Source organism: Diabrotica undecimpunctata, chromosome 1 (assembly GCF_040954645.1).
Source record: "Diabrotica undecimpunctata isolate CICGRU chromosome 1, icDiaUnde3, whole genome shotgun sequence".
Classification (NCBI taxonomy): Eukaryota; Metazoa; Arthropoda; class Insecta; order Coleoptera; family Chrysomelidae; genus Diabrotica; species Diabrotica undecimpunctata.
Genome location: NC_092803.1, coordinates 136,384,329 through 136,528,507, shown reverse-complemented (window position 1 = coordinate 136,528,507; position 144,179 = coordinate 136,384,329). Strand labels below are relative to the sequence as shown.

General features: G+C 32.9%; 2 protein-coding genes, 1 long non-coding RNA gene and 1 pseudogene across 3 annotated transcripts; 3 read left to right on the top strand and 1 right to left on the bottom strand.

The window, feature by feature from the left end:
- Nucleotides 1–19,321: 19,321 nt before the first annotated feature.
- On the top strand, nucleotides 19,322–31,027 carry LOC140435360 (uncharacterized). Its single transcript, XM_072524162.1, has 2 exons — nucleotides 19,322–19,427; nucleotides 29,166–31,027. The coding sequence occupies exons 1-2, from the start codon at nucleotides 19,322–19,324 to the stop codon at nucleotides 31,025–31,027; spliced, it is 1,968 nt and encodes a 655-aa protein (XP_072380263.1).
- Nucleotides 31,028–31,090: 63 nt separating this feature from the next.
- LOC140435344 (uncharacterized) lies at nucleotides 31,091–32,830 on the top strand. Its single transcript, XM_072524161.1, has one exon. It carries the CDS (start codon nucleotides 31,091–31,093, stop codon nucleotides 32,828–32,830), a length of 1,740 nt encoding a protein of 579 aa, XP_072380262.1.
- A 20,770-nt stretch (nucleotides 32,831–53,600) lies between these two features.
- Nucleotides 53,601–55,675, bottom strand: LOC140435328 (uncharacterized; annotated as a pseudogene).
- A 20,961-nt stretch (nucleotides 55,676–76,636) lies between these two features.
- On the top strand, nucleotides 76,637–142,899 carry LOC140440309 (uncharacterized). The gene is made up of 3 exons (XR_011950811.1): nucleotides 76,637–76,795; nucleotides 86,085–86,427; nucleotides 142,438–142,899. It is a non-coding gene; the product is annotated as an uncharacterized lncRNA (long non-coding RNA).
- Nucleotides 142,900–144,179: the final 1,280 nt, after the last annotated feature.

Sequence of the window (144,179 nt, the reverse complement as noted above, 5' to 3'; positions counted from 1 at the left end):
ACGTTAAAACAAAAAAAATTAATAATTTAAGTTTCTGATTTAACTTTAATTGTCTTTCTTATGAGAGGCAATCGTGAGGATATTTTATTTGACATTTTGAAATTGTGTTGAAACTCAGATTGTGTTGACATACTTTTTAAGGTGCATTCCTAGGACAACTTTATTTGTTAATGTATACCGGACAAGTAATGCGTGAATGTAGGGTAGATAAATCAAAATTTTTTGCAAGCTTTATTTAATGATATTAAAAGATTGAAATACGTATATTTATTTTATTTATCGTACGGCACTTGACACATTTACATTTAAATTTACACATATTTTGTATAAAACATTACATATATGTTTACAAACGAACATCTAATGTTCCAGAAATGAACATATCGTTTTAAAATATAAAATAAAAATATAATTCCTCATACTTTTCTTAGTGTAGAATAAGTAAAATAGTCATTTCATCAAGTTTGCTCGGGATAGCCGACTCATTGGCGCCACAGCCTCTTAAACAGTTTTCACACCTAAATACAAGAGGGGCAATCTTCACTTTTACGCATCAAGTAGTATTTTATTAGTTTGTTCTCACACACCGCCCTTGAGTGAGGCATGTGCATTTTAAAACACTCTCAATTCACGTATAAAATATTTCTCTACGTCGAAATCGGGCATTTTTCTCATAACGGTTTTCTCTTTTACGTGTTATAAAGAAAGAATTATTTGATATTGTATAGTCAGCTACGGCCGTGTTGAGGCTTCTCTACTCTAAAAATAGTTAATTATAAGTCGATAAACTCAAAGTGATTTTACTTCTCTGGAGCTATATTTGCTCACATTAACAATCCTTATCCTTCAACGGTCACTGAAGAACCAAACCTATGGAGATACATCCAATTAAAAGTCCTTTGAAGTAAGGCTTGGAATCAAAAGATTTCCAACCCTCTTATGTAGGGAGCCAGTTACAAGGCCCCCTCATCTAACTTATTTATATATTCTATCGACTCTGGAGTCGCCATTAGGAAATCCTCTGACCTGCCTTGATAGGATCTTGTGGGACACTGTTCTGTAATGTGACAGATGGTTTGGGGTTGTCCGCAGTCACAGAGCGGGGATGGTCGTTTACCCCATTTGTGCATCATGTAACCGCATCTGTCGTGTTGGGTTCTGATTCGGTTCAGCATAGTCCATGTATTGCGTGGTAAGTCAACACCTGGTGGTTTTTGTGTGATGCAGGGTAAGCTGCTATTTTGTTGTTCCATCCATTCTCCAGTCCAAGTGGTCGTTAAGTTAAACTCATTTTCCACAGCAATCTGTGCTGTTTTTATTGGCGGTCGTCTGGAGCGTAAAAGGTTACCGTTGGCAGCATCTATATATTGATGAATTGGCAGGATCTCGTTACTAAGTATCTGTTTGTACTCACTAGTGAGGGAGTGTATGCGCCGTAGTTTGGGTGGTGAAATGTGGCTCAGTACTGGGAGCCACTGCGTAGGGGTGAATTTGATAACACCAACAATCATTCTCATTGTACTGTCCAATTGGGCATCTACTTTGTGTATATGTGGGCTATTAAGCCAGGCTGAAGAGCAGTATTCTGCGGTTGAGAAAACAAGGCACAGGGCAGATGATCGCAAGGTGGAAGCCGATGCTCCCCATGTTGTGCCGCACAGCTTCTGGATGATGTTGTTTCTGGATTTAAGTTTTTCCACTGTTTTTGACAGATGTTCCTTGAAAGATAGGGTTCTGTCAAGAGTCACCCCAAGGTACTTTGGTGTTTTATTGTAAGCGAGTGTGGTGTTTTCGAATTGGATGTTCAGTGTTCTTCCTACAAGCTTGTTATTTAGATGAAAACTGAAAACCTCTGTTTTGGTAGCGTTTGGTTGGAGCCTCCATTTACGGAAATACTTTCCCACTATGTGTAAGTCTGCCGTAAGGATTTCTTCTGTTTGTTCAAATGACTTACACCTTGTTGCAAGGACCCAGTCGTCAACATAACCAAACTTCCTTGATCTGGTCTCTGGTATATCAGCGATGTACAGGCTAAAGAGAAGAGGGGCTAGGACAGATCCCTGAGGCAGTCCATTTTTCAGTTTTCTTGGAGTGCTGATGTCGGTTCCCATGACTACTTGAATCGCTAGGTCGGCTAGCATGCTGTTGATTATTCGAGTGGTGGATTTACAGGAGATTGCACGGAGGAGCTTGTATATCATGCCTTCTCTCCAGACTGTATCGTAGGCCGCTGTAAGATCTATGAATGCGGCTGCATTTTAAGTTTTCTCTGGAACCCTGCCTTAATAAATGTGGTACGTGAAAGAACCTGATCTGCACAGCTTCTTTTCGGTCGGAAACCTGCCTGATCAACCGGTATTGATTCAAGTAGCTTTGGACTAATTCTGTTATAGATAAGTCGTTCTAGTAGCTTGAACGTTGCCGATATTAGGGCTATTGGTCTGTAGTTCTTAGGGTTGTTATCATTTGGCTTCTCTGGTTTTAATATGGCAATAATCTTTGAGCGTTTGAGTTCCTGTGGTATGGTACCGGTCTTCATAATATCTGTGAAAAAGTGGGCCATCCATTCTCTCGCACATTTGCCGCTGTTAATTAAGAATTCGGGATGAATATTGTCAAAACCTGGGGCTTTACCTGGCTTTACATCCTTGAGAGCTATAGTGACGTCTTCGCGAGTCAAAGGGCGAGAGTATTCGGTTTCTGCAGATTGGAATTTTAAAGTTTTGAGCTCTCGTTTTACCTTGATTGTGTGTGGTTTGTCTTTCGGGGCCCTAGATGTCGATACCAGGTGTGAGGCAATAGTGTTTTGGTTAATTGTTGTTTTGTTAAAAAACGTATAATAAACTGGCAACTAGATGCGGTGTAAATATTGCTGTTGTATAATATTTGCAGATTATTTCATAATTTTATTAACTTTATGAACTTTGCAAATTATTTTTATCATTGTCACTATTTCCTTATTTTGTGGTTCATCTCATTTTTTCTCTATATCCATTTTATTCCTACTAGTTGGGAAGAAAAGCTATCATGCATGGCAGTGCTTACATACCGTGCCAACGCTACAATTTCTCAGAATTCATTATCTTTCTGAGACATCTCTTAAGCCATATTTTTACCTTTTTGACATGCATTTCATGGCCACGATGGTGTTAAATCTCTGGAATGAGGAGTAGTCACAGAACAAACTTCACCGCATGATAAGCCCATTGTGGAGAGGATTTTGGATGATTTGTTGATTAGGAATCTTGTATCTATAACTATACTTTTATACTATACTAATAGTAGCTATGCATGTGTGTATGTAAGACTGTGAGTCATGTTTAAGCAGCAAATCTATAGTTGATGCAGGCAGCGGAGTGCAAGAAGGTGCAATTGCACCCCCATGTCCAGAAAGAAAGTATACTATAAGTAAGTCCTATACATGTATAACAACGAGCTCTATCAACTGTATAAGGAAACACCCCTGTCAGACTTCATTAGAATACAAAGATTGCAATGGGCCGGACATGTGATACGAATGGGAGAGGATAGGCTACCAAAACGAGCACTGAACGCCAGAATGCAGGGAAAGAGACCAGTTGGAAAGCCAAGAAAGCGCTGGGAAGACACAGTAAGCAGCGACGCACAAGCACTTTTAGGAGTCCGTGTATGGAGAAGAGCAGCCACAGACAGACAAGGGTGGAGGCAAAAAATAAAGGAGGCCAAGGCTCATTTTGGGCTGTAGTGCCGTAGAAGATAGATACATGTATAGTTCTGTATTTTATATTAGTTTATAATATGCAGATGCGCCCCCTGAAAATAATCCTCACGGCGCCCATGCTTTACATCATGTTCTTTATTAATTCGCATATATTCATTTGATTATTTAGCCATATAATATTTAGTTTTAGCCATTAATATCTGTCATGTCGTGATGAAAACTTTTTTCCGCAGTCTGTTCTACGAGGAGACCTACTTAGTTTAGAGCTCCACCTGAACAACCTTAACCAGCACGTTAATTTATCAGTTAATAAGCTCACTAATAAACAGAATGGAGTGAAGGGAGTGTGAGGCGTATGGCTAAATCTGGATAACAGAATGATAATAAGCTCAATGCACGTATGAAAACTATTAGCCATCAATAGTCCTAGGCGAATATACAAAATGTATATGTTGCATATTTTATGCAAATATCTAGGGATTTTGCATATTTATACAAAAAATTGCCTAAAATGCATAAACGTCAATTTATTTCGAATTGCGGATTTTAAATCATATTTATCTATATATAATAACGGATTTATTACGGCTGTCGCCGCTTTTTCTGTCATATGCAGTTGCCTCTTCTAAGTATCTTGCCGCCATTGCTTCATCAATATCGTTGCGCCAACTTCTCCGTGGTCGTCCTCTCTTTCTTCTTTCAGGAGGGATCCATTCCAGTACTCTCCTAGGCCATCTGTACTCTGGCATTCATTTAACATGTCCGAACCAGATTAATTGTTTTCTTTCTATGTCATCATTGATATTTCTCTCCATTTTCATTTCGTTTCTTATTTGTTCGTTTCTAACTCTCTCCAGTTTCGATCTACCGCAGCTTCGTCTCAGATAATCCATTTCTGTCGTCATAAGTTTGTTTTTATTAGCTTTGGTGACGTCCCATACTTCCGAACCGTAAAGTGTAATACTTTGAACTATACTACCGTAAATGTGTTTTTTGGTTTCTCGTCGAATTGTTTTTTGCCAGAGAAGAGAGTTTAAGGCACGGGTCGCTGCTCTGCCCTTGTTTATTCTTTCCCTGATTTCATCTGCGCTATTTCCCTTCTTGTTGAAAATGACCCCCAAATATTTGCAGGATTGCACGCCTTTGATTTTGTCGTCTTCCAAGACTAGGTCACATATTTCATCTGTTCCCACTGAGAGATATTCACATTTTGTCATATTCATGTTTAGACCTGCCACCTCATATTCTTCTTGCAGTTTTCTTACCATATAGCTAAGATCGTAGCTGTCTTCGGCAATTACTACCTGGTCATCCGCAAAGAAAAGTGTATATAGCTTGTTTTCTTCCACCGTTATTCCCATGTTTCTACATTTTTTTACCCATTTCACTAAGGATCAGGATCTGTCCAAATAGATTTTAAATAAGGTGGGTGACAGACAGCAGCCTTGTCGTAGTCCTTTTGTTGTTTGAAAAGGAGAGGTGATTTCTTGTCCTATTTTAATTCTCGCAAAGTTTTGTTCGTAATATTTTTGAGTGGCGTTAATAAGAATTGGGTTTATTTTCAAGTTACCCATTTCTATCCATAGTTGGGAGATCGGTACACTGTCATATGCTTTTTCCAAATCTATTAAAGCTATATAAGTTTCTCTATTTCTCTGCACCCGTTTTTCCATTGCAATTTTTAATGTGAAGATATTATCCATAGTGGAGCGTCCGGCCCTAAATCCCGCTTGTTCTTCGGGTTGTTTGTCTTTGATATCATTTTCTATCAGGTTTCGTAGTACTTTTGAGTATAGTCGGCCTATAGTAGCAATCACTGCGATCCCTCTATAGTTTTTAGGATCAATCTTTGTGCCTTTCTTGTGTATTGGAGAGATATATGATTGTCTCCATTCTTCTGGAACTTCTTCTCCGTTTAAGCATCTTTCGAATAATTTTCGGATCATCTCAAACAGTTTTGATGATCCATATCTAATCAACTCTGGATGTATTCCGCCTGGGCCTGGAGATTTTTTTAATTTCATTCCCTTAACTGCTTCATTCACTTGTTCTATTGATATTTCGATTCTTCCTTCTACTTCCACTTGTTCATTTGTCTGTTTAAACCTTTCTCTTCTCTCTGTTAATAAGTTCTCAAAATGCTCTACCCATGTGTTCTCTGGTATTCTATTTATTATGACTTGGTTTTTTGTCGTTGTTCTCATCGTTTTTATAGTTCTCCAGGCTTCAGAGCTCTTTGTCCCTCCTATATGGTTGTCTAGGTAATGGCATTTTTGTTCCCATGTACTATTTTTCTTTTTAACCACTTCTCGTTTGACTTCTTTATTCAAGTTTTTATATTGTTGTTTTGTACGTTCGTCTCCCTGTTGTAATAACTGTAGATATACTTCCTTCTTTCTTTTTATCTTTTCTTCCACTTCTTTATCCCACCAATATGGTTTATCTACTCTTCGTACCTGTGGCCCTAAGGCTTCTAGCGCTGCGTCTTTCATGCAGTTTTTTATATGTTCGTATTCATCCGTCGTTGATCTGTGTGATTCCTGTAGTTTTTGTGTTAGTCTCCAGGAGTAAAGTAACTGTGTGCTCTCGTTATCTAGATTATCTAAGGTGTACGTAGTTCTCTCTATTTTTTCTCTGTGTTCTTTGTTGATGTCTGTGTGGTTCCTGTCTATGAATGGTGTATATATTTTTCCTATTATCAGGCAGTGGTCCGAGCCGCACTCTGCTCCTCTATTCACCTTTACGTCCTGTACTCTTAACTTAGTTTGTTGTCTTGTTATGAAATAATCTATTATCGATTTTAGACCTCTTGTGTGCTGATACCAGGTGTATTTATGTATGTTCTTGTGGGCGAAAAAACCATTCAAAATCTTTAACTCATATTGTTGGCATATATTTATGAGTCTTTCTCCGTTGTTGTTAACAGTTTCTTTTCCATGCATGCCTACCACTTTACTTTGAACTTGTTTTCCTACTCTGGCATTCAGGTCTCCTCCGCATATAATCTCATATTTATCTAACCGTAGATAATGGTATGACTAAGTAACTGAAAATTTAAATGTACATTTTCTTTTAATATTTTAGTTTAATATTAGCGAAAGTACAAACTGATGTTTGTATTTTGAGAATGATTTCCGACGTGGAAATTGTAACTTCAATAAACGTATTTTAACCTTTAATTGTGGATTATTCCTATTTAAATAGTAATTACTTTTTTCATAAAACATACATAATTAAATTAGTGTCTGGGCTCCCTTTATTAGAAATCAAATCTTATAGGATTGAAAATATTTTTGTTTGAAACGCAGTAAACTATATCCCATATTGTAAATAAAGAGGTGATAAGAAAAGCTAATACATAAATAAAGCTTCTTCTTTTTCTCTCCTTACCATGTCCATTACTGAACGTTGGCTATCATAGTTTTATTCACCGCAGCTCTGAAGAGTAACGACGAAGCCTGATTAAACCACTTACGTAGATTATGAAGTCACTATGTTCTTCTTTTTTGTAAAACACATAAAGATAGGACGTCTGAGGTGGGTAGGCCATGTAATGCGGATGGAGCAAACCGACCCAGCTAGAAAAACGCTCCTTGATAGACCTATTGGTCAAAGAAGAAGAGGAAGACCCAGAACAAGATTCTTAGATAACATCGATGAAGACATGAGAAATATGGAAATACGTGCTTGGCGGAGGAAGGCGATGGATAGGGACGACTGGAGAAAAATTCTTGGGGAGGCTAGGACCCACACAGGGTTGTAAAGCCAAAATGAATGAATGTATGTTTTTCTTTAAACCCTCTTTTTCTAGAACCCTCTTTCTATATATTTTCCCTGAAAGATGGAGGTTCTAGTAAGTGCCTCTTTTAGAATATGCTCGAAGTACAGATTAAAAAACACTGGTGATAAGGTGCACGCTTGTCTAACCTCACGGAGATATTTAATTGGTTCAGGAGTATCTAGGCTAACTCCGGCATTTGCTTGCTGGTGATAGTATAGATTTTGTAGAATTTCTAAGTATTTGTCATATAGTCCTAATCCTTGATAAAGTCCATGCATACAGAATGATAGACATCCTGTCTCATATTTGGACTATTTTTTGAGGGGCGACCAATATAATCGTTTAAAAACTATTTTAATAGACAAAATTAAAGGTTGAAGAGGACAGATCGCAAACGACAACCATGATTCAAAAACATAAAAAACTGGTGCGACATACCTGATATCAGTACAATAATAAGAAGTGCAGAAGCAGGATTCCCACGCATATTCTAACTAGCACGAACGTCTACGAAGAAGAAGTAAACCATAAGTGATGCGAACTCATAAAGGGTTTAAAGGAAGTAAGAATTTAAAACATGGACCAAACTTCCGCTTCCTGAGTTCAAAACCTTTATCCAGATAAAACCACGTAAGTTTAACAAAAACCACGTAGTTAGGAAATTATGTATCAGAAAACACAATCAATTACGATCTCACTGACTTAATACGCCAGCACTGATTAAGCAAAGATTTTTGAAAAAATTATTTTACCTAAAATCTCAAATTGCCTTCTAGAAGTAAGCAAAAAAGAAGCACTGATCTGCACATGTCCTAAGTTTCTAGAAGTGGTTACTTTTATACAATAGAAGATAAAGAACATTTCCCTAGAAAGCTGAATACCTGATGTAATATTCCTTAGTTGATGTAATATTGTCCTTCAACTAGATTAGGTTTATGTACAACAGCTCTTCTTAGATGGAGATGCACTCATTCAAAATAGCTTATACGATCATATATAATTTACAATCTGGAATCTGCAACCACAAAATTACTTGAAGGTATGAATTAGTATAAAATGCATCAATTAAACTAACTATTTACACAAACTACTTCTCTTCTTCTTGTGCCACTCCTATCGGAGATTGGAAATCATCAAGGCTATCCTGACCTTGTTTACAGCTGACCTAAAGAGTTCATTAGTGGTACAGCCAAACCACTTTCTCAAATTACGCAGCCATGACATTCTTCTACGGCCTGGATTCCGTTTTCCTTCTATTTTTCATTGCATTATATTTTGAAGTAATGCGTATTTATGTCCTCTCATCACGTGACCCAAATATTCGAGTTTTCTTCGTTTGATCGTTGACAAAATTTCTGGGTCTTTTCCTATCCTTCGCATTACTTCAAAATTTGTAACTCTTTCAACCCAACTTATCTTCAGCATTCGACGGTAGCACCACATCTCGAAACTTTCAATATTTTTTATATTGTTCTGCTTGAGAGTCCAGGCCTCAACACTGTATAATAGCGTGTTAAATACGTAGCCCCTTGGCATTTTTAATCGGAGAGGGATGCTTATATCTCTGTTGCAGAAGAATTTCCTCATCTTTATGAAAGTGGCCCTGGCAATTTCGATACGTCTTTTTATTTCATTGTTTTGGTCTCCAGTTTCGTTTATTGAAGTACCCAAGTATTTGTAACTTGATACTTTTTCAATTTGAATGCCGCTTATACTATGTGTTGGTTGTGTCATGTTCTTACTGAAGACCATATACTTAGTTTTTTTGATATTGATACTTATGCCATAATTGTTGCAGGCAATATTTTATTTGTAAGTAATCGTTGTAATTCTTCTACTGTTCTTGCAACTAGTACAGTGTCGTCTGCGTATCGAATATTATTTACAACCTCTCCATTGATTACGATTCCTTCGTTTGCTTGCAAAAGGGTTTCCTGGCAGATGCTTTCACTATAAACATTAAATATCAGCGGTGACAAAATGCATCCCTGTAGTACTCCTCTACGTATTTATATTGCTTGTGATATCTCATTTTCTATTTTGATGTTAGCTTTCTGATTCCAATATAGATTGAGAATTATTCGCATATCTTTATTATCTATGTCTTTTCTTTCAAGAATGTCTTTTAGCTTATCATGGCGTACTCTGTCAAACGCTTTTTCAAAAACTATAAAACACAAACTACATAGACATCCAATTTAAAAAAATTGTATTTTTGGGATTTATGAATATTTACAAAATTAAAGGACTAGAATAGCCTGTAAAAGTCTCCTCAAAACGAATATTTGTAGATAAAAGTGAATAATGTTAACGTCTTATAATGTTAGGTTTTAAGATTTGATTTATTTTGTTAGGTATTCATTAGGAAATTGGATAATTATTTTTAGATGGAGGTGGAATTATTTAATTAAATTAACTAACTGTTAAATATCCGTTTAAGGAGAATTGCAAAACCAACAAACGCTAATAACATTCCACAGGAAACAACCCGATTTAACGATGTTATTTAAAGATATTCAAATAATATAATACACAGACAATTAAACACCCTAGCCCGGTACGACCAGATACTTATTTAATCAGATCAAATATTTTGATAGCGACTACTTGAGAATGCTAATAGAAACAATTGGTGAGTCTTCCGACATGCGGTAGTTGAAAGGGGAAGATAACATCGAGGTTTAGGGTGGAATCTCTTGTTGTTTATTATGCGATAAACGTTTGGATGTATTAAAATTTAAAATGAATTAGCGCCAACAAGCCTACTTTATTATTTTTTAAATGTTTTCAATTAATTACTTCATCCTACAATTTAAACAGTACGACCTATTTCAATTATTTAAAGATAAAACGAGGATTTTTTTCGCCCACAAAGTTGAATGATTGTAGCAAATATGCAAATGGAAATTGTGAATATGATATGAATATTATTGTTAAACCAAGAAAATATATAGGGAAGCTCACAATGAAGCAAAAAGGATTTCAAGCAAGCGCATCAAAAATCATGGAGAAAGTTTATTAGCCAAATTGAAAATGATTTAAATTGTAAATGATTTAATAAAACAAATTGATAGAATAGAAAAAGATACAGCCCACTTAGATGACATTAAAGAAAAATTAATTATACACTATGAGAATCTATAATTTATAAACTCTAGCAGTAATAATCGTTATGCCAAGCAGTAGTGATGAAATAACAGATACTGATCATGGATTCGAACCCCAACATCCGACATGAGAAAGATTATAGGGCTTCTCCGATCGCGAACAAGCGGTATCTCTGTAAAATGTCACCAAAGTTAAATAAAATAGAAAAATCAAAATATGCACATAGACTGTTGAAATGGAATGGAATGGAAATATGCTGTATTGTCACTAATTGTATAATTTTATGGACAAAGCTTACAAAAAGTCAAAAAAATAACAATAACAATTAAAATTTACTAAAATTACATAAATCGTCAGTATCAAAGAATCATAAAATAAAAGTTAATAAAATATACAATAATATAACACCTTACGAACTAGTTTACGAATAAGTTTAAGTTGCATATGATACCCAAATATATATAAAAATACTATAGTTGCTTGTATCCAAACGTACTGTAATTTCTTAGTTGTTCGTTAAGAAACTCTTCCACTGAATATTATGGTCTTTCAGATAGATAGGCTTTTGTCAATTTACGAAACTTAAGAAGTTGTAGCTTTAATTTGCAAAGGGAGATGGTTATATAATTTTTTTGCCGAATATAATATAGATTTCTTGACTAACTCAGTGGACGGGATCGATAAATACAGATCAAAGCTTGAATTTCTGGGAGGGTAGTCATAATTAGGTCTTGCTGGAAAAACATGCAGGTGTTTATGAATATATAATGAAGAAAGAGTTAAAATCCCGTGTTTTTTGAAGTAGCTTCTGCAATGTGTTGTTTCTACTGAGGCCAAAAAGATACCGTGTTGCTCTTTTTATTATCTTATCATTATCTGTTAGACCCATTTTAGCCTCTATTGGCACACCTACAGAAAACATTGCTAACTACTTAACAGATATTTTAACGAATGCATAAAATTGTGAGAATGAATACTATATTAAAGACTCATTTCAAGTTAATCAATTATTTAATAACATACAATTGCCAGAAGGCTACGTTATTGCGAGCCTAGATGTAGTATCCTTATTTAGCAATGTTTATCTAGATATATGTACAATTGCCATTAGTAATAAATGGGAGATTATTGCTCAACATTGTAACATTGATAAGGACACTTTTTTCAAACTGTTAACCTTTCTATTCGAAAATAATTATTTTTCATTTAACAACAAATTTTACAAACAAACTTTTGGTACACCTATGGGGAACCGTATATCACCAATAATTTCCTGTTATGTAATGGACCACACCATCATCCTTGTCCTACCGTATAAATTTCATTTTAGAAAAATATATGTTGCTGACATAATATTAGCATTACCAAGCACAGGCATAAATGATATACTTTGGTATTTCAATAGTTACAACCCCTACATTCAATTCACATTAGAACGTAAAGATACTACAGGTTCAGTACCTTTTCTAGATATCAAATGAATACGAAAAGGTGCCCATTTGTTGGTTGATTGGTATAGAAAACCTCTCATTTCAGGCAGATATTTCAATTATTGGTCATACCATAAATATTCAATGAAACTTAATTTAGTTAAAAAAATGAAAAATCGTGTCCTTAAAATCAGCGATACCGCTTTCCATACAAAAAATCTAAAAATCCTTTATAACCTATTCATTGAAAGCTCATACCCAAGTATACTACTAAAGAAAATTTTGTTTAACACTCCACAAAATTTAACTAGTCTTTTAAGAAACGAGGAAAATCTGTCTTTATCACAAGATAGGATTGGACCTGTAGATCCTTTACCAAAACAAACCACAATTAGATATGGATCTCTTTCATACATTAAGGACATTGGGCAGAAACTAAGTAGAATTTTTTCATCAATTAATAATATCAAAATTGCATATAAAACGGTACTAACAGTTAACAAAGTTTTTTCTAAACTTAAAGACCAATCCGCACTCTTGTCCTTAACGGATGTTGTTTATTGTATACCGTGCGGATCATGTGAACAAGTATATTATGGTCAAACATCAAGATGTCTTAAAGACCGCATTACATCCCACAAGTCTGATAATAGACTACATCCTGAAAGAAGTGCATTGGGTGAACATGCATGTAAAAATGGGCATCGGATAGATTACAATAACATCAAAGTAGTAGAATAGGAAAGTAACATCACCAAAAGACTTTTTCTTGAAATGGCCTACATTAGCCAAAATAACAATGCAATGAATCATAGAACGGATATTGGTCATCTAAACGAAATGTTCTCCTATTTGTTACTACTAGATAAATGCAACAATACCACAAACAATAATTTATCAATTGACATTTAAAAAATTTTGTTTTACAAATTAAGTTTTATCGTCCAGACGAGTACTTCAAAACGGCACTCCACAAGGATCTACTCTAAGTCCTACTCTCTTTCTAGTTGCAATAAATAGTATTATACATCAAATAAAACTACCTGTATTTACTAGCCTATATGCAGATGACTTAGTCATTTATCTAAGAACAAACAATGTAACTCTGGGAACACATATACTGCAAACTACCTTACACACAATTGAAAGCTGGTCGCAAAACACGGGTTTTATATTCTCTAGTGAAAAGACACGTTATTTAATTTTTAGCAAAAGAAAAAATTATCCTAATGTTCAATTAACACTAAATGGAGTTGTCCTAAAACAAGCAGAAGAAATAAATTTCTTAGGACTTTCTTTTGAACGTAACTTAAACTGGGAAACCCACATCACCAATCTGCAACGTTCTTGCCAATTCAGAATTAATCTACTAAAGATGCTGTCAAATACCTCTTGGGGGGCAGATACAACAACCTTACTTACTCTATATAGATCACTAATACGAAGTAAACTAGACTACGGCTGTTTATGCTACGATACTGCTAACAAAACATCTTTAAAAAAAACTTGACTACATTCAAAATATGTGCTTGAGATTAGTTTTAGGTGCCACAAGAACTAGTCCAGTAAGTAGCTTACAAGTTTTGGCTAATGAACTGTCCTTAAGCCAACGAAGGCAACTCCTATCACTAAATTACGTTGCCAGAATTTCAGCAAACAGCAGCAACGTAACCTACTCAACAATACTTTGCAGAACAAATATAACGTCCGATCTTTACAGAAACATTGCAATAAAAAAACTACCATTTCCCGAACGAATAAAACGTATTGGTCTTAATTTAGAACAGTTCAGTCTTACTATGCCCATTCATGTAAATGTTCCTCCTTGGATGATTAAACCTCCAAAAATAGACACGTCTCTAAAAGAACTCCCAAAACATTCCACACATCCTTTCCTTATACAGCAAGCTTATAAGAATGTAATATCCAAATACCCAACAACCCATCAAATCTTCACTGATGCTTCCAAATGTCATGAGGGACATGCTGCAGCCTACATCTACGAAAACGTCAAGTCTACCATACGAATCCCAACAAATTGTTGTATATATACCGGAGAACTTACGGCAATTCACCAGGCCGTGAAAAAATGTTGTTCTATCAATGAAAGCAAATTTGTTATCATCACCGATTCAATGAGCGCATTACTTGGAATAAAACAGCTACATACAACTCACGCCATACTTCTCAAGATCAAAGAAGAGTTATCTTATCTACAGACTCAACAAAAAGATATTTCCTTTATCTGGGTACCTTCCCATATGGGAATAAGTGGTAATGAGGAAGTGGACTCTCTGGCAAGCAATGCAACCACCGACCAAAGTATTGCTATCATAAATCAAATGCCTTGGACTGATCACAAAGTAAATATCAAAGCCCACGTGTACAGAGCGTGGCAAACTACTTGGGATCACACTGCTAACAAACTCAAAGAATGTCTAAGTCAAGTAGGAACCAAACTCATCTTACCAAATAATAGAAAAGACCAAGTCATCATCAACCGACTCCGAATAGGACATACTTTTCTTACACACAAGCATATCTTCAACCAGGAGGCTGCTCCGATGTGTACCAAGTGCAACACTCAGTGGTCAGTGAAACATATAATTGTTGAGTGTCCAGTGTACCAGAACGAAAGAATCGCGTGTGCCCTTAGTGATAATTTAAAAAGTATACTAACGTCAAATTTACAGTCTTTATTAAGTTATCTTAAAATGACTAAACTATATACCAGATTGTAAAAAATATTTTTTTTTATGTAACAATATGTATCTTACTGTTTGTGTATGTCCCCCCGCTAATAACCCTTAGTGGTTGATGCGGGTATATTTGTTTAAATAAAAAAAAAAAAAAAATTAAGTTTTTTTAAAAGTTAGTAATTTTTGTATACACACAGATACTGGGGCCATACATAACAAAATCACAATCAATTGTAACGTTTTTATAATTATGAGATTGTTTCTTTATGTTAATTTAATAAGTTATCTGTTGAAACACTGACAGGTTAAAATTTCACTCCTTTATGATATTAATAAATATAAAATAATTTATATTGCCACGATACATCTAATGATAGGCTTATAATTTGATGTACTGCCAGTTGCTTGATATTAGGGGTGTGGGATTTTTACTTGTCAATACGAATATTTTTAAATTTGCACACGAAGAGTTTTGAAAAACCAATAATAAAAACCACCAGCCAAAAGTGTTGTGAATGTAAAGTAATTTTTAAATTTTAAATATAGAAATAGGTTTTATATTGAACAAAGATGACAGATTGTGATAACTTTTATCAACATTATATAACATCATTGATGATACAACCTCATTAAGATTGTAAGTAGTGAATTTTTTAATTAATTATACCAACGTTAAGAAACTATTCATCACATCATATCATTAACGTATTTATTTTAAACTAAAATTGTGATTAATTCCTTTTACAGATAGGGAATAATATTTAAATTCCACAAAAAATTTTTATCCAGCGTACCCAGCTTATAAGTATTCTGATGATAGAACTCTATAGATCGTGTATTTTTTGCAACGTCGAAGTACAGTGCTTCGAATATATTTGACAATAAACAATATTCTACTTATTATTCCAATGGGAACCGTATTAAGATTTACCTGTTAGAATTTACATAAAAAGGTAAAAGAGTTTACATCGACTACCAAGAGAACGACTTTTCACACCATGCTGAACACGGATGGCAAACTGCTAGAATCAACGGAAGACAAACTGAAAGAATGGGAAAACTATATTAAAATTCTTTTTCACGACATACGAGAAGAACCAAGATTGGAAAATAACAACGAAGGGCCAACAATTCTGAAATCTGAAATCATAAATGCAATTAATCATCTTAAAACAAATAAAAGTCCAGGTCCAGACGGAATATACCCAGAAACGTTAAAATTAATCAGCGAAGAAAATATCGAAATATTTGTCCTTTTATTCAATCGCATTTATGATACAGGTAAAATACCCCAAGATTGGCTGGAGTCAATATTCATCCCACTACCAAAAAAGCCAAACCCACAACACTGCAATGAGTTCCGTCTGATAAGCCTTATGAGTCATGGAGTAAAAATCCTACATCTACTAAAAATCGTACATAATGGTATCTATAGAAAGTGCGAAACAATCATCGGAGACGATCAGTTTGGATTCAGAGCCGGCATGGGAACGAGAAAAGCCCTGTTCAGTTTACTAGTTCTCGCCCAAAAATGCTACGACCAACAGAAAGATATATTTATATGCTTTATAGACTTCGAAAAAGCATTTGATAGAGTAAGACACGACCTACTATTAGAACGTTTGCAAAAAGTCGGTTTAGATGGAAAAGACATCAAATTCTTAAAAAACTTGTACTGGAACCAAAACGCCAGAGTTAGGATCGAAGCTTCCACATCCGCAGAAGTAGAAATTAGGAAGGGAATTAGACAAGGATGTGTTCTATCACCTCTGCTGTTTAATCTTTACTCCGAGTTTCTATTTAAAGAAGCATTGGAGGATTCCAAGGATGGAGTCAAGGTGAATGGCGTAAATATCAACAGTATCAGATACGCCGATGATATAGTGTTAATTGCGGATTCCGACGTAGGTCTACAACGACTCATCGACAAGACCAACTCGACCTGTGAGCAATTTGGTATGAAAATAAACATTAAAAAAACCAAAGTGATGTCAATCCGAAAAAACCAAAACGTACCTCAACCTTGCACAATAAATGGGCACATTTTAGAACAGGTCAATAGATTTAAGTACCTGGGATGTTGGATCGATAGCAGCCTAAATCCTGATCTAGAAATAAGATCGAGAATAGAACAGGCCAGAAAATCTTTCGAAAAAATAAAAAAACTGCTTTGTGATTCTCGAATAAAACTCGAAATTCGACTACGTTTATCAAAATGCTACGTCTGGTCGACTCTTCTATATGCAGTTGAAACGTGGACCCTAAAAACATCAACCGTAAATAAATTGGAGGCCTTTGAAATGTGGATCTACCGGAGAATGCTCAAAATTTCATGGACATCGCATACCTCAAACGAAGAAGTGCTGCATAGAATAGGCAAGGAAAGAGAACTTTTTAACACAGTAAAAGTTAAAAAAACATCATACCTAGGCCAAATACTGAGAAATAATAAGTTCCAATATGCCCAACTTATAGTGAAAGGAAAAATCGAGGGAAAGAGAGGCCTAGGAAGGAAAAGACTATCGTGGCTCAGAAACATCCGACAATGGACAGGGCTAAATTTTGAACAGCTAATAAGAACAGCTGAAGATAGAGAAGATTTTAAAATTGTAGTAGCTAACCTCCATTGAGGAGAGGGCACTTTAAGAAGAAGTTAGAATCAACACTACAATCTAGATTTTATCCAAGTCGAAAATTTTTTTTTTATGTGAAAAATATATATTGGCGAGCCTTAGGGACCAGAACGACTAATGTGCCGTGACGACAAAAAAATGCCATGACGGCTTCTTATTTCATTTTGCGTCCTACCGTTGTCTTTCTCTATTCCTTCGTGTGTGTCGGGTTACCTCGTTACTTTTCTAAGTATTCAAATATTTATACGGTGCCTCTTTATCAGCAGCATGCCTTATGCATCTAGAGGTAGAAGAAGTGCAACTGCGCATGGTATAAAAGAAAGTCAAAGAGATATGTAAGGTGAGGAAAGTGAATGAGGTATTCCTTTTAACTGTTAGTGTAAATACAAATGTTTCAAAGAACGTAGGTACTTCTCTTGTATTTTGATGCATGCAGGATTGTATGTGACAAGGCACGAAAAGAGGCACGTATGACAAGAGGTTCTGCGTATGCTTTTCTATTCCACTGCAGTGTCTTGAAATTTTGATGTTCACATCTACCTGGTTGCTTTGACGATCATATTTTTTATTTTTACAGAATTTTGACAAAATTTTAATCCTTTACACCATTTATTATGTTCTGGCGATTCTGTAAGAGTGTGACCACTAATTAGTTTTAAAAATATAAACTGGTATAAAAAAGCTAAAAATACGTTCTATTTTGTTTTTTTATATACTTATAGCGAATGACAAAATGGATCTAAAAAACATTTGTATATGATTAAATAATCTACTGATTGAATTATTTTCTAAATGTATTACCGTAACAAAACAATATATAATATAAACAATACCATTATAATTACGAAACAAAAACTGATCTATTCTCGAACCTAATACTGTTCCCACTAAAAAACACTTACACTGAGTAAACACAATTTTAATTGAATCGACCGCCACTGATTTTTTTGTTTTCAGTTGAGCGGTCGGGAAAGTACCAGCTCCCAGCATTTTGATGAATAGTCCTTTGTTATCGTAGGTAATGTCTAAGAATGAATCAGAAATATAAGCCGAAGATAGGGATCTAAAACTGAAATATCACAAAATGGCGGTTTCGGTATTATGCAGATTTTATAAAGGGATAATTAGCAGGGGGTTACGACAATTTTTATGATTTGAAATCGAAAGGTTCCACGTTCAGAGTCCGAATTATCTATCAATTATTATTTATCTTTAGAGTTTAGATCTTGACTTTTTTAATGATTTATGTTTGTGTATAAGTATGAATGTAGGTATGAGCAACTATAGACGAGGTATACTAAATAACAACTTTGTGATTTGTCAGAGACTTCGAGGGCACAATGTTGACAATACGTTTTGATTTAATAGTTGGAACCGGACCCACAGCATTCGACACCGAAGGTGAATACATTCATTTCTGGACTACCTATGCTGCCAGATCTAGCTCAATGGTAAGTATACCTATATATTTATGTTGAATGTGTTACATATGTTCATTTAAATTTAAGTAAAGAGAAATAAAATAAAAAGACTCACTCACAATCAATTTATTTTAACACGATTATTTGTGTACGATTTTTAATTATATGAATATTACTTACATGCCGATACAAAATATGCCGATATATTTGTCAAAGTGCAGTAAAGTCGACGACCACCAAACACCAGCTTATCATAACGGAGCATCAAGTATCGGCATGTAAGTAATAGTCACATAATGTAAAATTGTACAATCTTTAAAACGTAAAAGTAAAAGTAAAAATTTTGTTACAAAGTAAAAATGGGAAATCTACAGTTCCTGACCAAATACCACCAGACTAGCTCAAATTTCTAGATGACGACAATGTCTCAGAACTAACAAACTCATGTTGGAGTCTACATTTATCACACTCCAATAAAAACTTAATATATCATCATGTAAAGACTTTAGACTACTTAGTCTTATGAGTTACTCTCTCAAACTACTCAAGATGAGTTTTAATAGAACCAAGCAGAAATGTGAAGAGAACAATTGGGAAGGGGGCAAGAACGAATGGGAAGCAAACAATTTGGTTTCAGAAAAGGATTGGGAACAAGGCAAGCTTTTTTCTTAATAAATTTTAAAAAGACGTTTGATAGCATCCAACATAATAGGCGGTTTGAGTATCTTGAAATAATTGGAATAGATAATAGAGATCTGAGAGATCTTTTACAACATCTATATTGTAATCAAGAAGCTTCTATTCTGGTAGACGACAACGAAACAAAAAAAAATTAATTCAAAGATGTGTCAGACAAAGTTGTGTATTATCCCCATCTTTGTTTAACGTGTACTACGAAATAATATTTAACGAAGCCTTTTAAAGGCAATGTAAAGACTGTTAACAACATCAGATATGCATGTGACGCAGCAATCATGACTGAAAGTATCCAATATCTTTAATTTCTTATAGATCAAGTCACCAATAACAGACTTGGCATAAATACATCAGACACAAAGTTACCTGTGGTTAGTAAACACGACGTTGGCCCTATGCAACTAATTGTCAAGAATGACCCGAATACAAAAGCAGACCATTTTATATACCTAGGATGTTGGATAAACGAGACACTAAATCCGGATGAAGAAATTAAAACTCGTATAGAAATTGCTGGAGATGCATTTAAGAAACTTAGATCTATATTGTGCAATTCTCAGCTGAACTTACAACTAAGATTCAAGTTCCTTAAATGTTATGTGTATACTGTAATACTGTATGGATGTGAAACCTGGATTATGAAGGTTAATATGATGAACAAATTAAAAGCCTTCGATATGTGGTCATATCGTGGGATGCTCAGAATATCATGGGTTCAACGCATCTTAAATATAGAAGTCTGGTTTATCAGTAGACGTATTGTTACATGTAGCGCAAGAACGAGAACAATATTGGTAAAAAGTCATGCTCGCTACCCACGTCTAATTTGGGCACGGTACTCAATGAAGAAGACATACTTAAAACTGTACACATATAATATTGGCACAATTTGTATATATTGTGTACATGACGGCACTCTAATATTAGTAACTTTTAATTTTAGCATTCAGTTTACCGGAGACCTGAGAATGCATTGTAAATTATAGTATGCGAAATCGGTAGAATAAACTGATTGTGACTAAGTCTTTTTATTTTATTTCTCTTTACCTAAATACCTATAATATATATAAATATATATATAAATATATATATAAATATATATATATATATATATATATATATATATATATATATATATATATATATATATATATATATATATATATATTTATCTTTAGTTTATATAGTCTCTTCCGTAGAAAAATATTCTAAAATAGAGCAGACACGAAAATAATAAACTCGCATCGGAGTATCAAGAAGATACACAAAATATTTCATCATTATAATAATTGGCTCGACAATTCTTTGTGCATCTTGGACTGCTCCAGAGAAGTCGCTATTCCCGTCGAATCCTCTAACTTTCCTCCATCTTCTGTCCACATCATTAATCGATCTTATAACGTCGCCCTGTACTTCTTCTGTCTGGGTTTGGGAAGGTCTTCGTGTACATTTTCATTTACTGTCCCAAATATCTTTCGAAGTTTTTTTCTTGCAAAAATACCAAGTTGTAGTTTTGGGATAAAGTCTATGGTTCAGCATCATAATATCAAAAACCGGTCTTATGAAGGTCTTGTAAATAATGTAAAGTAATGTAAGTAAAAAAATACCATAAAGAGTTTCTATTTTTAATTTCCTTTGCTATGCCTCTTTTTACTTCCTCGCTTGTCATGTTTGCTGTATTTACTAGCGGATCCAAGATATGTGAATTCTTTGACTTACTCAAAGGTAAAGTTGTTAATTTGGATTCTCTATTGAACATTTTAAGCTTTTAGTAACTAACATATATTTGGTTTTTTCCTCGTTTACACCAAGTCCTAGTTCACTTGTCGCGTTAGTAAACTTTGTAAAATACCGTAAAATACGTTTCTCATACTTCTTCTGCCCACTACACTAGCAAATGCGAGAATTTTTGTCGATCTATTAAAAATGGTTTCGTTTTATCCAATATTTATCTCCTGGCTACGTTTTTCAAGGAAATATTAAAGAGGAGGCACGAGTGTGCCTCCCTGTCGTAGACCATTATAAGTATTAAAGAATGTAGAGCTTTCTCCTTCAATTACACAAAATATCTAGGCTAACAAAAGATTGAAAATAAAGTTCGTATATAAATCACACTTTTCCGTTTTTTATGTTCGTCTGAATTAAAATCTTCTCAGGCACGACAGAAATGACCATTTGTTTTCCTTTTTTATATAATGTAATAGCCATTTAATCTGTCTAATTTTCAATCCGTCATCCGTTTTTAATCCATTTACCAAATTGGACATTTTATTCATTTAAAAGTAGAATTTTGTCTTACTCTTCGCCTATACTTGAGTCCATGTTGTATTAGTTTACTGTTTAAGATTTTTATCTTAATTTTTATCTTTATTTAGATAGTTTTTTTCCAATTGGATCAAATTGACAGTGGTATAATATTAAATTTAATATACTTTTTTGTGCTGATACCATTCAAAATCTGTTGCTTTTCCATAAAGATGCTCGATTCAGTGGTTTATCTTTCCTTATCTTTTCATGCGTCGTCCAAAACTTATTCTTTATTACAGTTTGTAATTTAGTAGAAAACTTAGTAGAAACTGTTTTCTTGTGGCATGTCTAAGTTAAATATTGTGTTTATATGGGATTACGCCACAATTGATTGATTACATTTTTAAGTAAAAACATTCGATTTCAACGTTTCGCACGTTTGACAAGGTTTTGTTATTTTACAAAAAATTAAAGTTGATCCACTTGGCCGCGGGGTTATAGGCAAACATGCCTAGACTGAAAAGGTTTGAGGGTGGATTTTTGCTCTATAGAACATCCAATTCTGATTATTCTAAGTGCTCTGCACTAATAATATTACCTGTAAGTGTTTGTGTATTAGAGAGTGTTCCCTTATTGTGTACATGTATTGTGTGTTGCATATGTATTGTGTATGATGTGTCTTAGAGTTTCTTAATCCGCTTTGTTGGTATATTCCTACTGTTGACTTCTTTTTTCAGTATTGGAAAACAAAGCCTGGTACATTCTGCTGGTGGGTTTGCTATACATTTTTCTTCATTGAGTAGGATGAGGACCGCTTCTTTGATTTTTCTCTTTTTCATGTCTGTTTATTACATGTTTAATGATGTATTTTTCCATCCTCCTGTATGTTTATTTTCCCAGGCATGTTTGCATATCTGTGATTTGTCAATGTCCCTGTTTTTTGTGCTCTTTGTTACTTTTTTTGTTTCATAAGTTTGCCTTCTGTATTCTTTTCTGTCTTCTTCATCTCCTTTGGTCAGCCCAGCTTTCTTCTTTTCGTTTATTTGGTTTTGTAGCTTTGTTGTCCACCACTGTGGTTTTTATTTTTATAATTTAACTGGTCATTTTCCCTTCCAATGGCTTCTTCTGCTGCTAGGTGTATTTGAGATTACATGTTTTCATATCGTTTTTCATTTATTATCGCTTGTATATCTTTCGTTTTTGATGCTAGTGTCAATCTACAAAGAAAAAAGATCGACTCGTTCAGTTTATCTGTATCTATAGTTTTACGGTTATAGAAAAATCAAATAGGATTGTGAAAAAATATTAAAACAAACATTTCGTATACTTCAAGAATATCCAATCATCATCATCAATGGCGCTACAACTCTTCGTGACTCTTTGCCGCGTTTACTATAGCCTTCCATGTTTTTCGGTCCTGTGCCAGTAATTCCCATTGTTGCACTCCCATTTTCTCTAGATCTTCTTTGACTGCATCTTTCCACCTTTTTCTAGGCCGCCATACAGACCTTCTTCCCTCTGGCCTTTCTCAGAACACTGAGAAGAATATCTAATGGAGAAACTTAATTAGGTGAAAGAAACAAGAAAAACATTGAGTTTTTGTTTTTGAACTGCATTTTTGATTCTGAATATTTACAAAAGGAACTACTGCACTACGACACCGAACAAATGTTCGGGGGTTCGAGAGACTGAGCATTAGACTTACTAAAGACTACTGACTTTATTTATAAGTTCATTTGATATTTGCCTTTCTGTATATAGTTTTATTAATATATTCTGGTATACTGGATATTTGTTTTCTTTTTCATAATTTCAAATAGTTTACGTGTTTCTAATTTAAATTCTCTTCGTTTTTCGATAATTGTTTTAATAATGAAAATAGTTTCGTTAGTAGACTTGCCTTTATAAATACTAATTAAAATACTATTCTTTTTATTTTATAAGAAACCCAATAAAAAAATTTAATACAATTAGAAATATAAATCGGTGATAAATAAAATTTGTTTCAATTTTCAGTAACAATAGTTTTTTTTCTCAAAACAAAAAAAAAACAGAATAATTAAATACTAAGGTATCAATTTTTTAATTAAACAGTCAATGGAGCATATTGAAGCAGAAAAAATGGCGTCTAAACGCCGTAACCACTCCCATCAACTTTCCCTGGACTCTATTCCGAGGCAGGAAGGAAACCGAACAATTTCCCGGCCACTGCTCGCCGCTCGTTAGTCACTGTGCGCGCATGCGTAAACTCTCATTATTCTAATGAACTTTCATTTTGAGTTTCATCTTTCTTTGTTCAGGGGGCGATAGCGTAAAAATTTGCTTAATTACTTACGTGGTCTTAGATGCGTGTAAGTTTATGCTAATAATGTGGGTCTCGTTCAATTTTAAACGGTTAAAATTTATCTAAAATAACACAATTGCATCTAAAAGAAGTACTTCAAATTATAGTATGATCAATAAACCTAAGTTTGGCTAAGTATTGTAAATAGGACTATAGTATAAAAAAATAAGATAGATAATCAAAATTATACTTTTTTGTAATATGATATTTTATTGTACAGTAAAAAGAGATAGAAACCTTATAGGATAAACAAGATTCTAGGTTTTTCTCCAACATAATTAAAGAAATGCCCATACTCATAAACAACAATGTTGTGCACTAACAAGCACTATAATTAGAAATAATATATGCATTAAAAATATGAAGAAGTTCAAAGATCAAGATCTATAAATCCATCGTCAGAGCTGTACTAACATACGGATGCGAAATGTGGACCATGACCAAAGTAAACGAAGAAAAGCTCAGACGCTTTGAACGAAAAATACTTAGAAAAATTTTCGGACCTCACCATGACATCACCACAAACCAGTATAAGATCAGAACCAATACCGAATTAAAAGCACTCTACAATGACGCCGATATTGTCCAAGAAATTAAATCACAGCGACTAAGATGGGCAGGACACGTGCACAGACTGCATAACGAGAGACTTGTAAAACTGGTATGGGAGGAGATTCCCACAGGCAAAAGACCACTGGGATGTCCCAGAATGCGATGGAGAAATAACATGCAAGCAGATCTCCGGAAAATGAACATTCCATTTGACCCTAGGTTGATGGAAGACCGAACAAATTGGAAAAAAGTTGTATAGTCAGCCAAGACTCACCCAGGGTTGTAGCGCTACGTGATGATAATTAAAAATATGAAAGTCTGAACCTGAACTCGATAAAATCTATAGCGAAATTATAAAACTTGAAGAAGACGACAAATTCGTACACCTTTTATACTCCGTTTGAAAATTATATATATAATCTGTTCATTGAACTCAGTCCCAACTGAAGTGACCTCTTGAGAAAGGCACTCTGCCGAAACAGCTGTAGTGATAATAAATTATAATGAATTTTGTGGAAGTTTGGAAAACAAAAGTTTTAGTATTTTATTGTTAGAATAAATGAATTTCCATCAAGTAACGGTCGAATCTATCACATATCAATAGAATTATTTAGAACTGATACAGACAGAGTAAAATGGGCCGTGATGATCGCCAATATCCTTAAAGTATAAGTCACACCAAGAAGAAAATCAATTACGATGAGATCATAACATAACAAATAATATAGTGTCTTCGCATTAGAACCAGTTCCGTAAACCAAAACCGTAATTTTCGAAAGGAACTACACATGATCCAGTTCGGTACAACCTGATCTACCTCCAGACGAACTAAATCAATTTTTTACTACAATTGCAAAGAATATAATTACATCTCTTCCCACTATTAATGTCGATGTCCTCTTCAATTATAGAAATTATCTTTCTCCGAGCAAGTCCTTGTTTTCGTTCCGTTCTGGAAGAAGAGGTCTCTCAAATAATAAAGTATCTTAGTAATTCTAATTGTAGGGACGTTCACGAAATTAATAGCAAAATTTAAAAAAAAAACTTACCAAATAGTTTTAACACCTTTCACTCATCTTATTAATTTAATTCTATCAACTGGAGTATTTCCAGAAGTACTAAAATACTCAAAAGTACTACCAATCTACAAAAAAGCTGATTCCTCAAAAACTGACAATTAAATACCTATAAGCATTGTTTCTACTTTTGGGAAAGTGATTGAAAAGGTTATCAAACAACAATTTTATTCCTATTTTGAGTCAAATAATTACTCTAGCAACTCACAATATGGATTCAGAAGTGCTCGTTCTACTACGAACGCAGTATTTAATGTTGTGAGCTCATTCATGGTTTGCTGCAAACAAGCTAAAACTTAACTCTGATAAAACGCAAAATTTGGTTATATCTGCAAGTAATCAAAAACACTGTTAAACTATTGGAAATAACCATAGATAATCGACTTAACTGGTCGGCTCATATCTCACAAGTTAAGAAAAACCTATAAGTTCATTATTTGTTATTCGCCAACTAGCAAGAGTTGTCGACTTTGAAACATTAAAAATGACATATTTTTCTTTATTCCACTCTCACCTAAACTATGGTCTAATTATATGGGGCAATTCAACAAATGCACTTCACATTTTTGCACAATGCAAAAGAAAGTTGTCAGGATTTTAGTAGGGGTTAGTTATCTAGAACACTGCCGACCTTTCTTTATTAAATTTAAAATTATGCCGCTACCTACTCTGTTGATATTTTAAGTCCTAACTAAAATTCGCAGAAAACGTGCACATTTAATAAAGCAGCCTGATGCCCATGTTCACAATACGCGAAACTATCACTACCTACGAACAAATCGCTGTAGATTAAATCTTTCGCTAAAAAATTGTGTTAATTATAACTATTACAATATTTTACCAAAAAGCATTAAATAGTTAAGCTGTAATAGTTTCGATAAAGTTATAAAAACATATCTTCTAAAACATTGTTTTTGCTGCTCAGAAGAATATATGACTCATTGCAGAACATCCACTGAACTGCTTACCGTAACTTTGCCATAAATGTTTTTCTATTTAATATGTGTTCTTGTTTTTATATATTTAGTTACGTTTTATATTCCTTTTTTAATACTATGTATGTTATTTTGACTTGCTACAAACAATATTTGTACCTGTAATGAAGTTAAATAAAAAATACTCTACTCTACTCTACTCTACCAGAATTTACTTGTGATGAAAATGTTGCCAATGTGAGTCCATAACACTAATATATGGGAAATGAGTCAATACTCACAATTTTAATTAGTTTTTATTTCTGTATGATAGTAAATTTAATTTACCATCAATTACTTAAGATTGTGAGTATTAGCTCATTTCCCATAATCCTAAAATTTACATACTCTTGTATTGCGATCATGTCATTCAAAATTTTCTAGCATAACTGTTGTATTTGTTTCTCGAGAGAATTTAAAGTAGGCTTGACTTTTACTTGTAAAATTCTTGTAATTTTATACATTAAATATAGTTAGGAAGCTAATTACTCCATACTTCTTGATGCAAATCGTTTAAAATATTTTATGAGCTTTGACATAATGACTCCAGCCATAACTCAAAAAATTAGCTTTTGGAACATTTAAAAGCAGGTTCAAGTAAACCATTAACCTATATTGATGTTACAAAATATATAAGTCTAATTAAAAAATCATTTTCTACGATTCCTACTACTATTAAATTGTGGAAACTTTATCACTTAATGTATGTCCTACAATTTTTGGCACAAAATTCATTGGCTTTAATATTAACAAAAACAAAATACTACCAAGTTGTCTTTGGAAACAAAAGTTTGTTTACTTTGTTTACTGCCAGTTGAGATTTATTTATTTTGAAGTCTTCGCTTTAAGATGTATAAATTAAAGATAAGAAAAATTATCTTTAAGTTGGTTGGACAGGTACCCAAAGCTGAAATCTGTCAAATATTTCAGAATGAAAACGTTTTTCGCAGAATCATTTATAGAACAATAGCGGAATACGAACAGGGAATACTACGTCTGAATCTTTCAAAAAGTGGAAGATCACTTGCATTTATTGCATAGAGATTTGAAAGACAATTAATACAGTGTACTATTCCGGTAGTGATGCCACAGATAATTACCACGGCATGAAGTTGCAATAGTGCTTGATAATAGAATTGCGATGTCGGTTATAGATTACATACTCTTTTCCAACAGAGTAATAATAGTGAAGTTGGCATGTAAACCAATTAATATCCACCTAATCCAAGTTTACGCACCAATAGCTATGTTCGGATTTGATCCAAACTGGCAACCGCGCCCTCGCGTCCTACCCCTAACTACCCTTTGGTACAGACCAAAATTTGACGATACGAAAGATTGCACAGAATTCTCTCTCTTGTACGTTCAACTCTCAGAGAAGACGCATCGCTCAGAACCATCCGATCACGTCTTAACAATAATAACTGTAAGTGTTAATATTCATTAATCAAGCAAGCAACGAGCAAATAAATAGTAATTAGTATATTGTTTATCAAACAATTAAGGGTATACTATTGATAATCAAAATACATTTCTACTGAGCAAGAGCAGTTTTAATTAAATCCATGTAACAAAAAGAACCACCGCTTAATGGAAATATACCAAATCGAAGGCAAATCCGAAGTAATTATATCTTATAATTTCTTGTACCCAGCCGAAGTATTTATTCGGCCCACTTGGACGGTGCAGAGGAACCCAGCCCGTTCCATGGTCCTTCTCCCATATGTTATAAACTAGGATTTATATAAATAACAAATTCAACACAAATATATTTAAAATATATTATATTCTACAAATTGCTACGTCGCGTCATTTTCTGTGTGAGAATTCACGGCATCAGGTACACCGCTCATCACTGCAGGTACAGAAAAAGTTCTTTCTTCCCACGTGCTCACAGAATAATTTCGATACTAAGAAAGACACTATTGTTTCGCATAAAATAAAAATTTGAATAATAATTCTGTTAAGAAATTCTTTGTAATAATTAGTTTTAAGAATTAAAAACATTTATTTGCTCAAGCGAAAAACTTATTATTATTTATCTTTGAAATTTCACTAAATAAATACTTTTAATATTTTTACACATCATAAATATTATACTTACCGATTTCACAGTGCCTCCATATATTTAACGATTTATATATACTACACATATTCTACAACACATTTAAATATTCATTTATTGATATTTCTATTGATTTGTTTGTATTGTATTGTTTTTCTTTCAGGGCGCTTATAAAAGTTGTGCTATATCTATCGCGGTAGTGTTTTCGCAAGTGAATTTAAGGTGTTTTTAGTAATTGCATATATCATACTTGTCTAGATTTAAAACCTATATTTAATAATGGAGACACTGAAGAAACAACGAGCAACGGCAAAGTCGGCTTTAACGCGAGCATATAATTGGTGTGATCAATTTTTACATTCTCAACTAACTACAACATAATTACAACTAAGAGAAGAATCAATAATTAAACATTTTGAACGTTATAATGTTATACAAGATAACATAGAACAAGCCACTGACGATGCCGATGCTCTTGAAAATCGTGATCTTATGGAAAAACATTATTTTAAATATTTAACTTTATTACGCGAAAAGTGCAAATCTCTCGTAGAGTCAAACCTACCCAGTCTTACTACTCAAACTCCCACTGTTACACAAACCACGCCTACTAATGTAAAACTACCCCAATTATCACTTAAAATCTTCTCAGGCAACTACGATGAATGGATATCATTTTATCAACTCTTTACCTCCTTAATCATTGATAACCCCTCTCTGACAAACATTCAACGGTTTATATACCTGAAATCTTCTCTAAAAAATGAAGCTCTCGCCTTAATTGACTCTCTCGAATTAACCCACGAAAACTTTACCATTGCTTTTGACCTCTTGGAAAAACGATACTCTAATAACTTAAATATAATCAACGCACACTTAAAATCCATTTTGGACTACCCCACTCTCACTAAGGTTAATGCCCAAACACTCAGAGACTTCGTAACTACAATAAGAAAACACATTCAATCTTTAAAAAACTTAAACATTCCAGTAAACGCTTGGGATATCATCTTAGTTTATATTTTGTCAAGAAAAATTGACTATAACTCCAAAAAACAATACGGAGAAAAAAGAATTAAATCAGATTTACCCACATTAGACGAGTTTCTAGACATTTTAGAAGATAGGTGCAATTTATTAGGTGATTTAAGTGACTCACGTGACTATAAAACGGAAAAACCTTCTCCGAAATTCTCTCGCACTACTTCTCTTCACACCAATGTTACCTACAATAATTCTTCCACTTCTAAATGCATATACTGTAATGACTTGTCTCATAAAATATATCGTTGTCCACGTTTCTCATCTCTGCCACACTCTGATAAATTAAATTTCACACATTCTCAACACATGTGCACAAACTGCTTGGGCACAGGACATTCTTACAATGAATGCATCTCTAAAACTTGCTCGATTTGTTCTAAAAAACATCACACTCTCTTGCACGTACGCAAAACCCACAACACTAACTTCTCTCATCCATCTCACAATCCAGGCACATCTCAAGGCCAAAGAACTACCTATCCTCAAGGCAATCAACATAATTGGAGATCCAATTCAAATCAAACACATTCTGATGCCAACTCCAGAAAACATAATTATCATCAAACTCAAGAAAAATCAAACCCTAATTTAAATTCTTATAAAAATCATACAGAATTCGACGACATGCCATCCTCCTCTGGCAATAACATCCACCCCGAGTCTGTCACAGCGGTATCTCTAGATACCACAGGCGACCTTACATTCTCCGCTAAACCTTGTAATGTTCTATTAGCAACAATTAAAATATCTATTCAATCAAAATCAGGACATATGATAACAGCCAAGGCACTTCTCGATAATGCTAGTCAAAGTAGCTTTATATCGAGGAATCTTTTTGAAAAAATTAGCTGTAAAACCCTCCAACAACCACTTCAAATTTCTGGAATTGCCCAGAGCTCAATCATGTCTAACATAATGGCAAATCTTACAATTTTCTCTACTAATGATAAAAGCAATAAACTTAACATGTCTTGTTACGTACTCGATAGAATAACTACCCCACTACCGCAGACACATATACCCCTAGAATTGCTCGAAATACCACACAACATTTCCTTAGCCGACAGTGAGTTCTTTTCAACTTCAAGCATTGACATTTTGATAGGTGCTGACAAATACTACGAACTCATTACCGATGGCATTGTAAGATTAGGAAAAAATCTCCCTGTACTTCAAAACACCTTTTTTGGTTGGATTGTCGCTGGTAGTGTACCTCATAATCATCTACAAAATAAAAGAGAGTCCTTATTTACTTAAACTTCTAATGTTATCTCCGAAAACACTTCTTCCCTTAACTCGCTTCTTCCTAAATTCTGGGAAATGGAGGAAATACCCACTAAAAAACTTCTCACCCCGACTGAAGAAATTGCTGAACTTGACTTCAAGAAAAACTTTAAAATTTTAGAAACCGGACGATTCCAAGTGAATCTTTCCCTTAAATGCCCCTCAGAGCATACCAAACTAGGTGACTCTTTTCGTATCGCTAAAAAACGATTCGAAAGCTTAGAAAATAAATTCCAATTAAATCACTCTCTATTTCTTGAATACAAAAGGTTTATCGATGAATACATTACACTTAATCATGCACGATATATCCCACTCACACTATACAATAACTTATCCGAAAACAAATACTTTTTGCCCCATCATTGCGTGATAAAAGAGAGCAGTACCAGCACTCGATTACGCGTTGTTTTTGATGGATCTTGTAAATCCTCTGCTGGAACCTCTTTAAATGACATTATGCTCACAGGTCCACAGGTACAACCTGACCTATTTGACATCATTTGCCGTTTTAGAATACCCCAATTTGTTTGTACTGCTGATATTAAAAAAATGTACCGTCAAATAAATATCAACCCAAATCAAACCTTCCTGCAAAATATACTGTGGAGAGATGATCCCTCTAAACCACTTGAATGCATTGAACTTACTAGCGTTACGTACGGCCTCAGATCTTCAAGTTTCTTATCTACTCGGGCTATAAAAGAGCTTGCATCCACTAACATCCAAAAATACCCCCTCGCTTGTGAAGCCTTACTTACACAAACTTACGTAGACGACATCCTCTGTGGTGCCAAAACTGAAGCTGACCTAGAAACCACATATCACGAATTAAATACCGTTCTAGGTAGTGCTTGCATTTCAACTCATAAATGGGTTTCCAATTCCACAAGGTTCACTGAAAAATATTGTAACAATGATCAACCCACTTCATATGACATCCAAATCGAAAATGCCTCTAATAAAGTTTTAGGACTTTCATGGAACCCTTCTCCAGACACACTATCAATTTCAGTACCTGAAGCCCCAACTAACACTCGCGTTACAAAAAGAATTGCCTTATCCACTCTAGCCAAAATGTATGATCCCTTAGGGTTGATAACTCCTGTGATTCTACATGGAAAGTTATTTATTAAGAAACTTTTCCTTGAACGAATGGACTGGGACGATATCTTGCCTCCCTCTTTGGAAAAAGAATGGACAACCTTTGTAAATAATATCCCTCACTTAAAGTCCTTAAAAATCCCACGCTGTCTATTTCTTAATAAGAAAGTCGCACACATACAAATTCATGGCTTTGCTGACAGCAGCGAAAGGGCTTATGCAGCATGCATTTACTTTCGTACTGTATACTCTGATAACACAGTTTGCTGCATACTGGTTACAGGAAAATCTCGGGTAAGCCCTATCAGGACAACTACCCTACCTAGACTTGAACTCTGTGCCATGTTACTCCTCTCAAAACTCACCAAAAGAATTATATCAATATATGAAAACAAACTGTCATTCTCTAGTGTCAATTCGTGGAGCGATTCAAGGATAGCACTATCGTGGATACAATCCCACGCATCCCGCTGGAATACCGTTGTTTCCAATCGAGTTGCTCAAATCACTGAATTGACAAATGCCTTTCAGTGGCACCACAAAAAAATCTGCAGAAAATGCTGCCGACTACCCATCTCGAGGATTACTAGCCCAAAACATTTTAAAATTAGATTCATGGTGGTCAGGTCCTTCATTTCTGCAAGACCCCAATCTAAATCTCGCTCATTTTAATGAAAAAATTAATGAATGCAACTTACCAGAAGAGACAAAAATCTCACTTCTTACCACTAAACCTATCAAAGAAAATTTTTGGCATAAAATATTTCTTAGATTTTCCAAATTTTCTAGACTAGTGCACGCAATGGCATATGTTCACAGATTTATTCACAATTCAAGATTTCCCACTAAAACTCTTACTGGTCCACTATCTGTAGATGAACTTCTCACGTCCACTAACTCAATTTGTAAAATTGTTCAACACCAACACTTCAGTTCAGAAATCTCTGAAATCCAAAATAGGAAATCACTCTCAAATAAAAACATGGTCTCACTTAGCCCATTCATAAATCACTCTGGTTTTTTATGTGTCGGTGGACGCTTAAAAAAATGCAGACATTCTAGAATATCACAAACACCCTATTTTACTTCTCTCTAAATCACATTAGAAGTATAAGTCACTCTACTGCTTTCACACGAACATACTAGACTTGGTCATGTCGAACCACAGTCCTTACTTTCCGGTCAGAGCTGTACGGATTCGAATTAGTGAAGGAGTCTTCATTAGGCCCATCACAAGGCTATGTCCCTTGCCTCAAGATTCTTAATTTGATTGTCGTTTATTACTTTCTTCTTATTCTTGCTTACTTTCTTGTTTATATATCATAGGTCTTCTGTATCTTCTCACGTTCCAACTGAACCATTATATCTCATTCCTTCCACCTCGTTATTGAATGAGACATTCAACGGCCGGGGAGTATGTTCGGATTTGATCCAAACTGGCAACCGCGCCCTCGCGTCCTACCCCTAACTACCCTTTGGTACAGACCAAAATTTGACGATACGAAAGATTGCACAGAATTCTCTCTCTTGTACGTTCAACTCTCCGAGAAGACGCATCGCTCAGAACCATCCGATCACGTCTTAACAATAATAACTGTAAGTGTTAATATTCATTAATTAAGCAAGCAACGAGCAAATAAATAGTAATTAGTATATTGTTTATCAAACAATTAAGGGTATACTATTGATAATCAAAATACATTTCTACTGAGCAAGAGTAGTTTTAATTAAATCCATGTAACAAAAAGAACCACCGCTTAATGGAAATATACCAAATCGAAGGCAAATCCGAAGTAATTATATCTTATAATTACTTGTACCCGCCGAAGTATTTATTCGGCCCACTTGGACGGTGCAGAGGAACCCAGCCCGTTCCAAGCTAATAAACTTAAAACTGAAGTTTTAGACCTCTACAAAAATATCTCTACAAATCGCTACAAATCAAGCATTAAAGATAACAAAGAAAAATGCTTTTATTGCCTAGCATCAACATCATAATGGGCGATTTTAACGCCAAAGTCGATAAGAGTAAATGTGGAAATGCGGTAGGTGATTTCGATCTGGGTATTAAAAATAAGCGAAGAGGGTTACTAATTTAATTTTGTGAAGAACATGATTTCGTTATATCCAATACCACTGGTATCAGCTCCCACCAAGAAGATTGTATACATGCGAGCATTAGGGAACCGTCCAGGTCATATGATAAGAAATCAAATTGATTACATCTTCAAACAAAAGATTCCGCAACTATATAAAAAGAGTGGCCACTTACTCTGGTGCGGACATTTCGTTTGACCACAACCTACTAATCGCAAGTGTAAGGCTTCGACTGGCAAAGCTTAAAAAACCATCTAACAAAAAGTATATAAACACAAGACAATTAATGAGATGAAGAGCTTAAAACTACATACAGTAAGCACATCAATGAGAACTTGAGAAATATACAAGTAAAATGCATAGAGAAATTCTGTGAGAAAATAAAAATGGCTATAGAGAATGCTGCTAAAGTATTCGCAAGTAAAATAAGAAAAAATCACAAAAACGAGTGGATGACGGAAGAGATACTTAACTTAAGCTTTAACATTTTAGGGTAAGAATTAAATTCGCAAAGCAAAGCTGGATAAAAGAACGGTGTGAAGAATTCGAATCACTACAAGAAAAGCTGGACAGATTTGGACTACATTAAAAGGTTAAAAAAATTTCGAGTTACAACAAACACCATGAGACTCGCCTGAATAATTATCAAGGAGACTACGTACAATCCTAGGAAGAACTAGCTAAAATTTGGACAGACTATGCTTTGTCCCTATTTATGGATAATAGACTGAATCTACCAACTAGTAACTTACCCACGAAAAATTTATGCGGCCCTTCCGTGCTATTAAAGCCATAAAACTATTAGAAGATGACAACATCGACATGCTGGTAACCGTTTTCAATGCCATATATAACACCGGCCACATTCCAACGGATTGGCTTTATTCAACCTTTATAATGATCCCTAAATCACAAAAAGCGGTAAAATGCAAAGAACATAGACTGATCAGTTTAATGAGCCATTTGCTTAAAATATTTCTTCGCATCCTCCACACAATAATGTTCAAAAAGCTGGAAGAACTAGCCGGCGAGACACAATTTGAGTTCAAGAGCGGATTGGTATACATGAAGCAGCTTTCTGCTTAAATACTCTTGTACAAAACTACATGGACCAACGAAAGGATTTATTCATCACATACCTCGATTAGGACACCATAAAACACGATGCAATGTTAAAAATGTTACACAACGCTAACATTGTTCCGCATGCCATGGACAGATAGGATTAGAAACGAGAAAGTCTTAAGAGGGGAGATAAGGGAGAGAATACTGAGAGAGAATTACTCAACTTAAACATGGTACAAAAAATTGGATATCTGGACCATATCTTGAGAGGAAAAAAATACGCAATCCCTCAACTAGTTATCCAAGGAAAAATTGAGGGCAAGAGACTAGTAGGTCGCAAACAAATGTCGTGGCTACAAAATATAAAAACCTAGACAGGCATAACTAATTCGCCAATGCACTATAGGTGCACGGCACTATAACAAAAAAAAGGTCTTAAATCAGCCCATCACCCTATTTTAATCCTTGTATTATTTTAAATGGATCTGTCATATCATGTTATATCTGTATCTGAGCCACTGTGTCTGTCATCGTCATTCGGTTGAGCCTAACTGATTTGAACGATATGTCAAGTTCACTTAATATTTTGTATAAGTGTGCCCTGTTTACTGAGTCAGATGCCTATTTGAACTCAACGAAAATATTATAAATATCTATGTCATATTCCCAGGCTTTGCTTAAGACCTGCCAATCATTACCATTGCTATATTAAGCTGCGCATCTACTATCTTCACATGGACGCTATTTAGCCAGACCGGTGCACAGTACTCTGCCGCAGAATGGTCCAAACTTGGCAGATATATGGGTAGGATGTCCCCAGATGCTGCTCAACTAGTAACACAGAGATTCTTGATAAGGTTGCTACTGGTACTTAATTTTTTGCAGTTATTTTTAGGTGCTTTTTAAACGACAGAGTTCTGCCTTTTATACAGTTTTTTTTACCTAAACGACTAGGCAAAAAGTGAAGTATACTTATTTCTTTTGTAAAAATTGTTGTTGGACGACCTAATATATTTTGAAAAGTGTACGCTGCAATATTTATTTATTTAGATTTCCGATTTGTGTTTCATCCTGTATATAATAAAGGTGCAAAATGATCAGGCTGCCAACAAATTTGTTTGTAATGCTGACAAAGTCGCCGATCTGGGTCGCCACCGCATGCCTCAATTTATCAACAGTCGCTATCGGGGTCTATTTGTACTTGTTTTCGAGAACTGCCAACGCTGCCTGGGATACTATTATTAATTTTAGTTAAAATTCCTGCTTTATATATGGCATGCTACCTTCTTTCGTCCGGTTTAGACGTATGAGCTTGAATTCTTCGAATAATCCTTTACTAAGCGCTTCTGATTTCTAACCTTGATGGTACTTTGTAACTAACTACCAGTAATGCGAACGTTTCATCAACTTCTTGGCCACCAGTTGTTCAAGAAATATTCGTATTAGGTATATTATTTCCTCAAATAAAAACAGTATACAGGGATTATCAATTGAAATAAAATAAAAAAAAACAGATTCAAAATTATATAACAGATAGCAAGGACAAAAACAGTAAAGATAAAAAAGTTAAATTAAGAACAAGGCTCGAAAGAAACGTTTTATTTTCTCTCATGTTATTAATAATCAAATTTATTATTTTATAGTATTATTAATATGTCTATTTCTCTTTATATACACACACCTAATTTAATTGGTATTTCTATTCTATTTTTTGAAATATGTGATTCCCAGCTCATATTAGCATTTTCATAATATGTAACAATAAAACACTGAAAACTTTGTTTTCAAAACTTCCACCATAAACCAGGATTACTTTGAATTTATTAATCAAATATATTCAAATAACAGTGCAGGACTTATAATGGATAATTCTCTAAGTCCATTGATATTTTTATGGATCATCTTGAGACAAAGATTTCAAAACATCCCATATTCAAACAGTTTTTATATTGGTGGAGATACGGAGACGATGTACCTACTAGTTTGTTTTTCAGGAACTAACAGAAAACTTGATCAATTTTTATCGCATATTAATTCACTCCATAGTCATATTGAATTTACAATAGAAACAGAACAAAATCAATCCATTAATTTTTTAGATTTAAAAATCATCAGACTTAAAATAAACATGAGTTCTCCGTATTTCATAAACCTACCCATACTGACACGACTATACACAATTCATCATCCAATCCTACATAACATAAACTGGCAGCCTATCATGGCATGATACATAGATTAATAGCAATTCCGATGTCTAAATACAACTGTGAGACATAATTAAATATTATTAAGCAAATAGCAGTAAACAACGGGTACAACGAACAAACAATTAAGTAATAAAATTTTAAAATTACACAAAAGTTACACAAGAAATCCTTAAAATTAGTATTTCCACCACCAGAGAAAAATCCCAGTACCTTCTGCTCGATTACATAATAAATAAAGATAAATAAAAAGCATTTACACAGTGGTGTATAGAAACTTTAATGTGGCGACTGCCCAAAAACTTACATCGGTCAAACTGGTAGAACCTTTAACAAACATATAGCAGAACATAAAAGGGCTTTCAATAATAGAAAAACAGATTCTACATACGCACTTCACCTTCTAGATCATAATCATTCTTATAATGACGAATTTCAAATTCTTCACATCCAAAATAACGGCCTTAAGCTAACTTTATTAGAATCTATGGAAATTAACAAATTAAAAAACACAGACGTAATTCTGAATGATCAACTTGAGACAAACAATTCTACCCTCCTTAACCTATTTCGTTAGACTTTAAATTGTAAACACATAAAACACATAATAGCTAAAACCAAAAATAGATCAGTTGAGAAAGGCACTCTGCCGAAACAACTGTACTGATAAAATATTATAATAAATTTTGTGGAAGTTTTAAAAACAAAGTTTTCAGTGTTTTATTGTAATATAAAATGAATTTCTACCAACTAACGGTCGAATCCATCTCTTATTTTCATAATAAAAAAAATATATTATTCAATAAAAAATTCAATGGATGCATGGATATGAAACTGGATACTATTAGGAAATAGTACATGAAAAGGAATATAATGATTTGTAAGTTTACCAATTGTATATCGTAGAATTTTTTGAACGCATCTTGCTATATTGTTTTTATAACATTGCATACAAACAGTTTTTATTGAATTTACTATTAAGGAATTTTTTTTAATATCTGTTTCTTTCATGATTATTATCCTATACGCTGTACTCTGTGTTCGTTATTCCAGGAATGTTTGAATATTTGGGATTTGTCGAAGTCCCTGTTCTTAATATAATATGTTTCATGCTGGTTTATCCTGATATTTATGACCTTACACATTCTCTCACGTAAAAATTGTGGTATTCAAATGGTATTTTATAAATGCAGTTTTTTATCTTTACTGTGTGTTGTTAGGTTTGGGTTTGGACAGAATAGATTTCAGTGTGTTGGCTGTTTTGAATGTTGTTGTGATGTTGAACTTGTTTCTTATTCTTTTTAATTTTTCTGATGAGCCTGTAAAAAAATGCACGAGCTGAGACTATTCGCGAGTAGTCTCCCAAGTAATTTGTAACATGAGCTTAACATCGCAATCGGATGGTAGTTTTCCACCACGCTTTTGGGTTTATTGAGTTTATGCACTGTAATTATTTTTGCTTTTTTGAAACTCACTGGCATACACCCCGTTGTAAGGATATTAGAATAGAATTTACTTCGCTATATTATTGTGTGTATTCTACAATATTTTAGAAATTCTGCGTGGATTCCATCAAATCCTGGTGCTTTTCTAGATTTAGTATCGTTCAATGCCTTACTTACCTCCTCTGTTTCAAAGGGTTTGGATCATATAAAATGGGCTCCGATTGTTTGGAGCTTTCTTTAAGGTAATCCATGCCTTCTTATTGTTTTGAAGTCTAAACCTCTCGTCGTTTCTTCCTATTTCTTGCGGCGTTCAACGTCTAATTACATCCTCTTTCAGGATCACCACTTTCTTAGAATTCTGGGTAAAGTTGCTCTAGGTTATGATTTCATCGCGGTATATATTTCTTTCTATACCCACGTGGTACATCTTTTTGAAAAAGTAAATCTAAAAGGAAACAACATTTATGGCTATGTAATAACCGAGCCTGGTCTGGCATAAAATACACAATGCAGTTGACATTTTAAAAAATAGAAAATTGCGTTCTCCTATTATTAATTAGCTAAAGTAGAATATAAACGGTTGATCCCAGGAACTCTGTAGGAAGAACAGGGGGCTGAAAGAGAAAGAAAAATTTTAAAAAATTGCTTAACATTTGAATAATATTTTTGTAATTTATTATCTTCATTTTTTTGCAAGTTTATGGTAAAATATGATAAAAAATTATTTGTTAGTCCAAATTCTAAATTCTAACGTAAATCTTTATTTATTCTTACCTACCCCAATTTAGAAGAATCAATAGAAGTCTGCTTTATAATTAAATAAAATCGTTTATGCATGTTTATCACGAACAGTCGAAACTTTTACTTTTGCTTTTCTTTAAGAAAAAAATTACCCAAAAGCTCTATAAATAAGTCACGATAGACTAGAACTTCGTCGAAAATCTTTTTAAAAAAACATAAACCTTCTGTCTAACTTCAAATTATCTTTGGAAACTTTCAGGCAAGTAATTACAGCGAAGAAAAAGTGGAAAAGTAACTTACATATGGCTGCTCTTCCAAATAAATTACATAAACAGGAACCGTGTAATTTTCCTTCCTCGGAAAATTATATTTCTTTGAAATTATAAGTTGTAATTGGTTTGGAGCACAAAATGGAGGTTATCAATATTAATATAAAGGAGGGTTGTAATCAAAAATCAATTTGAATAAGTAGGCAGGCAGTTAGCTACCCGATTCGGTGGGTGTATATACAGAATGTGTCATCTAAAACATGTGAAAATACGTAAATCAGTTCTATTCTAGAATAATTTATTTTTATCTTCGATTGACAATAAGCTATTTGTTCGCGTATTCTAAAAACAGAGAGTCTTAGTATAACTAAAGCCAAATATTTAAACGGAATCTGCCACAGTTGTGACAAAAACAAATTCATCTTTACCATGACGCATTCTGGCATGGCAAGGTAAATGGCAGTAATTAAAATTTTTAACATAAATGAGATATCTGTATAGATAATGTAAAATTACTGTATAAATGATCAATAATTCTGTTTGGAGCTTTTACGATAGTTTCTGTCAGTATTAGTATTTATTGTAATAAAGACAATGTCATTTAGTTCCATTGTTCAGTTTTATGTATTGTATAATAACATTTATTTAAAACTACAGTTTTAAGAATACATTTACTTCAATTATTTAAATAATTATTATGTCACCTAACAAAAATATTGGTGAAAAGTGGAATAAATAAGCTAATCATCTACGGTGCTAGTAAAAAAATTGGCGGTCATAAAGGACATGATGACGTCATGCAAACTCGAGGATCCTCTAAAAAATGCACAATTTCATAATTATTATAAGTTTATTTATTTCAAAGGTAGCACCTTGTTGTGAGACTTTTTCACAACGATATATATATATATATATATATATATATATATATATATTGTTATGTTTCTTCTTTCCCAACCAAAGAAAAATAAATAGAAAAATCCATCGAAATAAAATTTTAAGATATCAATATTAACAAATTGTATATAGTAATTTAAGATAAGATTTAGTGTAGATAAGAATAGAAATTTGTTTGGCAAACGACCTTTTTCCGTTTCAAACAAAATTATCAAAAATCTTTTGTTTAGAATTAGAAGACATTTTACCTGTAAGTTAATCTTTTCATTGTTTGTATAGTCGAGTATTAAATGACCATATTCTAATCTTTTGAAATATGTATAAATGGTGTATTGACAAAACCAATTTTAAAGTAAGCTATTTAGTTTTTCTCTGAAACCGAAATTAGGCTTTTCCAAAATCATGGTAAACACAATTTGAGCTTTTGATTGGGAGAATTTAGGGATATCATGGTCATCGAAAGAAAACAGTCGTTTGTCTCATGATAGGGTGTGGTTCGTAAGTTTGGATACCGGCGTAACGAAAAGAAGTGAATAGTTTGCAGAAGGAGATAACAAGTAGATTAAAAGAGGTCCTTGTATCTACCGTGGGCATTTTATAAAGTATATGTGAAAGTATTCTTACGGCATCAAGTTGACAAAAGGAGGTCCTGGTGTCATAAATAAGTAGCTGAGTTTGGAGAAGTGTATCAGGTGTTTTTTGTGTAGTCTGCAGGAGGTTTGCAGAGACGTTAGGAAGGAGCCGGGGTGCCAAAGAGGAGAGATCACATCGTTGAGGAGACTGGACTTTTCTGGGTATGTTCCAACATACAACTCAACAAGAAAACAAGCTGTAAGTGTTTGTACAATTAAATTTAATATCTGTGAAGGATCAGTTTGACATCATGGTCATTAGCATTCAAATTTAAGAACTACGGTTTTGGTAGGCTAATCAAAAGTTTAAAGTTTTGTTGTTTCTTGTTTTCAAGTAAAGAAAAATTTAAGTAAAATTGGTTTTCATGTAATATAAATGTATGTAGATTTAAAATCTTATTATTATAAAAATTTGATTTATTTTCTTGTATGCTGATCGATAAGTTAACGACAGAATTTGATAATTGTTTTATTCGTTCATATAAAATAAAGAAACGTAAATTTTTGTAATATAATATATTTTTATTCTTATCCTTCTTCTCTATCCCAATAAAAGACAACTAGAAAATCTTTGAATCCATCGAACACAGGTACGACCGTCAATCCAAAATAAACTAAGGTACACTCGAAGAGTAGTGGGTGGCTAATAGATGAAGTAGCCACCTTCTTTGTCTTTTATTTCTCCACTTTGACCGAAAAACCCATCACTCTTCGAGTGTACCTTAGTTATATATATATATATATATATATATATATATATATATATATATATATATATATATATATATACAAACAACACAGTTTATTAGGGCTGCAGTCAGAAAGTTTGGCCAAGATGTTACAAAAGCACTCTTTTGACTTTTGGTCTAGCTTTCGGAATTGTTTTTATTCCTTCTTCTAGTAGTTATTTAGCTGTTAGTTAGTTAGCTGCTTTACAAAAGATGTTTGATTTGGAAAATGTCTAAATTTTAATACCAACGCAAATACTTCGCATAATACTTCAAAGGAAGTATTATGTTCAGCCTTACTGAGAGAGCAATTAAACTGTCTAGCACACAATACCATTCCGAAAATCTGAAAAAAGTAAGATATTTTAGAAAAAAAAAATCATTATTCACCAGAATTTTGCAACGGTCTAACTAAAAAAAGAAGATACATTATAAAAAATCGATCTAATTCTGATGTCCATCCAATCCAAAACAAACCCAAACTATACCTAGAAATAATAATAGTAATGTAACCGACTTAAACAAATACTATATTTCCTTATACCAAACATTGAAATAAGATTTTAATGGTAATGAGTAGGTATATATTAATAGCATTTAATTTTTACTCAACTAATCAATTTAATACAGTTTAATTAATTGTTACACATGGCTATACGTCGAAAAATGACACGAATTGAAATATATGTAACGATTATGTACTTATAGTTTGCATGCTTCACGCATAAATAATTATAATTAATAAAAGCGGCTATTTAAGTGATTGGTAACAATATTAATAGAGTACTAACCAATGTGTTTGAAAGATATTATCAACTCTGTTTTCTCCGCGGTCTTCCTTAATGTACACGTGTGGGCTTTATGTGTCCACATTTCATGGTGAGAATTAATTTGATTGTTTTTTTTATTGCAAACATAATTAAAGACACGAGTGGAAGAAGGTGTTAAGTAGCAAAATGCAACATTGGATATAATCAGGAAAACATAAATATTTATGTATTTTTTTATTAACAATAATTTATGCATCCCTTTTGTGCTAGAAGGGTAACTGTAAAATAACTACAATATTTATTACATAAATAGGAAAAAATAAATAAACAATAAGTTTGTTTTTGACTTTAATTGTAGATAATGCCTTCTCCACTAACATGACGTTCGAAGGCGAACAATGTCGGTATAAAAGAAAGAGATAAGTATATTTAAGGAAAATAGTTTTTATTAAATAAAATTTAATAAAAAATAAACAATTTATTTAAAAATACAATTCAGTTTGTTCTTCTTCTATTTTTTACATCTTGGTCATCACCAAAAATGTTTTTATAGAAGATATAAGCACCAAAATTCATCTTTAACGAATTTTCTTTGTCCTTTTAAATTTTTTTATCGCCAATTTGTACCGTTTTTCAGTTAACCAGCGGAAATTAAGATTTTCTGAATTCGGAAGTATGTTTTTTGATTCACGATGTCCTAACTGTATTTGCACCCTCCTCGCCAAACAACCATGTGGCAATTTCTTGGATATTAACTACTTTCAATGTTTAATTGCTATTTTGATTTGTTACAATTTCTTAATATATTTTGAATCAGGTTTTATTGTTATATCTCAGTCATGTTTTTGAAAACGAGCTCATTTTTATGGTAATTTCTATATGTTTTTTAATTTTTATGTGTTTTTACTAATAAGTTGTACCAGAGGGCTTATTAAAAAAATTTTGGTTTTTCTTTTAATTATATTTGACATTTATAACCACATCAGTGGGGTTTTTAATATTTAAAATAAATAGTTTTTTGTTAAGGTCTTTTCTTTTCAAAAAAAAAAAATTTTTAACAAAAGTATTGTATGTATTTCTTATTAATTCAAACAAGATACTGATTCTCCTAACTTCTTTCTAAAACTTTTTTTTGAAAAAATTTGAAGGAAGAAGACGAGGAAAGGTCTCGAATCAATAAACATTTAAACTTTTTTTTTTAAATTTTATTATTTTATTAATAAACTGCATGTGAATACTGTTTACCTCTAAGTAATAATTAATATTTGTTATGAGCACTTGCATTTGGTTATATAGTAACTTCCAACTGTGTACTTCCAGTTGAAGTAAAAATTTAACTATAGTTTATTTTTATGAACGAGAGAGTAATTAGCATAATTTTAACTGGTAGCTCCGACCCCTCCATGGGCGTGCTCAAGATTAATTGAAAAATTAGTTTGAATAATTGTAAAAAATAAATGAATTATTTCAGTGTTATAAAGTGTTATGTGTATGTAAACAAAAGTGACCTCTTTTATCACACACTATATTAGAACTGACTGGCCTACATTAAAATGGGTTTTAAAAAATTCACATTTTTTTTAATTTTTAAAAATTACAAAAGAGAAAAAGAGTTTTTAAAACCGTCTAAGGTATGTTAAATAGATGAATAAAAATATTAATATAAAACTTACAGCTACTTGTTACAAATCCAAATCAGATTTAGAAGATGAACTTTCAGAACCAAGATTTATAATAACTGGCTCGATCATTTTATCAGTAATATTGTCCAGCTTCCACATTTTTTCCTCTTCTTTAATAGTGTGATTTACTGCCTTTTCCCAGTTTTCAGGTTTTACATTATTTACGGCCTCCAAAAACAACTGTTTAACATCATGAATTTTAAAAGTGGTATTTTTTCTTGAAACTTCACTCTTTATATGTGCCCATACCAGTTCAATCGGGTTTAATTCACAATTTCCCAACACCAAGTGTACTGCTAACTAACTCAACGGTCTCATCAACACTTTCACATAAACGTTTGTCTGTAAATGATTTAAAACAATTAAATATTAATGTTTTTTCATTAACTGTTAGAGGACCAATTTTTCGGCGTTTACACGGCACTTCCAAATTTTCCATAACACTAGTATACACAATAAACTGCACCTTGCAACTGAAGTACCTACTTTTAGTGAACTGTTAAGAATTTTGAATACGCCACTTGGACCTTCCTATATACAAAATGGAAAAACCCACTATCACATTTTCTGTGGAATAAGTTTAGAAGGTAATTATCTAGTCAATTACTGTCGTAGATTCCTGGAATTAAAGAATTAAATGTTTGATTGTTGAAACCCTTACTTCGTGGAATGCACTCATTTCAGATAAAATAAAACGTTTAATTTTATCTAAAGAATTAAACTTTATTTTGCAAATAGGCAAAGAATTAAACTTTATTTTGAAAATAGATAAAATAAAACGTTTTATTTTATCTAAAGAATTAAACTTTATTTTGCAAATAGGTAGGTATTTATTAAACTTTTATTGGTTATATATAACCAATAAAATAAACATCTTACATTTCTTGCAAATTCATTAGTACCTGTTAACCTCCATCACTCCGACACTGGCAACCTTATTTAGGGATTAGTAACCCTCACAACTATTGTATTCTATTCTGCTCTAACCTTTATACCTGGTGGTCATACTCAATTTAAAATTGTTTTCCTATATACTTCTGTAAACTTGTTGACAAATATCTGTTTTTCATTGAGTCACCCGTATCAACAGTTTAGAGATTTGCATACATAATTTATTGTTTTATTACTCTCTCTTACATAAAAATACACTATAACAGCAAAAAAAAATTACTGAATTTATTAGGCAGTTGGGATTGGGATCAACGAACCGAGTATATTTAAGAAAAATGTGTGTGAGTGTGTGAGTGTGTATGTGTGTGTGTGTGTGTGTGAGAGAGAGATTGAGAGAAAGAGAGAGAGAGAGAGAGAGACAGAAATAGAGAGAGCGAGAGAGAGAGAGAGAGAGAAAGAATATGGGTTGCAAAGCAGGTCCGTTAGCCGCGAATTTTTATTTGTTATTTTTTTTATAATATATAAATAAACGGCAATATTTATTTCTTTCAAATAGTTAATTAGTAATTTAATTATTCTCATATCATGAAAACTTAGTAAATACTGTATACTAATTGGAGACCATACTTGGTCTTGTTGTAGACAGTAATACAATTGGTCTATATATCTCTCTTTAATTTTGCATTCCAGGAAAATATAATTCAAATCTCTAATCGAAACATTATCACAAAAGCAAACAATAGTAGAAATATCCCTCTTTGAGAGCTTATATTTAAATATTTATTCAATTGGCGAAGGTATTTTTTCCCGTATTTTATATATTCTATCTTTAACGTCATTTAATGCATCACTCGATAAAATCTGAGTTAGGATCTCACACTTTGTTATTCCATCTTTGGCCAACCAGTCCAATTTCTCATTACCTATTATATAATTGATGGATTCGACCTATACTTGATGGAAATTCATTTTATGTAACAATAAAACACTGAAAACTTTGTTTTCAAAACTTCCACAAAATTTATTTTAAATTCTTATCACTACAGCTGTTTTGACTGATTGCCTTTCTCAAGTGATCTATTTTTGGCATGCGTTTACATTTTATAGTCTCTAATTAATTAGTTAATAAAAATGTTAAATTAAAAACTACACAAGCCCTGAAATTAGTATTTCCACCACCAGAGAAAAAACCCAGTACCTTCTGCTCGATTACATATACAGGCAAAATATCAACAAAAATAGCCAAACACATAAAAAAGAAAGAAATAACACCAGCTTTCAGAACAAATAACAACCTAGGCAAATATATTAAAAACAACAAGAGCCAAAATAAAAAACACTTACACAGTGGTGTGTACAAACTTAAATGTAGCGACTGCCCAAAAACTTACATCGGTCAAACTGGTAGAAATTTTAATAAACGAATATTAGAACATAAAAGGGCTTTCAATAATAGAAAAACAGATTCCACATACGCACTTCACCTTCTAGATCATAATCATTCTTTTAATGACGAATTTAAAATTCTCCACATTCAAAATAAAGGCCTTAAGCTATCTTTTTTAGAATCTATGGAAATCAACAAATTAAAAAACACAGATATAATTCTAAATGACCAACTTGAGACAAACAGTTCTCCCCTCCTCAACTTATCTCATTAGAGACTATAAAGTGTAAACGCATGCCAAAAATAGATCACTTGAGAAAGGCAATCAGCCGAAACAGCTGTAGTGATAAGAATTTAAAATAAATTTTGTGGAAGTTTGAAAACAAAGTTTTCAGTGTTTTATTGTTACCTATTATATAAGAAAAATAATGTAGATGTTAATAAAAAACTGTACTAGAATATGTAAAACTATAAAACTATTTTAAACCACTTGTGCATTTTCCATTGAAGTTAAATAATATAAAATTGTTTGGGGTAATCTATATTTTACACATAATTATCTAAAACTCTAGGGCCATACTAATTGATTCAACAGCTTTTTTTCATCAAATATTACTTGCTATATGATCATATTTAAATATGTTTTAAATAGTGCTCTTCTACTATTTTATATGACTAAATTAGTAAAATATAAAAAAAGAACAATCTACAGGAGCCCTAGTTCCAAAAATGTATATTAATTTTAGATTTATGGTTTAGAAAATAATTGAGAGGGAGGCGTATATTAGATCCGCACTGTATATTTATATTATTAAATCCTAGCAAAACACATTTCCTTTATGAAAAACAAAAATATTAAGAAAACACAGACCTCAACCATGATGGAACACAGAATGTCAAAACGCAATCAAGCAATACAAAATATCTTTCAACAAAATGAAAAAACATAATAATGCAAATAACATCATTGAATACCAGAAACAGAGACCATATGCTAGATATATAACAAAAACTGCTCGAAAAAGCAACTGGAGGAAATTTGTCTCAAATGTAAATAGTTCAACACCTTTATCTACAGTCTGGTGCAATATTCGTAAAATATCAGGAAAAAACAAATTTTATTAAGTACGTATTATTACTCATAATACTAATAAAATAACAAAACCCAATGAAATAGCCAATGCTTTTGCTACATATTTCGAAACAAACTCTAGCAATAGCAACTATTCCGAAGATCTCATACTACATAAAATTAACACAGAAAAACAACAGCTTGATTGTGAAGATAACGATAGTAGTTCTATCAATATTGCTTTAACCTTAGATGAACTTAACTTTGCCCTTAATACTACTAAAAACTCTACTCCTGGACCTGATAATATACCTTTAATATTCTTGGAAAAAATTCCAGGCAACGCTAAATGTGTTCTTCTAAAAATTTTTAATAGAATATGGTTATATAATGTCTTTCCAACTTTCTGGAGCAACTCAATAATTATACCTATTTTCAAACCTAGCAATGCACGAACTAAAATTTTCTCATAAAGACCCATCTGACTCACCAATGTAATGTGCAAAGTCATGGCAAAAATAGTTAACAAAAGATTGCTGTGGATGTTAGAAGGAAATCACCTCCTGGTAAACGAGCCAAGTGGAATTCGACAAAATCGAACTATAACTGATAACCTCATTGATTTAGAGTCTGAAATTCTGGAATCCTTTGCGTACAAACAGGAAACTATTGCAATGTTTTATATATTACCAAAGCATTTGATATGGCATGGCATTAGCATATTATTAGAACACTTCATACATTTAATTTTAGAGGTAATATCATTAATTACAGCTCAAACTTTCTTAAACAAAGAAATTTTTAAGTAAGGGTTAACCACTGCACATCTTTCTGTGCCACTGCACATCTGCAACGAGACATCAAGAAAATGGCACTTCTTAAAGATCTGTAATAAGTGCAACGCTATTTTTAATTGCCATGAATAATATTATATCATCAAAATCTAGCTTTATTCGTGACTGATAATTCGTAACTTGTATTGTCAGTTTTCTCAGTTGAGAGAGGATTTCAGTTTTCAGTCAACAAATCAAAGTGCTTGCTATTTACAAAGAAGCATAATCCAATTAAACCCCAGTTAAAATTATATAACCAAATCTTAAACTACGCTGATGACATTAGCTTTTTAGGAATGATCTTCGATACGAAAATAACAGGGAAAAAACATATACCTACCGCAAATTAAAAAAAAAAACGTGTCAAAATGGAATTAATATTATGAAAACTCTCTCTATTATTATGGAGCGAACTATAACTGCTTAATCCATGTTTATAAAACCCAAATAAGGTCTGAAATAGATTGCAGTTCCATAATATATGCATCTACCAAAAAATAGACAGTATGCATTTACCTCTTCCATATACATTGGCTGCTAATTTTAATCCGAACAATCCAACTATGTAGATACAATGTATTTACTAATCATTTTAAAAACTTATATACTTAAAATAGGAATGTGAAACCACCATTCTACGAAAGAGTTTTGCAAACTTCGACTTCACAAATTCCGATACCAAATACCTATTCCTCCTCCTTGGAAAATAAGCATTCCTTAATTCGACACATCCTTAAATATCTTTAGAAAAAACGATACTCCCTACTCCTTAATAAAAAATACCTTCATCAAAATACTTTTCTAACTTCTATCACGTATACACAGATGCCTCTAAAACATCTACTGGAGTTGAAGCAGCTATCGTTACTTCAAATATTACACTTGAGTATAAACTACCATCCTTAAGCTGCATACATACTGGCGAGCTATATACCATCTACCAAGCTCTCACTTATATTAACTCCGGTAATATATCCAAAACTCTTATAATTACCGATTTCCTTAGTTCCATCAATACTTTTAACCAGCTTTACACAACACATCTAATTGCTCTCCTAATTAAAAAAGAACTAGCTATCATACAAAACAGCAACCATACTGTACAATTTCTATAGGTTCCTTCACACATTGGACTTCAAGAACGAAGAAGCGGACCGCATTGCCCAACAAGCAAGTAACAGTGAAACCGGGAGTGAAAGTGTGACAGTTAAACTTCAAAACTTCGCAAAGTAAAAACATATGTTAAACCGAGGAAATATCAAATTTCCAACAGGGCTCATTAAGTCGTTCTTATTCGACTTCGTCTAGGACATACCCGATTAACCCACGGGCATATAATCGACCACACTAATCCTACTTTATGTGACAATTATAATGTTCCACTCAGTGTTAAGCATGTCTTTGTAGAGTGTCCAAGATACCAGTTGCAAAAGACAGACCAACCACACTATCGGTTCAACAAGTGAAATCTTAGGAGAAAAATCTAAAATTGAACAATTAGTAAAATTGCTTATACATTATTATACTTAACAAAATTTAATATTTATTAAGTATATAAGTATATATATAAGTAAATTAACTCATGCATATGTTTATATGTCGCTAATAACCTCCGAGGTTGATGCGATAATCTTTGTAAATAAACAAAACATTTCCTTTATCCTTTCATAAAAAAATATTTCCTTTATCTTCCTAAAATTATTGGTATGTACAAAATATAATATTAGTCTCTTGAATTGTATCTATAAAATATTGACAGTAGCACCCTGTAATATCGATGAACTCGATTTCGACCAATTCAATTTACTTTAGTCGTATAAAATTTCAAAGCATCCATTTTTCATGCTGACGTTTTTGTAACTTAGCAACTTGGCACACGAGGTACTTTTATTCAATATTGACTCGTGTATATTTGTAAAATGATGATAAATTGATTTCAAAATTGGAATTAGTTATTTCCTTTTCATTTTTATTTAATCTTAATATTCGGTTAGATTTTCAAATAATTGATAATATCATTATCGGACTAATGAATGATATTGAAAAGAAAATCACCCAACGGGTCGATTTTTTATTTTAAATAAAAGGTTTATTTCTACTCATGTATTAATAACAATCATATTATTTTAGTTATTTATTGTACAAGACGATAAAATTGTACTTTATCTTCGAGAGCGTTTTTTAGCATCGAGACGTCAGTCGAGACGCTAATTATGCTCGAGAAGATAATGCGATTTTATCGTCGTGTGCAATACAACATTTTTTTCTATAGCAAGACTTCAAGTTCAGGTGAAAAATAGAATTTCAAAGAAAATTGTAATTTTTAGCACAAAAATCGCAATTTTGTTGCTTCGTTGCTAGGGATATGAATTACTCTGTATCCAATATAAAATCAATCCAGTACCTCGAATCAAGTGTTTAAGCAAACGAGTACAAGTTGTGATGCTCCAAAAATAGATATTTCTAATAATGTTAATTGTAAAATTTCAGTTGTTTTTAATCCTTAATGTGTTTGAATTTGTAAATTTGAATAATATTGAATAAAAAAAAGTTAAAACATTTTATCTACTCTTGCTGTTAAAGTGTCACTTTATCTACCCTTGCGGTTAAAGTGATATTTTATCTACTCAAAACAGTTGTTATAGCAACACTTTAACATTAGCTATGGAAAAATATTTATTATTTTATTATTAATAACAGTCATATTATGTAAAATCATCTTTACACTGTTTACACTAAGCTCCAGCACACACGGCGCAACTGTTTAAAAACTACGTTTCTAAAACAGATTGAGCTTCCTACTGTTTTGTGATCTTGGCAGCGTAACAGCACGGGGATTCACCCACGAGACGATCCGACTGAAATTGGTTTTCAATCAGTCTAAAACCGATTTTGATTGACCTTTCACCTGTGGCCGCATTGGCGTTCCAATTTTTTGTAGCACGCTATTACCGATCATTTGGGAAACATTTAAGGATATAAATGTTTTAAGATTAGACAAATTATATGGAAATAAAAGATTGGTTAAAAAATGTTTAGATAATTTCAACAGTACAAAGAATTTATATTAAATGAATAATTGAAAAAAATTAGGGATATTTATATTTTAAGATTTTATTTTAATTTTGTGTAGACATTACAATTGTCAGTTGGAGATAAGTAAAAATATAAAGGCTATTACAAAAAATATTAATCTATTCAGAATAGCGAATAAATTTTTCCCATTGGAAATTTAACGAAAAATTTAAACATGATGTCAGTTGTTCCCATGCCTAATGGTAGCCGAGAAATATATTTGTTTATACTCAGCATTTTGCCATATTTAACATTGAATTATAACCCAAATGATCCAAAACCAGTCGCTTCGTAGGCTTAAACAGGTTTTATTTAGGATGTAAACCATTTTTAACCGATTGCAGATAAAACTGGTTTAAGTTATTTTAAAACTGTTAAGTTTGCAATAATATTTTTAGGGCATTTTTTCGGCTTACAATTAAAGCTAAAGCCTTTAAGCATGGCAGCACACGTGCTCAAAGCTAATGTGCTAACTTAGCTTACGATAACAATCATAATGTAAAATTATTTCTGAATTTACCAAAATTATCGTAAGTGTTGAAATTGTATAGAACTACAGTAGCAAAATTATTTTTGATGCTTCCAAAGTAACGTAAGTCCAACTACAAAAAAACTGAAACTATTTCAAAGAAAAATCATTACTTTACTTCAAACACTCATCATAATACGTCCGGATGCCAATTTTCACTTCAATTGGACATTTCTAAACACGTTTATTGAAAAAACTGCCGTACTGTAAAATTTACTAAACGATACTTACGATGTTATGGCAAAAAGGTATCGATATATTGTTCAGGCGTTCACACGTTGAATAAATCAAAAGCTGTGATACTGATCCAAGTCCCATCAGTAAATAATAAAATATTCTTTACAATCTTTTAACTAAAATTTTTAAATTTGAAAAATATTTTAAACAAGAAATGTAGCTAAGATAATTTTGAGGAAAAATATCTATTAGCGCTTTTTCTGTAGAATAAACCATTATCTCAGAAACAACGCTTAAGCCACCGGCGATTTTGAATGTCAGTTACGGTCCTTTCACATTACACGATTTCGCTGGTGCGGGAAAAAATCGCCCGGGAAATTTTTCTTGGTCGACTTTTGCAGAGCACAAGACCTTTCACATTGCACGATTAGAACACGGGCACGTTTTGTAATCGTGTTGCAGCCATCCAGTGCTACTAGAACCGCACGGCTACCATATCGTCCTCTAGCTCAGTGGTCTACGTGACCAAATGCACGCTTTCACACTAGACGATCTTCAGTCGTACGGGAACTGTCCCCAGTATTGTTTCTACCGCGTTCAGTTATGGTGGCTTGTTTGCAAATTATGGAAGGGGTTGACGCTGAATTTTTAATATCGCTAGTTGAAGCAAAACCTGTGTTATGGGACAAAACTTTAGAAATTTATAAGGATAGAAATACAACAAGGAAAGCCTGGGAAGAAGTATGTTTAGCACTCAGTCCGGATTTGGAGAACAATGGCGATGGAGAAAAAAATGCATTTGGGAAGTACTATACCTATTAACTTTCTATTAAGCAAACTAAACTTACTTTTTGGACGTATGTATATTGTATTTTGTAATGTATATTGGTGTTGTAACAGAGACACTTTTATTTTTATTTCATTTATTTATTTTCACATATATTCTTAGGTAAGCACACTTCTGATATTGTTTGCTTCCAAGGCTCCTCGTGTAGTGCTTTCTCCTGATACATCTTCCAGGTCTGTGATCGTCGTTGTGTCCTCAACAAGATATCCGTCTCTGTCACGTACATAGTTGTGCAATACGATGCACGCATTGACGATGAGCACTGGCTGAACGTTGATAGGACGATAGAGCCAAACGCACATTCCACATATTTTCGTGTTCTGCACAATCTATAATTAAAGACCCTTTTTTCAACTTTTAAGCGTTTGCCTCCAAAAGGTCTCAGTAGATGTCTATGTAAGCCAAATGCTTCGTCTCAAACAAAGAAGTATGGTATTTTAGAACTCTCTGTTCCTGGAAGAAGTTTTTCCTCAGGTAATGGTGGAGAACCACTTTCTATTGATTTTCACAATTTGTACCTCTTAAATATTGACGAGTCACACTCTTTACCATAGCTCCCTACATAAACGTAAACAAATCTGTACTTTGTGTCTGCTACAGCCATAAGTACAATAGAGAAGTAATCTTTGTAATTAAAATACATTGATCCTAAGTCAAACGGATAAGTCAGTCTTATATGCTTGCCGTCCACAGCTCCAAGGCAGTGAGGGAAGTTTGCGATACTTTCAAAGTTGGAAGCAATTGACTGCCACACTCTTCTCGCATTTATGACCAAATCGCAGCACATATTTCTTCAACTATGTTTTTTGCTGTTGAAATTCCAACTCTGTAGCTGTAGTGCAAATCCGTAAACGTACAGCCACTCGCCAAATATCTGAAATAAAGTGAACATTGTCATTAATAATTATCATACTGAATTGATTGTATTTATTTATTCATTTTATTTTATTTATTTTTTTTACAGGCAAAGAAGTGATGAAAAGGTGAACTAACCTCCGAGATTGTTTCGCGAAATCGAAAAAAGATGACAAATATGCTAAAAAAAGTGGATCTGGGGCTAAAAAACGTAAGTAATATGTGTTTTCAGACCAACTTCAATTTTTGAATAAGATCTACACCGAAAAAGAAACGGTAGACAGCTTGAACCCAGAAATTATACCAGGAACACTCGAAGAAGATGAAGAGCTTGAAGGCACCACTGGTGAACCAGAAGTTTCTACCAGCGTAAACCTGCCATCCAAGCCCGTAGGAACAAGGAAACGAAAGAAACTAGATGAGGTTGAGGTGAAAATGCTTAAAGCTCTGGAACCTAAAACGCCTTGCAGTAAAATGTCCTTCCTTCAGAGTTTGCCTCATTTGACAAACTATTCCAACAGTAAATTCCTTTAATTTCAACTGGAAGTGTTAAACGTAATAAAAAACATAAATAAACTAAAGGAAACTCCTCATCTTCAATCAAACAACCCCTCTTCTGTGCCATCTTATCAACCACAACCTCAGTACATGCTTCAGCCATCTCCCGTTAACCAACCGCAAGCATTTGTCCATGTTCAACAACCTCCATTTAAACCTCAACAATATGCAAATCCTAGTTTTTCGGGCAACGTTCAAAATAGCGTACAACAGCTTCACTTTTCTCAATATGTACGTAAACAGCAAAATCAGTCAAGGCCAACGCAGCAATCAACGCCTAAACAATCAGATTCACAATCGCAACCGGGTACAGCATCCGCATCTTAGTACCTACAGGGATTTTGTTACAGCAACTCTTCACAAACTGAAACTGAGCATAGTCCGTCTATTTCGGCTTCACGAGATTCCTGGATTTTTGATATATTTTGAGTGATTTATATTAAATAAAGTATATTTGCTTATTCAAAAGGTTTTATTATATTACCTACTACTGCAATATTAACTTATTATATAAAAACATAATAATATAAGATTATGATGAAGCAATTTGTCACTTAAAACCCTAAACTTAAATGTAGTATTAACTTCAATGGCATTTTCATTTAAACAACGGTATAAAAACAAAGCGGTATTTAAATGCTTACCTTAAATATATTGAAAGCATTTCAACAGGTTGTATACAGTTTCTGAACTGCGTGTTTTGTCGTTGAAGAACACTCTTCAGTTTCCTATGTAACTCATCAAAGGAGCGAACTGACATACGAAAGTAGTTGAAAAACTTTTGGTCATCGTTTCTAAGATCTTCAAATAATGTGTGGGACATCTTGACTTTCTGTTGTCTCTGATTAATTGGGTGAATCCAGTAAAGCCGATTGCGCCTTTGTCTTTTCCGACGCCGATACAGTATCCATAATGCAATAACTTGTTCACGATCCATTAGTTTTTTCTCATTCAGACCAGACCAAATTTTCCGATGAACTGATAAAAATGTACGATTTACATCGTTCAATGTGAAAGAAGCAAAACCACGATTAAAAATCGGGCGATTTTTTCCCGCACGAGCGAAATAGTGTAATGTGAAAGTACGCTAACGCCAGAAACAATAATTTTTTAAGTAAATGTTAAATCAATTAGACGGTATAATCGGTTATAACAGTTATAACAGTCGATATATTTTAATCAGAGTGCCCTATCAAGAAAAATCAAAATTCGTTTTAAAGGTGAACAATGCAGCTTTTTTGACGCAAATGAAGTTAGTTTCTACATTGCTGTTAACAAAAGAAACGTGCGATTTTGTGCCATTTTTTACGATTCTCATAAGATCAATAAAGTTTATCACTTCCATTGACAGATAACTATAGTATTTCCATTGTTTGAGCCTAGTCTTCAAAAACTATAGTATAAAATTTTTTTTTTTAATTTTTCTCAAATTACCGATACCGAACATAATTTTCATTTATTACAAATATGATAACTCTTTCTTTCCGATAAAAGATGATAAGTAAATTTTAACAAAACAAAATACATTTAAATATAATGAACATTGAAGAGGTAATATCCTTTTTTCTGTCGTAACAGAAGAGTTATCATATTTGAAATAAAAAAAAATTATGTTAAGTATCGGTAATTTGAGAAAAGTTTGCAAAATTGTTTTTTCAATTAGAAGAGTGTAGTTACATATTAAACATAGTTTTAATTCCATATAACTTTTCATAATAACAATTTTTCATATTGTGAAATATAAAGATACATTACTCTTAAGCGAATTTCCTATTTGTTGACAAGCCTCATATAAGATTAATAAAATTTGATATATGATAATTGCAATACTAAAAAGGTTCCCATATTTCTAAAGGTACCTAGACACACTGTATATTGAAAAACAAAATCGTATTTTTACTTCATCAATGGTATAAACATCTGCCGACTGATTCTAACATTTAATTTCCATCATAATTGAAATACCTACATAAAAAGGTAAAAATACACTTATTATGTGGTTATGTTATTGATAATTAAAATGAAAACGCTCGTTATAAAAACCGCAACATGTTGAATTCAATAATATCGTGCAATTATCACAAATGGTTTTAACTTCATTATTGTACATTATGCGGCGACTTCGGACACCCAACTGTGTTCGGAAAAACGATATAAACACTGTTTTAAATGAAAGTATTATTTTGTGACACTTGATTGAGCACTAGAATTTTTTTCAGACATCAAATCAACCACAATACCTTCACGTTTGGTCATTAATCAGGTTTATTGATTAATATAAAATATTTGTTGCTCGTTCGTTTTCGATGTGAGAAGATCGAGATACATTATTGTTATTTTCTTTGTTATTATCTATTTAGTTAGTAAGAAATATTGAGGAGCGGCAGTGAATTATTTGTTGTGATGATCCAGAGAAATGTGATGTAATATATCCCGGTAATAACTGAAGTGTTATTGAGGATTTGACTTATGTCCTGGTTATATATTAATATTTTTTAGTTTAATCTATTTAAAAATTTGTTCCTTTCTTTTAAAGATTTGTTAATACCATGATGAAATAATATAGGTTCTTTAAGATAGAGTTATTAAAATAAAATAAGCCTTAACATTTTAAATTGAGAGTGTGATTATTAAAATCGATGTTTAAACCCAAAACCAAACTTTGTATGCACTAAATCTACCAAATTCTTCCATTTATGAATATTTTGTATAAACCTGATGGAGTGAATCATAATACATACCAAAGCAAATGGCTCTAATAGAGAAAATACAATAAAAAGTACCTGTTTTTGAATTGAATTCAAATAAAACTACTTCTTTATATTCGTTAATCTAGTAACTAAAAATAAACAAAATATTTACGGTAAATCACTTATTGCCGTTTCGAAGGAGAAAATCGCAGATGACCATCTCGTTCGATGGTGTGTAGAGTAACTGGATGAGTAGGAAATAATAACTTCTTCTTCAGGTTCCTTCTCCTATCGGAGGTTGGAAATCATCATCGCTATTTTAATTTTATTGGCGAGCTTCTGAATAATTCTAATGAGCTGCAACCGAACCACTCTCTCAAATTTCTTAGCCAGGATATTTTGCGTCGTCCTGGGTTTCTTTTACCTTGTATCTTCCCTTGCATAATTAACCTAAGTAATACGTACTTCTAGCTCTACCAACGAGGAGGTTTTGTACTAGGATCATTTTATGTGGTAAGGATGAAACACGACGTTCACCCAAACGCAAATAAAACTGAAGGTCGCTCAACAAGAGGTTTGAATAACTCAAGTCGCACACTCTTCAGCCAATTACGTCTGGCGAACTACGGGCCAAGCAAAACCACAATTGCAGAGCCTAATAGAGTTTAATACTTAAACAGGAACAGAAAAAAGGGAATATAATACAAAAGTTTAGACTCTGAATTCACTGCGCCTGAGGAATCTCTTCAATTTTGTAAATAATTACCTACATATAGAATATACCTACATATAGAAATCTTGAACTGATAGCATTAAAAACACCGTAAAGAAGCAAATCGACTTAAATAATAAGAGGTTTATAAATTCAATAACGTTGGTAAACTTTATGATTCACTCAGATCAAACCCGACCTCTGTTAGCTATAAAGGTACAACTAAAGAGAACAAGTACTAAACCAGAAATACGAAGAATATATTATAACGGGTTAAAGGGTTAAAATGTGAGATGATAAAAATAAAATTATCTGCAACAAACAACAACAGTCGGTTAGGTAGCCAAGGCGGTCGACTAATATTCGCTTCACTGTCGAATGATTTAGCTGACGATGGTTCTGGCCCTGGCCTCTGGCCATGAAATGAAAAAGGCTACGTAGTTGTTTGAAATTCTAAATAAAGAATAATCTAGTTAAAGACTGTTTTCATAATCAAGAAAGCAGAGAAAGATATTGTTATTTAAATGTCTTTGCTGCTGTCTGCAAAAGCCTTGGAAAACGTAAATCACCCACACACACACACTGGCCGGTATTCTCGACCTTTAAAAAATCAGGCATAAAATGACTCGAAAATCATAAAAAATTTGTTTGTAATATAAAAAAGCATTTTTAAGGTAGAAAATACGTATTACAAAAAATTAAATATTTAGACAATAGTTTAATATATATCTATTTTGTCACTACCGTTATTCAACATTTAATCTAAATATGTCTATAAAGAAGCGATGACAGGTTTAATTAACCTGGAATTTGTGTTTTATTATCGATGAACAAATTTACCTTATACCTACCTACATCATTCAGGTATTAAGTATATCATTAGGGTTTATTACTAGGGTCTAGCAAACTAAAAATGAAATTACTGATCCAAAATCAAGCGTCGTAAGTGATTAATATTAGCCGAAATTACCAATCATGAATTCTCGGAAATTTTAAATTCGATCATTGGTGGAGCGTAGGAAAATATGGTTCCTTGTTGGTCACTTTACAGTGTAAAGTTACTGAGCGGATGAGCTAGAGTCGACTATATACCTAAATATGTAAAATACTCAAATTAGTATATTCTTTTTATTTCAGAAGGATATTTAAATATTAAGTCTATCAATAGAAAGAGTAGTAGCAACCTCAGATTCTTGTGTAATCTGTATGTACATAATGTCTTCTAAAAACGTGCCAAAACGTGTTATTTGGAAGAAACTACTTAATGACAGAAGTGGTAACTCAAGTGGAATGACCAACTTAAGACAAACAGTTCTCCCCTCCTAAACCTATTCAGTTCAAGACTATAAAATGTAAACACATTCCAAAAAGAGATCACTTAAGAAAATCACTCTGCCGAAACAGCTGTAGTTTTATTGTTATATAAAATGAATTTTCTTTAAGTAACGGTCGAATCTATCACTTATTAGATCTTCATTTGTAATATTCCATTTAACGTTTTGTATTGCTTTTATTTATGTGATCTTGTATGTAGCTAAATGATATGATGAATACAACAATTTCTTAATTTTTTTTGTGAGATTGCATTGCATGTATTATTCCATTATCTCAATTTCTTCTGTCATCCACTTATTTTTAATAATTATTTAATTTTGACGAGAAAGAAAGTGTTGTTGGTATTCCCAAATGGTCCCTTTATAGTGGTCAATCACTTTTCGATATCAACTGCAGTTGACATATTATCAGAGAGCCACAGGTTATTTCTTGTTTAAATGTTGTTTTTATAGCTGTTCTTGAGTTTATAGATTTTCTAGAGCTTACAGCTCTAACGAGCCTCAGTATTAAGAACGGACTCGAATCCGCTCCAGGTACATTTTAGTTATTGTCACGTAGTCTATTTCGTTCTTTACAATGCCCTAATATCTGTCTAAAGACGTCTTTCTTCTCTATCGTTAATTTGGCTAAGACCATTTCGTATAACTGGAACGTGTTCTATAGCCTTTTCAGCGATTTTGAATCTCCTTTAACTCTTTATATAAATATTGAAAAAATCCGTTTTTTTTCGGGTTTTTCCGTAACGATATTCATCACAATCATCTTCTGGATTATATTTGTTGTGTGTCTGCTGCAAATAAGCTTTTGATATTTCATGTAACAATTTTGCGTACCTTTACTATTCTAGTTCAAACCGGAAGATTTTTGCTCCTTTGGTCATTTAAAATCTGCCGTGGATTAGGGTGCGGACATATATGCTCCAATCACAATCCGATTCTTTTATTGATAAGAATGAATGAAACAGTATAATAAGTATAACAAAGAACCCTACTGCCAAGAAAATCACGGATACAAGGTGGCTCAAACAGGACAACACATACGAGGAAAAGTAATTTAAAGAATCCTATAAGCTATTACCGAAAATTCCCTATAATCCTTGTCACAAACCCCAATCTACTCAGGGTCCGACCTGTAATATCTCTTAAGTGTGCAAGAAATATTAATGATGAATCAATCAAATATAATCCCAAGATCTCGAATTTCACTCATTCTACTTAAAATGGTTATATTAAAACATTTATTCAAATTCAACGATAATGCATTTAAAACAGACCATCTATATAATGAGTTTAAGTGTTCCGGAAGTTTAAACAATCAGCTAGACTGGTTATCTCCATATAAAGTTTAAGATCATTAGCAATGGTAAGGCTTAAATATTAAAGCTATATCATTAATGAATAGGTTAAACAGTAAAGGTAACAAATAAGACCCTTGAGGTACACCACAGGAAACAGATATAGCAAACGAAACAAAAGATTTTATCTTCCCGTTTACCCGTTTACTCAGATAACTAGCAATCTATTTAACTAAGAACAATGAAAGTCCATACAAGTTAATAAAATAAAGCTTAAAATTCACTCTATCAAAGGCCAAGGGAAAAATGAGTATATATGGCATCCACCTGAAACTTCTTCTTAAAAGCTGAAATAACGTACTTTTGGTATATCATCAAATTAGCCAAGGTGGATTTTCTACTCCTAAATCCATACCAAGTCAATGGTTTGCGGAGAAGGAACTCAAACAACTTGGGATAAAAGACAGCATAACCACAGGTCGGTAATTCCTCACATCCTCTCTTCAGCCTTTCTTAAAAATAGAAGTAATAAAGCTATCCTGCAAAATTGATGGAAAAACTTGACATTGACAATTTCAATGAAAGGTTAACCAAACTAACATAACCGTACACAAATAGTGTAAACGCATCTTTTTAGAAAATAACTGGTAACAATATCCAGATTCAGACCACAGTTTACAGTTTAGTTTATCTTTTAGTGACAAAATTCCATCATGAATTTCGAAAGAGAAAATTGAATGTTGCACATTACGTACATCTTACATACCCATCAGGAACCCTTTTCTTACTTAGTCTCACTAAAACTTTTTGAATAATTCTATAATGCGCTTCTGTTCTTTCTTTCATTCATATACCGGCCATTACGATAAAGTTTCTCAACGAATATCATATGATCGTTTGTTTTCTATATTTTTTCATTAGCATCAAATACTTCTATACAAAACTATTAAGTATTTGTCGGTTTTTTAATCAAAAGGGATCTGTTATTTGTAGCAATTTACGCTGTCGTACACTTCTCAATATATTTATATAGCAAAATCAGTTTTCTACGCACGTCAGTCAAAATACCACTCGAAAAGAAAACGTTTATTTCTTTTTTATATCGACGTTTTGACAGGTGAGGTATTTTTCGAAATTAAGAAAACCGACATATTTGTGGTCAAAATCGTTTAAGATAGAAACTTTTTCAATTAAGCTCTTTTACACATATTAGGAAATCATTTAAGGGGTTGTGTGGTTTTTATAAAAAATGGCGAAGTATTTTTTAGTCCATTATCAAAACAAATTATAGGCTGATATTGAAAGAGAAGAGATATTGAAGAAACCAAATTACCGGTATATGATCGATCTGAAAGTCGTGAAAAATATTTCTATTGTAGATGTTTCAGGTAGAAACGGATTAAGCATATTGGTTATTCCATTATATTCTCTTTTTGTTCTGATATTATGGATATTAAAAGAAGAATACTATTATTTCCTTAAACATATGTAGTAGTATTTTTCAAATTATTTTCGACCATACTGTGTTAAATATTATTTTTTTCCATAGCTAATGTTCAAGTGTTGCTATAACAACTGTTTTGAGTAGATAAAGTATCACTTTAATCGCAAGGGTAGTGTAATGAATTTATTTAACTGCTACGTCTTTATTTAATTTATAATGTCTTTATTAATTTATTATATTGTTCTTATTCTAATTTATTAAAAAGCACGATAATTTATATATGTTTATTAACCACCAATAATACATAATTTATTTTAGGCGAACGTAACAATTGAAATCGCGAGCGCGGGTCTTCAGATATTCACTGACTTCCATATAAAATGTTTTATTTATATACATAAATTGCCGTTATCTCGAAAAGTCGAAAACCTTCTCGACTAGACTGAATGGCAGCAAAATGGTAAGGGCAAACTGGATTTCCCATCGACTCGCCTCGAACTTTGTTTTTATAATATCGTGTGTCAGGTATTCATGACCTAGAAAATACTCGAATAAATAAGGATATTAGTAATAAACATGTTTACAGGTTTTTAATATGACTCATATTTTTACGTAACATTGCCCCCCTCTCAAAAGATGGTTCCTCCTGGAACCTTGTCGGGACTAGAACTGGAACGGTATGCTTTTATCGGCAACTGGACCCTCTTTTACAACTTCCAGTTGTATAAAAATGACAAGGGACGGTTTTCTCTCCGCACCAGTAACTATGCGGATTGCAACAGACTAACACCTGGACTTCGGTGTCTTTAAAAATCTCCTCTACCATATTTAGGATAACCCTCCAATTTAATTGACGGCACTACAACTTTGGCATGGCTAACTTTTGCACGTCGGACTCTAGTACGTGCTCTCTCAATTGAAGTAAGGCTTCCCATACATCTCGGTAGGTAGGTTGGTCACGGGCAGTGTCTTTTGTTACCAGGTAGAAAAGGTAACGTGATGCATCTTGGAGTTTCAAGGTTTTACCGGGAGCTGGCACCTGGCATTGAAGTTCTGCAACTCGACCAAACTTCCTTCGAAAGACGGAGGCCAACCCTGGTGCGTCTTTGATACTGGCCGGGATGGTAAGGGCCAGCGAGTAGTCATCGAGGAGCGCGAGTAGATCTTGCTTTTCTTCAGTGGTAACACCATGTCTTGCTTTACCGGTACCTCCATAGGCCCCCATGAATTCCTCAAACGTAAGGTCAGACACGTCTTGGACTTGGTTTACTTCCACTTCTTCATCCACGTCGTGGTCACCTTCGAAAGACGCCAGCCGATTATGGTGTACTATCATCGGCTTTCCCCTCGGAATCTTGCTTATTCGGTAGATGACATCGTTGATCTTCTCCATAATTAGGTATGGGCCTTCCCAAAACTGCTGCAATTTGGGAGAACAACCTTTTCGCTTCTTGGGATTATAGAGCCAGACTTTGTCGTTCTTCTTAAAGCAACCCTTTTCGGCTTGTGTATCGTACCGTTTCTTCATTCGGTCGCTAGCGATCTGAAGGTGGGAACGGACCAACTCATGTACTCGTCCATTCTTCTTCGTAATTCGATCACATAATCTTCACCTGCTACATCTTCTCCAGGTCGACACCCAAACTCTAGATCACAAGGTAGTCGCATTTTGCGTCCGAATAGGACTCTGGCTGGTGTCTGGCCTGTTGATTCGTTAACAGCAGATCTGTAGGCTATTGTGAAGAACGGAAGGTATTGGTCCCAGTCTCGCTGATGATCGGACACGATCTTTGTCAAATACTTGCCGACTGTCCTATTCATTCGTTCTACCATACCATCCGATTGCGGATGATACGCGGTAGTTCTTGCTTTCTTCATGCCTAGTTTATCACATATTCCTTGGAATAGATCGCTTTCGAAGTTCCTGCCTTGGTCACTATGGATCTCCAAAGGCACTCCAAATCGGCTGATATATTCTTGGATCAACTTATCTGCAACGGTGGCGGCCTTCTGGTCTGGAAGTGCGTAAATCTCGACCCACTTAGTGAAGTAATCCATTACTACCAGCATGTACTTGCCTCCATTTTCACTTTCTGAAAATGGCCCAGCGATGTCCAAAGCTATTCTTTCAAACGGGCTTCCAACATTATATTGTCTCACAGGAGCTCTCCTTTTTCGGTAAGGCCCGTTACTCGTAGCACAAATAGTACATTTCTTACACCAGTCTTTTACGTCGTCGGAACTGTTCTTATCCTTCTTCTCTATCCCGATAAAAGACAACTAGAAAATTTTTGAATCCATCGAACACAGGTAATATAAGGAGTTTATTTTACTTTTGATAACAAATAAGTTATATTTTTAATGGCTCAATAAACTAAGATTATAGTCAAAATAAACAATCTTAACAATATATATATATATATATATATATATATATATATATATATATATATATATATTGTTATGATATGTAAAATCGAGAAAAATATTGGGTTGATTAAAATATTTCAAAGTTCAAAAACATTAAAATAATTCAGATAAGTTATATAATAAACAACAAACATTTCAAAGAAGGAAAGTTATTAAATTCTTGGATTACCTGTACTAAACAAAATGTAAGCTATACATAAATTATTTCTTTGTTATACTTGAGTGACCCGCATAATTTTAAGTGAAATCCAAAGACAATTGAAACGGGTTTTCCAAAATACATTAATGCAGTGATTAGAGACAAATAGAAGAGATTTTAGAAAGAGGTTTTTGTTAGTTTTAAGAATTATAGAAAATATTATTTGTAAATAAGTTTTAGGAAATTTTATAATTATAGGTAAAAATTTGTTTGTTATCGAAATGAAAAAATGGGGGAATTGTGACGAGTTTTGATTGGCGGAGATTGAAAAAGGTGGGATAAGTATGTAGGAAAAAGTTTAGCGAGATTGAGGAGAGAGAAAAGGAGAATCAGTTGGTTTTCCAAATCTGTAAGACGAACAAGGATTGTTCTCTGGCGGTTCCTGAGAAGTAGCAAGCAGTAGTGTTGAATGTTAGTGAGTTTTTGTGGAGTTAGTGTATCTGACAGAAGCTGGAGCAGCAAAATATTGTAAGTCATATTTTCCTACTTATATTCCAAGAGTCACTGTTCAGGCCAACGAGAGATTCAGTTTTATCGTAAAGAGAAGATATTCCAAGAGTCATTTTTCACTCGGGCCAACGAGAGATTCAGTTTATCGAGAGGAGAAAGGCTATCATAATTTGAATGATTGTTGCTTTTGAAGGAGATCATTAAGGACGATATACTTGCAACAATCTGTTGTAAGATTGCTGCTTACATAGGGAGCGGTTGAGAGGAGATAATATAGTCTACAAGGAACAAGGATTTGGACCACTCATCATCAGAGAGAGATATTTTTGTTTTCTGCAGTTTTTTTCTTTTATTGATAACACAATTTTTACACTTAATTTAGAAAGGATATAAATATTTTGATTAGGAGAGTTAGAATAGTTCGGGATTTTGAGATTTCAATTAATATTGTTTGTACCATTAATTTTGATTGTTCACGTACGTAGAACAAAATTTTTGAGAATCATTATATGAGATTTGTTTATTGAAAACTTTTGAGTGTGAATTATTTCATTATTTTTATTTCAATATATAGTGTTAGATCATATGTGTTTTTTTATTATTCCGGTATTCTCTGGACCTTACCTTTCACATGTAATAGCATAGATATTGAAGCACGAATTTAACCCTGAGATAAAAGAATTAAAAATTGTGATAAAGTCATAATCATATCATTTAAATAATTTTAATTAATCAAAAAAATTAATTAGCTAATTATTGCTTGGCGCACCAAGACTTTAAATATCTCAATAACATATATATATATATATATATATATATATATATATATATATATATATATATATATATATATATATATATATATGTATATATATAATTTATGTAAATTAAAAAGGTAATGATCTTGCACATTCACTGCAGTATGTTTTACTTCTTATCTATTATAATCCATCAGCACCACAGAAAATGCAAGTTGTCAGAATTACAATTGAGCGCTAAATAAGGAGGCACCAATCATGTGTGTGGCACTAAGTACAATAAGAACACCGTTTATAAAAGCTAACAACCATCAATAACAAATATACTAAAGTCTGGTGAAAGCCTGAAGAAAGAGTTCAGTCTCAGTATACTAAATGAAGTAATGATTAAATTACATCGCATTAGAATGTGAGGTAGTTTTCTGCCTATTTCCAAGCCAATTAAATTTTGTTTTAGTTTATAAGTACTTCTTTGGAACGTTTATCAGATCGTCGGTGAATACTGTTTTATTCAATATGATCGTGCTGTAAATAATTATATTTTTTGTTGTAACGGGTTGAAATGGAAAATAGATTGAATTAAAAAGCTACTTTAAAAACACTTAGGCCCTCTTCAGAGATAATGGGATCGACGTTGAGTGAATATGATCTAGTAGACTGGATTAATTTGGTTGATAGGCATCTAAATAGATCTAGTTTGGTTTAGGATGGTTAAAAGAGGAAAAAGTTTTTAAACGGTTTAATGAGGTAAATTATTTAGCGTTTTGTATAATGAGGTGGTTATTTGGGATAATGCATGAAAAGATGAAAAAGACCGCAATTCATATTAAAAAAAAAGCCGTACAGTAGGCGTACTGTAGACCAGCGCTTAGCATCATACTATGTTTTCTGTATTTCTAAATTTTAAATATTATTTTTAAAATTGAGTAAAGTAGTTTATTATTTATATAATATTATTTTATTTACAATCCCTATTTATTTAGAAAGTATATAAAACCACTGTTTGTCAATATCTATCTGTCAATATTGTCTTGTTATAGATTTTAACCCTTAAGTACCATGGCGGGGTCAAAATTGACCACCCGCGTTTTTAATGCCAAGTTTCACTACCGAAACATAGATTGAGCATTGCGCGCTTTGTGCTAATCTTCGACCGGTAGGTGATTTATTGATCTACAAAAATTCCGTTAGTTTATCTGTTACTACTGCAGAGTTATGCACGCATAGGGTCAATTTTGACTCGCTTATGGTATAAGCGTTTCTAGTGTAATTAACGAGTAATTTGAAATGACGGGGTGTAGTCGCAATAAACGCCCTCAGACACAGAAAGAACTTGAAGAGGAGGGACAAAAAATTATGGACAATGGACTAGATAGTGACAGTGAGTTTTTAGACCAGGCTAGTGAACACAGTGATCACGAAACAGACAGTGAAGAGGAATGGGACGATGATGACGAAAAAAATTGGCAAATTAATAATTCCTAAACTGGTAGTGAGTATTCGGGTGAAGAAAGTGATATAGCTGACTCAAGGGATGTGTTTTATGGCAAAAATAGGTACAAGTGGTCTAAAACTTCTCCCACCTTTTCTGGTACACGTAAGCATAATTTAATTAGTCATTTACCTGGTGTTATTGGAAAAGCTCGAGCTAGTATGCCAGAGAAACCAGTTGATGCTTGGGAATGTATTATTAGCCACGATATATTGCAAGAAATTCTTGAGAAAACCAATGAACGAATAAATAATATGGCTTCTAAATATAATTTACACAATTTATCGTGTCAATATACCAATCATCTTGACATAATTGAATTAAAGGCCTTCTTAGGCTTATTATATTTAGCTGGGGTATTTAAATCCAATAATGAAGATTTAAGGTCTTTATTTGCTACGAATGGTACTGGCCGTGATATATTTCGAGCAACCGTGTCACTAAACCGATTTTATTTTTTGCTTGGAAGCCTTTGTTTTGACGACCCAGCTACTAGACAAGAACGTATTGCGCACGGAGATAAACTGGCAGCTATATCCAATATTTTTAATATGTTTATGAACACAATCTCACAATAGATGAAATGCTTATTGCATTTAGAGGAAGGTGCCAATTCAGGATGTATCTCAAAAATAAGCCAGACAAATACGGTCTGAAAATGCAGTGTTTAGTAGACTCTAAGAAACATTATTTGCTAAATGGTTTTATATATACTGGAAAAGATACACGCAGAGAAAAACCAAAAAAGTTATCCATCCCCACTCTAGATGTTTTGACATTTATTCCACCAACTTCTGGTACAAATAGAAACATAACAGCAGATAATTGGTTTTCGTCCATTGAGCTCATAAATGAAATGAGAAGCCATAAAATTTCATATGTTGGAACACTAAAAAGAAATAAAAGAGAGGTTCCTGCTGAATTTCAACCCCAAAAAAACAGGCCACCTAATTCTGCCTTATTTGGTTTTACAGGAAGCGAGAGCCTTGTATCTAAGAAAAATTGTGCAGTGTTGTTAGTGTCAACTATGCATCATTCCAATACAATGGTTAATGGAACGCCAGAGATTATAAATTTTTACAACGAGACAAAAGGTGGGGTGGATTCATTGGATAAGAAATGTGCATGCTATAAAACTGGCAGAAGAACTCGTAGATGGCCTCAAGTAATATGGTTTAGCATTTTGGACATTGCAGGATTAAATGCTAACGTAATTTTTAATGGAGTTCAACAAAATCAAATAATGGAAAGAAGATTGTTTCTAACCACTTTAGGTCAAGAACTTATTCAGGCCCATTTAACTCGTAGAGCTCAGCAAACTTGTTTACCGAGAGAAATTCGTAGTGCCATTTTTAAAGTTTCCGGACTTCAGGAACCAATGCCTGCCGCAAATCCAGAGCCACAACGACGAAAAAAGAGGTGAAGGTGTAAAATATGTCCATATTCCAAAAACCAAAAGAAAGAAAGCTCATCGTGCGATAAATGTCGAGATTTTATTTGCAAAAATCATTCCCGCATACAGACGTTATGCATAAGCTGTGTTGAAAATTAAGGTAAAATCATGCTTGTCATTTTTGAGATACGAAATCTAAATCGATTTTTTTTATTTTAGGTAGGAGCTATGATACCTAGATTTCACCATTGGATATAAAAAAACTGCACATTGTTATTATTTTTCTTATAATTCGCATAGCTATGTTAATTCGACTGAATACAAAAGTTTTTTTTAAATAAAGTTTTATCTAATTAACCAAATTCGTTTATTTTTATATAAATGTAAAAGTAGCTGTAAACAAAATAATTTAAAATAAAACAAGTTAAAAAAAGAATATTTTTTGATACAAAAAACAATGGGGGGTCAAATTTGACCCTGCCATGGTACAAATGTTACTATTTTTGGCCATGGTAGTTAAGGGTTCATAAAATTGAAAAAGTTTACGGATGTGTAACGGATTTTCATTGTCGCGTTAATGGACTCTTTCAACTATTTCGCGATGCTACTTTCGTGACAGTTTCGTGAGTTACGAAACTAAAAATTTTCTTTTAGTGGATTTACAAGTTTTTTTATTAAACCTGCTAAGTTCGTCAATGAACACTTATGTTAATATATTATACAGTGAGGTCCTAAAGTAACGGACAAATGTAATTTCTACGTAATTATAAAGTATATGAAAACTACTGAACCAGGTCGATTTTTACACACAAAAAAAACATATACAATATACAAATCAGCAGTAGATATCTATCACCGTCCTAATATCATTAAATTATTAAAAACACCAATATATTTTATTCCACACTTTAGTGTATACTATACTTTAGTAATTAAATAGTATACTAGCCACTTCGGAAATTCACATTCATTTGGGATCTGCCAGTTACAGTTAACAGTTATTCCAATTCATTGTCATTATCGTTCTCTTCATCACTCTCATCCAAATTAATAATAATATTCTTCAAGGCTGGGACATTTTTCATGTAATCTTTTTCAATCTTCTTTACATGTTCTATTGCATTTTGCCAGTTTTGAGCACTGATATTTTTGAACTCTGTTTTTATTAGTTCGACAACACTTTGGGCGTCTTTTGGAGATGTGTTGTTCCTCCGGACATAGTTTTTAACTGAGACCATAGCAATTCTACGGGATTCAACACACAGTTATATGGAGGTAATCTTAAAATCGTATGTCCATTGTTAGTGGCTAATTTATCTACAATATGTTCTTTAGTTAGGACTTTTGTATGAAGAACCTGGATTAGTTGATCTTTGGTGTAATGTTCCTCAAAATATAGGTCTTCGGATATTAAAAATTCTTGAATTTCAGTTTTTCTACTCTGTTTGGTTGAAATTTTTTAATGCATCTGGAGTGATATGATGCATTGTCCATAACAATTACGCTATTTTCTTTTAAATTTGGGAGTAATGTATTCTCAAACTATGATTCAAAAAGCGTCCCTTCGATGTCTTAGTGGTAGTCTAGAGAACTGTCTTTAATAATTTTGGAACTCAACAATAACACATCGTTCACCCATCCACGTTGCCCTCCGCAATGTAATATGCAAATTCGCTTGCATCTAGAATGGAGTACATCTATCTGGCATGTTCTTATACCATTTGTCTAGGCTTCATCTATCGTTTCGTGAGAATCAAACCAAGTCTCGTCCAGATAATAAATTTCTCGACACTCACTGCGGTATTGTGAAATTTTTTTGATATATTCATTCCTCCATTTTATTAGGCGGCTACTTTCCATTATGGTTTGTCTCTTATTGACAGTTTTATATTTAAAATCATTTTTGGTCAAAAACCTTCCCAAAGTCTTTGTGGAACAATCATCAACAATATGTTTTTCTTTAAATTTTGCCATGATATTGTTTAGGTTAGGCATAACTATAGCTGCATAAATATTATATATTGTCTCACTAATAGGTTCCAAGAGGTGAGGTTGGATTTTTTTAGAGCTTGCCGAATCCTTTCTTGTTCCACTTTTCGAACCTGTCTTTTTTAAACGGTACACTGTTGCACAAGAAATTTTTGTTAAAACCGCCGTTTGCTTAACAGCTTCATATTTGGTCATTTTTTTAGAAAGTCCATCAAATACATCTAACACCATATTTTGCTCAGCTACACACAAATTTTTCCTTTGCTGAGTACTTGGCCCCGCACTTTCATCTTTATATTCTAAATTATTCGTTGGTTCATTTTCGTTAGGTAACCTTATTTTGGGGTCAAATGAAAGTGAATATTCAAAAAAATCTCATCGAAATATTTTTCCGAACGAACTCGATCTTTTCGCCTTGTCAGTTATTTAAAAAATAAAATATGTCGAAAAATGACATTTTTGGACTTTCAATCGTTAATTTTGTATAATCTATCGGGTCAAATTTAATGGAACGTAGATCAAATTAAAGCTTTTTATGTGTTTATTTATATCATTGTACTCATTTTGCCTTAAAATATTAATTTAATAGAATAAAAATAAAAATAATCAAAAAACTCCGTTTTTTGCACCTTAGAAGTATAATAAAAAAAATTGTAAAAAACAGTTTGGAATTGCAAATTTGGAGGTTACTCCGGGCATTGCCCGTCATAACGTTGTGCTGTTTTTAAAAATTCACTAATGAATACACGTTTATTTCTGTACAGCTTCGGGTGTTAAGGTAGATATTTAGAAAAAATGATCAATTTGTAAAAAATATTTAAATTTTACAAATTTAACACCCAGTAGCTAAAACAGAGAGACCTTAAGCCCGTAGTTGTAAAGTAAACATTATTTTTGGTTTCCGGACATACTGTTAAAATTTATACCATTGTTTATGACTAATCTTTATTTTAATAGTTTAAAAAAACCAGTTTTAAAATATTATTTTAGTATACCTATTTATCCCATTTGTCTTTTTGGTGTGTTATTATCACATTTTTGTATCCAAATTACCACATTTAACATGCTAATATATTCAACAGGAAATTGTTTTCTTTATCATACGGATTTCAGACAATTTAACAGATTTTATAACCCCCATATTTTTTTAAATTGCACAGCGCCCGCGGCTATCCACCGTATGTAGGTCATTCGTGCAGATTAAACGAAACAAGCATGTAGGTACATAATGAACATTTAACAACTCATCAAATGGCTCTTAATATTCTAATTTAAATATATTTTCCCCCTTTTAACAAATGAAAACAAGAGTATAATTGTAACATTAATAAAAGTTGCACCTGTTGCTATGACGATGTGGATTTTTTATATTTAACGAGTGGTTATAGTCTCAGTGTCATAAATTATAGGGAAAATATTAATTATCATCAATCAGACAAAGCATGTGTTAAGTATTATGTTGCTTTTAAGACATTGTAAAATTTAAAAAATGCTTTACAATAAAATATATTATAGATGTACCATAAATTTTTGACTGATATGATTATGCTTATTTTCATTGCTTTTAGATCGAAATAGTTTTGAATTGTTTAAGCAAAAAAAATCTCTGTTATAAATATAGATTTTTACTATTGTTCCGACGCTATTTTATTGTGACACCTTAATGTAATTGACTATTTATATTATGGAATAAATCACAATTTTACTTAATTTACTCATATAAGTTTATTTTGACGTTTGGATTTCCACTACGGAAACCGTTCTGAAGATTTTCGAAGTGAAAATAGAAACGTTAAAATAAACGTATTTTAAAGTAAAATTGTGGCTCATTCCGAATAAAAATAGTAAATTATAGATTTTTATTCACTCAAAATATAAAGGTGATATTTTAAAATTAGGAAAAATATACCAATTTGTTAGATCTAAATATCATCTATTAATGTAAAACTGACAACAACTTGTATTTTAGTAGATATGTATTTTTATTCACTAAGAGTCTTCTTAATAAATAATAAATCGAAAGAAACACATAACGTCGAAGACCACTGCAATCATGTCAAAAGCATTATGCAAGGAACAACTAAAAAGTATAAAACTATTAATAATCGCAAACAACAATGGATGACTGATGAAATATTGGGACTAATAAAAAACAGGCGAAAACAGAAAAATATAAACACTGAAGAATACAATAAAATTCATAAAAAAATCAGAAGGAAAATCCGGGATGCAAAGGAAAAATGGTACAGCAACAAATAACTTGAAATAGAAGAACTGCAAAAAAAGAATGACACGTTTAATATGTACAAAAAGGTGAAAGAAATAACTGGAACATATAGATCAACTGCAAGCAGTTTACTTAATAAACAAGGAAATATTATAGTCAATGAACAAGACAGATTAGAGAGGTGGAAAGAGTATATTAAGGAGCTGTTTAATGACGATAGAACAGAAATTCAAATCAAAAACATATCGACTGGTCCAAACATAACACTCGATGAAATGGAAAGAGCTATAAAGCTATCAAAGAATAGGAAAGCAACCGGTCCAGATAAAATTCCAAGCGAAATAATCAAACTGCTCGACGATAAAGGCAAACATTCTCTTCTAAGCCTCTTTAATAAAATATACGAAACAGGACATATACCAACAGACTGGCCACTGCCAACATTTGTAATGATACCGAAAAAAATAAATGCCAAACAGTGTGGCGATCATTGCACTATCAGTCTGATGAATCATGTACTGAAAATTTTCCTAAAAATACTGCACTCGAGAATTTACAACAAAATAGAAGTACCTACAACTAAGTGAAACACAATTTGGTTTTAGAAACAACCTCGGAACCAGAGAAGCACTCTTCAGTTTGTAGGTCATGGTTCAAAGATGTAGGGATATAGAACAACCAGTATATATGTGTTTTATCGACTTTGAAAAGGCCTTTGACCGAGTAAACCATGTCAAACTTATAGGTGTCTTACAACAGGTGGGAATTGATGACCGAGACCTCCGTATTATCAAAAATTTGTATTGGCATCAATTTGTAAACATACGAGCTGGACACAACACAATGGAAGCAGTGGAAATATGACGTGGAGTGAGGCAAGGATGTATTCTATCACCTCTACTTTTTAATATCTACTCCGAACTTATTTTCAAAGAAGCCTTAGTTGAAGATACAGGCATTAAAATCAACGAAATTAATGTCAACAATCTCAGATATGAAGAAGACATGGTACTTAATGCCTCCAATGAAGAAGACCTGCAACGACTTATAAACAGGGTAACCAAAGCATGTAATGAATATGGGCTAATACTTAATACTTCTAAGACAAAACTTATGGTTGTCAGCAAAACGGAGTTAAAACCAACGAACATCAGAGCGTATGGAATAAAGTTAGAAAGAGTCCACAATATTACCTACTTGGGTGCAAACGTTAAAGATAACTGGGATATAAATAAAGAAATAAGAATACGCATTGAAAAAGCCAGAGCCGCCTTCTATAAATTAAAGAAAATTCTAATTAATAGAGATATTACGTTAAACCTTAAAGTCAGATTAATACGCTGCTACATATTCTCCACATTGCTGTATGGTATGGAGAGCTGGACCTTTACAGAGACAATAATGAAAAAATTAGAGGCCTTTGAGATGTGGATTTATCGACGAGTATTGCGGATAAGTTGGGTTGATCGAATAAGGAATGAAATAGTTTTACATCGAATGAAAAAGAGCACAGAAATAACAAAAACGATAAAAATTCGAAAGTTACAATATTTCGGTCATGTAATGAGACATCCAGATAGGTATAACCTTCTACACCTCATTATACAGGGTAAGATCGACGGAAGGAGAGGCCCAGGCCGACGAAGAATATCTTGGCTCCGAAATCTCCGAGAATGGTATCAAGCGACCACCGCCAATTTATTTAGAGCCGCCGTAAACAAAGTTATTATTGCTAATATGATCGCCAACGTTCGATAATCGGACAGGGTACTAAAAGAAGAAAAAGAAGAAGAGTCTTCTGTTTCACTCCTAACATGCTGTCATAATACGATTATCAAGCCCTGAACGCAGACGCTGTTATAGGGTACTTTACTGTAGATTATTTTCATGTTAATATTTTACAATATATTATTTGTATTAATTAAATAAAAAAATGCAGTGAATTGGTTAGTTGTCTAACTTTCAAAAATTGGTTAAAACTTAATTTAAGTAGTATCTATTGTATTAAAAAAAAGTATTTTATATGTATGTTTTAATTATACAGAGACACAGAATAAGTAACAATCAGAATGCCCACTCTCAGATGCCGCCTTTGAACTTACAAGGAAGATTAATGTGAAGTAATATAAAATACCGTGTGAATACAATGTTTATGCGAGAGAAACAGCAAGACCACTAGGCATGATAAATAAGCATATAACATACAGCAAGAAGAAAAACTTAGATAATCTATAAATCTATAAATAAATAATTATTCTCAGATATGCACACACACCTGGGATAACCGGGCATAACACAAGGTGCAAAAGTCAAAGAAGCAGCTCCCTTCTTACTTTATGAAGAAAAATGTGTAGTCAACCCATCAACAGAATGTTGCAAACTTTGGTTGCAAACAATAAAAGCAGAAGTCAATAACAAGAATATACCAACAATAGCGAATTAATAGAAGGTTGGAGACATGTCATCTACAATTTATTCACAATACATATGCAACACACAATACACAAAGACATAATCTACCTAAACACACATTATACAAGAAAACACAAAAAACCGTCAAACTTTGATAATCTTACCTTATAAACATCAGCCTCAAATTTGCACCACACTTAACAATAAAGATGCTATTACCTACAAGATCGAGGCCAAGTAAGTCAGCCATCAATTTTGAAAAACATAACCTTCTAACAACAATATGTTGGTTATACATTTTCACAGAATTTTTTAAACTAATCTTTGTTTTAAACGATTTCCGTAGTGAAAATCTAAGCGTCAATCATTGGTAAGTAAAAAATTTCGATATTTGTTTACATTAGTAAGGGCCGCTAAAAATACGAATTTGTGTTTGACTTAGCCTAAAAAATGGAAAAAAGTCAAAATTTCCGTGTTTTTTATTACGGAAACATAAAAATTGTAAAAATGTTTAAAAAATTTAATCAAAATACGAAATAGCCTTACTTATATAAAATGGATAATCGAATTGTGAATACCATTTATTTTTTCCCTGTTAAATTATAAAATTACAAAAAATATAAAATATTTTAAAATAACCAAAATTCATTTATTTGGAAAAAAATTATAATCTATAATATAATACTATAAGTTAATAACAAATAAAATACAGTTATATGATTCTTTTAGAAGCAGTAAACTGAAATAATACTCGTTATCATTATTCCTTTATGAAAGTACTCGAGAATTAATTAGTATTTTCGCAATAAACAATATATTTGAAAAGTGTGGCAACATTGGTTCAAAAAGGATGCACGACGCATACACACATCATTGACAACAGATGTAATTGCCGATGCAGTTTGAAACTTATGTCAAAATATCAGTTTTTTGAATGAAAAATACGGAAAAACGATAGCTCAGCGCCAAAAAATGTATAGATTGTAAAGTGAATAAAAAGTAAACCACGATCCACTATTCAAATTTCAGACTAATGTACGACTAGCCTTACTAATGTAAGTAATTACCAAAATTTCATTTTCATTACAATTCTTAATTGTCGCTTAATCCCATACAAACGTAATATTTAACTTGGATATACCGCAAGACAACAGTTTCAGGACCTTGTCAAAACAAATATAAAATTTCATATTTATTATAACCAATTGCGTTTAAATCCCATACAAATACAATTTATTTATTATTTTTATTTTATTTATTTTAGATGATTCATCAATTTTAACATTTTAATGATTAATTTAAACAATATGTGTTTGAGGCCTTCATAGAAACCAAAAACATACCAATAATTGCAGAATAAATTTAGATGTTTGATTTGGAGCAGCAGCCTCCATTTTCACCTTAAAACAGAAGGTCTGCAGATATTAGGTAACTGCGATATCTGCTATCGTCCGTGTATGACCAGTACAATAAAATCTTTATAATAAATAAATACACAATCTAAGAACAGTTAAAGGTGATCACTGCGATATCTTAAATATATAATAGCTATTTAGTTGTAAAGTAATCTGCCATCTGTCCATTTTGTTCATTTCTTTACATATAAGTAAATAAATTTTGGTACACCCTGTATAATTGCAGGTAACATACTCAATTCCCATCAATGCTATATTAACAGTAATTAACATCGAGTCCGGGAATGCGCATCCTCTATTTCAAGTCGGTGGTTCTGAAAGAGAAAATAAGAGACCACCTTAAAGATGATAAATTGGAAAAATTCAGGTGCACAACTCGTGTATCCGCTACTCGCCGCCAGGATTCCACCACTGACATTTGACTAATCTTTCCTTAAAACACTTTCTTTTGAATCAGGACCAAAAAAGCCTCCGGCCACATTCTCCTCTTGTATGTACGTAAACGGCAACTCGATTGGCATGCGCTGGATGCCTGATTTTATCAGTTGAACATTTTTCAATTCCCGTATTGGATATTTTAAATCTTAGCATGAATTAGTTTAATCCGTAGATATTTTTTTAAATATTGTTCAAATTGTTTTTTCTACTTCAAGTGTAACGTCCATTGCTAAATATAGTCATCATTATTACTTTTATCAATCTTATATCTCGTTTATTTGGTGTCTTATAAAGATATATCAGTTTAATATACGAGGCATTGTAAGTGAGTTTCAAGACTGTTGATATAATATCTTTTTTTCGCAGTTTAGCAGTTTTTTTATAATTCTGCGTTTTCCTCCTTCAATATACTCTTCTTTCGTATTCCTATATCGCTCCGTGCAAACCTTCCACTGGCTGTTAAGTAGGTGCGCCGATATTTGTTTGACGTCCTATAATGACTCGTGGCGGGTTACTTTCAAAAATGATTTGATTTTTGTAAACAGATAAAAGTCGCAGGATGCCAAATCTGGCCGATTATTTATGACTACAAGGGCGGCCCGATAAGTACTTACCCTACAAAAGAAAAACGAAAATTTTGGAAAAGTGAAGATTTATTTCTCAACATAGTCTCCTTATAGCTCAATACACTTGACTCAGTAATGAAATTTCTTTTACCTTCTCTTTGGACTTAAATTTCTGCCCGGCTAGTGCCCTTTTCAAGTTTGGAAACAAAAGAAGTCGCAGGGGCTAAAATTGGAGAATACGGTAGATGGGGCAACAGTTTATACAATTCGACCAATTTCGATATGGCGGAGGCATGAGCCGGTGCATGTTCATGGTGGAAGAGCACGTTTTTCTTCTCCAAATGGACGTTGAATCAGCCCAACAATTAAGAGTAGTAGGGCTGTGACTGTTTTGCCCTTCTCTAGGCAGTCGATGTAGATCATCTTTTGTGCAGTCTTCGCTTCTTCGACTTCACCCACTGTTTCGACTGTTCCTTGGTCTCTGGTGTATACAAGTTGATCTATGTTTTGTAGATGGTTCCGAAAATACGTAGAAACCCCTTCGGATTACGCTTAAATATAGCCAAACACTGCTCTAAAGTGGTCTCATGACAGCTTTCTCATTTCCAAAATTTCATACAGGATATGACATACGCGGTTTTTTGCAATGCCTACTGTCTCAGCTATCTCGCGCACCTTTAGCCGGCGGTCTGACCAATACGAAATTGTGGATTTTTGTCACGTTATCTCTTTCTTCTTCTTCGGGTTCCTTCTCCTATCGGAGGTTGGAAATCATCATCGCTATTTTAATTTTATTGGGCGCGCTTCTGAATAATTCTACTGAGCTGCAACCGAACCACTCTCTCAAATTTCTTAGCCAGGATATTTTGTGTCGGCCTGGGTTTCTCTTCCTTTGTATCTTCCCTTGCATAATTATCTCTTTAAACAAATTTTTTACAGTTCTTATTAAAGGAGTCGGGTCACGGTATACCACATTTAAGCGCACTTTCATTTCGCTGCACGATTTTCCTTCCAAATACAAGAATCGAATCACCGACCAATATTGCTCTCTTTTCATTTTTTAAAATCCGCGGACACTCTCGCTTTCGCACGCGCTCAAAACAAAACTACGAGTTTGATTTGGTTGAAATTTTAACAATAGCCATCTACGAGAATGTCTTACACGATAGTATATTTCTCTTGAGATGGTGGTATCATCAGGCGGTGAGGCTGAGTACTTATCGGACTGCCTACGTCTATCCTATTTTTTGACCAAATAGTATTTGCCAGAGTGCGCGTTTAAGTGATGGAAGACAATAGACTTAATAAATATACATATTATTATAACTGTTTCACATGGTACCCATTCCATGGGTACTATACTCGATATGTCGAAGAAAACAACCGCTTTACATTTGGACTTTCAGATCCTTTTTTGACGCTCGGAGAGTTTGGAGTATTTCACTGCATAGATTGCCGCTTGGTTTTATTGATATATCTTTTTGATGCATTCCAAGGTGTCCGAATAAGTGCCTTTATAATGAATCTTCTGTTTGGCCTTTAAAAATTTGGACACAAGCTTAGTGCATGCTTTCCTTGTGTTTAGTTCCTCATGCAAAATTTATCTCACAGTTTCTTTTTTAATGTTTTTATGTTCAGTAATAGTTTTAATGAATAATCGACGGTCCTTTCGAACTATTTCGGTCACTTTCTTAAACGTTTTAGCCACTTTTTGAAGTCACAGACCATCTGGAGCGCCCGTCATCTTCAACATACTCCCTTCCCAATTTAAAACGTTGGTGCACCTCAAACTCTGACACAGGATAGGTAATCATCACTCCGCAAAGTGTCATAGCTCACCGACGTAGATTTTGTGACATAAAAAAAAATTACTGCCCAAATTTAAAAAAAATTACCCTAAATACTTCAGAATCGGTCGATCTTACGTGGCAAACAGCTCCAGGAGAGTTCCAGCATATGGAATCTCTTTTAGAACGCTCAACTTAAGGTAATTTTTGATAAAACCAGAACTACTTTAAGTTTTATCTAAAGAGCTGTTGTAAGACTATAGAATTTCCAATCTATGTAATTTAATAAAACCCATTTAAATAAAACTTTTTTATAGAATTTCTTTTAATATAATATTCAAGATAACTTGGGAACGATCATCACCAATCCAGAGGGCATAGCAGCGACATGGAAACAATATTGTGAAATGTTGTTTCATAGTGACTATGAAGATGTGACTCCAGAAAAAATAAATGACAAAAAGGAACCACATATTTTAAAATCGGAAATAGAAACCGCAAGAAAAAAATTAAAAACTGGAAAATCTCAAGGAGAAGACGGCATTATGGCGGAAGCACTTAAAGAAATGGGAGACATAGTAATTGAAGTAATGTTCAAACTCTGTAATGAAATCTGGAATACAGGACAATGGCCAGATGATTGGTGTAAGCTCACTTTCATACCCATTTATAAGAAAGGCTCACCAACTAACTGTAATAACTACCGCAGTATAGCCCTGATCTCCCACGCAAGTAAAGCTCTGCTAACTATAATTAACAAGAGATTAAAATCAATACTTCTACCACAGATCCCACAAGAACAATATGGATTTGTCCCTGGAAGAGGCACACCAGCACGAGTTCTCAATCTCAGACAAATTATAGAAAAATCTAGAGAATTTAATCTAGAAACATATTTGTGCTTCGTCGACTACTAGAAAGCGTTCGATAATGTAAAGTGGCATAAAATGTGTGAAATACTGAGAGAAATGGGTACCCCTGAACATATAATATACGTACTGAAACAACTGTATATCAACAACACAGCAAACGTAACAGTCAGCAACATATAGTCCGATAATTTTAAACTAAAAGCCAGTGTTCGTCAAGGATGTATTATCTCTTCCACGTTATTCAATATATATAGCGAACACATCATGCGCATTGTATTACGGATGGCAAGAAGGAATATTAGTCGGAGGCCGAAAAATTAGCAATCTCCGCTCTGCTGACGACACTTTAGTACTAGCATCATCAACAAATGACCTTGAATACATCATGAACAGACTAGATACTATTAGTCGTGAATATGGACTTAAAATTAACGTACAGAAGACCAAGGTAATGATAATCGATCGAATTAGAAATAACCAGCCGGAAATACGAAACGTAGCGGGGTTTGAAGTGGTAAGCCATTTCAATTACTTAGGTTCTGTTATCACAAACAATGGTGAATGCGAAGAAGAGATACGTCGACGCCTTACAATGGCCAGATCAGCAATGGTCAAACTTACTAAAATCTGGAAAGATACGGACATAACCAGGAACACGAAACTGCGCCTAGTACGGACGCTTATCCTTCCTATCGCTACCGATGCGTCAGAAACTTGGACCATTAAAAAGTCCGACTCACGACGTAAATGGCCTTTGAAATGTGGGTATATCGTAGAATGATGAGCATACCCTGGACAGCACATCGCATAAATGTCTCAATATTGACAGAATTCGATATCAATACTAGGCTTACCACAATCATCAACCAAAATATATTGAGGTACTTTAGACACATTACCAGACGAATGGAAGGCATGGAGAGGTTGGTGGTTGAAGGCAAGGTAGATGGTAAAAGAACCCGAGGAAGATCGCCACTCCGATGGTCAGACCAAATAAAGTGCGCTACCGGTTACTCTCTGCCTGAGGCATCACACCGTGCGCAGGAGAGAGAAGAATGGATAGCAACCATTTGTCAAATACCATAACGTCACCACATCCTTACGAAGTATAAACGATAGAGGAGGAGGGCCTTGTAGCAGCACTAAACATGGAATATTTATTCCGAAAACGTTCTGACTTAGCCCGAAATGTTTTTTTAAATAAATATATACCCCTATAGGGGTTGTTGCTGAATTCAGACATTATCTGAGGGTCTGCAACAACCCCTATTGAGAGTCTTATGTTGCCATGCATAGTGTGAGTTAAATAATTTAACATCACACCACATTTCCAACAAAATGTAAAACATAAAAATGCTTTGCAACTTTTTAAAGGTTTTTACCCAGATATTTAGTGGATTAACTCATGTATACCTGGTAATATTACACTGATAATACACTTTTTACTTCGAAAACGTTCTGCGGTGTAGTTCGAAACGATATTTTTAATTATATACCTTTTATAAAGGATTTTTAATACAACTTTTGTGATTTATGATATACAGCTAACCACAAGAATTTTATTTTCCTTGTGGATTTTAAATATTATAGGGTTATGTATATGACTCGAGTGGTAAATAAATGCAATGCCCTTGCGCCCAAGAGTGCAGTTGGTGGAAAAATCATTGCACTAGAACTTATTCGATGAATAAATAAAATGCATAAAAATGAATGAATAAAACGCAATAAAATATAACCAACTAATAAATTTTATTCGACCAATAACTGTTGACCAATTTATTTGTTGTTGGTGAAGCTGGCCCTTAGTATACCTACTTTATGTTCTTTACAAGAGAATTGAGAATTTTATCTAATTCTGCACAAAATACCTGCACACCATTGCCACAAACGCTTTAACCGCGATATTTTGCTCCAACCATGCCTTTGGATAATTAGTTGCTATATTTCAGAATTTAATTTTTAATAAGAAGAACGTTATATTTTGATTTTGATAGATGTAATTTTTAATTTGTTTTTTTTTATAATGTTGAAAATATTCAAGATTCCTTCCCCAAGAAACGTTCCCAAATATCATTTTCAGTTTCTTCCGCATCGACCACTTCATAACAACCTCGTTTCCCCTTATTCGTCAATCTTGATTTTTTCGAAGATCTTCACTCGAAATCACAATGATCAAGAAGCATAAAATTAATCTGGAGCTTGTTTTTATAACATAACTGCATCGAAGGAATTTAAATCACAGAATCGAACAGTAGCAAACTGGAGGTGACATACGGCTCAGTCGACCGAAAAGATCTCTTCGGAGCCGCTGGGCACCCTACCGGGTCTGTGCAGAACCGTAACGAGAAGTTTCTTTATCCTAATTGATTGCATCTTCCGGTATTAGTTCAGATTGTTACTGATGTTTTGTTACGTATTAATTGTAGCAATATTGGTTTAGATGTACAACGAAATCAAAGCAACTGTTATTGAATTCGCTTGAATTTATAATATAGTTATTCTAAGATATGCTTCAGATACCATTAATAGTTACAAATCTATATAAGTCACAAGTAACATTACTTGTAACGTTCACTTTATCCTTTTAAATCTACATAAATGGAAGAAAATATTAAATGGACAAGCGTTTTGATAAAAGAAGGTCAAAAATACTTTACCTTTGGTATGCATTTATTTATCCGATGTTCATATATGCAATTCTAATCTTTTAAGTTCTTTTAAAACTTTGATTAATCTTTCATGTTTAATTCAGTCTAACGTTTTTCTGTAATCAACATCATCATCAGATCTGTAATTTGTCCGTAAAATCTTTCTTTTCTATCTATCTTTTAGTACTGTTAAAAGATTTTCGATTGAATAGAAGGGCATATGAAGACCTAAAAAGGCATGCAAGGAGTATATGTATAAGGAAATAGTAAGAAATGTTAAATACAAAAAAACAACAAATTGCAGACTATAATAACAGAAGAAAAACTAGGAAATTCTACAACGAAACCAAACGATGCACTCAAGGACATATAACAAGAACAACAGTGTGCAAGAACTAAAACGAAGCAATTATCAGCCAGAAAGAGGAACTAATGAAAAGGTGGAGGGAGCATTTTCAAGAGCTCTTAAACCCAGAAAAAGAAAACAAAACCAAGAAAAATAAATAATTCATCACACAGCAGTACAACTAGTTGAGGAACCAACATTAAAAGAAACTGTATAACTCATAAAACATTTAAAAAATAAGAAAACGCCTAGCAGAGATGGAATATCTACAGAACTGATAATGAATGGTAGCACGTGCTATGAAAACGTATCCATAAACTAATCTGGCGCCTATAAACAGTAGAATTATACTTCCTATGTACAAAAGATATTATCAGGAATAATATACAGCCGTCTTGAATCATTTTCGGAATTGGTGAATACTGTAGTATATTATAATAGGCATAGAGAAAAGAAGAAGACAGTTAAGAACACATGCAATGTCAATTGTCAATGTAAAAAGGTTTTAATTAATATTTCCATGTTAGTTAAAAATCCAAGTTGTATAAAACTATAAAACTATGTCTAATCATTTATATTCTTTCTTCACATCACACTAAATACCAAAAGTGGTTTCAGACGAAAGAGGTCAACTGGTGGCCAAATACATATGTTAAGAGGTATACATAGAAAAAGGGACTAAATGTAACATTCATTTTGGCGTTGGATATCATTTTGGCTACCATATTCGCTATCGTGACTTTATTGACAGCAGCTGTAAATAATGATGTAGTCGAATTCCGTACCACTGTCTTAAAATTTTTAGCCATAATGTTCTTATTTTGCTAGGACCACGTTTACCTTGGATCTTTCCCCGAATGTTCAGATGTAAAATTCATATTTTTCAGGATGTCTCCTAATGTGACCAAAGTATTCTGACTTGCGTCTCTTTATTATATTGACCAGTTGTTTAGTTCAGGCGTCTAAGGACCTCCTCATTTCTAACTCTCTCGACCCAGCTTATTTTTAGTAGTCTTCTGTATACACACATCTCAAAGGCCTCCAAGCATTTAAGCATTGTCTCTCTTAGGGTCTTCACTTTTACTCCATACAGTAGAATATAACATATCAATTTACAACTTGTATATTGATTTCAAATAGGCTTTTAATGAACTAGATAGACAAAAAATGTTAAGAAAACTATTTATGTTGGGAATACTAAAAAACTTATTTAAAATCCACAAGGAAATTGGAAGTTGAAAATGGAGTTAGACAAGGTGATGTCTTATGAATAACCCTTTTGAATCTAACTTTGGAATATATTTTATCAGGCAACTAGGTATAAACGACTGTAATAATAACAAGATCCATTCAATATACGTATATGCAGATGAAGTTTTATAATAAGCAGCAATAGAAGTGTCTTAAGTGAAATAGCTATATATTTGAAACAGTAAGCTGCTGCATTTGGTCTAAATATAAATGATAGGAAAACAAAATTTATGAAGTGCACAAAGTCGAATCGAAGATAGGCAACCATACCTACAAATATACCATCACGTTTCCCTACCTAGGTTCAATGATAAATGACATCAACAACGTCAGTCAAGAAATGCAAATACAGAGTCTTAGCGGTAATAAGTCCTTTTATGCATACAAAGACTTAATGAAAAGTAAATTCCTGAAACGTGAATCTCAGCTTAGAATCTAAAATCAGTTATTAAAGCAGTGGTCACATATGGATGTAAAACGTGGCCCCTTTTAACCACTGATGAAAATTAATTAAGAATATTTGAGCAAAAATATTAAAAAAGATATTTGAACCAACTCATTGTAGCGATTGTTCGTTGATAATAAAAATGAACCATGAGCTAAATGAATTAATACAGAGCACAGATATCGTTAGATTTGTTAAGTCACAAAGACTAAATCGGCTTGACCACTTAGAAATAATGCCAGATAATCGAGCCGTAAAAGTAATTAAGAGATGGAAATCTCAAGAAAATAGGAACAGAGGAAGGAAAAGGTGAATGGACAATGTAGAGAAAGATGTTAAAACCATAAAGATTAGGCAGTGACAGTAACTATCCAGCAGGGCAGAATGGAAGCATGTTCTTAAGCGGGCCAAGAAACATAAAGAGTTATAGCGCCATTAGAAGAAGAAGTATCAAAAGATGGGTTAATCTTTTGATAGAATATCTACTTATATTTTATAGGGTTCATCTGTTAGGTACTAGCCAGGTTCTTTTTTCCATTTTGTTTTTTGGTAACTTTGATCTTCGTCTACTTGTAGGTGGTCTTCTAGATTTTTTGATCACCAAGTACCAATAGAACAACGAGCGAACGTCAACAATTATAACTATGTCTAAGAAATGGGTAACTAAAATAATCCTACAAAATGCTATTGGAGATAAATTCTAAATTCAATTCAAGTCCGGTTCTGAAAAAAGAGCTACCAGTGAAGTGAAGAATCGAAACGAATTCTTGGTACCCTTCACATGAATTTAGATCCATACATGAATACTTTTATCATTTTATTAAAATTCATGTCAATCAAATTAATTTCTTCAAAGTTAATCATTATCGGCTACCATCTGTGTTATTTGAACTGGTTTCAGGATCCCAGCTATAAACAGGTAGAGTTAGGTAGAGATTTGAATATATAATTTTTTGTTTTTCTAAATAAAGCAAATGTATAGAGCGTCTAGTCTAAACAAAGACTTTTATTATTTTAGCTTCATATTCTCTGAACAATACTTATTATACTGATGATATAATAGCAATAAAAATAAATATATAAGATGTTTAGCGAATAATTATCGAATTGATATAATGCTACAAAAAGGATCATGATAACAACACATTACACTATAGCACGCATCTTAATATATGTCTCCATTGCTCTCTAATGAAGAATAATAATAGTAACATAATAACATAATTACAATTTATATTATTTTACACCTGAGTTTGTCTTCTTTTGTAGACCATGGAATAATAAGTTTTAGTTTTTCTTATCACTTGCCAGATTTCTTGCTTCGGCCAATTTGCTCCTTTCGCTTGCAGTATTTCACCTACAGCCTTGTACCATGTCTGCTTTTTCCTTTGTTTCCTGAGTTCATTCTTTTTAGATGTTTCCACCTTATGATTTGACTGAAATCTGACTATGAAAAATTTGACTATGAAACTTTGGACTGGTTTCTATTTTGTGTAGGAGTAAAAGAAAGGATGGGGAGTACGTATTTATCTTTAAACATGAAACGCGTAGAAGGTAAGAAATGATATTGATCAGATGGTTCTTGGTTATAGGTCTGTGGAAGTAGTTTTAAGTAATAGGAAAGTATTGATTTTGCATCTGTATCCTTTTTCAGAAATTTCTGTTCAGCAATTTATGAATTCTTTTAAAGAGTTTCTGTTACATATTTTTAACGAGAATTGTCTTTTTTTATTGCAAGTGGTATTAACACAAATTTGAATAAAACAATAAAAACCATATTTGGAACCCGTATATCATGTGTTGACATTTGTTAACATTTTAACAACCTGTGAGTTTTTTTAAGCTGAAGTATCAGCCTCATATATATATATATATATATATATATATATATATATATATATATATATATATATATATATATATATTACTATTATTATCAAGAGCTGCTAAGACAAAATATCTTACAAAGTTGAACTAGAAAGAAAAAAATTTTTGTTAACTCACCAAATAAAATTAATTTGGTAAATAAAATTGCTGCTAATACATCTCAAAAAGAATTAATACAAAATGGTCCTAATCTAATAAATGCTTCTCTGAAATTTTAGTATAATTTTGAAAACATTTTTTTAACACAACAACAATTGAATTTATAAATAAGTTAAAATAGCTACCAATTATAAATAAGCCTCAATGTCATAAATGCCAACTTAAAATTTTTATTTTTCACAATTATAAAGTTTCTCATCCAGATTATCTACAAGAAGATCCTCAATTGTTAAAAAATAATTTAATTGAAAACTCTTATCCTCCAGATATGCTACATAGGATGCTTTTTTCTAATATTGTTAATATAAATAACAACACCATTTTTTGCTAAATCTCAAAACATTGTATCTAACAATTAGAACATCTATTATCATTCACTACCTTTTATACCATCATTAACACCTAAATTAATACAAACACTAAAGGTTATTGACAATATAAAAATAGCAACAAAGAACATCAAAACTATTTCATCTTTATATTCCAAAACTAAATATCCTATAGACAAATTTGAAAAAACGAATGTAGTATACAGCATTAGTTGTACTCAGTGTGAAGCTGAATATGTTGGTGAGACCGGAAGAAATCTTTCAAATCTCATTATTTCTCACAAAAGTGATTGCAGAATTAAAAAACCATCTTGTGCTTTGGCAGAGCATGTAATCGATAAAGACCATATTATGGATTTTGATAACATTAAAATTTTATGTAGTGAAAGTAATAAAATTACTTCAGAAAGAAGAAGAAGAAGAAATTAAAAATCTAAGCAAAATTTACAATTATATTATTTCTTTATAATTTATGTATAAAACTTGTAAAATATCACATTTTGATTTAATTTTCCATAATATATCTGTTACATTTTTTCAGACATCTATCAATGGTGAATAAATCTTCTTCTTTTTTTGTTATTAAACAAAAAAGAATTTTTAAACAAAATTTTATTTTTGGCAATATAATTGTCAAAAATAAAAATTTTAAGTTGGCATTTATGACATTGAGGCTTATTTGTAATTGGTCGCTATTTTAACTTATTTATAAATTCAATCGTTTTTGTGTTAAAAAAATGTTTATTTAAAACAATTTTTTAATATAAAAGCAGCAATTTTATTTACCAAACTAATTTTATTTGGTGAGTTTACAAAAATTTTTTTCTTTCTAGTTCAACTTTGTAAGATATTTTGTCTTTTTTAGCAGCTCTTGATAATAATTGTAAACACAATTGAAAGCTCGAGAAAATAAATAGTTAACCAATAGCCCCTTTTATTGACTGCAACCCATCCAAAACATTTATATATATATATATATATATATATATATACATTGTAAAATTTATCGAAAGAACGGTAAAAAACGCTGCTGTTTTTACTATTTTTTACGCAAAAATTAAAAACATGCTAATTGTGCTTCATTTTATTTCGAATTTAGTTGGGTTGGATTTCGTTGTGCTGAACGTTTAAAGGGGGTTTTCAAGTTTATTATGTGTTTTTTCTTTGAAAAGAACCACCAGCAGCAAGAAAATCGAAATTTGTCATAAAGTGACTGTTTTAGAATCGTTATTCTTCGCGAAGAAGGATACACTCAAGTAGAACTAGCTGAACGTTTTAACGTGACCCAGTTAACCATTTCAAGAGTGTTAACACGTTTTTCTGTTACTGGAAGTAACTCAAGATGACCTGATCAAGGCCGTAGAAGGGTTACAACTCCTAATCAAGACCGGTTTTTGACACTTCTTATACTGAGACAATGGTTTGTTACCAGTACTTCTCTACAAAATGAATTTTTGGATCGTTATAACTTTAGAATCTTCCAAAATACGATTAGAAGAAGACTTGCCGAAAACGACCTACACCCTGGAAGTGCACCAATTTCTTCCATTATTGACCAGAAATCATAGAAGGCAAATATTGCATTTTGCTCGTGAACATGTTGATTGCAATAATGACGATTGCGGAAGAATATTGTTCACCGATGAATCCAGGTACTGTCTTTTTTCTGATGACAGGAGAAACTGAGTGCATAGAAGGCCTGGGGAACGCTACGCACGGTGTAACACCGTAGGGACTGTACATTATGGCGGCGGCTCGGTAATGGTGTGGGGTGGGATTAATTTAGAGGCTCGTACGAAATTAGTTAGAATAGATCGCGGTTGGCTTATATCGCAGATGTATATAACAGACATTTTAGAAGAGCATGTTGTGCCATTTGCACCATTTATTGGGGATAATTTCATGTTTATGCAAGATAATGCCAGGCCACACACGGCAAGAATTGTGCAGAAGTATCGTCAGGAGGTTGGAATTCCTGCCACGGATTGGCCTGCGAAAGTCCTAACCTCAGCCCAATAGAACATGTTTGGGGCATCATAGGCAGACGACTACGACAACTACCTAATGCACCAAACACATTAGATGAAATGTTTTTCGAATTTTCAGAACGATTATTCTCAGTATGAGAGATCGTTGTCAAGCAGTAATAAATGCCACAGGAGGCAATACTCGATACTAGTACACGGTACTAGTATTTTCTTCAACTTTAAAAATTTCAATTTCGTTAATAATTTATAATGTTAGTTTGATTAGATCAGTTGTTTGTTTAGATGTTTAGATTTATGATATTATATTGTTAATTTCAATACATTTTTGGTAAAAAAAGAAAAGCTTTTTATTTTAGATGTTCTAAAACTACCATAAAGCAGAAAAGAACAAACAAAAATGTTTTCATTATAACTAAGAATTTTAAAATTATGCATTAATTTTGGAGCGCAGTATATATATATATATATATATATATATATATATATATACATATATATATATATATATATATATATATATATATATATATATATATATATATATTGTTGTGATCTGCTTTATGATGTTTTATTATTAATTAACACTAATTTAATTAATCCAAATATTTAATTAATTAATTCACTAATTTATGCAGAGTCATACAAATCAATTACTATTAAAAATTCTCAGGGTGCCTTTTTAATTTTACTTTAATCAGTTTACTTTATATATCTCTTCTAGTGGGTTCAGTATCTCCTAGTTGCTCATAATCGGGATAGAACAGGAAACGGAACTAACATTAAACAACATAAATATGCACACAAATTATTATTTATTTTCAATAACAATATATATATATATATATATATATATATATATATATATATATATAGATATATATATATATATACATATATATATATATATATATATATATATATATATATATATATATATATATATATATATATATATATATATATATATATATATGTTCGGATAAGTTTCCGCGGTCAGATAAATGAAAATTACTGAGTTCTCGGGAAGAACCGCGTTGAGAATTTAAAACTCGACGTTTCGGCACCCTTACAAAATTAACAGGTGTCAGAAGAGCAAACAGATTTCTCAGAAGAGTAAAAGGCATTGCAAGACCTGATAAATAGAAAAATAAGGACGTAAGAAAAGAATTAAATATTTACTCCATTAATGAGAAAATAATTAGGATAAATAAGTATGAATCATATATCAAAAACAAAGACTTAGATATCATATACACAAATATATCTGAAACAATGAGCACAGAGTACTATGTAAAGATGTATTAATAGTCACAGAAGAATCAGATAGCAAAAAGAGAAAAATCAAAGAAGCAGCCCTGAACTGAAGAAAAATGGGGAGCAGACTCATCAACAGAATGTAGCAGACTCTGATTACCAATGCTTAAAAAAGAGGTTAGCAATAAGAATATACCAACATTACCAGGTTAATATAAGGTCAAAGAAATATCATTTACAATTAACTACGTAAATATCAGAATTTAATATTAATCCAAATGTACAACATCACTCTCACAATTTCAACTCATAACATAGCTATTTACGCACAAGATTGGGGTCAAGTAATTTAACTGTCAAATTGGCTGTCATAAAGCAGTAATTGATAGACCTTACAGGAACTTATTTTCCCAATTAATAAATTTTTTTGAAAACGTTTTCCAAATTTTTGTGTTTTTTGTCATCTCCTGTGTCTCGCATCCATAACATTCTATTGGCGTCATTATAGTTTTGTAGACTTTGGTTTTTAATCAAAAAGAAAGCTGGAAGTCTTCGAATAAAAAGTCATAAGGAAGATAATTGGAGCTATTAACGAAAATGGCGTATGAAGATCCAGGATAACCATAAACTCTACCAAATGTTCAAAGAGACACCGCTCTCAGAATTCGTTAAACTCGAGTTGAGCTATAGCGCTATTGGAGAGAGAGAGAGAGAGAGAGAGAGAGAGAGAGAGAGAGAGAGATAAAGACATCGAGTAAAAAGACAGAAGAGGGAATGTAAAGGTAGTGGGGGCAAAAATATTGTTAGACGGGAAGTGCCATTTTGAGAGGCCACATTAAACAAGGAAATACAGTATCTTTCCTTGTTTAAGAAATCAAATTTAGTTGGGTTATGTTATTGTTTGTCTCAACTGTCACATAAAAGCTTATTTATGTTGAAGTTTTTAACAATTGTGTCACATTTTAGACTATTGTCGTTATTATTTAATTAAAAATTTCTCGTCTAAGACACATTCTGAAAAATAAAAATATGACCTTATAAAAAAACACATTAATATTTTTCTAATTAAAACAATCATTATATTAAAATTTTCAAACTATGTACTAATTCCATTAGATAAATTAGGACCGCTACACCACTGTAGCACTGATTATTGTGAAGTGTCGTAAAATTTAAATTTGGCGCCTTTGCATTTCCGGATATGTCCTCCATATTAAGAGGACACTTTTATGAATTTTGGTCTCAGTTTTATAACGATTAGATTCCCTCTTCTGTCTTTTTGCTTGATGGATAAAGATCTCCGAATTAAAAATCGAAACTTTGAAATCAAACACATAATATGTAAAGTGTAAAATGTAATTTTCATTACAATCAATTGTGGTTAAATCGCCTAAAAATAAAAAATAAAATAGAAACAATAGAATGTTAAATGAGAATTTAAAACAAATAACATTTATAACGATAACAATTCATCATCATCATAGTTATCAACATCTTGGCAGATGTGTTGTACAAGGATTGCACTATAAAATATAAAAGATTGCGGTCAAACTAAAGACTTCTCAATAACCTCCCGACAATATTACCGATTCAAAGCTTCTGGACGTCTCCGTATTATACGAAATTAATAAACATATAACATTTTTGAAGAACAGCCGAGCTGAAAGTATTTAACAAAATTGAAGTTGACTAATAGCTATATAAATACCGAAATTTTTATAAAATTTGAAAACATAATTTTAATTTTATGAATAGTTAATGTATGTACAGTTGAAAGAAGATATAATTAAAAAGCTATGATTAATGTAAAATAGAGAAATTAATTTGTTAATTTATAAACGTGGAAAATTAAAAAATCTATAAAATTTGTAGATACCAAATATTTGTGCTTAATTTAAAGAACTTTAGATATACGCACAAGTTTATGAAATCCAGTAAATTCAAATTCTTATTTGATGCAAACTATCGTTATGTTACTTGTCCAAATATCATTATTCTATATTAATCTAAATTTTGCATTCCCATTAGGGCATTAAAAAAGCCAAAGAAGACACATAGAACACATACAAAAAAAAACAGGTATTAATCCCCCTCCCATTGACCGAAAAAGTACTTTCACATACCTTTCACCATAAAAAAAAAAACTCAACAAAGGACTAAATTCACTCATAAATAGGTGGACAATTCGATGTAAATATCAGGATCGAATTGTTTTCTAATGCCCCTTTGTATGATTCCTCTCGATCGACGATGGTAAATAAATGGTTGAAGTGTGAAGTAAAAATTATAGTTTTATTAACAGCTAGTGATAATTACACTCCAGTTGTTGGTTAGGTAACTTTCTATAATAGACTGCGCTCAAATGAGCTCAAATCCTTAATTTATAATTTCACAAATAATGTATACCTCAGCACAGAGGTTAATGCCTCTATCATACTAACAAACTTTGATCTATGAGATTACAATACAATTCAATCTAGGCCGTTATTGCAACACTTAGGAAGTTCAATTAGAAAATATATTATTTGGCAATTTATTAAGTTTGCAGGTTTGCAGGTTGAATGGACTCTAATTATTAAAATATTACTCGATATGTTTCACAATGTTTCAATTATACACGATGAAACTATAAGAGGTTAAGAAGTTAAGAATAATGTGAGATTACAAATTAAAGGATTAATTTGTGATTAAACAATAGGAAAGCCACAAGAGTCGATGATATATGCGTGAAGCAAATTCAATTATTATGTTCTTATTATAAATAATTTTGGCTCAATGACAAAAAGCTGGATTCTACGCATGTTTAATAACAACAACGAACAACATTCGAAATACTCAAACTAAGGAAAAAACCAACAGCTATAGCTATATCGCTTCTTTGTCATCTGTATAAGCTATATGAAAGATATTTTGCACCATATAGAGAAAGCAGCCGACTAAAAAATTATACCATAGAAAGATGGTTTTAGACTTGTAAAGACATGCACCAGCTAAATTCTAGCTCTGCTGGAACACAGAGAGAATTGGTTTAAAGAAAAAGATAACAGAGCTAGTGCTAGTGCTACTAAGCGCTGTGTACGACATCGTCAATCACAGAAACCTGCTACAGAATGTCTACGCCACTATTAAGGACTACCAACTCGTTAAAGTAGTGAAACCACTACTGAATAATAGACGACTCTACTTGGTTCATTATCATCATCTTCTTCTTCCTCTTTTTCCCCTTTAAGCAATTCTGCTTGTTCATTGGTGGATTAATATCTCTATGGGAAGTTGTCACTCCACCTTTTGCGCTGTCGTACGATACTTCTTCTGCCGATTGGTGACTTATCTCTTGCTATTTTAACGACACGGGTCTCCTTCATTTTGCTTATGTGGTTATTCCTTCCCTTTTTTATATTTTGTGTCCATTTATTTATACACTATACGTTACATTTTCTTCTAATGTTTTCACTTCGCTTTTGATCTGTCAGCGTATTTCCTGTAATTCTTCTCAGTACTCTCATCTCTGCCGTTACCAGTAGCCTTTCGTTGTTGCTGTGTCGGGTCTTGTTTCTGAGGCATATGTCATTATTGGTCTTACACTGGCTTTATAAATTCTTGACTTCATCTTAGTGTTAATGTGTGTGTTTTCCCATATAGTGTTATTAAGGCATCCTGCCAGTCTATTTGCTTTTTGTACTTGATCTCTCACTTCTTTGTCCAGCTCTCCATAGCTAAACATTTACTTGTTTAATACTGATGCCATTAATTTCTATTTTAGATCTGGTTGGTTCTTTGCTGACTTAGTTTTCTGATTCTGTTTGCTGATTGTTTTAGTTTTCTGTTTTGAAAAATCGTATCTCGGATACTGTGAAACCCAAAGACTTCTACTAAACGTCGTTTTAAAGAGGAATGAGAGACAGTCATTTCAGTGACGCAATGTCTTTACCTGTACCCGTGAAAAAAGGTTAAAACTGGTTTATAAAATAAAAATCGCGTTATTTCATGTTTTTTTTCTTGGTTTTTGAATATATCGTCAAAAAAAAATTATTATTGACTTTAGTAGGTGACATTTTGATGTAAAGTTTATTTTTGAACAACATTTCTGTATATTTATATGTACGACATGTGCAAGAATTCACCTAAATATGGCCTAGTTCATAGGGACTAATTCACCCTTTTCTCAAAAACGCACCCATTTATATAGTAGCACTCTAGAGGTTTTTTATATTCAGGGTTCCATTGACCATATGAAACAGTAAGACCCCATTTTAGCCCTCGGGTGTTATGATATTTATATTAACGAAGGGCACCACATTAACTTTTAATCCACAGAAACTGGTCAGTCAAAGTCATTGTTCTCAACTGGGAAAAACTGTTATATTGAATGTGCGTGATGCGTTAGTTCACCCAACTCCTTTTTTTGTCTTTTGGTTGGTGTTTTAGTCAAAGTTTCTATCCCCCAAGTTGGAAAATTCCCCTCCAAGACAAATGTCTCGATTCGCCAATGGCAACTACAAATTATTTTAATTTAGGTACACAAGTATTTTATGCAATTGTTTGTATGCAATGTATTTTATACAATTGTAAATATGAAATAAAAATCAAACGTCCCACTTAAATACTTTTTTTCCAAGAAATCTACCTGTATTCATGGTTTACTTATTTCAAACAACAAAAGTAATTACCATAACTAAAAACATTCATATCTTAATAACACCGTACAAACTTTCTTAATGATATTTTTATTGAATTATAAAGAATCATTTAGTACAGAGTGATTCATGAGGGATGTAATGTGTAGGGCACCTTGGTTTTTTATGCCTGATTGGAAATAACACCAATAGTTGATAAAATAATAGGTACTGTCTAGCTACTTTCCATTCTCCACTGTTTCCTTATATGTATTTCTAGATCTCTATACTTAGTGATTTTTTTAATTTTATTTACCACACAAATTATTGTTGTTAGGTATCGCCATATCTATTAGTGTTCTTTGCCTAATAAATTTATTAGTCATGGTGTTCTTTAGCATTTGATATAGGTGGTTTCGAGTAGAAGCCAATAATTTAAATTTATTCATAAAAAACAGGTGATTAAGCTTTACCACAACAGTATCGTTATTTTTTATGCTAAAACTTGAGTCAGTGGAGTTCAGTAACTATAATAGCGCGTTCATCGCTAGACAGAACCAGAACGGAGTCAACGAGTTTCCTTGAAAAAGGCCTCGGTTAATTGGAATACCTTCAGTTTCAATATTGTTTTCACCAGGTATTTAAAGTTGAATTTTAGCCTTCAACTCCGTCATTATTTGCTTTAAAAAGGTCACCATATTATGATCGACTTTATATATTTTCAGTATATCTATAAGCCACTTATGCGCCACTGAATCAAAGGTTTTCTTATAGTCAATCAAAGCAGTAAAAGGTTTCTTTTTTGGTATATGCCTGGTTAGAAATGAGTTAATAATAAGTTGTTTTTTGCAATCCATGGAATCCTTACCTCATCCTTTCTGTTGAGGCTGTATAATATTTTTTAGATCACAGTGCTGGTTTATACGCCAGGCTACACAGAATGAGACCAATTTGTACAAAGTTGGAAGACAAGTCATTGGGCTAAGTACTTGGCTAGATCTTGGATGTTATTTTGATCATTCGGTTTTAGATATTACAAGTGGCTACCTGAGTAAGAGATGACGGTATTTTCTGCGAATTGGAGATAAAATAATTAATTAACATTGACAAACACTCATGAACACTCAAAAACTTCTTTAGCCAGAAGTTTTGAACTCCGTCTCTCCAGGATATTTCCATCAGATATAGATGAGTCAGATAAAATTAAATTAATAGAAGAATTTTTTCACTAAGTAACAAAAACAAAATTTGTTTAATTTACTAATGTTTGTATTTTGAGAACGATTTCCGAAGTGGAAATTGAAACGTCAATAAACGTATTTTAACCTTTAATTGTGGCTTATTCCCAGTTAAATAGTAATTAGGATATTTCCAGTTATGAAGCTCATTGATAGTATTTGAGACTTCTTCAGTGTTAAATGTTTTGTAAGGAATATTATAGTAATGTTGTTGATCGTGTCTTTATCCATCCAGGATTGGCCTTATGAATAGCTAGCGTTAAAAGTTAATTTCCTCAAAACTCATGAATTTTTTCTTAACTTAATAGTGTTCTGAAGCTATTTGCTTGTGGAATCTTAATGCAATTACTATTTCGTTGGGAGTAAGCCACAATGTAAGTTTAAAATAAGTTTATTTTTGACGTTTCAATTACTACTTTCCTTCTCCACAATCGTTTTCAAAATACAAAACATTAATGAATTTATTAATGTTTTGTATTTAGTGTAGATTGTAATGAAATTGTGTGATGAGAGTAGGATAGCAATACCGTTAGTTTCGTTACAGCCGAACCGAATTACAATAGCAAATAAACTGCATAAAATGCTCCAATATTACACACATAAGCTCAGCAGTTGTGCAAATGCATTTTGACATACTGTTTATTGTTTAAAATGTGAAAACAATATTATTGCATACCTAAATTAATAATTTAAATCCAGCATTTAGCGTAGTTTAAAATAATTAAACAAAATAATAATTTATACCAGTGATGTTTATTTGCTGAAGTCGGAACAATTGTAAAACTGTAAAAAAATTATATTTGTGGACTAAAATACAATTGCTATAAAGCTCCGTAGACCCCCTCTGTATCCGCGCCTATTTAATTTATTAGTTGTATTAGCTGTTATTTGCTATGTATTTTTCATTCATTTCATTTCCGTGTTTTCCAGCTTCTTTCTTTTACTGTTTTTAATTTCTTCTTTACAATATTTCGGACTTTTAGGTACTATTCTTTATCTAGTTGCTTTTTAGTTCTATTCAATTTTTTACAAGCTTTTTTTTCTTTTCACTTCGCCCTGAATTTCTTTGCTCCACCATCTCATATTTTTGGTTTGTGTTATGTATAATCAAGCCATATAAGTACTCATAGTGAGGAGTCATAAATTATAATATATCTTCAAAACAATTTTCCGTTTCTCATGCAATGTCATATATTGTCTTCCATATTTTTAAATAGGTCATTTATTTTATTTTTTATATTCTTTTCTTACATTTTCATATTTCAGTAACACATCAAACGATAGAGAGTATTTGAGGCACACAAAATGAACGAAGTAGCGTTGCTCAGAGTCGGAAGAGATGTGGGAGTGGTTGTTTAGACATTTGAACAGAAATTGTTAACCCACTTTTCACACTAACAACTAATAGGATAAAGCCTATAGAACAATTATTCGATTCACCTGATGGACCTTTTCACAAATAGCACAACGTATTTATTCTTGCTCTACGTATCGAAATGGAATAAGCCACGCGTGTTAAAAGCTTTTTCTCTTCTTCTGCCGAAATTGCGCTGCACTTAAATCGTGCGATCCCGTTTAAACAAACAAGAAAATAGGTTTTACAAAAGGATTGCGTCATCCATCGACAGCCGTTTAAACAAAACAGTATTAGTTACCAAGACACGTCCCTTCTAGATCGTAATAAATTATATAGGGTTGCATAAAAGTTAGTGCGTTCTGAATTAAATGGAATTAAAAAAATTACAAGATTTTTGAATCGTTACAATATATAGTGTACCTTGTTGGCGATCAGTTCTTTAATTGCTCTCCTAGCTTTTGCACCGTAAAATATCTGTTTAACACTGAGGTTAGCCCAATCTTTGATATTCCTGAGCTAAGATTTTTTCTTTCTTCCCAAGCTTTTTCTTCCCTCTACTCTTCCTTGCATAATAACATGTAGAAGAGACTATTTATTGTTTCGAAGTATGTGGCCTAAATACGATGTTTTTCTTATTTTATTTGTGTTCATAAGCGTTTTACCTATTCCAATTTGTCTTAACACTTCTTTGTTTGAGACTTTTGTATTATAATTAGTTTTAAGAATATGATTATATAGCCACATTTCGAACGTCCCCAATTTTTTATCAACTTCTCAATGAATTATCAACTTTTAGTGTAAAGATTTTCATTTCATACAACAAAGTCATTACATATACATACAACAAGTTCATAAAAACATTGTTTTCATTTTTATAAATGCTTGTCTTGCAATTTCAATGCGTGTCCTTATTTCTCTACCTTGGTCATTGTTTTCATTTACCCAGGTTCCCAGATATTTGTAGTTATTCACTCTTTCTAGTTGTTTTCCCTCGATATCTAGCCTTCCTACTGTATGTTGCTTAGAAATAATCATGAACTTGGTTTTCTTAACGTTCATTTGTAGTCCATATTTGATACTGACTTGATGTAATCTATTTACTAAGCGTTGCACCTAGTAGTTGCGACCATACATAATGTTCGACGAACCTCAATCTGATAAACATACTCAATTTCTTATTTGTAAATATTGACTTGTATAGTATCTAGAAATATGTAGTGTATAGAAAATATAATCTGTTTGCATTTCTATCTTTTACCACGTATGTATATTTACCTTCCATTAGTTGATACCTCTTCTTCTTAAGGTGCGTTCTCCATTTAGGAGTTTTCTCTCAGTCCCCATTCTTCTCAGCACCTTGTTGTTAATCACGTGCTCTGTCCAAGAGATCTTCAGCATCCTTCGAAAAACCTACATCTCAAAGGCTTCTACACGTCTCTCAATCTCATACTTGTGATTTCGAAAGTCCATGTTTCCACTCCATATAGTAATATGGAATAAATTAATGTTTTTACAAATTGGTATCGGATATCCAACGATAAGTTAGAGTTTATTAGGAATATTTTCATTCTGTGAAAAGCGGATCTAGTTTATTCTATACGAGCACGTATTTCAACTTCGTAGTCAAGATCGTTTGTTATCCAGCAACCAAGATACTGGAATTTTTGTAAGAGTTCTATCTGTTTGTTGTAGATACGAATATTATTGTCGGCATTTGGTGCACGTCCAACGGCCTTTACTTTTGTTTTATTTGTGTCTATATTCAGCCCCCAGCTATCTCCCTCTCTGGTTATGGCATTCAAAAGTCGTTGCAAACCCTCAGCACTGTCCGTAATAATGACGGTGTTCTGCGTATCTTAAGTTGTTTGCATATTCTAAGTTGATTTTTATTTCTTCTTCAATATTTTCGAGCACATTATTTGGAAGATCGTTTCGGAATATATATTAAACAATAGTGGAGGAAGTGCACAGCCCTGGCGAACTACTCTTTTTATTGACATTTCTACTGTCATACGATTGTCTATTTTGATCGACGCCATTTCATCCCAATATAGGTTTCTAATAAGGGCCACCGTGTTAGAGTCTATACCATGTTGTGTTAGGGTTTTAATGGGTTCTGTGTGTTTTACTCGATCAAACGCTTTTTCGTAGTCGATAAAACAAAGAAACACGTCTTTTTGTTGATCCCGGCATTTTTGTAGTAATATATGGGGGCCAAATAATATCTCCTTCGTACCAAGCCCCATACGAAATCCAAATTGATTGTCGCTCAGATTTCTTTCACATTCTCTGTATATACGTTGATGTACAATTTTGAGTAAAATTTTCAGAAAATGACTCATCAGGCTAAGTAATCTAAACTGTGAGCATCTATTTGCTTTATTTTTTTTTGGGTATAGGTATAAATGTCGATCTAAGCCAGTCTTCTGGGAAGATTCCAGTGGTATATATTTTGTTAAATAGTAGTGTTAAGGACTGAAGATTTTCTTCATTGATAAGTTTTATCATCTCAACATATATTTCATTTGGACCTGAGGTCTTTCGTGGCTTTGCCGTATTGATTGTTTTTGTAACTTCCGATGTTAATATATCAAGTATTGTGTCTTGTACTATATTCATTTGTGGTTCTGTTCTCTCGTCATCAAATAGATCTTCGATGTATTTTTCCCATATATTTCCTACATTTTCTGGGCTAGAATGGTTATATTTGGAATGGAATATTTGGTTGTTATCATCTACTACAGTTGTAGTGATTTTTTTCTTCATATTTGTGACTTCCTTAATCTTTTTGTATGCATTGAAGTAGTCATGTTTTTTAGTAATTATCTCAGTTCCTCACATCACTTATTCTTTTTTCGCTTTAATGATTTTGTTTCGCATGGTTCTCTTGGTTTCTTTATATTTTACTCATTGTGGTTTTTGAAAGATCTTCTTACGTCCATCAGTTGTAGGATTTCTTCTTTCATCCATATATTCTTTGTTTTTCTTGTGTTGCCTTATAGTTGTTCTATTTGTATAGTTGTGATTGTTGTTTTGAACGTGTGCCAAATACTCTCTACTGAGTGTATCATTGAGTATTTTCTGTATCTGTGCCTGTACTGCTGAATCTTTAAGTTTTTCGAGGCTAGGTTTTATCTTCTCTCTGCGTTTGATTTTCTTCAATTTAATTGAGATTTTACCGATAACAGGATTGTGGTCGGAACCGATGTCCGTCCCGGGATATATTTTAACTGCCCTGATTCCATTTCTATAACGCTTGTCAATTAATATATAATCAATCTTCAAGTGCTTTCCATGTATATAATCTTCTTTTTGGTATTTTAAACCAGGTATTTGCGATCATTAGATTTTCTTCTTGACAAAATTGGACCAGTATTTCTCCTCTATCATTTCTTTGGCCCAAACCAAAGTTTCCGACTACGTCTTCGGTTCGCCCTTCACCTACTTTGGCATTAAAATCTCCCATAATAATGTTTACATCATTTTTCTTTGCGATCTTTATTAGCTGTTTGATCTCTTGGTAGAATTCTCGTTTTCTCTTTCTGGTTTTTCTCCTGTAGGAGCATATACTTAAATAAAGTTAATATTTCGAGGAGTGGTATTAATTTGTAGAATAGCTACTCTATATCAGATATAGGTATAAAGTTCTTTACACATTTACTGCTTTTCTCGTCCACTATACATGCCACTCCGTTATAATGATGAGGATTGTCATTGCCAGCATAGTATATCACATGGTTATCGATGTTTGTTTGTCCAGATCCAGGCCACTTAACTTCACTGACTCAGAGAATTTTGACTCCTATTCTTTTCATTTCTCTGACGATGTTATGAGATTTTCCTGGCATAAAGAGAGATTTTGCATTCTAGGTTCCAATTGTCAATGTGTCATTTTTGTTTTCCACTTTCGGGTGGTTCCTAGCATTTAACGTGGAGATTCTCTTTGCCTTACAAACCGCAGTATTACAACCGATTAAACCAATATCTGATTGTCGCCTATAAGTATCTGATTCCAAGCCTATTAAGAAGTCATTCTTTCCTAGCCTTGGAGTAGTAGTAATGGCATAGCTGCTGCCCTATACCATGTCCTCAGTTGATCCGCGGGTGCTTATTTAGCGAACCTTATTCGCACCTATTATGTATAATATACAGGATGTCCCCTATCAGCCATATAGGACGCGCCGTGCCGGGGTTGAGGAGTTGAGGACTCCGCCCAGTCTGTCTTATACAGAGTGCCGAAGAATCCCTACTTAGTTCAGAACTCTTCCTTTACAAAAGCTGTCAAGAGTATTCTCTGCATTGTGCAAAGAAATGGGAAGTGAACATGAACATCTTCTTTAACACTGCGAAGTACATTGGCTATCAAAAGGAAAAGTTTTAAAACGACTTATTAAATTAAAGGAAGAAATTTTAATATTTTTAGAGCAAAGTCCACCAACGGCTAGGGATGCAACAATATTTCAATATAAAGACAAGAGAACGTGGAAGCTGCAATAACCAAACTTAATTTGTGGATACGTCGAGTGGAAGCAGGATATTAAAAAACTAACAGAAATACAAAAAGAGTTTAATATGAATTTATTGCTGAGATTGCCAATATTTTAGCGGCTTTTAAGGAACACCTGCTAGGACCCGAGGCAAATCTGAAGGAATATTTTCCCCCCATCCACAGCAACAAAGCATGGATAAGTAATCCACTTACAATGAACGTAGAATCCGAGACAGGACTTCCGGATTTAGATATTGAGTCAGTAATTGAACTATCGTGTGATAGGGCACTCAAAGACATATTTAACAAAACACCACTGATAGATTTTTGACTGTCTTGCCGCCAGGAGTACCCAGTTTTAGCAGAAAAAGCGATAAAGTTTTTAATTCCTTTTGTTACAACCTATAAGTGTGAGGCAGGGTTTTCAACACTGGTTTTCCTCAAAATTAATTAAAAGAACGGTTTGAAAGTCGAACCGGATCTGAGGATAAAATTAACAGCTTTTCCTCCAAACGTGAAGTTTTTAGTTAACCAAAAACAACTGCATACTTTTCATTAAAAAAGTATTTGATTTTTATTTTATTTTATTGCATTTCTGTTAGAGCTACTGGTTCTTTACCAAAATACATACATATTTAAGTACGTTTTCTTGTACACAAACACCAGGGTATAAAAAAAATAGTGGGTCACGAAGGATGAGCACAAAAATAACCGGGTCACGTAAAAATAAGTTTGGGAAACGCTACTCTATTGCTTATATCTTGTTGTTGATCTGATTTGATTAAGTTTTTCATAATTTTTTATGATTTATTCTTCTTTTGTTCCAAATGTACATTTATTGGCTGCTATTTATAAAGCGTAAGTATTCACTGACTATAAAAATCATTTTTTAATACCATGTTTCCATATTATCTAAATGTAATCACAGTGCTTGAATAACCCTGTAAGTATTTATCGCAAGACACATCTCGATTTACAAATGACTAGGGAAATGGTACAAAGTATGATACAAAATAATTGGTACTATTGTTAAAAACGATACATGAATATTTACATCTGCCTACCCCGGCCTTTCGCCATTGTTCTTTTTTCATTCTCAGGGAAAGTAGAGCAACATTTCTTTTACTCTATGAAGACATTCTGTTTTATTGATTACTAATTGTTTAGTTAATGGATGATATTCTGTTGGATACAAAAAGGTATTAATTAGCTTGAAAATATCCTAGGGGCATATTTATACATACCAAACGTTTAATTAATAAATATAGAAAACGGCGTGTCTAATTAAATGTATATTAATTTGTATTAGCAGGTTATTAGAAACGAACTAATAAAATTAAACAAAATAGTCAATAAAACTCTTTTACTTTTTTTCTCATTTTATAAATTATACAAGTTATCGGTTTAATCTTTGGAGAGAAGTTTCTATTTTATACCGCATTTTTCTATTGCTATTTTAAATTAGTGCTAATTTAAATGCTGAATTTGCTTATCTTGATAGTGTTTGAATTTAGTATTCCAATATCTATTTAAATATTTTGTGAGTCTTAACCCTAGAAGGACCAAGGGTACGTTAAAATGTATACAGAGCATTAGGTACATTGCATCCGATTTTCTAAATATCGTTGTTCCTAAAAAGCTCAAAAAATTAGTAGTTGTCGACGTACTACTGCTCCATTGGATGTCATAATTATTATTTGTATAATTTAATTCATTGTTTTATATTTTTATAAAAACTTAAAGGTAAACTATACATAACCACCCTGGCCCATGATGGAATTGAAACTTATCTAGACTACTCGGTCGTTTACGACTGACAACGTCGTAAATACGAGTGAATAGTTACGTCGAAATTGTATTTTGCAGTTTCCAGTATTTGAACGAAGTGTTAGATTGTCGTCTCGCGCTTCTATATTTTTAGCGCAATTTGAAGCCGTTTTTAGTTAGACATACGTTACGCCAAAATACAAAGAAGTGAACCGTGAAATTAAGAGAAAAATTAGAGAAGCCAAAGAGAACTGGATTCTGGACAACTGCAAGGAAATAGAAAAATATGATAGAAAGTACGATAACTTTAACATTCATAAAGAGATCAAGGAAATAACAGGTAAAAAAGTGAAACAAGCATCCATAGTAAAGGACAAAAAAGGTAAAATAATTACAGATTTAAATGAAAAACTGGCAAGATGGATAGAATACATTGAAGAACTTTTTGCAGACGAAAGACCAGAAATAGCAGTGGCAGAACCTACAGACGACACAACAGGGCCTGAAATCCTAAAAAGCGAGGTAGAATATGCTATAAGGAACACAAAAAGGGGTAAAGCTGCAGGACCAGATGAAATTCCTGTAGAATTGTTGAAACTAATAGACGACGACGCACTTGAAATAATGATGAACCTCTTTAACACAATTTATAGAACAGGCATCATACCAAAGAAATGGCTCTCCTCTACTTTTGTCACAATCCCGAAGACGAATAACGCCAGAAAGTGTTCAGACCACAGAACTATAGCATTGATGAGCCACACACTAAAAGTATTTTTAAAAATAATTCACAAAAGAATATTTAATAAATTAGAAGAGGACATAAGCGCCACACAGTTTGGATTCAGAGGTGGACTGGGAACACGTGAAGCTTTGTTTGGTCTGAATGTGTTAATGCAAAGATGTTTGGATGTAAACCAAGACCTCTACGTAGGTTTTATAGATTTTGAGAAGGCCTTCGATAAAGTCAGACACCAAAAGCTGTATGAAATCGTAAGAAGCAAAAACATCCACAGTCGCGACATTAACATCATATCCAGGTTGTACTGGGGACAAACAGCAAAAATCAAAGTTGATAATGAGTTAACCGAAGAATTTGAGATTCGTCGAGGTGTGCATCAGGGTTGTGTGCTTTCTCCAATATTATTCAATATATATATATATCGAAACAATACGTCAGGAAGCGCTCCTAGAGCAAAACATTGGTATGAACATTAACGGAGAGTTAATTAACAATATACGATACGCTGATGTCACGCTAATAGTAACAGATAACCTAGCAAATTTACATTTTTTGATGGAAAATATAAACACCCATACCAAAAAGTATGGTCTAAAACTGAACATCAAAAAGACTAAATTCATGATTGTAACAAAGAAGCTATACACCAATGTGAATTTAACCATAAATAATCAGCCAGTTGAAAGAGTTACATCCTACAAATATTTAGGGGTTTGCTTCACTAATACTAATGACCAGACAAGAGAAATCAAGAGGCGAATAGAGATAGCGAGACAATCGTTTGTCAAAATTAAAGTTCCTATGCAGCCGGGACATAAATATAAACTTAAGAACGAGAATGTTAAGGTGCTATGTTTTCTCCGTTGTTCTGTACGGCATGGAAGCCTGGACACAGAAAAAGATAAACATCAAAAACATTGAGGCATGCGAGATGTGGTGTTACAGGAGAATGTAGAAAATACCATGGACAGAAAGAGTAACAAATCAAGATGTTCTGCTGAAGATGGGGAAGGAATGCGAAGACATAAAAACCATACAAACGAAAAAACTGGAATATCTGGGCCACATAATGAGAGGAGAAAAGTACTCTCTGCTTAGACTCATAATCTAAGGAAAAATCTCGGGAAAGAGAAATGTGGGACGTAGGAGGATTTCTTGGTTGCGAAATTTAAGGGAGTGGTATGGGTGCAGTTCAATATAGTTGTTCAGAGCTGCAGCCAACAAAGTAAAGATTGCTGTGATGGTAGCCAACCTCCGATAGGAGACGGTACTGCAAGAAGAAGAAGACGTTACGGCAACAGTGACTCAGACGTGAGTGAAAACAAAAAAAATGTTGAAGTATTCAACGAAGACGACGACATTGAAAATTCAACTGAGGATAGTTCCAGTTTCGATAAAATAATTGATGAAAACTTTGACACGCCACAGATATATAAATCAAAATCAGAAAGAATCCACTTAGCCCACCCAACACGCCCTATGCGGCGGGCTGTACTAAACATTTTTCTTAATTACTGTTTAAATGGGAATAAGCCACAATTAAAGGTTAAAATACGTTTATTGACGTTTCAATTTCCACTTCGGAAATCGTTCTCAAAATACAAACATTAGTTTGTATTTTCACTAATGTTTGTATTTTGAGAACGATTTCCGAAGTGGAAATTGAAACGTCAATAAACGTATGTTAACCTTTAATTGTGGCTTATTCCCATTTAAATGGTAATTAATTTAAAATGCCACAAGAAAATAGCTTCAGAACAAAAAATTTTTCTTGAGCAACCAGGACTTAGACATAAAGGCAAAGTATAAAATATATTGCATTCGTTCCCAAATTTCTTTACTTCGGATATACTGCATATTCTTGTATGGCATACCAATAAAAAAGCTGAGCGTACAAGCGTGCCAAAAGCAGATGACACCGAGATTTTGGCTTTACTTGGTATTTTCAATTTGATGGGAGCTAATGATGACACCAAATTAGATTTGGATTAGATTATGGTCTTATTTGTGGTTTAAAAAATTCGGCGGATCATCGTGTATTGCCCCAGTTAGTCGAAACAGATTTCGAAAAGTGACAAAAATTTTGAGATTTGACGATAAAACCACCAGAGCTGAGAGAAAATGGACAGATTGCACCCTTGCATAAAATGTTTGATTTGCTAAACGATACATTTTTGAGATATTTTACATCAGGTATGAACGTCGTAATAAACGAAATGTTATTTTTATTTCGAGGCAAATTCAAAGTTTTCATGAAAGAAAAGCGTGGTACATATAGTGCTCTTATACGAATATTTGCAGATTGTTCAACTCGTTTCGTTTTGTGTACAGAGGTTTATGAAGGAAAATATGAAGGCAGCAAAAAAGCATCTAGGGATCCACAGGGAATAGCAAAAAAAATACTGTCTCCGATTCGAAACTCTGGACGTAACATAACAACGGACAAATATTATACATCTGTGGAGCTTTCAGAAGATCTCTACAAAGCCTGTTCTGATTTTTGTTTACACTCTCGATGTTTGCGTTTTAAGATCCAAAATCTAGAAATCCACCAATTACTCTTCTGTTTTATATAGCACGTTAGAAGCCTACAAACGTACTTCTCTTTCTATCCTTTCAGCATTCTGACGATGTTGTAAGCGGCGAATACAAAAATAAATCAGAATCAGTCTTTTTTAGAATATTAAAGGAGCTGTTGATACTTTAGACCAGATGAGAAAATATACGTCGAAGCAACCGACGCGAAGATGGCCACTATCACTTTTGTTTCACTTTGTTGGATATTGCAGCAATTAATGCGTACTCTCTATTTATTCTTAATTTTTCAAATTGCAATGAAAATAAGAGCAATGCCATTCAAGTTGCAAATTAGCAAAATCTAAAAAAAAGACCAATAAGTTGGCAAAGATAAACATGGTTTGTTCAAAATGCCAGAAGTATGTATGCGGTAAGCACAGCAAGAAGTCGAAAGTTTGTGTATCCTGTGATGATGATATCTTTTTATATATATATCCTACAGCTTCTGCCGCTTCCCGCATTTCGATCGCCATCTTTTTCTATCTCTCCAGGTGTCTTCATCAATGGCTCTATCTTTCATGGTTTCCATAACACCTTGTATCCAAGACTTGGCTGGTCTTCCTCGTTTCCTTCTATTACTTGAATTGTATTCCATAGCTCTTTTTGGCCATCTGTTGTCGTCCATCCTCTGTACGTGTCCATACCATATTAACTGTCTAGTTTCTATTCTTTCAGAAGTTGTATGTACTCTATCTGTTTTTCTTCTAATTTCAGAATTAGGTATACGTTCTACTCTTGATATACGGCAAGCTCTTCTTAGGTAGTCCATTTCAACCGTGTCAACTTTTTTCTTTCCTTTTACTGTCATTTGCCAACATTCTGCTCCATATGTAAGAATGGGCTCTACAATTACTTTGTAGATAGTCATTTTAGTTCTCATAGTAGCTTTGTTGGACCAAAGTATCGAATTCAGAATTTGAACACTCTTCCTGCCTTGTTGCACTCTATAGTCTATATCTCGTTCCGTTGTTCCTTTACTGCAGATAATACTTCCCAAATATTTGTATTCGTAGCACCTTTTCATTTGTCTAATTTCCAAATCCGGGTCTTCGTCTTCAATGCCTATTCGCATATATTCTGTTTTAGACATATTCATACTCATCCCCCATTTTTCGTATTCATCTTTGAGCTTTCTAAGCATATAATCTGTATCTTCTTCACAGCTTGCAATTAGTACTTGATCATCTGCAAAGAACAGCGTTGTCAGATAATGGTTGTTAAGCTTCAACCCCATTCCCGCACATTTTTGTCTCCACTGGTGCAGTGCTTCTTGGATATATATTTTGAATAGGGTGGGGGAAAGACAACATCCTTGTCTCAAGCCTTTCGTTACTGTAAATACCCTTGAGAAAGTATTTCCTGTTTTTACAGTGCTTTGAGGACATTTATAGATGTTCAGTATTGCTTTTAGATATGTTTTACTAAGGTCCGTTTTCGTCAAGACACTAAATAAGAGTTTTAAAGGAACTGTATCATAAGCCTTCTCCAGATCTATAAATACCAGATGCGTAGGGAGGTTTCGAGCTGTTCGTTTTTCAATTACTTGTTGAAGGGTAAATGTGTTGTCCACGCACGATCTTCCTGCTCTGAAGCCGCTTTGTTCTTCAATTTCTTTATACTCCTCTTCTATTCTTCTTTTCAATATACGACCATATAACCTTCCCAGCGAGCTAGTTACGCTAATGCCTCTATAATTTCCGCATTCTTTTCTGTCTCCCTTTTTATAAATGGGGCTAATGTGGGCCAAATTCCAATCGTCTGGAATCGTTTGGCCTTCAATTAAGCATTTATTAAAAATATTCACTATGCTTTCCAAAAGAGCATCCGGTCCATGTTTCACCAACTCGATGGGAATGTCTCCAGGCCCGGGTGCTTTTCCATTTTTCATTTGTTTCAATTCTTTTTTCAGTTCCTCTTTGTTTATCTTATGCACCTCTGAGTTTTCTGTCATTGAGATATGGTCAGGTCTTTCCATAAATTCGTGCCTACTTTCTGTTAATAGCGTTTCGTAATATTTTTCCCACTTTTTGTTTTGAATCAGGTTTATATTTCCCCCATCTTTTCTTTCTTTTCTAATACTTTTTATGAATTTCCAAGCTTGTGTCACTTTGGTTCCTCCTAAGCATCGGTCCATCTCTTCGCATTTCTCTTCCCACATTTCGTTTTTTCTTTTAGTGACTTCCTTCTTTGCTTCCCTGTTGAGTCTGCTGTAAATTCTGCGGTCTTCTGAGTCTTTCGTGGATAGCCATGTTTGATAAGCTTTTTTTTTGTCTTTAATTAATTTTCCTACTTCTTCGTTCCACCACTCAGGATTTTTTCTTTTGTCAGCTTCTTCGTACCCCAATGCCTCTTTGGCCGCCTGATGAATGCAATTTTTTATATCTTGATATTCTTTTTCGGCTGTTTCTCTTCGAGTTAAGTGAGTTAGTTTTGAGGCTAGTCTAAGTTTGTAGAGGAATTGTACTGATTCTTGTTTGAGGCTATCAATATTATATCTTATCTTTGTGGAAGCTGCTACCTTCTCCTGTTCAATTTTGTTCTTGTTTACTTTCTTGTAGTGTATGGTTATTTTTGCGACCACCATATAGTGGTCAGATCCGCATTCGGCACCACGATACACCCTTACGTCATTTGTTTGGAGCCTTTTGTTTTCTGGTTGGATGAGATAGTCGATTATAGATTTTATCTTTTTCTTTGGTTGTTCCCAGGTAAATTTATGTATATCTTTGTGCTGATAAAATCCATTCATTATTTTAAGCTGTAATGTTTCACAAAGATCAATGAGTCGCTCTCCGTTGTTGTTTATTTTGTCTTCATGATATCTTTTTAACTGTTACATTAACATCTACTGAGATTATAAAAGTTATCAAGAAAAGAAAACTGGAGTACTTCGGACATAAAATGACAGGTTCTAAATAGGGTGTAGCGTTTTTAAATAAAACTAGCGGTTCGAATTTATATAAATATATTTATTTATAAGTTCGGTACATACATACAGTTCGATACATATATACAGTTCGGTAATATCTTAACAACTAAACTAACTCATAACATCGTTACATATATATACCAAAGGTATTATTCTAGAATAATCTAAAGTAGTCCCACCTCTAATTCGCCTACGTGACGGGTTGTTCTCTCTCGCACTCGATATCGCCGGAAAGTTCTAGTCGTTTTCGAGATGCAACCGTTACACGGGCCACGCCGAATGCATGTTCGTAACAATAGATTGCTAAAAAATATTATGCAAGGGAAAATAGCTGGCAAACGCAGTCCAAAACGAAGAAAGAGTTCATGGTTGAAGAACTTACGAGATTGGTATGGTATTAATACAAGCATGCTATTTAAGGTGGCAGTGAATAAAATTAAGATAGATATGATATAGCTATGATGGTAACCAACGTTCTGAAAGGACATTATACATAAAGAAGAAGAATTAATGTTTTAAAGTATTTCTTTTTGTAAAAGTGTTATTTTTAAATAAGTTTTAATAAAGAACCACGTTTTTGATTAATATATTATGTGTGGAAATTTATTGATCCCTTGGTCCTCTCGCTGTTTCTAACAAAAGGTTGGTCTTGCTCCTAACAAAAGTTAAGTGTTATTACATTTTGCAATTGTCTCTTTAAAGAACTTGAAACTGTTTTGGATTATCGCTAGACACTTAACAGACATGGTGCACTCTACTTTCCCGCATAAGAAGTACAAAAGTAAATAGTTCTGGTAATGAAAATATGAAATAAGTAATTTCTAAATTGATTTAAAAAAATCCTTTTTAAATCTTTTTTATCAATCAACATCGCTGAAAGGTTCGCTCAAGTGACTCGTTTCATTCTCTCCCATTATAAAATGTTCTTTGCCTCTTGTTTCAGCTTCTCTCCATTTTGAAGGAATTGTGAGGCTACTTGCTTAGCTGTAACGTTTGAAGAAATTGTTCGCTCTTTCACTAGGGTCCTGGCTAAGATTATTTAGCATTTCCAAGCAGGTCTACTAGTCTGTGCCATGTTCATATTTTATATTAGATTGCACCATTTGGATTTTCATTTGTCTGAGATGGCATTAGGATTATTTCTCCAGCTCGGTGAATATCATAACTGAATCATATAGTTTTTGATAATGGTTGAGCAATTGAACCGAATTTAAATGTTACCAGAATGTTGGTAGATTTATCATAGTTTTTGTTGTTGGACGATTTTGGACGGGATTTTTACACTGATCTTCTATTTGGCTAAATACAAAAAGATTGTCTAGATTGTATTATCTATTCTAACTAACATTGTTAAAAGAGAGGACAAGTTTGGCGTCGTGTATCAGTCATTTATAGCTGACCATGATGCGCCCATAGCTCCAACCGTCCACTATTATCAACAGTATCAGTCTCTCTGTATACACATGTAGTACTTTGACAATATAATTAAATCGGCGAGTATAAAGTAGGATTTATGATAGTTAAAATTGTCAGGTTTAGTGAAAATTAAATCTTTCCCAGCGGCTTGTATAAAGAAGTCTCAGAGAGCTTGGTGTACAAATAGAAATAATCTCTATATTGTTGAGTTTACTGATAGCAGATGATACTATGTTTACACCAGATTGGGCAAAAATAACACATATTTATAATGTGGTCTTTTTACTGAATATCCTAGGTTTGGAGGAATTCAGCCCCCTATGTGTTTCCTGCACTACAAGCTCGTCACATTTGTTTTAGGCACATATCGCTTAAAGTAAAATTTATAAGATTTTATTGTCTTATGCGCAATTTGTCTATTTTTAAATGCCTGTAGGTTGAGTGTACATAACATAAAAATACATGTTTTTGGAGGTGGCTGCAGGCCCTACTTTTTTTATTTTGTGTATTGGATAAAAGATTATATCTCTTTTTATTTTTTTTTCAGATTTTTCTGTGGGGTGCGCCATATTCAAATCAAATCAAATACACAAAATAAAAAAAAAAATAAAAAAATTAGGTCCGCCCTTTATATCGTCGAAAATGCATTGGTGGAAATAATAAAAGAGGGGAAGTTCAACGTTGTCAAACGTTTTATTTGACCTATTGTATTTTTAGCATTTTAACAATGTTCTAAGATAATTAAATTTGGGCGAATTGATTTAAATGTTTTTATTATTTAATTTAATTGATTTTTAATTTTAATTTAATTGATTTAGCTTAATGTTTTTTATTTTAAATATGCCAAAAAGAATTTTTTTACAATAAGTTTAATTTAACATTTTGATTTCTACTTCGGAAATCGTTTTATATAAATAAAATTTATTAATGTTTTGTATTTTAAGTTCGATTTTCGAATTGAAAATCTAAACATTAAAATAAGCTTATTTTAAAGTCACATTTTGCCTTATTTCCAATAAAAATAATAAACTGCATTATGAAGCCACAATAACAAAAGCTTCTTACAAAATTTCCACACTTATCCACACGTAAGATACAGTTAATATAAAAAAACACAATTATTTATTAATTAACGGGCACCACACAATTACATATAAAATATTACAAAATGATACATTAAACTAAAAAGTATACAAGCAATAAGTATAGTGCAGTAAATTGAAAACAATTAGCTCTCTACAGACTATTCAGTTGTTTTTGGCCGTCTGGCCTTCTGATCTTCAAAACTTCGATGAATTACAATGACAATGACTTTTGACTGATTTAGAATAAAATTAACATCAAACTTCAGAAAACCAGGTCACTCTTTGCACCTGACTCCTTGGACACAATCGCCGTCGTAATATTCGTGTTCAATTACCCCAAAAACCCCCCAAATAATGACTTTAAGGTAATTTTTAATGAAAATAACATAAAAGTCAATAAGACGAAGTCTAGGAGACGAGGTCCATCCAGGTAGCTGAAGGACCTTCACCGTCATAATATTCGTATTCAGGGATCTAGAAAACCCCCGAGTATTGACTGTCGACTGATTTAGAATGAAATTAACATTGTCCAGGAGACGAGGTCCATCCTCTGCACCAGGTAGTTCGAGGATCATCGACGTTATCATATTTATATTATCGAGTTTGTGCATATTGATGCATTCGATCTAAATACGTTCCTCTTGTTAGTTTCAAGTAAAATTCAAAAATAGTAATAAATTAATTTTTTAATTCAGTCTACACCAGTCAGAGCCTTCAAGTTCTTCTGCAAAAATATTCTCCACTTAGAGGTTGAACAGCACAGGAGACAAATTACACCCTATCATACTCATCTAAAAATTTCAAATTTTTCTGTGTTGGTTGACTTGTTCAGTCCCATTTGGTTCCAATAGAGATTCTGGATAACTCCGTCAATGGAAAAGGTATTACTTATTCTCAACTCGTTCGTGAAAACATAATGATTCTTTTAAGGGTTTAAACAAAGGTTTAGGTCACTTAACGATGATAAAAAAATAGTAAGTTAATGAATAACTTAAAATTATTTCAACGAGTATCCATATGAATGATCATTCCCGCCGACAAACATTCACGTAAATTTAAAAAAAGTCTTGCATACAATATTAAACACGAAAATATATGTAAGAATTTATTTACTTTGATATAGTGTAAATGTCTAATCAATCACGACCTTTTTAATATTAATGAGAATATTGCATGCACAAAACAGTAAAATATCAGAGGAAAAATCATTTAGTACGCCACTTTTATGTTTTGATGTAAATTGTATGAGCTTAGATTTTCAACGACAATCGGAAAGTATTGAATTCCGTTTTATAATGCATAAGTCATTTACTACGAACTTGGAAAATGATCACAGACATTTATGCTAGTTTATTTCAACACATTTATTTTTCAGCGACAAACAATTTAACACTGTTTTTACATTCACTCTTGGATAAGGTTTGTGTCTTCATATCCTAGGTACTTTTATTTATTGTCTGCTTTTTGGCCAGTTTTCGACTTTAAGTAATTTTTGGGGCCATTAGAAAGAGTGCCTCCCGCTATGCCAGTTACCTTTATCCATATGCGAAACCTAATAGTATGATAGTTACCTATACCATTTTTCACAGTAAATACGTTGGACGTAACGATTTATACAAAGTGACATCACTTGTATTTAAAATTTCCATAACATCAACCTTAGAGTTCAAATTTCCCTAACACAGTTAATAAATAATACGACCCTCATACGAAACTGCTCGATAGTTCATAGGCGTCAACATGGTAAAATAACGAGAAAAATGTAATCGTTATTATATTAAGAATTTTAGAATTATATAGATTAAGTAGATAACCAAAAATATTTTGTATTATTACTAGTATTAATTTTATGAAATAACTGTTAAAGTTTTATATTCCACAAAACAATAATTTTAAATAAACATATTATGTAATCGTACACCACTGATACGGGAATACTTTCCCGTCATTTTCAATGACATTTCAACGTTTGACAAAATTGTTTACAGCGTTGCCGCCTTTTAGAGTAAGAATTTTATTTATGTTTTGATTGTTTATACAATTTGATTCACAATATATTATATAGTAATAAATTGTATTTATAAATACATACTAAATGTAGCTTAATAGATTTAAAAACTAATTATTGTTGTGTATTGTGATTGTGCTATGCCTAAAACAACTGAATAGTCTGTAGAGAGCTAATTGTTTTCAATTTACTGCACTATACTTATTGCTTGTATACTTTTTAGTTTAATGTATCATTTTGTAATATTTTATATGTAATTGTGTGGTGCCCGTTAATTAATAAATAATTGTGTTTTTTTATATTAACTGTATATTACGTGTGAATTTTCTTTACCTTGTGGATTTATCTGGATAATGCAAATATTGAAAAATAAGTTTAATAGAAGAATAAGAATACTTTTATTTATTTTTAAAGTTGGGATAACTTAAAAATGGTTATTTATACCTTGAGACCCACTATTAGCTTCTATTCAACCCATATCTAAAACTTCATAGATCAGTTTAGCTTTCTGTTTATTTTACATTCTCACAAATATGTCAATTTATTTCAAAATACACCTTCTTTCTTTTATATACCACCTTCTATTTCCTTTTTACCACACAGGCTTCCCTGTCCTTTTTAATGTCACAATAAATTCTCCCTAATTTAGAACAACTTGACGTTGCCAAATAATTTTGTAAGAAGCTTTTTTTATTGTGGCGTCATAATGCAGTTCATTATTTTTATTGGGAATAAGGCAAAATATGACTTTAAAATAAGCTTATTTTAATGTTTAGATTTTCAATTCGAAAATCGAACTTAAAATACAAATCGTTAATAAATTTTATTTATATAAAACGATTTCCGAAGTGGAAATCAAAATGTTAAATTAAACTTATTGTAAAAAAAATTTTTTGGCATATTTAAAATAAAAAACATTAAGCTACCATTTAAATCAATTCGCCCAAATTTAATTATCTTAGAACATTGTTAACATGCTAAAAATACAACATGTCAAATAAAACGTTTCTCAACGTTGAACTTTCCACTAATGCATTTTCGACGATATAAAGGGTGGACCTAATATACCTCTCTCTTTTTAATCAGGTGTTTCTCACTCCATCTCGCGTAAGCTACATACCGACCATAAACTTTTTCCTATAGCGTATATATATATATATATATATATATATATATATATATATTTATATATATACATATATATATATATATATATATATATATATATATATATATATATATATATATATATATATATATATATATATATATATATATATATATATATTCACAGTTTTAAAGGTTGAATTATATTTTTTGACATCTATATAACCTGAATAAGACTCAGCACAATTTGTCTATTTTTATGGGCCCGAAGGTTGAGTGTGCATAACCTTAAAAGGCATTTTTTTCGAAAAAAGCTTTTTCTTTGGAGTGGCTGCAGGTCCAATTCTTTTTTATTTTGTGTATTTGATTTGATTTGAATATGGCGCGCCCCACAGAAAAATCTGAAAAAAATAAAAAAAGATACCTATAATTTTTTATCCAATACACAAAAGAAGAAGACCACATTATAAATATAGAAGTATTATCTTTGCCCAATCTGGTGTAAACATAGTATCATCTGCTATCAGTAAACTCAACAATATAGAGATTATTACTATTTGTACACCAAGCTTTCTGAGACTTCTTTATACAAGCCGCTGGGAAAGATTTAATTTTCACTAAGCCTGACAATTTTAACTATCATAAAACCTACTTTATACTCGCCGATTTAATTATATTGTCAAAGTACTACATGTGGATACAGAGAGACTGACACTGTTGATAATAGTGGACGGTTGGAGCTATGGGCGGATCATGGTCAGCTATAAATGACTGATACACGACGCCAAACTTGTCCTCTCTTTTAACAGTGTTAGTTAGAAGAGATAATACGATCTAGACAATCGTTTTGTATTTAGCCAAATAGAAGATCAGTGTAAAAATCCCGTCCAAAATCGTCCAACAACAAAAACTATGATAAATCTACCAACATTCTGGTAACTGTTTCTAGAATAGACATTCTGCAAGGATGTGGTATGTACTATGTTCAAGGACTAACTTTAAATTCGGTTCAATTGCTCAACCATTATCAAACACTATATGATTCAGTCATGATATTCACCGAGCTGGAGAAATAATCCTAATGCCATCTCAGACAAATGAAAATCCAAATGGTGCAATCTAATATAAAATATGAACATGGCACAGACTAGTAGACCTGCTTGAAAATGCTAAATAATCTTAGCCAGGACCCTAGTGAAAGAGCAAACAATTTCTTCAAACGTTACAGCTAACCAAGTGGCCTCACAATTCCTTCAAAAGGGAGAGAAGCTGAAACAAGAGGCAAAGAACATTTTAAAATGGAAGAGGATGAAACGAGTCACTTGTGCGAACCTTTTAGCGATGTTGATCTTAAATCAGTCATTCACATAAAGATAAATAATACGGCTTCGGTCATTGACCACCTGCGCACAGAGCGGCTTCTCCAAATGATGAACAGCTGTGTTCAAACTATGCAGATACTCAAAGTCTGAAGACCAGCCAAAGTCGTTTTTCTTCTTCTAAACGTGCCTATTCTGTGATGTTAGTAACTACATTGACCCATCTTATTTTATTTCCAGCAGCTCAAAATACATCAATTAACGTTAGAACACTCTATTTCCCAAGATTGACCGGTGAGGTGTGTATCAAGGGCTTTTTTTGCCCTCAATATTGCTTTGTAAAATCAACAGTAGAAGTCGGTATTTATTATTAAACGCAATGCGATCGAAATAAGCAAATTTTCTGTTCTTTATGGTGTTAATAATTTCTTTGTCTTTTCTTAGTCTCTGGGGAATAGTTACGTTAGTTGTATTATGTATATATAAGACTCTTAATATACATCAGTAGAATCACATTTTAAATGTATCTTATATCACAAATATTTGTAGATCTCACTGCCGCTTATGACACCCTAAATCAAAGGAGACTTAATCAAAAATTATATGAACATTCTTATCACGTTAGACAGTGAACTCACTTGTCCTATCTGCGTCTTTCTTTAGAACAGAATATTTTTATTATCTCCCAATGGTAATAATACATGAAGAACATAAAGAAACGGTCTGTCTCAAGCAACGTAATGACACCTACACTGTGTAATAGTTACACAAATGACCAATCTGTACCTGTAGATACTAGGATTTTCATATATTTAGATGATGCGGCTATTATTGCACAAGCAAAAATTTTTGCCAAGGTATAGACAACACCAACTAAAGCCTAACACAATGATGGGGCGCACATTTTTGGTTTAAATGGTCAACTTTCGTCTAGTAGAAATCTTTTTACCCTGTGTGGAGGACTCTCAATCGTATGTGAGTCAGAGTGTCCAACTATAAAACCAATATAGATAAATGTGAACGGTGGCCTAATTCAGATACTTTGTGTGAATTTATGGCTGTACAATACTCTACAGATGTACTTGTATCACTCCTAGTGATCTAGATTATAAAGAATTCAAAAAACAAAAAAATAAGAACTTCTTGTGTATAATGGTATATTATTTATTAAAATAATTTAAAAATTTTATGCAAAAGAATTACAAATCTTCAAAACGTTTTCGGTCCAGTCGGACCATCATCAGTGAAAAAGCCTAGAAGTATATTTTTCACTTTAAAATGACAAAAAAAATGAGGTAAAATTTTGACTAATAAGTTACAAAACACGTGGAAAATACTTACATTAAAAATAGTTAAAACTAGCTACAATAGATGCAGAGACCTTTTTCTAACATAAAAATCCTTGTGAATTATAATATATTCGAATTATAATATAATATTATCTTCCCTGCTCGAAAGGGTGGACAACTTAGTGCAAGTAATGGTAACAGCCAACTAATTAGGTTGAGGAGCAAGTAAAAATTTTGTTGAAATTGACACGCCCTCAAGACAGCGGATAGTGGATTTTTGACAACCACTCAAACAATAACCCATTAAGGATCTTTTGTGTAAAAATTGATTTATTATCAACATAGTTTTGTCATTAAAATTTGAAAATTCTGTTAAAAAGTTGAATTTAATAAATAATTAGTTATGAAATTAAATTGTTAAATTAAATAGGTTTGTTCTAACCCGTCACATTACCGTTCTTGAATGGTTACGAGTATGAGCAGTAACACATTTTTCGTTACTGAGCATACGCGTAACCATTCCTGAACGGTATTTTTGACGGGTTGGAACAAACCTTAAATGAAGTCCAAGTGTGATACTGCATTTGAGCCATGACGTTATCAACTTAGGTATTAGTGCGTAATGTGATAAAATAGATGGTAAGGCAGACTAATACCTATTGATAATAGGTATTAATAGGTATTAGTCCTTACACTAAATTTTTTTCCAAAAAATGGGACAAATCCACCAAGTTAGTCCGCATGTTCCTCGACTCTGAGAAATACTTCACGGATACTCTAACCAACGGGATCTACATAAATGGTTTCATGAGATCCAGTAAATCTCCTCACTATTCTAGTATCATCTGTCCATCCTCCAAATATTGCAGCCGTTGCTGCTAAAATGAACATGAAATCTCCGAATGCCAAAAAGGCAGACGACTTGCCCTAATTGTGGTAGCGGCGAGTACAAAAGTCCAGATTGTCCTCTAATTAAAAACCCTAAATGTCCAAATTGCCAGGGTATACATCCAGCGTGGTCGCCCAGTTGCTCTAAAAGACAGGAGACTCCGGCCACTCACCAGGAGGCCAAACCTCTTTTTGCTAAGAGGAGGATACCTCCCGCAATAATGACAGCAGACATAAAACTGTTAATTTAATTTGCAACCACCCTCCGGCTGAATATCTTACCTGACAGAAGGGAGATGATCAGCAAATATACCTCTGATCTAACCAACTGTATGTTCGGGCGCTCAGTAGCACCCACATCCCGAAACAATAAGGTCGAACTGACTTTCGTCCCCAATGATTAGATCGCCACATTCGATTGTGTATTAGGTACGGTGAAATGCGCGGATGGCGGTAGGAAAAGAGCTCTAATAAAAAATGTGCTCTTCACAGAAAATATACAAATCCTCTCCCTTACTGATACCAGTCTGAAAGACACTTTCAATTTTTCCAGATATTCCTTCTACCATACTCAAAAAGCCAGGTCTCCCCTGGACATTGTCTACTAATCGATAAAGATATTTCCACCTTCCCTTATATCATACCTCCCCAAATTAATCCCCCCCATGACATTGTTTACCTAGCAGTTGATATTCACTTAGATAATAACAACATTACGATAATCACCTATAACAGCCTTCAAACGAACCCGGTTTTGTATCACTTAACGAGTATTTCTCCTAACTGGATAAGGCGGTTTTATTGGGTGATCTCAACAGCAGAAACACTCAATTCGGTGATACCTCTACAAATATTCCAAGCAGAATACTCTCAGACCTCCTTCTAGTGATGCTCAGACCTCCTTCTAGACTTGCAACTTACGTTGCTCGTTCCCTCAAAAGCTTCCGCAAAAAAAAAGAAGGGAGCAGCCACTCCTTGAAGAAGCGCAAGCTTAAACAAGGTTATAACGTTTAGATTCGAATTGTAGTTTTGTTTTGAATATATTCATATCTAAATAAAAAAATTGTTGTTTATTTGTAAGACTTTAAAACCTTTCGACTTTTATTTGGAATTGATTTTAAGAAATTTCTCCGTTTTTAATCTTATTGCAAAAGCTACGCCACTGGTAACAAGAATTAAATAATCCTCCAGTTAGTTATAAGAACCTACTTGTACTCCGAGATTTTGAGATATTTTCCTTCCTTGTATCTTTTATTTTTCAATGAATGGACCTATAAATTTGTATTAAAATTTATCGAATACTCAAAGCAAAAAAAAAATTTATAAAACTTGAATTTATAGAATCAAATAATAATGTGTACCTATATCCTCCTTGGTTAACCGCAACGTGTTTATAAGAAATCTTTTCTCGTTAAACTAAACTACCAATCTATTAAACAAACAATTAAAGGTGAGCCAGCCAAGAATTCTGAGAAGGAAATATACAATTTGTAGACACGATATTCGTGACACCTAGTCACTTCCGCATTTAGTTGTCTACTGATAGATAAAGGATTCTTCTTTCTAGACATCCAAACAATTATAGAACACGTTGAAATAAATTGGCCTGACATCGTATACCACCACCTGCGTTTCTCTTTCTTAATTTTAAATTTCAAATAGCAATTATCATATTATTATTGTTATAGATTAGATTCAACGGCATGTCATGATCGAAGTAGAAGATAAAGTAAAGAAAGAACGATTATTTCGTGATAATTTGTATTTGTCTAAAATGTTAAATCGCTCTAAGGAAGCCACTGCAGTGTTATTATTTACATGTTAAACGCCTTACAAACGAAACTAAGAACTTGTTACGACAATATGATGAATTATTTGATAATTTTTTTTATCAAATGTGTTGTTATTTAAGATTCGACTTCCTAAGTGGAAATTGTTTTCAAACTATGATTTAATCTTTTCCGCTTACCTAGAATGACAATAATTAATAATACATATCTCTAGAATCTAATAATTCACCTAACTTCATTATGTAGCTAGGTCCAACGTTTTTCACCGATGATGATCTGATAGGATCGAAAACGCTCTGAAAATGAATAAATCCATTTTGGATAATTTTTAAAATTTTTATACCATTTTACAAATACGAGTAGAAATTTTTACTCCATTGTAAGTTTTATTTTCATTATGATTCACAGATGGGTTTTAAAAAGGGTCTAAGAATTAGGGAAGCATTATTCGGAGTCAATGTTCTGACACAACGATGTCTGGATATGAATCAGGACATATATGCTTGCTTCATAGATTTTAAAAAAGCTTTTGACAGAGTTCAACATGAAAAGTTTTTAAGTATTTTTAAGACCAAAAACATAGATAGTAGAGATCTACAAATTATAACGAATCTGTATCAAAATCAGAAAGCAAGAATAAGAGTCGAAGGAGAACTGACAGAGAAAATAAGTATACTTAGAGGAGTTCGACAAGGGTGCATACTTTCACCACTCTTATTCAACGTCTACAGTGAAGTGATATTTCAAGAAGCTTTATTGGATATTGTGGAAGGTATTTTGGTCAACGGAAATAGCATTAATAACATTAGATATGAGGATGAAACTGTCATATTTTCAAGTGACATGGAAGATCTAGAGTACATAATACAACATGTATATAATGCATGTGAAAGGTACGGACTGCAAATGAATCTCAAGAAAACGAAATCAATGATATTCTCAAAAAGACCACAAAATGTAAATAACCTGATCATCAATAATACAACGATCGAAAGAGTAACAACATATAAATATTTAGGAACGTGGCTAACCGAAGATGGAGATCAAACAAAAGAAATCAGATCTAGAATAGAAATGGCAAGAAACACGTTCATAAAATTGAAGAACTTACTTTGCAACCGTAACCTTAATCTAGAGATCCGCACAAGAATGCTACGTTGTTACGTTTTTTCCACTGTAATATACGGCATGGAAGCGTGGACAATAAAACAGTCTAAAATCAAAAAATGAAACTCCTTTGAGACGAGGTGCTACAGGAGAATCCACAGAATATCGTGGACTGAAAAAGTAACTAATATAGAGGTGTTACAATGAATGAAGAAAGAAAGTGAAGTCATAAAAATTGTTAAAATTAGAAAGTCTCAATATCTGGGTCATATAATGAGGGATGAGAAGTACGTATTACTTAGGTTAATTATGCAAGGGAAGATACAAGGGAAGAGAAACCCAGGACGACGCAAAATATCCTGGCTAAGAAATTTGAGAGAGTGGTTCGGTTGCAGCTCAGAATTATTCAGAAGCGCGGCCAATAAAATTAAAATAGCGATGATGATTTGCAACCTCCGATAGGAGAAGGAACCTGAAGAAGAAGAAGTTTTATTTTAAACTATCGTATACATCCAACCACTGAGAGTTTCCCTTTTAAATTTTATTTTAATGTTATTGTTAAAAATCATATTACAATGTAGATGCAGTTATTCATTTTTTTCAAATATGAATAATATCTAATGAATATCAAGTATGTATAAAGAGCCTTTATACCGTTCATTTGATTTCATGCAATGAGCTAACTTTACAGTCTCTATTCAACAAAGAATTATAGCATATGAAGCCTCTTTGTTAATCATAATTAATCTGGAATGAAAATAACTACCGTATCTACTACACCAGATTAAAAGGAATTTAAATTATAATTACTGCTATAAACTGTATTGCTATATTACTGTCGTATCGTCAGATGGTATTCTTGTTATTGGTAAAATTTAGGTTTACAGTCAAACAGATATCTCGTGAAATTAAAAAGTCACCGACAAAATTTGGCTCTCTCCGCAAAATCCGTGTGCCTATCAGTTAAAAGTTACCCCAATGCTGACATATCATCAGATCATGTTTCTGTTATTGGTTTACTGTTAAAAAGGTTACAAAAAAAAATAGTAACAAAAGATATGATATGAGAAGGCTAAAAGATAAGGAAGCAAAGAAGACAGTCGTACGGATTCTTTCAGGAAAGCTAAGTAACATGGATCAAACTTATGATCCAGAAGAATCACTCCAGAATATATGTGAAACCTTTAACAAGATCAGAGAAGAACATCTAATAGAAAATAAAGAGAAGAGGAAGAGTTGGATGGATGACAATATACTGCAACTTATCAAAAATCAAAGAATAACAAAAGAATGCTCAGAAATATTCAGAGACAAATAAGAATCGAAGACAAAAGAAAATTGGTTAAAAACACAGTGTGAAGAGATAGAGTTGTTGGAACAAACACATTTAATATGCATAAAAAGGTAAAACAAGCAGCTGGTCTTTAAAAATCCAACACCGCTAGCAAACTGAAAGTTCAACAGGGGAACATCATCACAGATAAAAATCAATTAATATGTATATGGGCCAAATACATACTAGAACTCTTTGATAGTAATAGGTCCGAACAACCTCCGTCCTATATATGTAATGACCACTTACCAATCACATCAGATGAAGTGGAAAAAGCAATAGCACAACCAAAAGATAACAAAGCTCCTGGACCTGAAAATGCATATGCTGATCTCATAAAGCTATTTAACACCGACGGTACTCAACGACTAACAAAAATATTCAATGACATATATTTAAACGGAGTAATACCAAGATCATGGCTAAAGTCAACGTTTATTGCTCTACCAATGAAAACAAAATCCGTATCCTGCAATGATTGTGGGACCATCAGCTTAATGAGCCACATTTTATAGTTATTTCTAAAAATCACACATCAAAGGATATATAGACTATGCGAAGAAAAAATCAGCCGTACACAGTTTGGTTTTCGGAACGCAGTGAACGCATTTTCAGATGTAGAGATATGAATTGCGATATTTATGCATGCTTCATTGATTACCATAAATCATTTGATACAATCAAACACGACAAGCTGATGGAGATATTAATAAATATTGACAAAAACACCTGTGATCTAAGAATTATTAGCAATCTTTACTGGAATCAAACATCGTCTAGCCGTACAGAGGCAGCAGAATCCGATGATATCAAAATCAAACATGGGGTCCGACAGGGATGTATACTATCAACTTTGCAGTTAACCATATACTGTGAGGAAATCCTGTTGAATGCTGTAAACAATGAATGCACTGAAAAGGGCTTAACAATCAACGCAAAAAAAAACAAAATGGATGGTGGTTGGAAAAATTAATATCGAAGACTCAGTACTAAGATTAGATAACAAAATCCTGAAAAGGGTGGTACACTTTAGATACCTGGGTAGCTGGATTGACTGCAGGGTTGAAAGTGACGAGGAAATTTCGACCAGAATAGAACTCGCACGGAAAAACTTTATTAACTGGCGTTCTGTATTATGCAGTAGAAGTCTGTCGTTGACCACATGTCTAAGAGTATTCAAGTGCTACGTCTGGTCCACTTTGTTCTATGGATGTGAAACCTGGACAACAAAAATAAAAAATCTCAACAAATTAGAAGCGTTTGAGTTATGGTGTTACCGTCGCATGCTCAGAATCCCGTGGACAGCACACATATCTAACGAACGCGTGCTAGAGACCGTGCACAAAGAGCGAGAATTGATCAACATCATCAAAATGAGAAAGGTACAATACTTCGGTCATATAATGAGAGGACCTAAATATCGCTTACTCCGGTTAATCATTCAGGGCAAAATCGAAGGAAAACGTTGGGTCGGAAGAAAACAACTGTCCTGGCTGCATAACATTAGACAATGGACAGGTCGAACGGTCGAGGAACTGTTTCATCTAGCTGCCAACCGAGAATCATTTCATCAGCTTGTCCATATGACGATAGCCAACGCTTGAATACAAGCACGGCACACAAAGAAGAAGAAGAAGTGAGGAAATCTTTCAAAAAGCAGCAGAAGATGTTGAAGCCGGAATTCGAATTAACGTAGAATGTATCAATAACATCAGATACGTGGATGACACGGTTGCATTCGCTGACAGTTATGAATCCCTCTAGGAGTTAATGAATAGAATCACAGAAGTGAGTCAGAGATATGGACTTTCACTGAACATTAAGAAAACAAAATGTATGATAATCTCTAAGAAGAAACAGCAAATTGAAAGAGTCAGTGTGAATGGTCAACCAATAGAAAGAGTAAAAACATACATTTTCCTTGGAACGAACGTCAATGAAAATTGGGACCATTCCCTAGAAATAAAATCTAGGACAGAGAAAGCAAGATCTGCATTTGAAAAATGGCTAAGCTACTCAAATGCTACGATTTATGCGTACTCATAAAAATCAAGTTACTACGATGTTATATCTCTCCCATAATGTTGTAGGGAGTTGAGTCGTGGACTTTCACAGCCGATACCTGTAAGAAAATTGAGGCTTTCGTAATGTGGCTTTATCGTAGAATCCTGAAGATATCCTTTACAGACGACGTTACTAACCAGGACGTTTTATTAGGAATGCAAAAAGGAAAAGAGTTGTTAACCACAATAAAAACAGCCAAAATTGAATACCTCGGTCACATCTTGAGGAACAGCTGCAATATGGGTTGCTGCAATTAATTCTTAAAGGAATCTAGAAGGAAAACGAGGACCAGGAAGGCGAAGAATTTCCTGGCTGAAAAATCTACGTAGGTGGTTCAACATAACAACCACCAACCTTTTCAGAGCAGCAGTTTGCTAAATATAGATTGCCATGATGATCACCAACATCCGAAACGGATAGGCAGTACAAGAAGAAGAAGACTGCTATAAATTTTTAACATAAAAATATTAAACTAACGAAGAAAACTTATGGGTAACACAAAATGAACAGTAGAAGTAGTAAACAATTTTAGAAAATGACAAAATTAACCCAAAAGGGAAACCAAATTATATAGATCTTTGAATTAATATTAAAGCTGATACATTTTTGGAAATCTACTAAAATACAAAACAGTAATAATAAGGTAAAACTACTGCGCCTTTTTAAATATTTTTCACCTCTTCACTACAGAAATCAAATCATTATTTTTAAATTACAACTATTTCATGTATCTGTAGGAGCCCTTAAAATGTCACACCTTTATCTCTTATCTACGAAAAAACAAACCCAACAACCTCGAACATAATTTATAGATGAAAATGAAGCCATAAATAACCCGTCTAATGATTTTCTGATTTGTGGATATTTTTTGTGACTTTATTACCACAGAAACGACGGGCAGACAAATTGATTAGTGGCCGGGATTACATAAAAAAGAAGAACATTTCACATTAACTCAGATAAAGAAAAACAAAAGAAGGTAAAAAGGTTCTGAAGCTATTCAACACCTCGCCACTACAGTGTAACAATTTAGAGAGCATTCACAACCAGTGGTGGAGAATAGATAATTCACTTTTCAAAATACAGTATTGTATTTTAAATTATTGTATTATTGTATTAATACCTAATTATTATTACTGTTAATCCGTTTAAATAGTTCAACCACTATGTGAAGTTAAATCCACATCTGGTTCTCAATTTTCTTCTATTTCAGAATACCAACTTTATTGCTTTGAATAATTTAGTAATTTTTAAGGCTCAATGTTTCTCTCCTTTTACAATAAAATATTAAAATTTTAAATTTTACGTAAACCATTACAGATAGTTCATACAGACTGACAATTGTTTTATTTTGCTTAATATTTCATTACCAAATGTTGGTTAATAACTTTAAAATGGTTAATCTGATTTGTTTAGTTTCTGATACAATTCTTTGTTACATTAACCCTTTGTGGAGGGACTTTTTTTTGTTTATATTTAATGGTAAATAATTTGTTTTTAGGACATATTAGGGCAAAACATAGACAAATCAAAGGTTTTTTATATTATATTTTTGTAATTAGTACAAAAAAGGTGGTTCCATGTGGAACCACTAGGCCACAAACGAAAAGCTTATTTGGTGTGAAATTTTTTTTTTCAGATAGACATAAACCTACTTGACATGTAGTACAGTGCCATCTTGTACGACGAGGAGTTGCCTTGGTACTGCAGTGTGTACAACGTACTTTGGCTCCATGCTGAGGCATATGGGTTACTTTGTCAGTTCTTTTTTCTAGAGGAACTTCAAATCTACTCCAATGCAGTTTTAAATTCTTTCAAAGACATACTCTTACCAGTTGTTGATTGTTTGAAAATTATATATGAGTTTAGTAATGTTAGGTCAACAAAATGGAAAAACATTCTATGCCACCACTTTTTGGATTTTCTTTTATATTCCATATTGTCTTTTATCAAGTCGCATTGTAATGCAACAGAATTGAAATAGTTATCGAAATAAACTTCATAAATTTTTCCAACTAAACCTCTTGTAAGATCTTTTATTACTCTTGTCCCGAGCTGTTGTTCCCTTACATCGTTTACTTTTCCGGTGTATATTTGGAATTGTAAAACATACCGTGACTGATCAGCACGTACCCATACTTTATATCCCCTTTTTATGGGCTTCATCGGCATATATTGGTGTAAGCTACTTCGGTATTTAAACCTTATCATCGATTCGTCTATTGATTGTTGCCTGCTGGGATAAAATGAGCTTTAATAAGTGGTTAAAAGTTCCTCTAGCAATGGCCGCACTTTGTAGAGTATATCGTAGTTGCCATTACCTTTCTTAGGTTGTAATTAATTGTCATTTATATGAAGATGAGTAAGCAACCATTCAAATCTGTCACGCGACATACATGAAGAAATAAACTGATCCCTGATAACAAAATTTGCAGACCAAAAATCTCTATAACTGGGCAACTTTTTCACACCTATCAAAAGGTTTATTCCCAAAAAACACTTTATTTCTTCAAGTGTTGTGGGAGTGTCGTTTTTGTTATTTTCTTGGACTACATATAAATTAGTTTGTGAAACAAGTGTATTCAACAGGTTTTCACTAAACAAATAACGGAAGAAATCAAGAGGAGTCTCTATAGTATCGAGAACGTGATATTTTGGTCCAAAGTTTTCTGAGAAAGGACGGAGTTGATCGGCATTATTTGGGTCGGTGGTCCATTTTAACTCATCAAGAATAGCAACTGATACCTCGTCTTCACCACAGTCACTGTCATGCGCAACATCTTCATTGTCTGAAATATCGTTTTGTTCATCTAAAACAGCTGACTCCAAAGTCATGTCTAAATCTTCATCCTCGTTCTCATCAAAATCGGATACATCAGATCCCTCCGATGGGATATCTAGTAAATCGTAAGCGTCATGACTTGTTAATTAACTCAAATCAAGACGTCTTTTCATTTTGGAATTCTGTAACAAAACATACCTATTAGTTACTCATCGGCCTAGTGGCTACTATTGGAACCACCAATCAAAATATCAAAATTCACTTAGTTATCTACGTATTTCATAAAGACTCAATACGGCAATACCTAAATACATCTATTTATCAACAAACTAACATAATACATACCTTTTATCAGTAGAAGAATGTTTGTTTATTTACAACAATAAATAAACTCACTAGCATTCACTTGTGAGCGCGTCAAATGTATTATGTATAATGTGCACAACTGCTCCTGGAATTTTGTTATCGCGTGGGAAGTGAAATACACGAGGTCTACATCGCTTTCCGTCTGGTGGTCCCAGCGTACGATTACTCGGGCAGTAGGAAAACATTGGTTTAAAGGTGGTTCTCCGTGGAGCGGCTAAGCCTGAAATGGTTAAATTCATTCAATCTTTGTCAAGAGTATGCCAATATTATTCATAAATGGGATTACAATATCTATTTAAATATTTAGTCACTATATCAAAATTATTTATCACATCGTAGAGTTGGTTGACCATATTTACAATATTAATAAAAGAGAAGAAGAACTGTAATACCATAACCTACAACTACATTAATTATATCCATTTAACCTCTCAAAATTTATTGGATGAAAAAACTATTCCTGTTTGTCAGTCTCTCCTTCGCACAAGTAATATAGTGCACAAACTACCTTCCTTTTTAAATTAAATGTCTGTTTTTTCTTTTGAATGTGTTCTGTTTGTCCTATAAATGTTTTTAAATTTTAATTTCTTGAAATTTATTTGTAATTAAATTTTCATCACAATAATTTTTTTCTGCCTAAAAATGGACCAAGATTGGATCTTTATTTACTTGATAAATATAATTTGGAGTAATTTCACACCCAAATTAACATAAAAAGTAGAACATCTATCTTAAACTACTTTGTTATAATGCTGTCTGTTCTAGATAAATAATGTCAATAAATAATACTTATTTCAAAAAAAAAATTCCTCTTCAATAAATATAAATATCCTTTAAATAATATAATATCATATTTAATTATGAACAAAAAATTTACATTAATATCTACATTCATGTCCTAGTTGTTAATATCAATTTTCACCTCAAGAACTATCCCTTTACTCGTTAAATAGTTGCAGTAAAGCCGATGATCACCTGTTAACCATAACGGATTTTTAAACTGTGTTTACTTAAACATTTAATAATATTCCTTGTATCTGGATGTAAGTAATATTATTTAATTTCAATTTTCACTAAATCATTTTTTCACTTAATTTTTATTTAATTATTTAAAATTCATATTTAATAAATTGCCCACATATAATATTGACATAACTGCTATATATTTTGAACCAGACAGCACCCTAATACGGGTTATTATATTTTCAGCATTTAGTTTACCATGTACCGTTGACCTGAAGATGCATAGCAAATTATAGTATGCGATGCCGGTCGTTGTGGGTAGAATAAATTGATTGTAAGTTTTATTCTTATTTCTTGTACTTATTTTAAAATGGACTCAAACAGACATTACAGATTATAAAAATTATAATTAAACCAATATAGGAATTTAAATACGTCTATTACGAGTTTAACTGACTAAGTACTGAAAAGGCACCTCAACCTACCATCAAACCTATTTAATCAAATACCTAACAGGATCAAAGTTTCTTGACGTATAAAGAAGCGTTAATTACTTTGTTTAACACACAATTTACTTAACTCTTTTTTTTTTGCAGTAAAAAAAGTTTTTAAACTGATTCAAAAGTATATAAAAATGTTTGAAGAACAACAAATCCATTTTAAATATAAAGTAAATATTGACTTTGATTTATCTGCCTGAAACTCTCCGTATCAATGTATATTATTATTTTTTAATTATTGACATTAATATATAAAATATGAACGATGCAAATCCAAAGACAAATCGATATCATTAGTCTAACCATGGCATTTGAAACCGCTCACTTCAGATGCTACGCCTCTGCTAACAATCACGAGCTGCTTTTCGATAACGACCAGATTGCGTCACATATATTCGACTTAATGGAATCCATAAAGTAGTTTTAATTTGGTCTTCATCGACATCGGCTGCAGAGGCGTGAAAGAAAACTGGAAAAGAACTTATCGACAACTTCAGAGTTGATTACTGAACCAGAAAAATCAAATAATGAAATATGTAATCAAAGAGTTTTGGTACATGAAGTGCAGAAAACACTATTATTATTTCCAGGTTTTGCAAAGAAAACTATTTTTACAGAGGAAATAAATACACAATAAATTTAGATAACAAAACGTATTCTAACATTTTATACAGGCTGTTAATAAATAAGTGTGACAAACTTAAGGGAGCGATTCTGCATGAAAAAATAATGATAGTTTGTTATTGGTAATATAAACGCATGTTTGCAATTGCTTCGTTTCCTAGATACGGGGTGTAAAAATTTTTCTTACAAACTGAAGGTTTATTCATTGCTTTGAAACCGGTTGAGATATACAAATGAAATTTAGTGGAATTTAAGAGGTAGTCATTGCAAAATTTTTGACGTATAACTAAGAATTTTATATTTATCATATACTTACGCGCATACAGTTAAAGATCTGATTTTTTTTAAGAAAACGGTACGCCACTGACATATTTCAAATTAACAATAATTTTTATATTCCTAGTTTAATTTGTAACAAAAAACTTTTGTGTCTAATTTTTATATGAGGTGCCGTTTTTATGCAAAAAAATAAAATATCTTAACGCGTGTTTTTCATGCCTGTAATACATTATCAAGAAATATCTAATACAGTAACATTAAAACAGAACTGTCATAAATAAATATTAAAATTTTTAAAACAGGCCCAAAACTACAACAAATGTTCAAAATGACCTTCCTTAGACGTGACACACGATTTACCCCTTGGCCTCATTAATTGTTGTATTTGCTCAATTATTATTTCTAATGTAGACTCTTATTGTCTTACAGGTCATCAACATGCTAAAATGGGATGGTGTACCATCATGCATAAAACACAAGTATTAGCAATGCGAATGTATTTAAAAAGAATAAGTAACTCTTCCTGTAGGAAACTAAGGTAATGTTCGGCTGTTAGTTATTGTGGAAAGAAATATGGAACGAATAAATGATCATCAATTACTCCAAGCCATCTTGTTAATAAAATGCTGATGAACTTCAAAGATTCCATATGGATTTACCTCAACCCACAAGTGATTGTTATATAAATGTTGTATAAAGTGTTGTCCAAAAGTAGCCTCGTAAGTAAAAAGAAGCCAGTTTAAAAATTATGAATTTAATTGATTTGGTAAAGAATCCCATTGGCAAAAGGGTAGGTGCTGCAAAAAGTCTCTATTGTTAAAATAAAAAATTAAGTACCAATTAAGGTAAACATATCCAACTATTAAACCAACTAGTAAACACTATAGTCAAAGGCAAACATTTAATCAAAGTATTGAATGAAGAACAAGTAAGATACAGGCCCAAACAGTTGAAATATACGACCGCGAATTAAAAGCACCTAATGAAAAAAAAAACCAAATATTATACATATCGCAAGAAGCAAGACAAACCCTTTAGAGTAGCGATTCGTCATATTCATCGCAAAGCGGATAAATAAGAAATTAAAAAAGAAATAAAGAGCTAAAGATATATCGTTCTACAAATGAGGAATATAAGACAAACCCCTACCACTGTTTTTTTGTGGACTTAAAAATGCACGAAAATAATAAAGAAATTTATATGGATGGAATATTTACTCAACGCAAAAATTGATGTGGAATCTTTAATACTAAAAAAATAGTTAGTATAATGTACTAGATACCAAAGATACGGTCATACAAAAAATGTTTCCTATCATCAATACAGGTGTGTAAAATGTGTTCTAAATACTCCACAGCTGACTGCCATAAAAAAATTCGATCTGATCTGTACCTGTACGTAAAAAACTGCAGAAATCAAGATTTCCAACCCTAAGAAGAGAAGTGTCAAGGAATAGACTATGAAACCAACAGCTACCAGTGGCCAGAACAAATATAAGTACAACACAAAGACCTACATATATGCTCAAATGGTAAATATCAACCAACAAGAGATTCCAATGGAATTCTAATGACTCGGCAGAACACAAAGATGAGTTATATGCATTTATAATTATTTATAAACTAAATATAATACTGAGTTTAGAAATACACTTTACGAGAAAAAGTTTGGTCAAATTGCACAACTATGAAATATATTACACAACACATCCAGATGGAACTGCATATGGTGGAACAGCAATTATTACAAGAAACAACATTAAACGTTACCAGACATCTCACTATCAAAAAGCACATATTCAAGCCACAAATGTAGTTGCAGAAGATTGGACAGGACATCTTTTTCAGCTATATATTGTGCACCAAAACATTCAATTAAACAACCAGAATTTAAAACCTTTTTTAAAACACTTAGGTCTAGTTTAATTATGGTGGGGACATCAATTCAAAACATCTAACTTTTCATTATTCCTGAAAAAAAATTTATAAAAAATTAAGTAAAAAATATTAAAAACACAACATCGATCCAGAAAAGGCCCTTAATACGACTTTATTGCGGGAAGAACTCTGCAGCAACTTCCAGAAGAAGGCTTCTAATTTCTGACATAGTTGTTTAACTCTATAATGAGATTAGGTCATTTCCCACCATCATGGAAATTAGCACAAATAAAAATGATACTAAAGTCCGTTACAAAAACAGAAAATGTACAGCCCTACCGTCCTATTAGTCTTCTTCCAGTGGTTTCCTCCAAAGTTTTAAAAAGCTGACACTTACAAGGCTAATGCCTATATACTAGAAAACAAAAACCATCACACCAATTGGGGTACATAAAACAACATTCAACAATATAACAGGAACAGAGAAATGTAGAGAGAATCGACAAAGACTGAAAATAATAGGTAGGTACTGCTCAGTACCTCAGTGGACATAAGTTAGGCATTGGATAAAGTCTGGCATAAAGATCTCTTTTATACCAGACACATTACTATATCATTTTAAAGTTCTATATCATCATCAGAAACGTCCAGGTAAAGTATGAGAATAAATACACAAGCACACAATAAATTCTCGCTGGGATACCCTAAAAAAGCGTCCTAGAACCCATATTATATATTTTATTCACTGCTGACTATCTGACCAACAGATAAAAATATCACCGCAGCCACTGTTGCGGATGATACAGGAATACAATAGTAACAAAAATCCCAAAATGACCTCAAAAATGCTACAAACTAACTGAAATAAAATACGACAATAGATGAAAAAATGGAGAGTCAAATTAAATGAAAACAAATCCCACAGTAATCCCACAAGTTAATGAAGTCAAATATCTAGGTATGTACTTGGACAGAAGATTAAATTAGAGAAAGCATGTATTTACTAAGGCAAACATGCATTGGTTGTTAGGCAGAAAATCAAAATTATCAACTGAAAATAAAATATTCATCTACAAATCCATCCTGAAACTAATTTGGACTTTGACTAGAATTATGGGAATCCGCCGCACATTCCAATATTGAAATAATACGAAGATTTGAATACAAAATATTAAGAATTATTTACTGGGAGTTCCATGGTTCATTGAAGCCATCAATCAAGACGCACGAACTAACTAACATACGTCTTAGATAATATTAAAAAGTGCGCGAAAAAACATATTATAGAGAAACTTAGAGTGCATCCGAATGTGATTGTAAAAAGTTTAGTGAATAAACCGCATACAGTTCGAAGGTTAAAACGACAATATCACTGCCAGTACAATCCAATTGAATTGGTGTGGGGCATCACTAAAAACTACTATGATAAACATGCATGTAAGACCACCGATGAAGCCAGCGTTTTACAACTTTGGCAAGATGCACTAAACCAAGTCAATAAGGAACAATGGCGGAAATGTATTGAGCATACTGAAAAAAAAATTTTAGAGTCATATGAAATAGAACAAGTTATTGATGAAGTAAGACCTTTAATTATTCGTAATGATGAAGATTCAGATAAATCGGATAGCGAGTCAGATAGTGATGATACCTGTCCATAGATTAAAACGTAGATAGAAAAATTAACACAAAAGGGTACCAACCACCAAAAAAAAAAAACAAAAAAAAAATAAAACAAAAACCGCATGCAGGAGAGAGCCGGAGGCATGCCGCACGACGCTCTTGAATGCAAGCACCAAAAAAATTAAATTAGCAAGCAAGGTAGATTAAGGACATAACTTGACGAATGACTGGGTATTAGACGACGGATGAAAGGATTCGATGCTTGCTCGCTCTCGACTGCACTTGGTGGAGAAAAGGGAAAGCAAGTATCGGCACACACAACCATCATTAGATCGCCGAACAATAGCTTTGACCGGTAGTGATAAAGCCAAATGGGCTAACCTACCACTTAAATGTAAATACACGGAAATCTCCCATTGCCTGACGGGGATACTGCGAAATAGTCGAGACCTGGTTCCAAAGACCAGGGGGCGGAGGAAAGCCGGGGCTGGTTGTACCGCAGGAGTACAACCTACCTCGGTGGGTTTGGGAAGGTGTGTGTGGGAACTAGGAATAAGTCTTTGTTTTATATAGATATATATTTTTATAGATATATTTATAAAATATATAAAAATAAAAATATATTACAAAATTTTGAACACCCAGTATTAACATTGGCAAATTTTTTTATGATTAAATAAAAATAGAGTTTAGTACACGCTGAAAAAGAATTTTTGTTTTTTCATCATAAATATTAACCACAATATTAATTTTTGAAGTTGCATGTGTAATATGAAAAATTTTTTAAAAACTTTAAATATCTCAAAAACGGCTATTTTTTCGAGAATGGTATCCCAATAAAAATCAATCCAGAATTTTACGTAGATTCTAAAAAAAAAATAACAAAAAGCAGTTTCTATTTAAAATAAGAAACTTAATGGCGACTTCCGGTACAACCGAAAGTGCTAGAAGAATGCAAATATTTAAAAAATGAAGAATGCTTTGCATAACCTATTATTCCAAGTTTGCAGAAATCAGTGACGACCAGAACTTTGAAAACTTTTAACCAACATGTTGCGTGAATGACCCTGTATATTTCATACTCAATGTTTATCAATTTACATTGTGATATTCAATTATTATAAAACATAATACAAAGTTATTTTATTAGAAAAATCCCTAATGTCGTATTATCAAATTAAGAACTTAATTAAACTTAATTAATTTGAGAACCGCTGACTACATGAGGCAAATCTGAACAGACACTTTTATACATTTATATAAAAATTGTCATTATTTTTTTATGCAGAATCAGTCCCTAAAGTTTGTCGAACGTATTTACTAACACCCTGTATATACTAATTTCTGTGATATCAAAATATGGCCTCTGGCTTTTATTCAACCGTTTTTAGATATTTCATAAGATCATGTAGGTAAAGGGCGACTGACAAAAAAATATATTTTTTCCCATTCAACTCGCATGTTTCCATATTGTGCATATGTTTAATTCCAATAGCGCCGATCTATAATTATTTGTTTACTCTATCTGCATGAGTAGAATAAAAAAGAATACAAAAAAATCCCCGGTGTGTACAAAACGCAAAATATATGTATATTCTCGTAACATGGTTCCAACCTCCCGAAGAATAAAATATAATAAATGTACAGAACGATTTTTTACGCAAGCATCTGTCTGTTCGTATTTAATTATACACCACTATCAGAGCCTACTATTTATTTGTAATAATACACCCTTTACTTTACCAAGTGCGTAGCTGTAATTGTAGCCTAATTCAATTTTAAGTTGAAATTAAAAATATGTGTGTTTGGTTTGGTTTATTAATCGTTTCTTCATTACAACTTTTGGATAGTTATCTGGATTCAACGATCTTTGAAAATATCTTTTTAATATGAATCAGTTATAATTTGAGAAATTGCTATTTATTTTTTAAGATAGGCAATTGTTAAGTCATTATCATTCAAAACGGAAATATTTGTTTTCAAAATTTTTTGTACAAAAATTATTATAACATTTGCATTTGCATTTGAATCAATTTTCAAGAGGATTTTTCCACTCGGAATGAGGTAACTTAAAGAAAACACACACACACACAAACATATATATATATATATGGCCGAAAAACCATAGAAATTGGAAAAAGTCCAAATTATCTCAATAAAAGAGATGACGGCGGCATACGGTTATCACATGGAGACCTCTCATAAAGCAAATATCATCCGCTCCACTCACCAATCAACATGCTACTGTCAGAAATGTTTGCGCCAACTTAGCGCTAATCCCCGCGAGAATTCCCACGCTAACCTATATATATATATATATATATATATATATATATATATATATATATATATATATATATATATATATATATATATATTTATATATTTATATATATATAGATATATATATATATATATATATATATATATATATATATATATATATATATATATTATATATTTATATATATATAGATATATATATATATATATATATATATATATATATATATATATATATATATATATATATATATATATATATATATATATATATATATATATATATATAAAGTGCCATCTCCGCGGCGGAGGTCGGCAATCATCATAGCTATTCGGACTTTTGAGACGGCTGCTCTGAAAAGTTCATTTCATCCGTACCTCTCTCTCAGGTTGCGCAGCCATGACATTCTACACCTCTATATGCTTCTCTTTCCTTGGATCTTTCCCTGCATAATCAGTTGGAGCAAGGTGTATTTCTCTCCACGTGTAATATGTCCTAGATATTCTAATTTTCTTGTTTTTATTGTATTTAAAATTTCCATTTCTTTGTTTATCCTCTTTGAAGAGAACCTCTTTGTTTGTGACGTGTTCTGTCCATGATATTTTCAGAATTCTTCTGTACACCCACAGCTCGAATGATTCCAGTTTTTTCATTGATGTCGCATTCAAGGTCCAAGATTCCATTCCATACAATATATATATATATATATATATATATATATATACATATATATATATATATATATATATATATATATATATATATATATATATATATATATATATATATATCATACTGATCATACTCTCCGATTTCATTGAATCTTCTAATAACGGATCCATGTCTCTCATTTATAATAAACAACAATATTTAGGTTATATTTTTGATTTAGCGATAACTTACAATATAATAACAAACTACAATAAACACAATTTGTTCTCCAGATAACTTTCTATTCGGTACTTTATTTGGCAAATAAATATTCTCCATTTTGTCTGTCACATAAGTTTAATCTATTTTATCTGTCAGTCGGTAGTTCAGATTTCTTTTCTAGGTGGCGTAGTTACCTTAATGAACAAACAGTGTGACTTGTCGTTCTAGCCTTTTATATAGATAGATACTGTAGTTAGGTCTGTGGTTTAATGTTTTTTACTCAATATTTGACCGTATTTTCAGATAATATGCTTATTCGCAGTGAACAAGTCGATTTTAAACTTCTAATATCTAAAGGTGTCAAAGTTTCGGTATTTTGATAAACCTTCATCAGGTGACAGCCACACCCCAATTTTTTTAATAGTAAGAGTGCTCATGTAACTCTTAATTTAAAAGGTTATCAAAATCCTAATTCCAAAAATATATTACAGTAATAATTTTCGCATATGTATTAACTGAAAACTGAGAGAAGTCTTTAGATCAGATATTCCCATGTGCTTGAAAATGAAGGTCTTTGATCAATGTGTACTCCTAGTTCTAACGTATGGAGCAGAAACATTGACCCTTACCAGAAAATTAATCAATAAAATACAAGTGGCACAGAGAGCGATGGAGAGGTCAATGCTGAATATGTGCCTCAGAGACAGAGTATCAAATACAATAATTAGGAGAAAAACTGGTGTTACTGACGCAGTTCAAAGGATTACAACATTGAAATGGAACTGGGCGTAGCACGTTGCTAGATTAAAAGATGGAAGGTGGACGAAGAAAATTCTGGAATGGAAACCTAGACACGATGCTTATCGTAATCGAGGACGTCGTCCAACAAGGTGGTCAGATGACATCAAGCGCATTCAGCACAACTGGATTCAGGGTGCTCATGATAGAATGCATTGAAATTATTTACGGGAGGCCTATATCCAGCAGTGGACTCAAAACGGCTGATGATGATTAACTGATTAAATAGTTAAAATTTTACAACCTAATAAATTTCAATAATAATAACTCAAAATTTAAGTTTACTTGATATTTAAAATGTTCACTTTTCAACTGTTGAGAATAATATAACCTATTGTTTGTTTCTTCTGCAATATTCTCTAACATTTCTCTATTTATGTTGTTACGTTCTTGTACAAGTCTTTGAGGTAGATTAGCAATGTTGTGTAAATTTGTCTGTGATACCAAGGACTTTAGATCAATCCACAATACAAATCTAATGAAGTAAGATGTGGGAATCTTAATTGCCATTCCATGGAGCCACATTGTCGACTGTCCAATCCATCGTCCGGGAAAAACTGTTTAAATAATTTTGGACTCTGCCTGCATAAAGAGACGAAGTTTCATCTTGCTAGAAAATGATATCTTGGTGAAAATTTTGTGGATGATTTGTGATTTTGTTGGTTATATGCAGATATTATTTTATTTTTATATTTTCATCAATTTCTGATGAATTGACTGTATGACCTTCACGAAACGAACGAGGATTTGTATCAAATCTCATTTCTCACTTTTTGTAACTTCATCACTACAGCAAATATGCGATAAATAATCAGTATTTTGTTCAGGACTATTGGTCATAATTTCATAATATTCCTTTTGTCTGTCTGGATCTTTTTTCGTCAGTTTGTGAAATATTTGCAATTTATTTGATGTCATTTATTTTTAAGTGTTTTTAAAACTGTTTTTTCACTGACATCACAATCACGAGCTACAATCTTACTTGATAAAGATGGATCTACAACGAAAATATTTATCTGAGTGTCTTCTGTAGCGGATTTTCTACCAGACCGATTCTTGTTTTGGATGCTGCCAATTTCAAAAAAATTATAAATAATAAATCTTACGGCTTCGAATATTACTACTTTAATCGTTGATTAAAAATCTTATGGCTTCGTGGTAGTTACGGCCAACCTCTTCAAAACAGTTTTACCTGGACGATGAATTAGACGACGTGGACGCATAAAATGGCCACCGAGATCACCGGATCTAACTAGATTAAATTTTTTGTTGTGAGGTTACCCAAAGTTCAAGCTATACCATAAAAATTCATAAAATGGATCTACGTCCACGTCGGAGATTTATACAAGAATGTAACAACATAACCAGGAAAATATTACAGAATGTTAATTAAAAAAATTGGTTATACTACTATCAATAGGTGATTGGTAAACAATTTGAATACCTAATATACTTAAATTTAGAGTTTTTATTAATCAAATTTATTAATGTAATGATTGTAATAGTTTTTCTATGTAATCAGCTAATAATAGGCTTGTTGGTTCATACGAAATCTAAGGAGAAAGGACATAAATACAACAAAAATACAACCCATCAACATCAATGTATTTAAAAGTCACTACGCAAGAGAACTACAAGAGCTACCTAAATATCTCCAACAAACATCCAGAAGATACCAAATCTACGGACCAGAATTAAACATCGGAGACGACCTAACTGCAAAAAATGAACATATGAATATGCACCATGAACAATGAAAGAGGTTATGGACCAAAAGGAACTTCCGTTAATTTTTTGAAAAATGCAATACCAACTCTTGTTGATATGCTTACGGAACTTTTTAGTAAATAGCTAAACAGAGATATATACATCAGAGATGAAAAAGCGTATGGATCTTTCTTTGGTCTTTGGATTGATGGAAACCAATGCATAAAAAAAGGGATAAGCAGACTGCAAAAACTACCGCTGTATATCAGTAACCAGCACTCTCAGTAGATTGTAAGAATAGATTATGAAAACTCTAGTCGAAAACGAATATGAACCACTTGTGATGGAACAGCAAGTAGGAGCTGGACGATCTTGCATCGGCCACATTTACACTTTAATCTAAATAAATAAAAAAAAAAATGATAGCTGGGAATAGACCAACTCATCTATTATTTGTGGACTTGACGAAAGCTTATGATACAATACGACTATGCAGACGATGGCAAGTACTAAAAAGCTCTATTAATATACTCTAGAAAGTATACACTAAAGAAAGCAATGCAACGATTATACAACAATCTTTGATCAAAAATAAATATTAACAACCAGTTCTCCAAGAATTTTCGTTTATCTCCAACACTCTTCAAAATCAACCTAAGTGAGGCACTAAAGAAATGGAGATCATGTTCTGGAAAGTTTAAACGACGAAGCTACCCCATATACGCTTTATTTAGCGGACAATAATTAGGTAGTCATTGCACAGGACCAGGAAGATCTGCAATTCATGACAAAGAGATTACAACAATTACATCAGAACAAAATACATGTGCATAAGAGGAGCTGAAAACGATGAAATAAACTTCTTCTTCTTCTTATGGTGCCTATCCGTTACGGATGTTGGACACTAATATGGCTATTCTGACGTTGTTGACTGCTGCCCTGAAAAGTCCGGTAGTGGTTAAGATAAACCATTTTTCGCAGGTTATGCAGCCAGGATATTCTTTGCCCTGGACCTCTTTTGCCATGCACTTTACTTTGAAGTATGGTCCGAAATAAACTTAGAAAATGGAAATGTAATTTCCATGTACAGAGAATGACATACTATCGCCGACATACTATACCGAAGCAAAACTAAAAGGCGCCGGACGCTATAAACAGGACATTATGTTTATATATAATATAATTAGTAAATAAATAAGCAAAAATTATTTTGATTACTAAGCAAAGATTTTGATAACCTTTTAAATGAAGTTTCACATGAACTCATTTCAACATATAAAATGTTATTTTATATGAGATATATACAAAATCGTAGTAAATATTAATACAGTATGTCCATATATGAATTTGTATGAAAAATGTTTAAGCATAATTTTAATACACTTTTATAAATATTATCAAGTACACAGCATTTTGTTCAAACAACTTATTTTATGTGAATATTATATATCGATATATCCCGGTTATAAAATTATATTCTTTTAAAATTTTCTAACGAGTCAATTAATTTTCAAGGGAGAAAATAGAGAGCAACAAACCTAATATCCACAACTCCTATGTCTAATTTATCTTGCTGCTAATTTGACGTATAGTCAGGATATACCAATCTCAAAGATAAAATCAGCGCTGAAAGGAAAGAATAAAATCAATGAAACCAGTCAGACTAATAGAGTCAGCGGCATAAAAATGTTAAGGACTTGTTCCGAGGGTGTCACTTCTTCTCTTCCGAAGATATGAGAGTCGATAAGGCGAACAGTTTGAAACATTTACACCCTAATCTTCGTCGCAGTGTACGATGAGCGTAAATCACGACTTCAGGTACCTCTGCCACGATGTGACTCACACAGCACAAGTCGGTACTCACTACCACGGAATTTAAAAGATATGTGGTTACACTCGACAAAATTAATGCTAATTTAATCAAACTATGTAATAATATTGTATTAAAAAAGTTTAGATAATAAAAGTTTTGTTAATCCAGGAGCTTTTGAATATGAGCGAGCACAGCTAGCGTTTAATTAAAGGCTAGTTCACTTTTTTAGTAAAAATGCATTTTTCAAGGTTTATTTATATTATTTTTCGTATCCCATATCTTACATTATTTTAGTAAATAACCAGATGTATTACTACACTCTGGGCCAAAATTAACCGTCCACCTTAAAAATGGGTAATTTTTGATTTCTTATATCTCCTAAACCTGTTGTCAGATTTAAGTGATTTTTTTAATATGTTATAGCCTTATTCCTTGACAACATCTTTATAATAATATTGTTGCTAAACAGGTAAATTTTCATTATATGCCGGGTGTACGAATAAAATTGTGTTTTTTCTTAAAGTTTGCATCACCCTGTGAAATATTCTAGCCTTTGTAGAATACTGAAATTAAATCGTAACTAGAGCCTCATGCTTACACAACATTTTGTTTTTTGATTGAGTCGCTTGTGTTGGATAGTACAAAAGTTAGGTGCTTTAACAACTAGATTTGTTTTTTATCAATTTTTATCTCCGCGGAAGAGAAAAAATAATCTTTTTGAAAAAAAGTGATTTGTTACAATAAAAATCCAATGAATAAATTCTTCGAAGAAAATTCAAATTAACAATATTTTGGAAATCAAAGTCTAATTGAAAAAAATTGGGTATCAATAATGGGTGTTGCCGCCTCTAGCCCTTAAGACTTCTTGGAACCGGTTTGGCAATCCATTCATGATCTCCTGGATATCAGATTGGGGGATATTGTGCCACTCCTCTACCGCAGCTGTCTTCAGATCTTCAGGATGCAGGGGCTGGTACTCTTGCTCTTACCCGTCTTTTGAGGTTGTCCCAGATATGCTCAATTGGGTTAAGATCGGGACTGTGTGCTGGCCATAGTAGAACTTGAATCCTGATCTCATTAAGGTACTCACGGGTAGATCTTGCTGTATGGCAACGTGGACCGTTATGCATTAGTCTGAAGTTATCACCAATGAATGGTGCAAAAGGCATGACATGGTCTTGGAGAACTTCTTGCAGGTATACTTGGGATTTCACACTGCCTCTACCGAACACAACAATATCAGTACGCCCTTCGTAAGAAATATCTCCACAAATTATTATTGACCCTCCTCGGTAAACCACTATTTCGGTTATAGCGCATGCAGCAAACCTTTCATTTTGACGCCTATAGACACGTTGACGTCCATGTGGATCTTTTAGTGCTATTCTGCTCTCATCTGAGAACAGTATATTCTTCCATTCCGCCATAGTCCAGTTATCATATT

Excerpts from the sequence above, each read along its gene's own strand:
- LOC140435360 (XM_072524162.1), top strand. The coding sequence starts at position 19,322 with ATGAGTTTTAATAGAACCAAGCAGAAATGTGAAGAGAACAATTGGGAA. Across the intron at positions 19,428-29,165 it reads AGAAAAGGATTGGGAACAAG|ATAACATAGAACAAGCCACT; the intron begins GCAAGCTTTTTT and ends ATGTTATACAAG.
- LOC140435344 (XM_072524161.1), top strand. The coding sequence starts at position 31,091 with ATGGAGGAAATACCCACTAAAAAACTTCTCACCCCGACTGAAGAAATT.